The sequence below is a fragment of the Podarcis vaucheri genome, assembly GCF_965113315.1.
Source record: "Podarcis vaucheri genome assembly, chromosome: 1".
In the NCBI taxonomy this organism is placed as follows: domain Eukaryota; kingdom Metazoa; phylum Chordata; class Lepidosauria; order Squamata; family Lacertidae; genus Podarcis; species Podarcis vaucheri.
Genome location: NC_138759.1, coordinates 37,438,317 through 37,582,495, shown reverse-complemented (window position 1 = coordinate 37,582,495; position 144,179 = coordinate 37,438,317). Strand labels below are relative to the sequence as shown.

At 41.6% G+C, this 144,179-nt stretch overlaps 2 protein-coding genes and 3 long non-coding RNA genes across 14 annotated transcripts; 2 read left to right on the top strand and 3 right to left on the bottom strand.

Moving 5' to 3' along the window:
* Window positions 1–30,066: 30,066 nt before the first annotated feature.
* Window positions 30,067–69,052, bottom strand: LOC309542654. 3 transcript variants are annotated; one of them, XR_014224339.1, is made up of 4 exons: window positions 68,592–69,052; window positions 67,646–67,861; window positions 37,563–37,673; window positions 30,067–30,374 (listed from the first exon to the last, which is right to left on the bottom strand). It is a non-coding gene; the product is annotated as an uncharacterized lncRNA (long non-coding RNA). The 3 variants fall into 3 exon arrangements; XR_014224340.1 differs by having other exon boundaries at window positions 67,646–67,857; XR_014224341.1 differs by having other exon boundaries at window positions 67,646–67,781.
* On the top strand, window positions 62,682–83,700 carry G2E3 (G2/M-phase specific E3 ubiquitin protein ligase). The gene is given in 18 exon segments (XM_082239941.1): window positions 62,682–62,760; window positions 67,852–67,954; window positions 69,331–69,386; window positions 70,619–70,716; window positions 70,904–71,005; window positions 72,609–72,733; window positions 73,318–73,480; window positions 74,962–75,068; window positions 75,708–75,824; window positions 76,774–76,901; window positions 76,989–77,121; window positions 78,534–78,662; window positions 79,653–79,954; window positions 81,226–81,407; window positions 81,655–81,827; window positions 82,826–83,025; window positions 83,281–83,498; window positions 83,501–83,700. Coding segments are annotated over 17 exon segments (2,322 nt in total). The 5' UTR covers window positions 62,682–62,760; window positions 67,852–67,910; the 3' UTR covers window positions 83,546–83,700.
* LOC309542610 lies at window positions 75,270–90,746 on the bottom strand. 7 transcript variants are annotated; one of them, XR_014224312.1, is made up of 7 exons: window positions 90,456–90,746; window positions 83,217–83,397; window positions 82,340–82,456; window positions 80,154–80,288; window positions 79,607–79,689; window positions 78,878–78,941; window positions 77,009–77,146 (listed from the first exon to the last, which is right to left on the bottom strand). It is a non-coding gene; the product is annotated as an uncharacterized lncRNA (long non-coding RNA). The 7 variants fall into 7 exon arrangements; XR_014224313.1 differs by lacking the exon at window positions 90,456–90,746 and adding an exon at window positions 90,102–90,241; XR_014224314.1 differs by lacking the exon at window positions 90,456–90,746 and adding an exon at window positions 89,960–90,095.
* Window positions 90,185–134,061, top strand: SCFD1 (sec1 family domain containing 1). Of its 2 annotated transcripts, XM_082240148.1 has the most exons (25): window positions 90,185–90,321; window positions 92,170–92,240; window positions 94,017–94,105; window positions 94,926–95,016; window positions 97,128–97,250; window positions 97,531–97,618; window positions 98,263–98,352; window positions 100,863–100,918; window positions 104,076–104,161; window positions 104,537–104,636; window positions 111,025–111,164; window positions 113,269–113,359; window positions 114,250–114,323; window positions 115,427–115,508; window positions 119,572–119,668; window positions 121,337–121,407; window positions 123,355–123,434; window positions 124,625–124,687; window positions 125,544–125,619; window positions 126,461–126,514; window positions 127,822–127,874; window positions 128,762–128,795; window positions 131,615–131,680; window positions 132,311–132,379; window positions 133,839–134,061. In XM_082240148.1, exons 1-25 carry the CDS (start codon window positions 90,291–90,293, stop codon window positions 133,860–133,862), a joined length of 1,899 nt encoding a protein of 632 aa, XP_082096274.1. In that variant the 5' UTR covers window positions 90,185–90,290; the 3' UTR covers window positions 133,863–134,061. The 2 variants fall into 2 exon arrangements, with proteins under 2 accessions (XP_082096274.1, XP_082096275.1); XM_082240149.1 differs by lacking the exon at window positions 94,017–94,105.
* LOC309542860 lies at window positions 126,629–127,474 on the bottom strand. The gene is made up of 2 exons (XR_014224472.1): window positions 127,207–127,474; window positions 126,629–127,166 (listed from the first exon to the last, which is right to left on the bottom strand). It is a non-coding gene; the product is annotated as an uncharacterized lncRNA (long non-coding RNA).
* Window positions 134,062–144,179: the final 10,118 nt, after the last annotated feature.

Below are 144,179 nucleotides of genomic sequence, written 5' to 3'. Positions count from 1 at the left end.
AGAACTAACTTAGTTGGTCTTTAAGGTGCTACTGGAAGGAATTTTTTTATGTTAAAACCATGTTTATGGAAGACAATCTTACTCGGCTACGAGTGATCACCAAAGAAGAAGAAGACGACTTTTCATTTTACGTTTTCTCTACAGAAGTACCAGATCACGTGCATAAGTTTGTTTGGTTTTTTCATGAATTGGAGCACTTCAAACTACAGATGGGAAAATTGCATACTTGAATGCTACTTCCTTTATGGATAGTGTCATGATATAATTTGGTCACAGGGTGTGGATTTAGTTGGATTTAGTTATAGCTGATGTAGTTTGCTGGATTTAGTTATAGCTGATGTAAAATCAGGAGCTTCCTAGTCCTCTTCTGTTCTTGTCTAAGAAGGACAATGAAGTTCTCATCTAGCTCGCTGACTCTAAGGTGTGCCGTCTAAGTCCAATATAAAAAAACTCTCTGTGCAGAAATAAACTGATGTTGTGGAGAAGGTGTCTCTCTGGCTTTTTGTACTAGGCTTCTGTATATAGGATTCCGTCCCCCTTCAAAACATGCTATTCCATTATTTACCTGCAGTCTGAAGAGTTGCTATCTAAGCAGCCTACCATGGGGTCTGCTGTTTGTGTAGACTGCACAAACCATGTTCTGCAAGATTTGAGAGAGAGAGAGAGAGAGAGAGAGAGAGAGAGAGAGAGAGAGAGAGAGAGAGAGAGAGAGAGAGAGAGAGAGAGAGTCTTCCTGAGGAATAATCTAATTAAAGGGTGAAATATATTATTATTATTATTACTACTCCTACTCCTCTGGCCCAGTTTTCATTGAACAGCCTCGGCTGTACACTTAGAAATAAAATACCAACCATCATTCCTTTAGTGAAGGGGCTGAATCAAACTCCTTCTTCCTTCAATGGGTTCCATGTGCACACCCCGTGCTGCTGGACTGGAAAGTGGATTGTGTGCACAGCACCCCTTTGTGTATCTGGCTACAGATATCCATTCATAAAATCATAGAACTGTAGGGTTGGAAAAGACCCCGAGGATCATCTAGTCCAACCCCCTGCAAGGTACAGTGATTCCTCGGGTTACAAACACTGCAGGTTACAGACTTCGCTAACCCGGAAGTAGTACCTCGGGTTAAGAACTTTACCTCACGATGAGAACGGAAATTGTGCCGCGGCAGCGCAGCAGATGTGGGAGGCCCCATTAGCTAAAGTGGTACCTCAGGTTAAGAATGGTTTCATGTTAAGAAGGGACCTCAGGAATGAATTAAGGTCGTAACCAGAGGTACCACTGTATGCAGCTGCCCCATACAGGGATCAAACCTGCAACCTTGGCATTATCAGCACCAAGTTCTAACCAACTGAGCTATCCATGTTCTTTAGTAGCCTGTTTGTATACATTCAGAACTCCTAACTTGACACTTAAATGTATGGGGAGGGGCATGTGAATAACTACATACACATCATCCCATCTAACTCAACCAAGATTTGCCAACAAGAAATTGTGGTTGCTAATTAAGTCAAAAATGGATTGCTCTACAATTGTTTTCCAAAGCTTTAACATTCAAGATGCTTCAACAGTTGTGCTTAGAAATCTCAGAGTTTAAAGTAGAAATCTAATTAAAGATTTGGGCTCTGATCCTAAGAACACTTCTTTTTATATAGCCCTTAGTTTGAGAATTGCTTCAAAGAGCACCTCTCTTTTAAGAATTGCAAAATACTTTCAGTTTTAAAAGAAAACAACTGAAGTTCTGCACTATTAAAACTGCTGCATGGGATTGTGTTGTGCTTTTAAAACATTCCACTGCAGTAAAAGATAAAAAATTACCACTAATAAATCTACAAAGGTTATTAAGGTTGTTGCATTCCACTGCGAAATACAGTGGTGCCCCGCAAGACGAATGCCTCGCAAAACGAAAAACTCGCTAGACAAAAGGGTTTTTCGGTTTTTGCATTGCTTCGCTAGACGAATTTCCCTATGGGCTTGCTTCACAAGACGAAACCGTCTTGCGAGTTTGTTCGCTTTTTTCTTAAAGCCGCTTGAAGAGGCGCAGTTGTGACAGACCGTGCTTCGCAAGACGAAAAACATCGCAAGACGAAAAGACTCATGGAACGAATTAATTTCGTCTTGCGAGGCACTACTATATTATGGTTTGGGATTATAAAACTCATTTCTATGCAATGAGAGTAGGATTTGTCTTGTGTATGACTCCAACAATATAGAAATAATGCAGTACTGGAAACATAAAAATAAGTAACAATAATTGTTAATCAGTCCTAATACTTTGGCTACAATGCTGACTCAGGGGGAGGAATCAAAATTCTTGGGGAGGGAAATACATTTTTGTTGTTTCAGTTTCTAGCAAGCACTAGCAGAGTAACAGCTTCCTATGAGGCCAACCTATTTGTATTTACTTCCAGATAGGTAGTAGTTGTTGGTGCACGGACAGCAGCCCAAGCCACCACTATCTCCTCACAAATACCTAATTCCAACAAGTATGACCTGAAAACTTAGACTAGTATATTGAAACCACTGTGATCTTTTCAAGAGAAAAATCTTTGCAGATAGAAAGCGTTAGGTCCTAATGACACCTTCGTCCTTCCAATCAAGTTTAAAATATGAAACCAAACAGGTGAAGATGTCCCAGGCTTGAGATTAAATTGGTCAAGTTTCCCAGAGCTGAGCGGTGACCGCCTCCAGGATTCTACCTGCACCCTCCAGGAACCCCTTGTGCTGATGACTGCTAAATGTAATTTTGTCACATGGGGGGAGGGAGGGAAGTCTTTGTGACTCAGATGAAAAGGTGACTGTGAACTCGACCAGTGACACAGAGTTACAGCAGGATGGCAGATATCTTAATAATGAGAGATTGCACTTCCCAGCTATCCTTCCAGGGCCAGAGGGAGGGAATTATTTGGTTTACGCTGGCAGCAATTTCCCTAAGCCATGTGAGTCGACATGCCTCAAGCTGTTGCAAATGCAGGCAGAGCTGCTGCAACCCCATTGCTCCAGGTGGGATCCTGATCCCCTGGGGGATCAAATATATTGAAAAAGGTTCCTAAATAGAGACTGATCACTTAATTTGACTGGATGAATGGAAGTTCCACATCGTCTTCCATCTGTAACACTTATTCACAGCTCCTTTGAGGTTAATAATCACTTCTGCGTTTTTTGCGGGTTTTTTTGCAATGAAATTAGATTAGTTCTTCAAGGTTATGGTTTTAGAGAGCAGTAACAGATCAAAAGTGTCAAACAGCAATTATGCCATATTTCATATCTTGGGGTTCCTAAGGCAGAATTGCAATAAAAAGGTTGGCCTTTGCGACTGACATGAAGATTTAATGATCTGATGTGGTTTTTTTCCTGATAGTGTACCATAAAAGTATTCAACGTGTTGGAGAGAAAGACATAGAGTAAAAGGGGCAAATTTTATCCAAGTCGCCAAAATAAATAGATGAACAAGTAAATTGTTTGTCTTTAAAAAAAAAATTAGCCCCATGAGTTATCTTCAGTGGCTGATTATTATACTTAAAGTCTGCTATGCTGTCTACTTTTTCAGCATTACCATACTAAATAGTCTTTTTGTCCTTCTTTATGAAAGAAATCCCTTTGAAGGATTTCAGTCTTTGTCAGTGAGGCACACCTATTTTTTTCTATATAAGAATACAAAATAGCATCTATTATTATGTATATTAAAGAGCAGACTTTTAAATTATCCATATTGTGCTACTTCACATAATCAAAAGAGTTCTTTGTGGCCATTCAGTGGAATATGTACACAGTACAAAGCTAAGAAACTCTTCGTTTATGATTTTCAAAGCTGTATATCTTTACGATAAACCTTTTTACAATTAGATATTTTAAAAACAGTCAACAATTCTATAATTGCAATAAACATAAATGGAAAAAAAACATTCTTTTCCGCAGGTACTTGAAAGTTCCATGTTTTATTACAGTTAATTATATTTATACCCTTTTATAAATACCCACATGGCATTTAGTCACCTAATTAACTGTTATTGTATATTAATTGCTTTTTTTTAACAGTGAGCTGAAGTTCAGAATATATTGCTGGGCTGTGTTTAATACATCTAATTGTAAAAAGCAATGCAGCCTAAAATATAATGTAAGCTTCCATAGCATCAGCAGCACACATGTAAAGTGATGTCTGCAGAAAATGAAACACAACAGCATAAAGCTTCCACAGTTTCCTTGCGTTCTTGCAGCGTGAGTTCACTATAAATAAAGTATTTTGTCATTCTATTTTCAGAGGTTGTAACTTGAAAAGATTATTTATATATAGTGCTCTGCACAAGGTAATGGGTTTTTAAATAGCTCCTAATTACCTATGGAAGCAAAAGATTGGAGTTCCAGAAAGCTTTATGATGGTGCAGTGCGATATGTTTAGAATCTGGAAATTAAACATGAGCAAGTAATCGTTCCCCCCCCCCCTCTTCACAGAGACAGAGTGAAAGCCGGCTGGCAAAGCAATGCATGTCTGATGCACTGTTGCTGCACCAAGCCAGAAAGTGCAAGCCCCCTTTGACTCCTCTTCCTTTGTAGTGATGTCGCATGAGAACTATGCCCTGCCATTGTGGGTAAGTAGGCAGGGATAGCCAGGAGGGTGCCCTCTAGATGGTGTTGAACTACAACTCCCATTAACCTTTGCAAGGGTGGCCAATGGTCCAGATTGCTGGAAATTGTAGTCCAGCAATATATGGAGGTAGGTAGCCGTGTTGGTCCGATGCAGACGAAATAAATTTAAAAAATAAAATAAAATTGTCCAGTAGCACCTTAGAGACCAACTAAGTTAGTTCTGGGTATAAGCTTTCGTGTGCATGTATCTGAAGAAGTGTGCATGCAGACGAAAGCTTATACCCAGAACTAACTTAGTTGGTCTTTAATGTGCTACTGGACAATTTTTTTATTTATTCAATATATGGACAGTACAGCATTGGCTACCCCAGAGTTAGGGAGTCGCTCTTAAGCCCTGTGTTCTAGTCTGACAGCTATTGGAGTGGGGGTTTTCCCCCCAAGGGCAGGGGTAGGATTCATAAATCAATGGCAAAACATCTTTCAATTCCTAGCGTATATAGCCAAAGATCCCTAGTAGCAGGGCTGGGGGGGGGGGCTTTCTGCTTGAGACCTTGGAGTAGGGATATACAATGTGGTGCCCTCCAAGTGTTGTTGGATTACAACTTCCATCAGTCCCAGGCTGGCCAGCATGACTAATGAGCAGGAGATGATGAGATTTGTAGTCCAACCACATCTGAAGGACATCATATTGGCTACCTGTGACAGAGAGTAACTGCAATCGGTGCTGTGCTAGAATTCTGAAAGGTCTGTCTGCATAATTCTAGCCCATCATCGATTAGTCTGACTAACAGTTACTCTCTGGTAGAGGTAGTCAATATAGTGCCCTTCAGCTCTTCATAGACTACAAATCGTATCACCTCACCTCCTGCTTATAGCCATATGTTCTTTTTCTGCGTTGTGATCTATCTTTGCATCGAGAGCCTCATGCATCCCTTAGGTAGGTGAGGTGTGGTGGTCATATTCTAGCACAGTCCTGCTTTGTATAAACAGGAACAATGAGGAACTTGTGCTTTTGTACAGTCACAGAATGTCTGGGAAACAGAATATCTAAATTACAGTCCAGGGAGTGTTCTTTCCTGTTTGTGATTGAGTCAAGGAATTGGAGCCCAAAGTTATGACAAAGGATTGGAATGGGCTCTACCTTGTGATTTCTCCCAAGTCCACTTAAAATGTAAGACTCTCTTCTTTGCAAGGGGTTGGGAGATGTCTTCATCCCCAAACCACCAAGAACAACACATTCATAACAAACAAACAAAATTTGTTTTTGTTTGTCGAACAAGGTTATTTATGTATGCCTCTACGGTGGCCCATGTTTTGTTAGCCCAGAAATGGAAAATGAGTGAGGTCCCAGCCAAAGAAGAATGGCAACTTAAACTGCTGGCATATGTGCAGCTTGGGGCTCTAACTTATAAAATAAGAGAACAAGAAGAACATTCGTTTAAAGAAGACGGGAAAATGTTTGTTGAATATATGGGGGATAATCGAGTACACTTGAAAACGTTGGCAGCATTAAGATAAATTCAACAGTGTAAAGAAGTTTCGATGGAAGTAACAATGGAATACTGAATGGTTTAGCTTATATAAAATATGCAGAGATTTATGCTATGCAAAATGAACCATGGAAAGGGAAGAAAGGATGTCATTGATAGGTTGCCTAAATGAATATTCTAAATTGTAAAACAGAATTGGATATATATATATATATATATATATATATATATATATATATATATGCAGGTTTTGGTGTCTTCGGGTGTCTTCCCGTGTAAGAGTCGGGGTGTCTGTGCGACGTTTCGACGAGGTCTCACTCGTCATCTTCAGGCTGGTGCTTTCGGCTTCTTGTTACTGGAACAGAGCAGAATCTGGTGTTTGAGTTCCTATAAATACTGTTGAGGGGTGTGGTGTATAGCCTCCAACGTTCTGGGCAGAGAGGAAGTTCCTAGATTAGTGTGCCTCTTCTTCTTTTGTTCCTTAATTACTTGAGGGATATCTTGAGTGATTTCATGAGTGATATTCTGAATACCACTGGGTGGGTCATTAAGTGTAGATTAGTTGCTAAAGCTTTTGTGTCTTGACCTCTTGAGCTTGTGAAGAGTTTTTCTGAGAAGATGGCTGTGCTGCATTTAGTTGTGCTCTGGCTTGGCTTCGTGTATAGGGGCGAGCTGTGGTTTTGTGCCTTGTGCCAGCCAGATCTGTGTAGGGATTGCAGGGGGGTGCAATATTTAAAAAGAACAACACATTCATGTAAAAAGGCCGCTATAAACTGAACATCTTGATGGATTCAATCGCTGGATGCAAAAGTCTCCTAGGCTGGGGAAGGGGACTCTTTCTAGTACCTGGATGCAGTGCTGGTCCCATGACTCATTCCAGGTACGACTCTGCTCCTCACATCACTCTGCCTTTGCCCTCTGCTCCACCAGGTGATGACTGTGGAAGCTGACAGCTGGCCATCTATTCACTGGAAGAACATTCTCACATGAAGGAGCATGCAAACAGCGTAGTGCTAGGCATGTTGGATCTCTGGATGAAAGCCAGTGTGTGCTGTCGATGGAATAGATATAACAAAGCAGAATCATTATGCATTTTAATCTCCAGGCTGTGCCCAAACTATTTTTCACTGCCTCAATTGTACTTTCAGCCAGCTGCATTAAAAAAATAAGCAGGCTTCTTTAGAGCAGAACTACTACATTCTTTTATTCCGCAGCATCAAAAAAGGGTTTTTTTTAGAAACTTGAGGTACATAGGGTTTTTTAAAAAGATATAATGGACCTTGTGTGTCTTTCATTTGACTGACTTTATGCTGTTGTAGGTGCACATTATGGGCTCTCCTGAATTTACTGGTGCTCAAACAATTGCAGCCCTCAACTAAAGAACAGTTAGCGGCCACATTTGGGATTAGGAGTGCGGTAGAAACATATCAATTCATCTAAATTTAGGTTATAAATTGTGTTTTAATTGAGTGTGCAGGTTTTAACCTCATTTGTTGTCACTGTTTACTTATTTATTTGTGATATTTACTTCCCATCTTTCCTACAAATAATACAGGTAGGGTTGCCATGTGTCCTCTTTTTCCAGGACATGTCCTCTTTTTCAGCAGTAAAATTTCTGCCTGGGAGGATTTTTTATATTTGCCAAAATGTCTCTGGCTATACTTTCTGGATGAGACATAGACATAACTGATGGCTGAAGACATGCTTTCCTCTTCTCCTCTCCTGCCCCCCTCAGCAATATATCACAGCTTCTATAGCTTACATATAGGAGGGGTATTTAAAATGAGAATCATCATAGCGTCCTCTTTTTTGCTCTTCAAAATATGGCAGCCCTAAATTTTTATAGGCGTCTCTCCTCCCCCATTTTATCTCACAATGATGGGGGGGGGCTGGGATTCGAACCTGGATTTCCTTAATCCTATTAAAACATTTTAATGTTTTTGTCAGGGGTTTTTTCTGTTTTGCTTTGCTTTCCAAGCTTCTTAGAGAACACTTGTTATGGGGTAGCTAGGTGAAATTAACTAATTAATCCTTCAGCCTTAATCCTCTTCCCATGGAGGTGTTAATGATACATTCCCTCCTTGAATAGGGAATGGAAGATATAATACATTGGGACCTGTCAGCCATTTTGGTCATTATGCAAGAGAGTGGCAGCATCTCAGTGGAAGAGCACATGCCTTGCCTTCAGCAAATTCTACTGCTATGTTTCCAGTTCAATGGCCAGGGAGGTGAAACTAGGAAAGGCTATTACTCCAGACCCAGTCCCGGGCAGAGTAGACAATATTGAACTAGATGGGCCAGTTATACGCGGGTGGCGCTGTGGGTAAAACCTCAGTGCCTAGGGCTTGCCGATCGTATGGTCAGCGGTTCAAATACCCGCGGCAGGGTGAGCTCCTGTCTTTCGGTCCCAGCTCCTGCCCACCTAGCAATTCGAAAGCACCCCCAAGTGCAAGTAGATAAATAGGTACCGCTTTATAGCGGGAAGGTAAACGGCGTTTCCGTGTGCTGCGCTGGTGGAGGCTCGCCAGAGCAGCTTTGTCACGCTGGCCACGTGACCCGGAAGTGTCTGTGGACAGCGCTGGCCCCCGGCCTCTTAAGTGAGATGAGCGCACAACCCTAGAGTCGGACACGGTTGGCCCGTATGGGCAGGGGTACCTTTACCTTTACCTTTATGTGAGGCAGCTTCATATGGGTAAGTTGACACTTAATCCAATTTATTCTCCACCCCTTATGACAGTCTGAAGAGCCGATATTGACTGATCCTCCTCTTCCATTGGCCTAGACCCTCATCCATGTGCAAGATGGGATCAGTTGCTGTGAATCGTGAACAGGAGAGTGATGTTGAACTCATGTCTTTTGGGCGGACCTCCTATGAGCATCTGTTGAAAACAGGATCCTGAGGTAGATAAGCCTTTGGGTTTAACCAAGTAGGACTATTCCTCTTGTACTCTTGCATGGCAACCAAACAAATGATTTGGTACAACAATCCACAGGTAGGAGGATCCCTGGGCAGCATGTGAGTCCTGTCTCTTCACTGCAAAGATTGAGTCACGCTGCTCCAGCTTTCGAACATACATAACATACAGCATCCTGTTCTCATGGTGGCCAACCAGATGTCTATGAGAAGCCCACAAGCAGGCTCTGAGCCCAGTGGCACTGTCCTCTCCAGCAGTTTCCATAAATGGGGAAGCATACTGTCTCCATCTCCAGCATAGAACATAGCCACTGATGGCCTTATCCTCCATTAATTTGTCTTATCCTTCTTTAAAGCCATCCAGGACAGAGGCCATCAGTGTCTCTCAACAGAATGAATTCCACAGTTTAACTGTATGCGGTGTGAAGAAGTACCTCCTTTTGTTTGTCCTGAATCTTCTAACGTTCAGCTTCATTCGAGTCCATGAGATCTGGTGTTGAAAGAGAAGGAGAAAACATTGTCCACCTTTTCCACACCATACATAATAACACAACCCCACCGACAGCCAGCTACCCATGAAGGAAGGCATGCAGCTCACAAGCTTAGAACAGCAGGTTTGGAAGGTCAAAGTGGGAGGTATCTTCTAGACTTCAGTGCGGCCCACCTTTCTCTTCACTAAACAGGATCCAGCAGGATAAGTTTCCCCCACAAGCAGCAGCATTTAAAGAAGGTTCAATATGGCTCACTCCATCACAGTTGGCTTGTCAGCCCTTCTGTCTAGTTTCCTAGAGCTCCAGCACGTTTTGCTTTCATGTGTGCGATGAATGTGTGACTCATGTGCCCACACACTCAATATGCCTTTTGTACAGGATGTTGAAAGGTTGGCCTTGGCATTTTGAATGAAACTGATCAGAAGCTGAGATTTGGAAAGATAGCAAGTTGACTTCGGGTCCAGCAAGAAGCCACATCTCTTCTGTTCCAAGGATTATGGTGAAAACAATACATGAAAGATAAAGTAGAATCTCTGAGCAACCTTCACCCCACAAAAGAAAGAATTTCCCTCTTTTCTTCCTTAGTGTTTCACCAGTGCTACTGGCACACGCAGATACCAGATGGTAGCATGGAGACTGGAACACCATTTATTGTTCAGCCTTTGCTATCTAGCAAAAGCGTTGATAGCACAGCATGCAAGGGAAAAACAAAGTGGGTTTTCTCCAGTGTAGCCCCTGAATCTGCCTCTAGTAACACACACATCTTCTGGTCAGACCCTGCTGATGATACACATACTGAAGAATGTAAGACATGTGTTGAAATAAACGTCTTTTCTTTGCCTGAGATCTGATGGCTCAAACTAAAGGTCCATCTACTCCTGCATCTTGTTGCCTGCCTTTGCCAACCAGATGCCGCTGAGAAGCCCACAAGCCAGAAAGGAGCACAATACCCAATTTCATTCCTGTATTTAGTTTCTAAACTGGGGTCGTCTGGCCCTAGCCTTGCATTTAGGTCGCCTACCATTAGGACCTTTGCTCCCGGATAATCTGATAGCAGTAACCTGACAAAAGATTCCAGTCTATTCCAGTTGCTCTCGATGTCGTTTTTTTTGCTAGTTGGGGGAATATAAGCATTGATAATTAACAAACTGCAGTTACCCAGTACTCTCCTCCACTTGTGATTTCCTACATGGATCCCTTGATCCTGAAGGTGTTTTAGCCATCACAACTAGTAGCCATTGATAGCCTTGTCGTCCATGAAATTGTCTAAATCCCAACAGGCCTTTTAAGAAGAGATCTTTCACAGTTTTGGAATTGTTTTCAGACTGTTTCAGTTTTTTGCCACATGCTTTTGCTGCCCTGGGCTCCTTTAGCAGGAATGGCAGGATATAAATTATATAGATAAATAAATACACCCCTTCTAACAACATCTGAGTTGTTGGTGCACTCAGTTTTATGTTCTGTATGAAGAAGTACTCAGGTTTTCTTTTTCCTGAATCTCCCCCCCCCCCTTGGCTTAATTGGATGCCACCAGGTTCTAATATTATGAGGGAGAAAGAGAGCTCCCTCTCCCCACACTGTGTACAAATTTTATCAGATCAAAATACATAATGAGCTGTTTCAGCTGTTGAAGTACACCAAATACTTTTTAGCACTAGCAATACCCTCAAAAAGAATATTGGTCGTGTGGAAATGGTTCAGAAGACAATGACCAAAATGATCAAGCGGTTGGCTCAACTCTCCTATGTGGAAAGGTTAAAACATTTTTTGTTTTAGCTTAAGGGAAAAGGTGAGTAAGAGAAGACACAACAGAGGTGTATAAAATTATCTTTGGTGTGGAGAAAGTCGATAGGAAGAAGCTTTTTCTCCCTCTCTCATATTACTAGAACTCGGGGCTATCCAAGGAAGTTGAATATTAGAAGATTCAGGACAGACAAAATACTTTTTCACACAACACATAGATAAACTGTGAAATTCTTTTATAAAAATTTTTATTAGTTTTTCAGAAATTTTTTATAACAAACAAACATATAAAAAGACAAACAAACACGCATAATTTCATAATATCTTTTCTTAAACTTCTTTTCTCGGACTCCCCCGTACCTCCCCTTTCTGCATCCTCATGTCCAAATTTTTAAGCAACTTGTAAATGTTTTTTCCACTCTAATTCATCTTAGTCCTTTCTTAATCAAATCTTACATTACTGCAACCCTTTCTTTCTAGAAAACCTCGACATTTTAGCATTCATCAAGTTTATAATAGTCCTTAAGATAGATCTTGAATTTCTTCCACTCTTCTTCCACAGTCTCCTTTCCCTGATCACGAATTCTGCTGGTCATCTCCACCAATGTCATATAGTCAATCACTTTCATCTGCCACTCTTCCAAGGTGGGTAGATCTTGTGTCTTCCAATACTTTGCAATCAATATTCTTGCTGCAGTTGTTGCGTACATAAAGAAAGTTCTATCCTTCTTTGGCACTAATTGGCCGACAATGCCCAAGAGAAAGGCCTCTGGTTTCTTAAGGAAAGTATACTTAAATACCTTTTTCATTTCATTATATATCATTTCCCAGAAAGCCTTAATCTTCGGGCATGTCCACCAAAGGTGATAAAGGGTACCTTCAGTTTCTTTACATTTCCAACATTTGTTATCGGGCAGATGGTAAATTTTTGCTAGCTTGACTGGGGTCATGTACCACCTATAGATCATTTTCATAATATTTTCCTTTAAGGCATTACATGCCGTGAATTTAATACCGGTGTTCCACAACCTTTCCCAGTCAGCGAACAAAATGTTATGACCAATGTCCTGTGCCCACTTAATCATAGCTGATTTAACTGTTTCATCTTGTGTATTCCATTTCAACAGCAGATTATACATTTTTGACAGATTCTTAGTATTGGATTCTAACAGTTCTGTCTCAAGTTTTGATTTTTCCACCTGGAAGCCAATTTTCCTATCTTGTTTATAAACCTCCATTATTTGATAATAGTGGAGCCAGTCTTGCACTTTAGGTTTTAGTTTTTCATGACTCTTTAATTTCAATTTCTCTCCATCCTGTTCTAAAATCTCACAATACTTTGGCCATCCGACCTCCATATTGACTTTCTTGTGTGCCTTAGCCTCTAAGGGTGACAACCATCTAGGAGTTTTGTTTTCCAACAAATCTTTATATCTCATCCAGACATTAAACAACGCTTTCCTAACAATGTGATGTTTAAAGACACTATGCATTTTGATTTTGTCATACCATAGATATGCATGCCATCCAAATGCGTTATTAAAACCTTCTAAGTCCAAGATATCTGTGTTCTCGAGGAGCATCCACTCTTTCAGCCAGCAAAACGCTGCTGCTTCATAGTACAATTTTAAGTCCAGCAGGGCAAACCCCCCTCTTTCTTTTGCATCTGTTAGTATTTTGAATTTTATTCTGGGCTTTTTGCCCTGCCAGACAAATTTCGCAATGTCTTTCTGCCACCTCTTGAAACAGTCCATCTTGTCAATAATCTGCAAAGTTTGAAACAAAAATAACATTCTAGGCAATACATTCATCTTAATCACTGCAATTCGGCCTAACATTGACAATCTCAAATTTGACCATGTTTCTAAATCTTTTTAATTTCTGACCAGCATTTTTCATAGTTGTCCTTATACAAGTTCAAATTTTTAGATGTTAGATTTACCCCTAGGTATTTCACCTTCTTAACCAGCGTCAAACCTGTCTCTTCTTGGAATTTCTCCTTCTCCATATCTGTTAAGTTTTTTCCTAAGACTTTAGTTTTTTGTTTATTCAGTTTAAATCCAGCTACCTGGCCAAATTGTTGAATTATCTCCAACACCCTTTTCGTACTAGTGACTGGCTCTTGTAGGGTCAATACTAAGTCATCTGCAAAGGCCTTTAACTTATAATGTTTGGCTCCGACCTGTACGCCTTTAACCTGCTGGTCATTTCTAATCATATTCAGCAACACCTCCAGAACCGAAATAAAAAGCAATGGGGAAATTGGGCACCCCTGTCGTGTTCCTTTTTCTATCTTAAGTTCCTCAGTTATTACATTATTTACAATCAACTTAGCTTTTTGTTCAGAGTATATTGCACCCATACCATTCTCAAATCCTTGCCCTACCCCCATCCCATGAAGATTCTTTTTCATAAAACTCCAAGAAATATTGTCAAAGGCTTTCTCCGCATCCACAAATATCAAAACTGCTTTGGTATTTATATTCACCTCTAGCTTTTCCAGAATATCTATTATATTCCTGACATTGTCTGAAAGGTGTCTCTTTGGGAGAAAGCCTGCTTGGTCCTTATGAATCTTCTCCATCAACACTTTTTAAAATCTTTTTGCTAAAATGTCTGCAAAAATTTTGTAATCCACATTAAGTAATGATATTGGGCGGTAGTTCTTCAGTTGAGTCTTTTCAGTCTCTGTCTTTGGTATGAGTGAAATATATGCTTCTTTCCACGATTCAGGTGCCTTTTTTCCCTCTAAGATCTCGTTGCATACTTCCTTTAACGGTTGAACCAGCCACTCCTTCAAAGATTTATAGTATCTGGAAGTCAGTCCATCTGGTCCTGGAGATTTGCCCAGTTGCATGTCCTGAATGGCACCCTCTATCTCTTGTTCTGTAATTCTCTGGTTTAGATCCACCTTGCTTTGGTGAGAGATTTTTTGTAATCCATATTTATTTAGGAATTTGTCTATGTCTTCTTCATTTTGTAATCCTTGAGAATAAAGTTTTTTAAAATAGCTCAAAAAGCAATTTCTTATCTCGTTGGGTTTAGATATATTCTTTCCGTCCACTTCTAGGCTTGTAACTGTATTCAATTTCTGCCTTTTCTTTAGTTGCCATGCCAAAAGTTTGCCACATTTATCTGCCGATTCAAATGTCTTTTGTTTCATTTGCTTTATCTTCCACTCTATCTCTTGGTTCATCAATTCCATATATTGTGTTTGGTATAACTTAATCTCTCTCAAAATCTCCTGGGACTTTGGTTTTGATCTTAGTTTTTTCTCTCCTTCTTTTCTCTTTTCCAAAATCTTTTCCTTTTTCTCATTCTGCTTTCTCTTCTTTATTGAATTTTGTTGGATCAAAAATCCTCGCATCACAGCTTTACTTGCGTCCCAGATCACTCTTTTTTCCACATCGCCCTTTAGATTTATTTCAAAATAGTCCTTTAGAGTTTTTTGGGCCTTCATGTGGATCTCCTTATCTCGAAACAGGGTGTCATTCATCCTCCATCTAAACTGACCAGTTATTGTAAGTTTCATTTCCATCTTCACGGCGTTATGGTTGGAGCAGGTTTTTGGGCAGATTTCTACCTTCTTAATCCTCGGAGCCATTCCACTAGTAATCCATATTTGGTCAATTCTAGTCCAGGTCATCTTTGCATGGGAGAAAAAAGTTCCCTCTCTTTCAAGAGGGTTCCTTGTTCTCCAAATGTCTATTAAGTCCATATTTTCCGTCATTTCAAAGAAAGTCTTCGGAAGTCTCCCTTCTTTAGTAAGTGTCAGTCTTTGTGTCTTGTCCATATTTGTAGAAACTACACCATTCATATCTCCCATAATTATCATATTGTAATCCAGATAGTCCATCAGAGTTTCATGAAGTTTTTTAAAGAATTCTGCTTTGCCTTCATTTGGTGCATAGATCCCAATTATCAAAAAATTTTCTCCTTGTACCTGTATCTCCACTGCTAAATATCTTCCTTGTTCATCTTTAAACATCATTTTTGGGGCCCACTTCTCTTTTACGTAAATCACAACTCCTTAAGTACAAAATATGAAACTCTAGCCTAATTTTATACATCTCCAGCACCAGCGGTCCTCAGATGGTGGAGGAGTGGGCAAGTGACTTTCCCTTCCTCTATGTGCATCAAAGAAAGTGTGATCCAACCATCCATGCAGACATCTGGTTGCAAACAGGCTCTAAAATGAGGGAAGAAATCCGGCCAGTGGAGGTTCTGTGAAATACTGCAGTCATGGAAAACCTTTCCATCTGCATGTGCTGCAAGGAACTACAGAGCCTGAGGATTATGCAGGTATTTTGTGGGCCTTTATTATGTATCCTAATAATCACTCCTATCTCAATATAGCCCCTGCAAAGTATGAATCCATCTGGAAGTAACTTTAACTAGTATTTTGCCTGTTTGTTTTCCTCATCCATGACTTAACTCATTTGTATATTTTTCCCTTATTGTTTTCCTTCCAATTGAATGCTCTTTTCTTGATTTTTTTAAAATAAATGCAGTGTGTGTGTGTGTGCATGCGTGCTTGCAATACACACAGTATTTCAAAATCTCTATGCTATTTTTTCCCTCTTGTATACATACCATGTCCATGATGTGTATTTTTGTGTGCAGGGTGTGTGCTGTCCTTTCTTTTCTTTTTCCTTCCTTAAAAAAAAATGTATACCCACTGAATGAAAAATGCATAAAAATAAAATTCCCGTGTTGATGTTGTTCAATATTATTTTAATATATCGTGGCTCCTGCTCCTTCCAGTCCTCCTCTCTGAGCCCACTGGGCTTTCTTAGTCCATCCTTTCGCTCCTCTCTCAGCCCATTATTATTAACAAACAATTTATGTAGTATTAACTGAGCTAAAATTATCAGAAGAAAAAGGTGTTTTTTTTATAGCCATCCCAACACTGTTGAGGAATCCACCCAACACAAGCCCCATTTTTAAGAGGGGGCAAATTCCACCACCCACCATTTTGCCACTTACAAATAGGGTTGAGACTTAGGGGAGGCCATTTTCACTTAGCTTTGGGATAATGTATTTGAGGCAGCAGTGGCTAATCTACCACCCTCCCAATGTTGTTGGATTCCCACTAGCCCCAGCCAGCTTGGCCAATGGTCAAGGATGTTGGGAGTTCGAGTCCAAGAACAATTGGAGGGCCACAGGTTCTCCACCCCTGCTTTAACAACTGCTTTCCCTCACATGAAACCACCCAAATATTAAGTGACCCTCAGAGGCCCTTCTTTGGCTCCCACCGCTTTACACTTGAGGTGGATTGCAACCCAGGATAGGGTCTCCTCAGTTGTGGCAACTCAACCCAGAAACACACTCCACAGGAAAGCTCACCTGGCACTGAGCCTGATGTTGTTTGGCACTGAGGTAATGCCTTTTTCTTTTCCCCAGGCCTCTTAGCCTTCTTTTCAGCTTTGGGTTTTTTATTTTCGGCTGCTCTGCTTGATTGTATTTTTCGTCTTGTTGTCTTCTTGTGCTTTTAATTATTGTTAGGTGTTTTGACAGCCTTCAGGCTGATGCAGGGTAGGAAATGTTTTAAACAAACAAACAAAGATACTACTTTTAAAAAAAAAATTATATCAAATAACCATTTCTGATGCTGGTCCCATTGTATTTTATTATTTACTTATTTGCATTTCTACCCAAACCCTTAATCAGGTCCCTGATTAACCCAGGGAGGACTGTAAAGAAGAACCACTAAACTCACCAAAAAAATAAAACCATGAGAATAATTTTAAATGGAACAACAGTATAATAGTTCAGCGGACAGGTAACAGCTTATTTGCAATTCAGCAAGACATCAGTCCCCTGCAAAAGCCGGGGTGAGTGGGTACATTTCTAATTAGCGCCAAAAGGTCTATGATGGCACTGCTAATCAGACCTTGGGCAAAATGAGCAGGACGTATAGTGAACCAAAACATTTAATCTAAAACATTTAATCCAGAATGCTTCAGCTTCAAGCCACTCTGGCTTCAAACTGATCCAGCAGTTTTATAGCATTTATTCATTAACATCCCACTTTTTTCCTATGATCTGATCACACAGGGCTCCAGACCATGGGGAGAGCAAGTTTTTCCTTAATGTGTGGATTAAGCAAGGGCCACAGCTCACTGGAAAGTATCTACTCTGCATGCAGAAGGTCCCTGGGCTCAATCCTTGGCATCTTCAGGTAGGGCTGGGAGAGAACCTTGCCTGAAACCCTGAAAAGCTACTGCCGGTCCGTGTAGACAACACCAAGCTAGTTGGACCAGTGGTCTGGCTTAGGGTAGTAGGGCAGGTTCCTATGTTCCTACGATGGCAGGGTCATGCCTCTGGGAACACAACAGCAGAAGCAGCACCAAAGATGAATGATGGGGCTATAAAAAGGTAAAGGGACCCCTGACCATTAGGTCCAGTCGTGACCAGCTCTGGGGCTGTGGTGCTCATCTCGCTTTATTGGCCAACAGCATGGTCCAATGGTCCCCGGGTGATGGGTACTGTAGTTCACGAACATCTGAAGGGCTTCAGTAAAACATTCAGCATTGTATCTCTGAAAAGAGGTACAAAGGTAAAGGTAAAGGACCCCTGGACGGTTAAGTCCAGTCAAAGGCGACTATGGGACTGCAGCACTCATCTCACTTTCAGGCCGAGGGAGCCAGCGTTTGTACACAGACAGCTTTCCGGATCATGTGGCCAGCATGACTAAACCGCTTCTGGCACAACAGGACACCGTGATGGAAGCCAGAGCGCACGGAAACGCCGTTTACCTTCCTGCCACAGCGGTACCTATTTATCTACTAGCACTGGTGTGCTTTCGAACTGCTAGGTTGGCAGGAGCTGGGACAGAGCAACGGGAACTCACTCCGTCACAGGGATTCGAACCACCAACCTTCTGATCTGCAAGCCCAAGAGCCTCAGTGGTTTAGACCACAGCGCCACCTGCATACCTCTCTGAAAATAGATGGTGATAGAATAGAGGAAATTACAGAGAAGAGGAAAATATGTCAGAGAAACCCCTTTTTTGCTGCACTTGCATAAATCTCTATGCTGTTAAAATGTCTTACATTCTTTGATTCATGTTCTACAACTTACATTCCACATAAATGTTGGATTGTTGGCTTTTTCTTTCTATCTTTTCAAATTACCTTCTCCAGGTTCCACATTCCATTCTCTTATAAATTTGTTGACCACCACCCCACCACCCAACCTTGGATGAATCGCTCATGTGGACATGGAGACCCAGAGCAATTAAAAGCATAGCTGTCAAGTGTCCCTTATTTGAAGGGACAGTCGCTTATTCCAGTGCCATGTCCCGCTGCTGTTCCTTATTGATGGATGTCCCTTAAATGTCCCTTAAATGATGTCCCTTAAATTTCAAAGGAAGCAGCTCCTCTCCCTCCCTCCCTGCCAGCCAGGGAGGAGGGAGGCTCCAACTGTGTTGCTTGACTGTGCTGCTCACCCAATAAGAAGTCTAAGAACGATTAGGGGGTGGAGCTTGCATGCCTTGTGTGTGGCTAGTTAATACAAGCTGAGGGGTTTTTTGAATGCTGGACGCCATTTTGTTGCACGTGCTGCTACAAACTTTGCAGTGCAAAGCCAGGCTGGGGAGCCATCTTAAGTTGAGGCTGCATAGGCCTTGTGGTGCATGTGATTCAGATTCTATTCAGTTGAACCGCTGGTTACAAAGTTGGTTGGACAGTGTTCTTGAAGCTACCAGCATGCGTTTGACCAGACTGCAGGAGGACAGGAAGACTGGAGTGCCTGGAACAGGTGAGGCTGCTGGTCCCTTATCTTGAAGGCTGCTGGTCCCTTATTTTCAAATCTGTAAGTTGACAGCTATGATTAAAAGGGAGCACAAAAGGATATTTGTTTCTGCTTGCGTGCTGCCCAGTATTTTGACAGAAGGCCAAGCCTCGTCCCGAGACGGAGCATCAGAACACGATTGTGCAGTTGCATCAGCAGCAGATGAGCTAAATAGTTCAAGAGAGACGGGAGATTTGCTTTGGGAGGGTGGAGTTGGTCCATGGCTCGTGTGATTGGCCGACCATTTCATTCTGGAAGCTAATGACTGGAAATGGTCCAATCAGCTACCCACCCCCCTCAACTCTATCCCCACTTCACAGAGGTTGTTATTTAAGTCAACCAGATACACATTTCAGTCCCTTGCAGATACAAGTTATTGTTCCCTGCCTTTAAAACCTTGCCTTTGTAGGATTAGACAGACAAACGTGTTCACAGGAAAGAAAAGATTTAAATTGAACACAACTCCAGGCAGTAATTTTATTTGATTAAACAAATAATAGACATTCATTTTAAGCTGCTGCTAAAATAAATCTGCATTAATTATTTTTTTATTAATGAAACAAATAGTAAATGTAATCTAAAATAAATGCTACAAAGATCCATTTTTTTTGCCAGGAATTTGCTACCTGGTAGCATTGTTTGCTTTGTTGCCACAAAATTGCATATCACCTTATTCATGGAGAGATAATCTTCTTCCCCTTCATCTTTTCCCTTTTGTTGCCCAGGGGTGAAAAAAATCTTTTGAGCAGAGGAACGATCTCTGTTTTGGATCTGAAGCAAAAATAATGTCATATTTAGCTTTGAAATGCACTGCTAGATAATCAATAGAAAGAACTGGAAGGATGCAAATGGTTTATACCAATGCATCGTGTTTCTGCATTTTTCTCCAGTTTCCTTTTGTTTTAAAGGGTATAATTTTGCCTTCAGATTCAAATGTGCTGAATGATAGGGTTAAAGAAACCTAGAGTCTATTTTTAAATTCAAAGACCTGGGTGGTTTTATTGGTGGTTTGGCGACATCTAGTGGTACTAGCACATATAGCAGGCTTTATCTGGTTTTTAGGTGCACAATAAAGAAAGCTGAACACCATATTTCCTCTTAATTATGGCAGCAGACCAGATCTCAGTATTTAGGCAAGATGAAGAGGATCTGTTGCACCCCCCTTATTCTTGTTTCCTTCCTAGTCATTCAAATTTCTTTCCCCTATATCTCTTCACCAGCGGCTCATCCAAATTTACTTTTGTGTTGCGTTTCTAGACACAGGGCCACACTTTAAAGCTCCGTGTCTGAGTGTTTATTTCATTTTATTTTAATTTGGTTTAGTTTAGTTTAGTTGCCCTGATGCTTTCCCCATAGAAACCCACTCTGAATCAGAGCAAATGGCAAGCCACAGAAAACCCAAATTGCCATTTGTTCCCATTCAGCGTTAAAAAAGTGGGTTTTCCTGGGGAAAACAAGGGAAGAGTGGGCTCAGACCTTGAGCTTCAAAGTGTGGGCCTCTACCTAGAAAGTATGGGGCAAAGGGTAAGCGTGGGTGAGCCCCTGAACACATACATAACTGCCCTAGTGCCTTCCCTTCTCTTTCATTTTTCGAAGGTGAGCCTCAGCCCTGATGTACTTGAGGAGACATTGGTTGATAGATGCGGACAAAAACAACAACAGCTTTTGTCATGCTTCCTCCCTCCCACCATTTCCTAGTTCTTTTTTAAAAGATGGTCTGCCCTGCGCTCACACTTGCATGCTTACCTTCCAGCATTTCCCAGGTGAAAACACATATTTGCATTTTTTTGTAACAGCCTTATTCTCACACCGACAACACAATCCTAAATATATCTGCTAAAAAGTAAGGCCAAATGAGTTCAATGGAACTTATCCTCAGGTAACCGGGGATGGGATTGTGGCCTAACGACAACTGCCTGACCCAGACACATACTGCTCCTTACAACAGCAAATTCAGGGGGTGAGTGCCAAGGTTGGGGGGGGAGTCAAAATTGGGCCACTAAGAAGCAAACGAAGGCCCCATACTCCAGGAAACCCCAAAGATTTCGTAAGCAAACTAAAAGTAATTTTAAAAGGGGCTATATCATGGAAGGCAATTGTTATCTCAAGGAGGAGGAGGAGGAGGAGGAAGAAGAAGAGGAGGAGGAGGAGGAGGAGGAGGAGGAGGAGGAGGAGGAGGAGTTCGGATTTGATATCCCGCTTTATCACTACCCGAAGGAGTCTCAAAGGGGCTAACATTTTCCTTTCCCTTCCTCCCCTACAACAAACACTCTGTGAGGTAAGTGAGGCTGAGAGACTTCAGAGAAGTGTGCCTAGCCCAAGGTCACCCAGCAGCTGCATGTGGAGAAGTGGGGATGCGAACCTGGTTCACCAGATTACGAGTCTACCACTCTTAACCACTGAACAAGCTGCTACTGCCCCGTTATAATTTTTGCTGAAAGCTTTACCACTTTGCAGTCTAAAGTGGAGATAATTATGCACACTGGTCATCCACGGCAAAGAAGGAATCTCACAGTTCTTACTAGCATAAATTTATGCCTTAAGTTAAGCACTGGTTTTACCACAAGTACCATAGTGTACTATTGCTTTAATGAAAGTTATTTATTTACATTGCTTAATGTAATGGACCCAACAACGGTAAAGGGGGGGGAGGTAACAGAACTGTTTTATTCATAGACCTCATATATTTTCATTTGCAGTTGGAAAAACAGCGGGGGGTGGGGGACAAAGAGCAGGAAGGGAAAGGGTTAAACAGACCCTCTGTTTAAAAAAATGTTCTAATATCCCTAATTACATCAACTCCTTTTCAGATTGATTGGGGGTTTTTAAAGTCCAGTATCCCCTGTAAAATATCTACTGTTGGTTTGATTGTCTTTTCTTCAATAGCCTTTATTTTCATGGCTCAGCACAGGATTTTTATTTTAAAATTAAGTGCAGATATTTAGTCAGGTGGCAGAGGTAATACCTTGCAATTGAGTAAAATAAGGTTTATGTACTTTTCATTCAGTGCAGTGTGTGTGCGAGAGAGAGAGAGAGAGAGAGAGAGAGAGAGAGAGAGGTGGCAATGAGGTTGCTATGGCAATTACTTGTCACTAATGATAGGAGGGTAATTAATGCAGTAGATTCCCACATAGCTGTTCAGCACGCAACTTAGACATCTCCCTGCTGTATATTTCTAAGTTTACCAGATTTGGCTCATTTTTACACTGTTACATATGTAGAATAATCCTTTGATCTTAACATATTAAAAAAATCAATTATCCGTGCTTCTAGTAAACATATTTAGTCAGCTGCCGAGGCCTGCTCTTTACAGGATATTGACCAAGCAAAGTATTGCTGGGTGAGCCACCAATTAAGGGCTCAATCTGTCATGGTCTGCTGATCTCAAAGAAGCTGAACCCAGAAGATTAAACCTAGGAACCCAGGAAGCTGGCTTCTACTGAGTCAAACCATTGGTCCATCTAACTCAATACTGTTGACACTGACTGGTAGCTGCTCTCCAGAATTTCAGGCAGGGGGGGGGGTGTTTCAGGCAGCCCTACCAGGAGATGCTAAACATTGACCTTGTGACCAAATGTTTTCCCACTGATTCCCTCAGAGGGCATTGTGCTGGCTTGTGAGAAAGGGGTTGGCGAAGAAGGTTTAGTGGCTCCGCAGGCACCCGCCTTCAGCAGGGGTCAGGCACCAGGCCATTGGGTTACGGGACCCTGAGGAAACTGGCTGTGGGCTTAAAGCAGGTGAGCGGTCCAAAACAGACAAGGGTTGAGCTGTAGAGCAACAAGCAAGTCTCAGGAGGAGCTAGCAGTGGTTCCCAACCTTTTTTGGCCATGCTCCACTTAAGCATCTCTAAAATCCTGAGACATATCATTCTTATTATTCAAAAAGTGAACTCCAATTCATGTGGAGGAAGCCTAAAAGGCCATTAACTGTTAATAACTCATTCTCGAAAATGCCCTCCTTAAAAATCAAATTGCCCCCCTTGGAGCGCATGCCCCACGATGGGAACCACGGGGCTAGAGGGAGGTGTGCAGTCAAAACCAGGCAGGGCTCAAATTCCGAAGCATCAACAGGCAGTGGCAGCGCTTCATGCTCCGGCACCAGGGGGCAGAGAGCAGGCGGGGGCAGGGCTGGCGCGCATCCTGGGGGCATGACACACATCCTGGGGGCATGCGCACCGCCCATAGGGGCTTGGCGCCCAGCGCAGGCAAGGGAGCAGCCGCAATGGCACCCCACCAGGATCATGCTGCCGGGGGCGGTGCGCTCCCCCCGCACTCCTCTTCCTCTTCTTCCTCCGTCAACAGGGGTTCAGGAGCGCTGGGAAATTAGCATCCTCACACCAGAGACCTGTTGATTAGACTTGAGGACCAAGCACTGTGGCTTTGTAGAACATGGTGTCAGCTGATTAAATGCTCTGGTGGGCTGGTACCTCAAGCCTAGATGACGCTCTCAAGCAAAGAGTTCAGTCTCCCAGACCTGGCGCAGAAACAGAGTGTTGGTGATGCAGGGCTGGGCACTTGGTGTGGAAAAATCACACTTGGATCTTTCATATTTCTGAGAGCATCAGCATAGCATGCTTAAGGACCGCTGAACCAACCTGGATCCTGCAATCATCCGCTGAGGCCCCTTTTCACGTGCCTCCTCCACAAGAGGTCCAGAGGGTGGAAACATGAGAATGAGCCATTTCTGCAGTGGATTCCCGTTTGTGGAAAGCTCTCCCTAGGAAGGCTCGCTTGGCACCTTCATTAGGCACCAGGTGAAAACATTTATTTATTTATTTATTTATTTATTTATTTATTTATCTATCTATCTATCCATCCATCCATCCATCCATCCATCCATCCATCCATCCCCACCCAATAGCCTAGTACTTGTACAAACATATTGTCAGGCCTTTGCAGACACTCTGTGTCCCTATTTTCCAGGGCAGATTGTGATTTGTTCCTGCAGTGTCCCGCTTTGCCTTAGGATGTCCCTATTTTCATCGGAGAAATGTTGGAGGGTATGGAGTTATGAGACCCCTGAGCCAAGGAGATAAGTAACTATACAACCTTTAGATGACGTCTGAAGGCAGCCCTGCATAGGGACATTTTTTATGTTCAATGTTTTATTATGTTTTGACATATGTTTTAAGCTGTCCAGAGTGGCTGGGGCAACACAGTCAGATGAGTGGTGTATAAATAATACAGATATTATGCCACCATGTGTAGGGGATGGGGGCCTATATCCAGGTGTTGATTGAACCCAAAGGGATCTCTTTGCCTGCAATGAACATGTCCCAAGGCAAGAAAAACAACCCCAAACTACTGTATTGGCCTGTCTACTAGGCACTCACGCAAAAAGCACAAATCCATTTCCTCCCCTTCCCCCTGTAACAAAAGGGAGAGCTAAAAACCATCTTGCGGTGATAGCATTTCAAGAGTGAAAAACTGAGCCAAAACAAATGCTCAGAAAACGCAATTATTATTTATTTAGTTGCTGCAATTCAGTTCCTCCAAGAGTGGCCCTTGACATTTTACTGAATTTAGTTCTGTCATTTAGATTTCGTAGCAGCTGAATACTGCGAATAAGAAGAAAGCTCTATCCATTTGTTTACTGATGACCTTCCATGTGACTTTAAAAATAAAACAAATGTGCTATAGCAACATGAATAATTGGCTCTTTTCATGAATTAAGCAGTTTCACAGTCTTATTTTTGCTTGCCTTGTTTATGCCTCGAGTGAGACGTTCATAAATGTGGAGGATATCAGCTTTCCATGTGCAAAACTGCTGCGTTATTTGCTGCTCTCCACACACCCCTGGGAGGTCTGTGGCCACTGCCTGTTCCCTTCCATGGGCCTGTTGAGTTTGGGTCCCACGTGGAGGCCGGAGCCGCAGGATGGATGACGGCAGAGCAAAGAGAGAAGGGGCATGTGCAAACTTCGCAAAGCACACCACAAGCGCCAGCTTGTAAAGCTCACAAGCGGAGACTGCAGTCCATCCCGCTTCCACGCTGTCACATAATACGAGATGCTGGAAGTTGTGAAGCAATGTGTTTAAGTATAAATAGTCACCACTGGCTTGAAGAAGTAAAACTGTTCTCTCAGTTCAGTCAACACATTGCTTGCTGGGGAAGCTGAGAAGCCAATGGCCTCGACTCACCAGTGATTTCTCCCTGCAAAATGAAAGCAGGCAATAATTTGGTGTGTAATATTGTCTATTAGGTGGCGCATAAAGGCCTGCATTGTATGTTCATACTGTAGCTGTATAGAAAACATTACAGAATGAGCCTGCTTTTAGCCTGATGCCTCATACAGCGGTAATTAAGGAGAACAGCCTTTTGATTTGCTACTATTTGCAGTTCTGCAGGAAAAACAGAGTTTAGGCCATCTTGTGCTGTGCATTGTTGCTATGCTTAATCTCCTGATTTGCCTGCAACAATTACGAGCAGCACCTATGGAGCATTTAATTGCTTGCCTTCCTATTCTGCGACAATTGTAATTACTGTGCAGCGGTTTGGTGTTTTGCTGTGGGGTGTTCTTTGTTGTTTTTTCGCAAGGACGCACACATCCACCACCACCACTACCCCCCAACTAGGGTGGCTTATTTTCTTTTAGGACATGGAACTGAAGAGCACCCAAAGTATGGTTTATAAACGCTTGCCCCTCCCCCCAAAAAAATATGAGGGATAGGGGTTGGCTCTTCCTCACTGGAGGTCTTTAAGCAGTAAGTAGATAGTGATCTCTTGGAGATACTCTACTTCTGGATCTCCTGCACTGAGCAGGGTGTTAGTTAGACTGCAATGTCTACATGACCCTCTCTGTAGTGTCTCCTTCTCTGTTGACATGGTTGTGGAGAAACACACTCAACTTCCTTCCAGCTTGCCTGCCTAGATGGCTGTAAAAGAGGATTAAATTCCTAGAGGGGCCTATTAACAGCCACAATGGCTATGCTTAGCTTCCATAGTATGAGGCAGCGATGCTTCTGAAAACCTGTTGCTGGAAAGCACAGGAGGGGAGACTACTGTTGTGCTTGAATTCTGCTTGCTGGTTTCCCACAAGCATCCACTTGGCCACTGTGAGAGCAGGATGAGGAGTAGATGTTCTTATTTAAAGCAACAGCAGGAGTCAAGAGCCTTCTTTAGTCAGGAACAATAAACACAGAGGCAGAAATCTAGCAGCTTAGACGTTATCAACTTCCCCAGACCTGGTACCCTCAGATGTTTGGGACATCTGTGCTGGCTGCAGCTGGTTAGAGTTGGAGTCCAACACCAGTCTGGGCAAAGCTAGTTTACAGAATACTATCTCTGAACGTGGAGATTCCATTTTGCCATCATGGCCAACAGTCAATGGCAGAGCTCTCCTCCATGCATTTGTCTGTTTCCTCTCTCTTGTGTGTGGGTTGTGCAGTTCTGACTCCAGGTTTGCGAGGGGGAGAGCAGGGCTACCCCATCCCTGCCATTGCCCCACACTGCGCATTGTCCCACACACATATTGGGGAAGCCAACAGGGAAGCACACTAAATGTGCATAAGCTCTCCTTACACTGATTTTATGGGGCTTATTCAACTTTGGTTGTAGTTCAGCAGTAGAACATCAGCTTTGCACACAGACGGTCCAAGTCTCAATTCTCAGAATGTCCAGGTCGAGATGGGAAATCTTGGACAGCTGCTGCCAGTCAAGGTAGACAAGTGTGAGCTAGACGAACCAGTGGTCTGACCAATATAAGGCCATTTCCAGTGTTCCTATGGCATTAAAAAAAATCTGTTTCATTTTGGATTGTCATTCTGAATGGAGAATCCAGCTGTGCTACATCCACAGTTCCAAACAAACAGTGGGTTTCTGCATCCCAGCATTGGATTGGAGTTCTGATAGCACCAATTGCCTCTTTTAGTAGGGTAGGGGACTGAGCTCACTCCCTCTGTCCCTCCTAAACAAGTTTTTGGCAGTGTCCCAGCTTACACCATGGAACCATCACTTGGATTAAAGGCCATTCTCAGGAGCCCATGGGCACTGTGCAGCACACTGAAGCATGCACATATTTCTGAATTTGGATTCAAAGATGGGATGAAACAAAATAAAGTGGGGGGTGAATCTTGTTCAAAGTTTTTAATGGGTCTTGTTTTTATCTGTAAGGTGTCTTGAAGGGGAAAGGTGGAGTATAAATAAATGAAAAAGAAGAAGTAGTGGTGGCTGTCTAATCCTGAAGGCATTTCCTCACCCTGAAGTATTTTCATTCACTTTTAATGACATCATCACATACTTAAATAATCTCATTGGTACATTGTGCCACAATGTCATCCTGTCTACCTCATGATGCCCAATTGGCTGAGATCACCCATGTGACTTATCCAAGAAGAAGCCAGGGGGAAATGGCTTCAAAGCAGCAGCAGCTATGGGAAACAATGAGAAGGATCAAAGAGGTGAAGATTTGTACTACACGTTTTTTATTTTTACCCCACCAGACTCACTGCTTTCAACCTGAAAATTGCAACTGGATAATATTTAGCCAAGATTGGAGAATATGGTTTCTGGGTTCCCGAGAATCCCCTGTGAGAGTTTCTGGACATTGTTTTGCAAATTGCATTGTAAAGCGGACTCCTTATCTGAACGAACCTGGGCACGGAGCCCTGTAGAAGTAAGCCTTACGTTCATCCACACTTCTGACCAGCCAAACACTTTAGATATTAGGTATTTGAGGTTTCACTGTGTATGGATGTGAGAACAAGTTGGGCTTCCCCCTCCCTTGCAACACACCTTGTGATGCCAACAGCTCATATGATTTACAGTCTACCAAAACAGTAATTCACAATAACAGCAGCATGATGAGATTAAACAATGTTCCTCGGCTGATGGTGAGAACTCACTGTTTGGCAGCACTGCCTGGAACATGAGATGAGGCAATGAGCTGGAAATTGCCAAGCAAGCAAGAAGAAGCTCATCTATAATCATGTCTTTTGGAGAGTCAAGCATGCCTTTCTTCACATGGTGGGTTCTGTCCTTTCTCAAACAGGGACTAAGTGAAAAGCAATATGACAAACGGTATGATCCAGTGGAAAGAATATTCGACTTCAACCAATCAATCATGTTTATTGTTACAAACCAAAGATATACAGTGACAGCCAAGACAGAAACAATCGCCCTGGTACAGTTTTTATTTCATTTTTTAAACCACAAATTGCTGTTCTCTGGGTTGCAGTTCCTGTCCAGATGTGTTCAAGGTATTACATTCTAGTAAATAATGTGGAAAATCCTAGGCAGCCTTGTTAGTGCGAATGCATAATTTGGATTCATAAGAGTTTCTTATAACAACTTGGCAATACTGCAGTGACCACAGATTGATGCTGGAATACAGTAAATGTTCTTACTTGAGGAAAAGTTGAGACAAAGGCGTCCTATCTTTAAACTGCAGCCATAGATTTCCTGAGTGACCTCATTCAGGTCACTATTTTCACTTTGACTGCCAAACCAGTAACAAAATAAAAAAGAGAGAAAGATTTGGAGAGAACGTTGCCATGATTCTGGAGATATTATTTTTATTTACCATATTTTTCTGTCAATAAAATGCCCCCATGTATAAGATGCCCCCTATTTGGGGGAACTCAGATTTAATGGGGGGAGGTGGCCCCATGTATAAGACACCCTCTAATTTTTGACATTATTTTTTAGGGGAAAAACCTAGTCTTACACACTGAAAAATATGGTAATTTCTATCCAAACTTAATTATTTGCATTTTTAAGCAGTGTACATAAAAAAATCTGCAGAAAATGGACAATAAAACAAAACCCTACCTTAAAATGCCTGCTAGAACAAAACAAAAAAGACTTAGTTATGCACCTGAGGCAAGGAGGGTGCCTTTCTAATCTCATGGGGGGGGGAGTTCCACAGGATTAGGCCCACTACACACTACACACCACACAGAACACATGTTTTCTAGTAGTTATGACCCATGCATCAGAGCCTTGAAGGTTCTCCAACATGGAGATTCAACTAAACCATTCTGCTAGCAGAATCCTATAAAAGGATTTCTGCTAGTACATTGGGGCTAACCTCTCCTCCTCCTCCAGTAAATCCCTGTGACACCCAAATTGGCTTGGACTGAAAGTTAGCCACCTCTGATATGTGGACTTGAATGAACATAGGGGGGAAGCATGCACAAGTGCGCTAATTCTGCCACACTGTGTTCATACCCACTGCCCTCCACAAGTTTAAAGATGATTGCAGCAGAAGAGCCTGCTGTACTCATGGAAGCTCCCATGCATTTTGGAACCCTGATTTTTCCAGGGTTCCAGAACACACCGAAGGCTCCGCAAGTCCAGGGGTCTTCCTTGCTGCAGGGAAGCCTGATTTCCCAAGGCTAGCTGGTGCTGATGAGAGTTGTAGTCTGGAGAGCTCCGAAGGCTAGCCTAGAGAATCATCAGAGGATGCACCTGAATATGTTCTAGAATTAAGGAGGCAATGTGAGTAGTGATGTTGTAGTTTACTAGCCACAATATTTTAGAAAAATTTGATTACAGCATTATGGGAAACCCTACACTCTGGACATAGAATGGGCTACTCCTTCTAAAGAAAACAAAGAAAACTATCAAAGCTTAAATATGGTGCTTCAGGCTGATTTAGCCCCATTGACTAATAGCAGTAAATCCAGATTAACATTGTCTTGTCTGGGCTGTGGATTATGATTGTAAATGGAAATGGAGTTAATGAGTGTGTATCATGAGCTAGCTGCATCCTTTCTTAGTCAGCTGACACAAGGATAAACCATTGACCATTGCGTTTGGAAAATAAGCACATAATTAATGCACAGTGTAAAATTGAACAGCTAACAGATGGATTAATTACAGACTGATTGTATGTCTGTATATATGTGTGTGTGTGTCACTGCTAACAAGAGACTATGACAAAGTTATTTTGAGATACGGATTTGATTTTGCAAAGAACTCAGGATATTTGCGAGGTTACTGAAAACTGTGCTTCCCCAATGAAAGTGTTAGCAAGCAGTGAATGATTTAGAGTGTGCCTAATTAAAAACAGATACCCATACATAAAGACACAATGAGGGTAAACAAGTGGCAGAGACCAGATTTGTTTCTAATAAATGTGGAGGCAATCACAACACAATGCAAAGACTCCCAGCACAAGGGGCAAAGTATCAGACATGCAATAAAAGCAAACTCTTTGAGAGAAATGTGTTTTCCTCAGCACAAATTGAGAATAGAGACAAAAGCAAAATACATTAATGAACATGCAGCTGTAAGATAAAGGCCTGGTGGTGGTGGTGGCGATGGTGGTGATGATGATCATGCAGAAACAAACTTCTTGCTTGATTCTTCCCCGTGAATGTACAAAACAGGACTTGACAACAGATTGCTTTGTGACACTGGGAATAAATGAACAAAAATTGAATTTCAAAACAGATCTCAACGCTGAATGCAGCATAATCACACAGCCAGCAGAGACAAAAAGATTAGTGATTGCCCACTGTTAGCACTGCAAATTAGGCTTGTTTCACAAAACAAGTCCGTGCTACAAAGCTATGCTGGCATGACAGGGTAAGGACAGATGCCACTCAGTCTGAAAAGCAGCAAGGCAGGGAATTTCATGTGCAGTTGGGTTAAAGAGGAGTTTGCAAACACAGATAATCCAATCGGTCTGAAACCTTTCTAGCAGTAAGAACAGAAGAGACGCTCTTCTTGATAGCACACTATACGGAACAATAACTCATTGGCTTCTTCATGATCCCCCACATTGCATGGATGTATCTGCATTCAGAGTGTCGCATTATGGTTTATAGTTCTGCACTTATGCCATAGTCATTAGGTCCCATGCAACGCATTAGTTTTCAGTAGCAGTAAGTAGTAGATAGAAGAGAGCTTCAAGGATTTAATGGTTCACAATGACCTAAAAACGCATAATGTCATTGTACATAAATATATTCGCATACGCCCCCTGCCTTATTTTCTAACCCATTAACTGAATTTGGTATCCTTCTCAAAGTTATGACAAAAACAACAGCCTAAACTCAGGTAATGCAAGTTCTCTTTTTAAAATTATGTTTGTATTTTGATCACAATCAGCATTTGCCAAACACTTACCGATGATGAAAAACTCAAGCAGCAGGAATCTCAAACTCCAAATCTTGGACCTACTTTTGTTGTTGATTATACCATAAAACAGTGAAGCATTATAGGATACAAGTTGACTGGAAAGTTTGCTTGCTAACAAGAGCCACATATGTTCTATAGGACGGACATCTTTAAAGTTTTTAGACCTGAACTCTCCTTTAACCCCAAACTGTGACAAGGCACCCACTTTTAATATTATCAGTTTCTCTGTCTGTTTGCCTCTTTTTCCTTCCTTCTTTCTGTCTCTCTCCATCATTCTCCTTGTATTAAACAGCACAATCATAGACATCGACTTGGAAGTCTTACTGAAGTAGTACATACAGGAATGCTGTTACAGATAGGTAGCCGTGTTGGTCTGCCATAGTCAAAATATGTGTATCTGAAGAAGTGTGCATGCACACGAAAGCTCATACCAAGAACTAACTTAGTTGGTCTTTAAGGTGCTACTGGAAGGAATTTTTTTATACAGGAATGCTATTGGTGTAGCCCACCTTTATATTATTTATTGGTCATTATTACATCCCACCCTTTCTCCCAAAAAGGAACATAGAGAAGCTAGCAACATAAAACAATGCATTAATCATAAAAACATATAAAACATCAAACAGATCCACATCCATAAAAATAGCAGCAGATACTACCTACCTAACACCAATCACACCCAAAAGGACTGGGCAAACAGGCGAGTTTTCAAAATGTGCCTGAACACCTGATTTAACTTGGGACAGATTTCCACAGACATGGTGCTACCACTAAGAATGCCCTGCCTTGTGTGACAATCCTCATGTGACCTTAGATCAGGATGCCAGCAGCTTCTGCAACTTCAGCCACCACTTGAAAACTAACATCGTAAATCAGAATCTTTCTTTTGTGTTCATATGTTTCATTCAGCTGCATCATGGCTAGTAAATGTCTCCAGCATCCAGGGCAGGAGCACTAGGCTGTTATCAAATGAAAAATCACACTGGCTGTCCTGGCTGGAAATCAGACTAGATAGATAGATAGATAGATAGATAGATAGATAGATAGATAGATATAGATAGATAGATAGATGAGAGAGAGAGAGAGAGAGAGAGAGAGAGAGAGAGAGAGAGATGTGTAATAAAAATTAATAACCCACATTTCTCACTCCAAGGGAGGTCATTCAAAGCGGCTAGTAAAGCAAAGAAAACAATTATAAAATCATGAAAAATGCAGTAAATAAATAAATAAAAATAGCATCACATCAAAAAAAAAAGTTGTTATAAAACCAAAGAGCTAGAACAGAACTAAAAACTTAGTTGTCACAGCAAAATTAAAAACTGGTCGGGAAGAAATGTCTTCAGGTGTTGGCAGAACGCAGGCTGAAATGCTACGCAAACAGGAACGCAAACTCTGAATCCTTTTGGCATCATTCGGACATTATATGTAAGGCTGGTGTATTTGATGGCTTGCATATTTGTAAATAAGTTCAGTATCATCAAGGGTGGTCCATAGCGCAGTGAAGAGCATCTGTTGGACATGCAGAAGGTTCCATGATTAATTCTGGGTAGGACTCTGGGAGATCCTTGACTAAAATCCTGGAGACACATTGCCAGCCATGGACCAATTCTCTGATTCAGTATAAGGCAGCAGCTTCTTGTGTTACTACAAAATTCCAGAAGCTTACAGTGATCTCTCCTCCCAAAGGAAATCAAACACAGAAGAGTGCTGTCCCAGAAACATCCCACCACTTGGGGTGCCGAGAACAAGGAACAAGTTTTTAAAGATTCTGGAAAATATCATGTGAACAGAAATTTGCTTATGCAATTGAATTTCTTCTGCCTGCAGCCCACTGTGACATCAGATCTGTTGAGGGGGGGCCTCCAACCCCCCAGAGCAAATTTTGGGTGCATGGGAAAGAGCAGGATCAGGAAAGGAAGAGGACTTCTGTGTGTGGAAGTCCAGTTTGCTCACTGAGAGACAAAACCAGATGCCACCCTCTGTTATTTTACAGTTCCAGTAAAAATCACCAATAGTGGCTTCAATTGACTGTACAGTGGTACCTCTGCTTACGAACTTAATTAGTTCCAGAGGTCCCTTCTTAACCTGAAACCATTCTTAACCTGAGGTAGCCCTTTAGCTAATGGGGCCTCCCACTGCCGCCAGTGCACAATTTCTGTTCTCATCCTGAGGTAAAGTTCTTAATCCGAGGTACTACTTCTGAGTTACCAGAGTCTGTAACCCGAAGTGTTTGTAACCCGAGGTACCACTGTATTTATTCATAAGCCTCCCTACAATCTCTGGTGTGTGTGTGTGTGTACTCATAAGTAAATTGATAAGTAGAATGGTGAATAGATAGCACTCAAGTCAGTGAAAACTGACCCAGGATTTATGTCAGTGGAATTAATTTTTTCCAACCTTTGACCTGAATGAAGTTTTTAAAAGAGGGGATTTAGGAGAAAATCCATTATCCTTGTTGCCCATTCTCTAGTCCTGTGTATCAGTAACTCTACAATGTGCATATATTTCAAGAAAGAAAATGGTAAAAAAGAAACCTTCCCCTTTCCATTTTATTTTTGTTCCACTAACCCTGCAAGCTAAACATGTTCCATTTATTTTTAAATTAAGTGAAAATTAGCCAGGTGTGTTAGATAAGCTTTCTATACACAGGTCTAAATATTGACAAAGGAAGATGTGTCACTGGAAAAATCATCAGTCTAGCAATTATCACGTTAGCATGTTAAGTAGGATAAGATGTGAAACTTCCAAATGTGTCAATACAGATTATTTCATTTCCACCAGTTATCAGCTATACTGTGAACATCAGTGCCTTGATGTATACTCAGCGGCAGGTCACCTCCTGCAAGCAAATGCTCTCCACGCAGGAGGTGGAATTGCTGGGGTCAGACTGAAATCATGAATGTTCTGCAGCCCCAAACACAATGTCAAGCAGAGAATTATTGCAGAACATACCATCAAGCAGGAATGAAGTAATCTTCATCCAACCAGCCTGCCTACCACTGTTTTCTTTAATGAATTCTCACCGTTTCCGTATTGTGTTTTGAAATGTATATCCTCATTGCCCAGTTGTCAGTCATGTCATGTTTGTTAGTTATATCATCCTTTGTGTTTTTTTCTTTCCCTAGAGTAATTCATAAGTCTGTGTAGAGCAGATAAACAGTGAAGAAATGAAATGGTGTGAACAGTTTGCTGCAGTTTTCTCCCTACTGCTTGGGAGAAGAGATTCCACAACACTGCTTCTTTCTGGGAGAACGGGCTGCCCTGCCCTGCTATAAGTGAGGGACTCGTTTTGCACTGGCACGATTCATTGGCTGCGTACACCACATGCATTTAAAGCGCATTACTTCCTCCAAAGAATCCTGGGAACAATAGGCACCAACTCTATGGTACCAAAGTATGCAGGGATGGGGCTGAGCCACCACTAACTTGAGGGGCCGGGCTTCCCCACAGCAGTGGAGGGCCTCACCGAGCCTCACAGTCTCAAACCGATGCACATGAAGCAGGCCCAAAAGGGATCCCTTAGACCTGGAGGCAGTCCTACCAGAGGCAGCTTATAGCTACCATTTGGCCTATACAGTGGTACCTCAGTTTTCGAACGCCTCAGAAGTCAAACATTTTGGTTTTCGAACGCCAAAAACCCGGAAGTAACTGCTTCAGCTTTCAAACACTTTTCAGAAGTTGAACATGCCACACTGCTTCTGTATTGAGTTTTCCGTAAGTAAATGCTTCCATAAGTAAATGCTTCGGTTTTTGAACATTTCAGAAGTCCAACGGTCTTCCGGAATGGATTACATTCAAAAACCAAGGTACCACTGTAGCATGTAGCCAGCTTCAAAGACAAGATGGATACTGGTGATTAAATGCCCCAAAATGCCACATCTAAAATGTGTTTATTGGGATGAGGACATGTGCAGAATTCCTAATGATTCTCTCATTTAAACACACACACACACACACACACACACACACACACACCAGGGCATGGAGAATAATGAAAACACACAGCCAAGTTTGGGAATAAATGATTGTTAAATTAAATCCTGCAATGATAACATTTGAGCTCTCCATGCACAAGTTCCAAAAAAACACAGGCAACTCTGTTCTTTTATAATTACTAATTGTGTGGCCCATTACTTTTTCACACATCCTTTGAAAGAATATAATTGAGCCAAAAACGAAAGAGTATGGTTTAGTTGTTCAGATTCCCTAATTTTGTGAAATCAAACTGATGTGCTTTCAGAACTCCCCAGAGTTTTTGCCCCTCTATTTTCCATCCCAAAAAGCAAATTTGGGAGCAGGTAATGCACCTGTCCAGAATCAGGGGTGGGCAGAGATGACGACATTCTGAGACTTGGTGTGTATTTGGCCCATCCTCTGCCAAAGACCCTCACAAATGCACCAACATTTAGGAGATTAAAATTCCATTTGGATGGATAGAAATCTCTAATATATAGAAAAAGCACCTGCAGTGTACAGTGGTACCTCGGGTTATATACGCTTCAGGTTACAGACTCCGCTAACCCAGAAATAGTACCTCGGGTTAAGAACTTTGCTTCAGGATGAGAACAGAAATCGTGCTCTGGCAGCGCGGTGGCAGCAGGAGGCTCCATTAGCTAAAGTCGTGCTTCAGGATAAGAACAGTTTCAGGTTAAGAACCGACCTCCGGAACGAATTAAGTACTTAACCTGAGGTACCACTGTAGTATTGTCCACTGTGGAGGCTGCTAGTTATTACCAGGTTTTTAACATCCCTGTGGAAAGGAAGAAGAGAACAAGAGAGGCAGGCAAAGACAACATCAGGGCCTGCTCCTGCCAGACTGTCCCCTCACAGGGAGAACGGATACCAACTGCCATGTGCAAAGGAAGAAGAGTGTGCATGCAAAGACAGCAGCCACATTTACACCAAACATTTAAAAAATGGTCGTACCTCGGAAGTCAAATGGAATCCATTCTGGAAGTCCGTTCGACTTCCAAAATATTCAAGACGCGGCTTCCGATTGGCTGCAGGAAGCTCAATCAGAAGCCACGGAACCCGCATCGGATGTTCAGGTTCCAAAGAACATTCGCAAACCAGAACACTCACTTCCAGGGTTGTGGCATTCAGGAGCCAAAACGTTTGACTCGCAAGGTGTTCGACTTCCGAGGTATGACTGTACTATGAAATCACTCAGGAACTGTGGCTCTGGGAAGGGAATAAAGGTCTCCTAACAACTCTCAGCAGCCCCTACAAACCACAGCTCCCAGGATTTTGGGGGGGAAGCCATGATCATTTAATGTGGTATCATAGTTTTTTAAATTTATGGTGTGAATGTGGCCAACATCAGGGCCCACTCAAGTCAAACTGTTCCTCCCCAACCCCCAGGGCCAACTTTATATTTGTTTTGGCTTTTGAAAATTGCAAACCACCTTAGGTGACTTCACAGAAAGATGGCATATAAAATGCAATCAATCAGTCAGTCATTCAGTCTATGATCTGGTAACTGCTTACTCAAATATTGATAATTTATTGTGGTGATTCTTGTGGCACATGTGACCATCTGGGTTAATTGTTATTTTTACCACAACTAACTCAAATTCAGAGGCACACTTGAGGGGAATAAGAGTCTCCTAAAAACTCTCATCGCCCTTAATAAATTGCAGTTCCCAGGGTTCTTTGTAGGAAGCCATGACTGTTTAAAGTGGTATGATGATGCTTCAGATGTGTATTGCAGATGGGGCCACTGCTTGATATTTTAAAGTGATGATGCAGTGAAGCTTATACATGGGCAATTGACTACATCAACATAGCATTTAGGATGGAGGAGATCATATTCGCATTTTAATATGAACGTATTTTCATACTTCGCAAAACAGTATGTGAAGCAAAACACAGGTCCCCTTTGCCATTTGCGCTTCTCCAGATTTTGTGGTGCAGTTCTCCAACCAAAGGATGTGTACAAAACTGCCTAGATGAGTGGAAAGTGTATGCAAAACTTTGTGCATGAATGAAAATAAAAAATGCATTCTGTTATTTCTATACTAGACAAAATTGTGTATTATACTGTGCATATTAGCAGCAATGCAGATGAAAATATATGCAAATTTTCGTGTGGCTGTTTAATGAAAAATTCAGGAAAGTATGGGGAAATGAGGTGAACCAAACATAAGACCTGAAAAAGGAGAAATAGAGAGAAACCAAAACTGACAGATTCATCCATCCCTACACAGTATAACCCTTGCGTGTTTCTGTGACCCTATGTATGCCATTATATGTATCTTGTATCACTGTCTAAAAATATAGATGTTTTTGCAGCTAACTCCATCAACACTCGCCTGCTGTTAGTCCCCCAGGGTATTCAGAGGCATGCAGACTCTGATCCTAGAGCTAGCAGCACTACTAGAAGCAGCAATTAATAGTCTTATCCTCCTTGAATTTGTCTAATGCCCCCTTTTAAAGCCATCTAAGTTGGCTTTACACTTCACCTTGTGGTAGTAAGTAGCCATACTTCATCCTGTGGTGGTGATTTCCATTGTCTGCTTTTTGGGAGGAAGCCCTTCTTTTTCTCTATCCTGAGAATAGCTTTGACAGATGACCTTAGGTGAGAGAGAGAGAGAGAGAGAGAGAGAGAGAGGGAAATTATCTATGTACTTTATCTTCACCATGCTGTCTAGAATTCCCCCGTTCCATTACTTGTCGTCCCCCCCCAAAAAAAAAACCCCCTAACATTCCATAAACATTTTAAGCTTTCCTCACAGAGGAAATTTCACAGGAGGTATTTTGACCCCTTTGGTTTTGGCCTTGTTCTGCACACCCTTTTTCCTTCTGTGAAAACTACCGGTATTTTTTATTCTCCTAAAACTGGGTACTCCTGTTTTGTGAGGAAAGAAAGCAACCATCAAATTCTGAGTTAGGTAACATTTTTAGGGAGCCCGTTTTAGAGAATATATTATAAAGATAAGCCTACTCTTTCCCTTTGGAAAGCCCCAATATCCCTAAACAGCCACTTCACACACACCCCACCCAATTTAGCTATAGACCTGTTCTTGCTTCTCATAATGCTTTTTTTCAAGCCGTGATTGAGGAAATGTAGATAGGACTGGCATTAATGTTGTATACTGAACTCGTCTACTTGTATATAAAAAACACTTTGATTTTTTAAAAAAACATTTTAAAATATATGTAGAAATTGCCATCAGCTCACTGGCGCCATCTAGTGTCTCATTCGCATAATGCACTTAAAACACACTTAAAACCTTATATTTGCAGCTGTATAGCTGAGTCTATTGTGGTTTGTTTCGCTCCCATGGGAAAATGTGTGCTGTGCAATAGCCAGGTGAAGACCACTTGAAACAGCCTCTGCATAATAATAAAATGGTGGTCATAAGAGTGACTTGTAATAGTGGCCAAGCCCATCTCACTGCTATAGCTTCCTGGATGCAGTGTGCCACTTTTAGAATAGCTGGGTGATAACACAGAGACTGTCCATGACTGGGGTAATCAATACATGCATACAAGATACACCCCACTGCACACTTCAGGTTCCATATTAAGGAGCCACAACGCAAATAAGGTTTCAGGCAGGTTCAGTATCACAACTGTAATATGTGAACCTACCTAAAACCAGAAGTATCAAATACTACCATATCCCACAATTATGATGCAATTTAAATACAATTTTTTAAAATGGAACTCTAAATCTGCATTAAGATTATTAATGAAGCTCAGGGCATTAACTATTGAGCAGAATATGGCCTCCCAAGCCATGGAGATTTTAGGCAACCGTTTCTCCTGTGTTAAAATTTTAAGAGTAGTTACCATAGCAACTGCTAGACACGGCATATGGTATGTCTGCTACCTCTGAGATAACAGAGCAATTTCTAAAGAATTTACTTTACAATATGGTGTGAACACTTGTACTTTTTACCATTTTTCCAGAGTGTTGTATAAGGTACTGTTGTTCCTTGACATACTCCTCATGCTGAATGCTCATTTTGTGGCTTTCTTTCATACTAAGCAAAACAGTTTCTTCCTTTTCTTTGTCTTTCTTAAACTTACTATAAATACAAAGTGATATATGAAAAGATTATGGGCCCAATCCACTGGAATCTTCTCTTGTGCCAAATCAGTAATATTCTTGCATAGCTTCCATGCATTTCAGTGGATAGATTGTGGTCTATGTTGTTGGGGGGGAGTTACTGAGCAAAATAGATATTTGTTTCAATGTAGGAGAAGAACTGAGCAGGACAAGCAAACAGTCTCTCTTGTATTGTGGATTTTGAGGGGGTATTGACTGAGACCTTTCATGAGCTACATGGGAGATAGTGGCTGGGATGTTTACTGCTATAAGGATTAAGTGCTCTTTTTGCAGGCTTTCCACCTATGTTCCTTTGAAACATAGCTAGAAAGGGGCAGGGAACAGTTGCTTTCAATATTCAAAGTTCAATTATAACATATTATATGTGTCGACTCAGCAACATGACAGCACAGCATACAGTGGTACCTCAAGTTACAGACACTTCAGGACGCTTCAGGTTACAGACTCCGCTAACCCAGAAATAGTACCTCCAGTTAAGAACTTTGCTTCAGTATGAGAACAGAAATCACGTGGCGGCAGCAGGAGGCCCCATTAGCTAAAGTGGTACCTCAGGTTAAGAACAGTTTCAGGTTAAGAACGGACCTCCAGAACAAATTAAGTCCTTAACCCGAGGTACCACTATATTTTCATTGCAAAGGTAGGGAAGACAAAAGGCATTTTATCTTGTGCATTTCTTTTTCAAGCCCCACCCACCCCACCCCCTTTTTTTAAAAAAAGACTATCACAACTTTCTATGATATGTTGCATCCAGTATGTTGATGCATCCTTTTCATTGTCCCAGATTTGCTGCTTCCCAGCTTCACTGAATGATCCTGTTGATGTCTGGGGAGATTTAGTCCTTATCTCGATCCACTTTCCCTGTATCCATCCCACCATCATATGCTTCTGTCATGCCCCTTGTTCTCCCCCTTCCCCAGGTAAAAAAGAAAAAGGAAATAGCCCCGATTTTTCCATAATAGGATGATTCATGACACTGATCATTTCAACTGATCATCTTCCTACACTCTCCAGTTCTATCTGTCAGAAACCCATGCAAAATTCTCAATGTGGAAACCCCACTGAGGAGCTAATTTATTTTTCATTTCTTTCATAGTAAAACCCAGCATTGCTGCACACCTAGACTTAATTTTGAAATAGCTAACTCTTCGGTTCCTATCTTTAATACATATATGGTATCTGAATCTAACAATGCACACCTGAATTGTGATGTTTTATATAAGTAAACCCAGCCTACTACAAAGGGAAGAGATATTTATTTATGTATGCCAATACCATGTCCTGTGTTTTGTTAGCCCAAAAATGGAAAACGAGCTAAGTCCCAACTAAACAAGATGGGCAACTTAAATTGATTGAATATGCGCAGCTTGCAATCTTAAAATATAGAAAAAGAACAAGAAGAACATATGTTTAAAAAAGATTTGAAAATATTTATTGAATATATGGAGGAAATTTGTGTTTATTTGAAAATGTGGGCCACATTAAGATAAATTCAACAGTGTAAATAAGTTTTGATGGATGTAATAATGGGGTACTGAATGGTTTAGTTTATATAAAATATGCAGGGATTTATGTTGTGCAAAATGAACTATGGAAAGAGAGGAGGGGAAGTCATTGATAATTTAAGGTTGTTTAAGTGGATATTCTAAAATGTAAAACAGAAATTGAATTTAAAAAATTACACTCAAAGCGAAGAGATACAGGTTTTCAAAAACACTGAGGCTACTGCCAAAAATGGCAATCCCATGTTGAATACCCTCTACTGGTCCATAATATGTAATACAACTTAAACGTTCCTTTGCGGTTTCCTTCACCGGTTCCACTGTCAGTTCTTGAGAGGCGGAAACATCGGGAACTCAGTGTGGTACAGACATAACAGGAGTGTTGGATTGGCTCCACCTCAGCAGCCACACCGCACTGAGTTTTTCATGCCTCACCCCGATATCTCACAGGAGCTAGCAGTCAGGTCATACTTTGGTAATATGGCCCTGAGCAAGGACAAAATTTTGCACCCCCTCAATATTTCTTACTTGCATGCCCTCCTCCCTCTCACCTTCTGTTTATCATCATCATCATTCATCATCATTATTATTTTGATCAGTGGCCTGTGGCTCAGCCCCCTGTGGGGGGATTGTAAAGGTAAAGGACCCCTGACCATTAGGTCCAGTCATGACCGACCCTGGGGTTGTGGCGCTCATCTCACTTTATTGGCCGAGGGAGCCGGCATTTGTCCTCAGACAGCTTCCAGGTCATGTGGCCAGCATGACTAAGCTGCTTCTGGCGAACCAGAGCAGCGCATGGAAACGCCGTTTACCTTCCCGCCAGAGCAGTACCTATTTATCTACTTGCACTTTGATGTGCTTTCGAACTGCTAGGTTGGCAAGAGCAGGGACCAAGCAACGGGAGCTCACCCCGTGGCGGGGATTTGAACTGCCGACCTTCTGATCAGCAAGTCCTAGGCTTTGTGGTTTAACCTACAGCACCACCCGTGTCCCTTTGGGGGGATTGTACTCGCCACCATAAATCCAGTTCTGCCGTAGTTATACTGAAGACTGTGAAGGCAGGTGAGCGATGACCTCCTGCCTGTGCTACACTGCCAACCGTTGATATAGGCTTTCAGAATAATGATGTCAAGACTCAAGACACAGGTTAAGCGGCATTGGACGTTCCAGAGATGAAGGAGAAACTCAATACAGGCCTTATTTTATGGCAGCCGACATATGTTTCCTATGTGGTACCGCTCTAAGTCAGTTTAAACTAAATCATTTGCCTAGGACCTGTGCCTCACAGCCTTCATGCAATGCATTAATTTAAAACCCTCTTCCAGTTTTGAATTGTGTTCATACTCTGCAGCTGACAGCACATGAGTAAAGGATGCACACGCAAAAAGTAGCAAAATGCAAGCCCAATTGCTGTAACTTGTCTTAAAATATGAGCTGAGCACGTCATGTTTGCTCTCAGTGTCAATGTTCCTTCCCAAGGGAATCCGAGGAAGCTTGAAGCCGATGATCTGCAGCCGGTATTTTTTATTTTTTTTTTAAGAAAAGAAAATAGGTAATCTGAAAGAATCGAGACTCTAATGACTTTGAACTATGACACATCTAAAAAACCAAAAGTCTTATCCAAACACTTCCATTTCCCCCGAATGCTTTTAACGCCTACATACATCATTTGGACAACTCTGAAGCGAGGCACTGAGCATTAGAATAAATGCAAATACAGCTACATTTACCGTAGAAACGCAAAGGCTGTGACAAGCTAAAAATGCAATAAAATGTGACGTTATGTCTATTCGCTTTTTTCAGCTCTGATTCCTCTAATACTGTGAGTCACCATACCTACCACAATCTTCATTCTTGGTGCACTGCAGAGCTATAAATTGTTTCCCATTTTTTATTATGAAAGCAGCCTAGACACTAAATTCTGCACCCAAATAATCACTTGATTGAAAGATGTAATTCTTAATAACAACAATAAATGTGGTGCTGGTCAGGGATCAAAAACCTACAGCCCTCCAGAAGTTGTTTTATTATTATTTAATAAATTTCTATTCTACCCTTCCTCCCAATAGAGCTCAGGTGTCAGGAAGCTGTCAGTGGCTCCCAGTTTGTTGCCCAGGATAATATAAAGACAAGGAAAAGTTTCTTACCGCCCTTTTTTATTTCAAACTTTACAGAGAGAAGCTCTAGAACCCAGCCTCTTGGATAATGGCATCCTGGGTGAATCTCCACCCCCTTCTCTCCCACTTTCTCATTCGTCATTCACCTTGTCTCTTCTACGGGTGCTGCTATGTGCCCTCTGTCTTTGAGCTTTTTGCTCTCCTACTTTTAAGACTTGCCAGGTTCTGGGAGAAGGTGGGTCTGGAATGCTTTCTAATGACAACCAGCCAGCTGCTGCTCTGGCTCTGCCTGCTCCTCCTCTTCCATTATTTCCCAACTTTTCCCCTCATCTGCCTCTGAGCTGTGACCTCCCGCAAACCACTGTCATCCTCTTCCTCCTCCCTGGAAGGGTCAGGATGGGGAGGCGGTCTCCACCATTCCTCCTCCTCTGCCCAGTTCTTGACACCAGGGCAGCAAACAACAATGTAGTAAAACAATCTGCTTAAAAACAACATAAAATAATATTTAAAAACATTTTAGGGAAGTTTTTAATGTTTGATGCTTTATCACTTTATTATTATGTTGTTGTTGTTGTTGTTGGGAGCTGCCCATATGGGCCGGGTATAAATAAATTAACAACAACAACAGAATAATAATAATAATAATAATAATAATAATAATAATAATAATGTGATTTGATGTTGTTGTTGTCATGGGCAGGTTAGTAGAACATAAAATGCAGCCAATGAACTTCCATTCAAGCTGATAGGATGACAGCAAAGCGAATATGTTTAAAGCTGCAGTCCTAAAAAACAAATTGGGAGTCAGTTCCTTTGAATAAAGCAGGGGTTTGCTTCTGAAGAAACATGCATAAGATTGCACTTTAAGGGAAGTTTGATAACAAGCTCTTTTTTTCTCCCCGCATAATGAAATCTGCAGTTCAAAGGGACATTGGAAGCTGCTTCACTCCAAGTCAGACCATTGAGCCAAGTAACACACTATTGTCTGGCAATGGGTTTCTGGGGTTCCAGACTAAGGTTTTCTGCATGGCAAGTAAGTGCTCTACCACTGATATGCAGCCCCTTAGTACACTTATAATCACCAGAGATTTTTGCTACACAGTTTGTCTTAACTGTTTGTAAGCTGCCTTGATTATATTCTAGAATATCCAGCTAGAAATTCCAGAATTGATTACCAAACAAATACATTTGAAGGATTCTTTTAATGATCACAACTGAATGCTGTGATGAGAGGACATGAGAGCTACAGAGTCCATTTGCAATTTGCCCTTTGCACATTAACACACAACACAATTCCACTTCTTCCCTGTGGTTGTATGTATCACCAAAAATTGGCAATAAAAAAATACCCTGGTCAAGTGGGTAATATTCATCATTCTGGTTTCCTGCAACCAGAAGAGCTACTTCACACATTGCCCAGAAGTGGCAACAGGGAATACAAAAATGACAAGCATGCATTTTATTTTGCCGTGCTTCTGGGGCTAGATCTATACTGATTGTAAAAGTGCTTTTTAAAAAAAGTTATGTAGCTCTCAATGCAATTCTACACTGACGATTTTACATTGCTCTACAGCGCCCTCTGGTGTCACACGTTTATAACGCATTTATAACATTTTAACTGATCGGTATAGATTAGTCCTGGGTCTCATATAATTCCTGTGTGCAGCTGTAGCCACCTAAAGGGCACACAAATCCAGCTGTGGAAAAGTGACTTCATCCCAGATCAGCAATGCATGTAAATGTTATTTCCACTGTGTAGTGTGATGGCACTATGGGTGCTTCAAGAAAAGCGTCTTCTGTGTGACTTGTGCATGCGAGTTTTTTTTGCAACGACCACACTAAGTTGTTGACATCCAAATACAAGTCCATAATTCTACCCCACCCCTTTTATTTGGATCAAGGATCAACTTTCCAGGAAAGATAGACAGATAGATGATAGATGGATAGATAGATAGATAGATAGATAGATAGATAGATAGATGATAGAAAGATCGATCGATCGATCGATAGATAGATAATACAGTGGTGCCTTGGGTTACATACGCTTCAGGTTACATACGCTTCAGGTTACAGACTCTGCTAACCCAGAAATAGTGCTTCAGGTTAAGAACTTTGCTTCAGGATAAGAACAGAAATCATGCTCCGGCAGTGTGGTGGCAGCAGGAGGCCCCATTAGCTAAAGTGCTGCTTCAGGTTAAGAACAGTTTCGGGTTAAGAACAGACCTCCAGAACAAATTAAGTACTTAACCCAAGGTACCACTGTAATTACTATTATTATTATTATTATTATTATTATTATTATTATTATTAATTTGTACCCCGCCCATCTGGCTGGGTTTCCCCGGCCACTCTGGGCGGCTTCCAACAAAGACCCAAAAATACACTAAAATGTCACACATTAAAAACTTCAGATGTCTTCTAAATGTCAGGTAGTTGTTTATCTCTTTGACATCTGATGGGAGGGCGTTCCACAGGGCGGGCACCACTACCGAGAAGGCCCTTAGCCTGGTTCCCTATAGCTTTGCTTCTCGCAATGAGGGAACCGCCAGAAGGCCCTCGGCGCCGGACCTCATGATAGATAGATGACAGATAGATAGGTTGCCGATGAGCATTTACAAATTAAATCCCAAATCTTAAATCTTAAAAGAACAGAAGCCCTTTTGCCTTTGAAATACAGTCACATTGGTTATACACTGTATAAGTATTCTGACTATAGAACAAAACCATAGTTTATAGGATATGTGGTGGTAGTTTTGTTAACTGTCAGCTAGTCTACAGATTATGCTACTTTATCAGAATGCTATCCACAACCACCTAGGAAAAAGCTCCACTGTACACACCCTGGGCCTTTCATCCGAGTAAACTCTCACACGACTGCACTACAAGAGAACGAAGAGAAACTTCTAAAACATTGTGTGTTTTCAAAGGTAGACTAGAACAGAATACTAATAACACCACATACTTGTATATGCATGAATTAATCTCATTTCTATCCCTTTCCGTATTCCTTTCTTCCCAAACCTGTAATATGTCACTACCCTTCGAACAGGTTAATCCCAGGAGGTCCCGTAACTGCAATTACTGCATTTAAATATTCCACATATCTGTCAAGATTCAAAAGTATTCTGTGGTGTCAGTTTAAATATAAATATCTATAATTCTAGTTAATCACCATCACTTTTAGTCAGTTTTGAAAACTCGTTTGATGTCTATTTTGTGCTTGTGGCCGCCTGCCGCTTAAGGTTGCAGCTCCTGCCGTTGATTTATTGGTTAAGAAGTTACCCAAAGCAATTCGGCAAAACAACAGTGTTCCTGTACAGACAGTCCAGAGCTTTTCACAGAAGTAAAACTTGTCAATGTAATTTGTCCGCCTAATCGTTGGAGAAATTGCTCTGCTTTTTAGATATATATAAAAAGCTGTAAGTGAGGCTGGAGTTGTTATACAAATACCGTATACCAGACTCTCCTTACAGAAACACAAGCTTTTCATTCAGCTTGCCTTTTTGCTTCTAAAGGGCCCCTTTATATTTACCAGCAACGCAGAGGCTGTCGATACCTCTCCGTCGCCTTTGCCTTTTGAAGCAAGTGCCGATTCTATACAGCTTGTAATGACATCTTGTAAATGGCCTGAACGGCCGTGCAACAGAAAACAAGCATTTGAGTGGTTTGTAGAAGCTGCAGCCACATCATTTTGACCAGAGACGTGTCACAAGGGCACCGTGTTTACCTTTAAACTTAGATGTGTTCATGTGTCTACATTTATTTATCCTACTTCAATAGCCCTTGCAGCGCAGATGAAAGTGCAATTATTTTTGCAACAATGAAAGATTCAGGGTGCCAGAACTAATATCCTTGTGCCCAGCAACCATAACTAGCACCAATGAAAAGCACTTCAAAGCTTTTAATCTCCATGACAACCTACATCACATTCTTCAATAAAATACCACTTTACACAAACATACTCTTTATGCACACCTACTATGTGTTCATAAATATCACTTGCATTGCACGCCGAACAACCTGTTCTTTAGTGCCCTTGACTTCTTTTTCCTCGCAAAATTAATCAATCAGTTGCACAGTTCAAATGGAGCTTAATTTTATGCTCTTATGTCTGTGGTTCACCTCAGAATAAATCAAAGAAACAGATAGCGAAATTCGACAGGCCTATAGGTTTCCAATGCAAGACAGGGGCAAATCAGGCCTAGGATGTGGGCTCAGCTAAGAAACCGGACAGCGATGTGACCTTCCCCTCTCATTCGAGTGACAAGGCAGCATAACTAGTAGCAAATTGTTATTTAACAGAACATCCAGCATATGGCGGCACAAATCCATTGAGATTAACTTTTGATTTAAGAATAATGAGACTCAATCTAATTTCTATCATTAAGTAGTAAAAGAACCTCCCTGTCTGTAAGTCTGCCTGCCATATCTAAATCAAGTTTTTTCCCTGGTTCTAGTTCTAGTCTCAATTCCCCCATCTCTCCTTCCACTGCTTTATTCCTGCCCTAAATTCAATTCCTACCCAGGTATTCTGGAAACCTACACAACCTATTCTGGAATTGCTGCAACAATTCCTTTTTCTACATACTGTACCCGTTAAAAGATACGGGGGCTCTCTCTTCTTTTGCATATGTTCAATTTATCACTTACCTTGGCTACTTTTTTAGTTTCTCATAGTTTATTAGGGGAACTGGGAATTTTAGTGAAACTACAATTACCATGAATCTTTAGTGGACGTTATGTGCTTTAAATGTGTGCTGAATGTGCCTTAAATGTATGGTGTGGTCAAAATCTCTTCAGCAAGGAAGATCCAGGAAATGCATCACATTCCTTCCAATTGCTCAGCAGTGATTAAGTGACTAAGTGAGCAGCTTTAGCAACAGCAGTGTCTCTGTATCTGCCTAATAAACCTTAGGATGGTGCCTCCACATTTTGCTTTCTAACTTTTGTTTGTGTGACTCTTTTTAAATGAAAGCTATGAGGCTGGGATGAACGAAGAGGGTGAATTATAAAAGTTGTACCCGAAAATGAACTTAATTCACTTTTAGTTTACCTAAACATTAGGAAGAACTTCCTGACAGTAAGAGCTGTTTGACAGTGGAATTTGCTGCCAAGGAGTGTGGTGGAGTCTCCTTCTTTGGAGGTCTTTAAGCAGAGGCTTGACAACCATATGTCAGGAGTGCTCTGATGGTGTTTCCTGCTTGGCAGGGGGTTGGACTCGATGGCCCTTGTGGTCTCTTCCAACTCTTTGATTCTAGGAATTACAGAAACCACTTTCAGAGATTTTTGAACTAGTTCAGTGAACTTTGTCTAGGAGAAGCAGTCTAAAAGTATAGACCATCACAAAAATCCTAGATCAGTGATGGTGACCTTTTAAAGACTGAGTGCCAAAACTGCAACCCAAAACCCACTTATTTATCGCAAAGTGCCAACATGGCAATTTAACTTGAATATCTCATTTTTTTCTGTGTGTTTCACGCAGTGGCGTAGCGTGGGATCTCAGCACCCGGGGCAAGGCAAGTAATTTGCGCCCCCTAACCCGGGGCAAGGCAAGTAATTTGCGCCCCCTAACCCGTGGATTTTAGCACTCGAGTCTCTTCCGCCCCCCCAGATGTTGCGCCAGGTGCAGCAGGCCCCCCTGCACCCCCCCACACTACGCCACTGCTCCCACCACAAGTCTTCAGGACAGCCATCCGAAGGCTGGCACGGGGAGAAGGTCTCTCCGCCCCACCGCCAGGCTTCGGAGCATCCTTCCGAAGGCTGGCGCGGGGAGAAGGTCTTTCCGCCCCACCGCCAGGCTTCGGAGCAGCCTTCCGAAGGCTGGCGGGAGGAGGTCTCTCCGCCCCACCGCCAGCCTTCGGAGGAGGTCCGAGGACAGTGGGGTTCCTGCTTCCTCGAGGAGGGCCAGCCAAACGCGCCCCCCCAAATGTTGCGCCCGGTGCGGCCGGCACCCCTGGCACCCTCCACGCTACGCCACTGGTTTCACGTTTCTTCTTTATGACTGCTGTTGTATTAATAATCCTTCATAAAATTTATTGCATTACATTCTTCATTAAATTATCTTTCCAATGATACATAATTTTATGGTATAACTCAGTGCTTTTTTTCTAAAAAAAAAATGTTTAGGGGGTACTCTCATTTTGACTCAAGAAAATCACCACCAGGGAAAAATAAATACAGTTCAAATCAGGAAAAGTAAATACAGTGAATTTCTTCTCCCATTAAATTCACAAAATTTTAAGGGGTATGCGTCCCCCTGCGTCCCCACAGAGAAAACACACTGGTATTACTCCAAAACAAAGTGATGTTATGAGCCATCAAAAGTTGGAAATACATTTTTCCCAGAAGGTTCCACAATTTTGGCCACTAGTTTACATTGGAGGGCTGTACTAAGAGCCACCCTCCCAATTTTTAATATGAGATAATAATGATTATCCGCGTGCGCACATACAAATAAATATAAATAAATAAACCCAGTCCAGATGGGCAAGGTATAAATAATTTGTTGTTGTTGTTGTTATTTGCCGTTTCTTAGGCTGCCATTTGATCACAGCCTCTGCGGAATTAATTTCTCTGTAGGCTTCCGCGGGAAAGTGCAACGAACATGTAAACCCAGCAGCCCCTTCTTAGGCTGCAGGCTTTATATGCTTAGTGACCTAGGAGTTAAGCCCTGCTAAACTCAAGGCGGCTTACTCTTGAGTAGGAAAAACAGACTGGCGGGAGGCCCTGGTGCATCAAAAGTCAATGTCTGCTCAGTCCCTCGCTCGCTCAGAAGGCCCTGGTGCCGCAGGCTTTGGATGGCGCGCGCAAGCTCTCCTCTCCTCCTCCTCCCCTGACCCCGGCACGGAAGCTACGGCCCTGCTGGGGCAATGGCGTGCATGCCCACAGAGAGGGCTCTGAGTGCCCTCTCTGGCACACGTGCCATAGGTTCACCACCACTGTCCTAGATCATAAAAGAGGGACCCTGTAAAAGAAGTCTAGAAATCTACCATCTGCAGTTCAAGCAGAGACTTGACTTTGCTCTGGATATAACTGGGACAGCCAGAAGGAGCAGAGCAGCAGTTCCAGCATGGGAGATTTGCTGAAGCATGAGTCTCTCCTAGCCATATATCAGGCCAAATCAAGCATCCCTCTATTATCTGCCAGGAGTTAGGAACATCAGGTGTAAACCTGAGTGAAACTGCATTCCTGCAATTTGCTCCCAGCCTATAATAAGAAAGAAACTCAAGGCCTACAGAGAGTCACTCAGAACCCCTCCAGACTGGCGTTTTGTTGTGGATGTAGTCTGCAACATTTTCTTAGGACCTGACACAATAACAGTGCATTAGTGGTGGATTTGTTCTGCTTTATTACAGTATATGTTCTGCAGTGTTTCCCTAGTGTTACCACATTCTTGCGGCAACAAAATAGTGCAGTCTGGAGTGTTCCCTTTTCAGGATTTGTGTGCTGGTCCCAGGGGGAGGTTACCGTGGGGCGAGGTCCAGGACCCGAGTCGAGGGTCGGCAGACAGTCCTCCACGAGTGAAGCAGGGTCCAAAGCGAGGAGCCGGGCAAGGACAGGAACTCTGGAGGAACAGGACAGGGTGCTGGCCGAAACAGCTCTTCAATGACGTTGCTCCCACAACCTGGGACCGGGCTGACTGGCCTTTATCTTCTCTGAGGCCAGGGGTGGCCCCGGCCCCCAGGTGACCCACCTCTCCTGGCCTTAAGGCGAGCACTCCTCCTGGGAGAAACCAGTTCCCTCCGCCTCTCTGCCCTGAGCCTCTGCAGCTCAGGAGAGGCTGGAGGGTTAATGGACCCAGAGGCGCACCTGTAGGCACTGTGTCTTCAATCACCTCCGGAGCCAGAGAGGATTCACCTGGTGCCTGCTCCTGAGGATCCGGCACAGATGCAGGCGCTTCAGATCCAAGGCCCTCCCCCAGTTCAGCCAGCCCTGGAGGCGGGGACTCCTGTGCAGGCTGGGATTCCTCCGGTTCAGCCTCTGAATCGGATTCCCAGGCCATCACAATTTGAACTATTCCATTTCGTTATCCTACTCCCCGCCCTACCCCACCCACAATCCATTTCACATACACACAAAACAGCCAATCAGCATTCTGCATCTACTGAGCATACTCTCTTCTTCTCACTGGTCTCCACCCCTTTTGTTTTGTCCCCCCCCCCCATAGGTTTCTACCCTTGTCAAATGCAGGGTCCCCCCAAGCCTTCTGATAACGGCCTCTTGTGAGTTGATAAGAGATTTCTCTACACAAGTCATGGCACAGTCACAGCCTGAATGTTAGAAACAGAGGAAATGGTGACAGCATCCATTTATGCTCAAGGTATGCAAAAGAAGGATCTTGACACATGTGACTGGTTCTAGCAGAATGGGAATGACCATTAAAGAACTCCTCTGCTGAAAACTATAAAACCTTTTGATAGGCAACATGCATACTTGCTTGCATGTCCGAATGCGCACACACAGTTCCTGATCCGTCAAGTAATCAAAGTCTGCTTCCATATTTGCATCTCTTCTGGATTGAAGCATCTAAATCATTTGCCTAAGTCTGATTTTTAGAACATTTTAAAAAATATATTTACAGGGAAGGATTGTACATAGCTCAGTGGTCAAGCATTTGCTTTATATGCAGAAGATGCTAGGTTCAGTCCTTAGCAGCTCTCGGTAACACTGGGAGAGACCCCATCTGAAACTTTCAGAAACTGCTCCTCTACAGTGTAGGCAATAATGAGCTGAATGGACCATTGATCTGATTCAGTATAAGGCAGCTTCCTATGTTCCTGTCTTAAAACTTTTTAAAAGCCAGCATAATGTACAGATACATTCAACACATTGCATTGACCTTCTAGCCTAATTTTAATTACCATTCTGCACTGTAATTTAGAAAACAGTAATAATGACATGAAAACCACGGTTGGGGGGGGGGACTCCTAACAAATGAGGGGGTGTGAAAGACAGAACTTCAAACTCCCACATTCTGCAACAGAGGCACCCTATTCACTGAGTACAAAACCTCCAGCAACCTCTTCAGCAACTGCCTCTCAAACACTAGCAAGAACTCATGGGATAGAATTCTTCAAAGTCCCTAATGGGAAAAGAAGCCCTGTGACAGCACCACCACAGAACTGGGTTGTTGTTGTTTTTTCAAAGTACCACACAACATAGCCAAACATCTACAATGGACTGTAAAAGGCAAACAATCAACAATATCCAAAATCACTTTCCAAAATAACACTTGGTAAAGTGTAACATCTAGATCAGACCCCAACGATAAGCATCTTTTGTGGAATATCTTTACAGGAACCTGACCCTTTGCTTAGGGAAAAGTCATAAATAGGAGAGAGGTTTTATACACACACAAACACACTTAATGTTTAACTATGGCTTGCATTGCGGAAGTGGCCCCTAAATCAAAAGATCCAGGTTTCAGGAACTCACTGCTGACATTTACAGGACCTTCAATTAACTAATCAAGCCCTTTCTTACCTCCTTTTTTCCTGCCTTATTATAGTGCCATGGGGGAAAAAATTATATACTTTGCCTCTTCAGAAATGGGCTCATTCTTTTTTCAGCACTACCTATGGAGAACAAAAAGTTTTAGGTATGGGGTGAAGATAATGCTTGAAACTATAGTTTCTAGCTATATATAATTACTTTCAATGGAGCAAAATCATAATGAGAATAGCTTTATTGTCATATTTTTCACTAGTGGGTGTGAAGAGTGATTTAACTTACAGGTACTGATTATGTAATTGTATTGATATAGGGCACACAGCCTACTCTGCCTCATGAATCATCTAGACTGACAAGAGGTGTAGGAAACCCCACATGCTTTTGGCTCACAAAGGGAGAGAACAGCTTTCACAGCGAGCGATTAAAGTTCTTGGTCACAGATAGGCATGCAAGAAAGAGAACATGTCGGTTCCGATTGGTGCAATTTTAGAATTTAACCAGAAGAAGCAAACCAGCACATGTACAGTGTGGCTATCAGAGGTTGCCAATGATCTAAACAAAAAGATATACATTCAGCTAAACTGAACCGACAAGTGTACCTCAGTCAAGTACATGGATTGAAGGCTCATAATGCAGCCACCTTGCTCCAGAAAAGGAGGAGTTTGTGGTCAGTGCCTGGATGGGAGACAATAGCAGTGTGTATATTACTGCTTAGTCTGATTCCAGTGCACTCCCACCACTGGTGTTTGAAGTCAAGGACTACAAAATGTTAACCACTCTCCATAGGTATCTTCTTGAGAAATAATCCTGTTTGATATGCTTTCCTTCAAACTAGTTTCCATCCGATTTGAAAATGGATGCTGCGCTTAAATGCTGTGCGCATGTCATGCAGCCATTGCAGATGCACAGATTATAGCACGTGCGCAGGTGACAGTTTCAGTGAACTGGTGTTTGGCACAGGAAAACAAATAAGGTTATGAGCATAAGGTCAAAACTTTCCCACCTACCCCCTTTGGTCTGTACAGCAGCACAAGACTGCAACTTAAAACACAGCTGAACAAAAAAGCCTCACCATATTTCAAGCTGTCAGTGTGTACCCAGCCTACTTGGGATCTGTATGTAAACCACTTCATGGAAAAAAGAGGGCTATAAATGCACTTTATAATTTTTTCATACTTTACATATGCCATGCCATAAACCGAAAAGGAAAGTCCAGCACAAGAGTGAAAAATGGTACAGTGGTACCTCAGTACTTAATTCGTTCTGGAGGTCCATTCTTAACCTGAAACTGTTCTTAACCTTTAGCTAATGGGGCCTCCTGCTGCCGCCACGCCACCGGAGCCCGATTTCTGTTCTTATCCTGAAGCAAAGTTCTTAACCTGAAGCACTATTTCTGGGTTAGCAGAGTGTGTAACCTGAAGTGTATGTAACCTAAAGTGTATGTAACCCGAGGTACCACTGTACAAGAATTTCAGCCGGCTGAATGTGAAAAGGGAAATGGAATCAAATGCACTCAGGTTGTCCATTGGTGCATATCACCAAAAACAGAATAATATGCAAGACTCAAAAAGAGGTCAGACAGCTTCCACACAATCTGGATATTTTCCAATCAAATTTTCAGCTTCATTACAAAATACTATATGAAAAGGGAAGCCCTGAGGCCATTAACCTAAACTGAGAACCTAATGGCCAAAATGAGAAGAGGTGAAAAAGTTCTGATCTAAAAAAAAGCTATTTTATTAACTGTAACTTTTGGCTCCATGGGAACACTTATGAAAGTATGGGAATCAGACATTGGTAAAAACAATGCAGGTTAATGACTTGAACAAATTTTGGGAAACTTGCCCATTGAAATCAGTATCCAGCTTTTTTCAAGAAAACACACTCAAATTACTCCACAGGTGGTATTGCATGCCAAGGCAACTATCTCAAATGTTCTCATCAATACCACCATTATGTTGGAGAGGCTTCAGGCAACGTGGCACAATGGCACATGCCACTACCGGTGGTGATTGTACCATTGTTAAAAAGTTCTGGAAGTTGGTTCACACAGAAATGATTAATATTTCTAAGGAACAGATTATACGTTGGCCTAAACAGATGCTGTTAAATATTTTTGATGGGGGGAAAGCTAACATATTATCAAAGGAAATAATGGTTTATATGATTGTAGCAGCCCGTCTTGTTCTTACAACTCAACTGATAACAGCTCAAGATCTCATGCTGGACAGGTGGTATCATTCTTTATGGAACATGGCAATTACAGAAAAAAAGCATACATCATTTAAAATTTAGACAAGGACAAGAATCACTTTTAAATTATATAACATTCCTTTATTTATTTCACAGCAAACAATATATTGTTACACACTATCCCAATCTCCCAATAATGTGAGATTCCAGGGGTCCAGGATTTGTGTTTCCTTTGGAAATGAGGCACAGTGGAGACTGTGGTATCTTTATGACATATGGTTTATTTACACATATATACAACCTGAACTTATGACGGAGGGGTTCAAAGCATTGCACTCCCATTGTTTCTCCCATTGCTCCAGTGTCCAATTAAAATTGTCAGCCCCCATTGTTCTCTCCACCTTGCCACAGCTTGCAAGCTGCAGCTGCTCCCCTCCAGTTTGCATCATCCTCAACTGCAATCCTGAATCTCCCTCCTCAGTACTCTAGTATTGTGTTCTGCTAAATACCCAGAGCTCAGGGAAGGGCTGCAACCATTTGCTGGCGCAGAGCCTTTGCTCTGCTGGTAACCCATCTGCCTGCCCTTGTTCCCTGCTAATGGCCCATCTTTAGCAGCACAATACAAAGCTGGCTCCTGGCTTGCATTTTAACGTGCTAAATCCAGAGTTTGGCACCCAGGAATGAGAAGGGGAGCCCGGGCACTCTATAAGCTGATAACTCTATTTTCTAGACAACTGTCATCACAAGCTTGGCATATGTGGAAATATACTTGACTGGATCATGCAATGTTTTGGTGCTGTCTTTTTCTTGAGTTTAATCCTGATGATCTTCTTTTGTAACCGAACTTTTACATTTGTCCATTATGACTTTTGTATGCCATACATGCCTAAAACTATGTTTGCTTTCTCATCCCTTGTTATGGTCCCTTTCTTGTTTGTAATTGGGATGTTGCTTTTCCTGCTCTATACCTATTAAAATAATGATGATGATGATGATGATGATGATGATGATGATAGTAATGTCAATTCCAGAAAGGCAACCCAGGCAATTGAGGCAAATGCAGGCAGTGGCGGAGCAAGGGTGTGTGTGGAGGGGAGGGTGCAGTCCACCTCAGGTGTCATTACTGAGTGGTGGGTGACAAAATGAGTTTAAAATAAATAATAAATAATAAATTGGGCTCACGAAACTTTATAGGAGTGACATGGTGGCGTAGGCGCCTGCAGGTTCCACGCTGCCTGAAACAGCAGTGTGGGACTTGCGTCTGCGTACTGCCTCTTCCTCAGCTGCCCTACAGCTGAGGGGGAGGCGGCTCCAAGCGTCAGAGAGGCTTGCCCCGCCCCCATGGGCGGATCATCTCGCCCCCATGGGCAGTTCGCTTCCCCCACGGATGGATCACCCCACCCCCCACGGATGGATCACCCCGCCCCTGGCTGCAGGGCATGGCCCCACACCGGGCACTCAAACAGCTAGCTACGCCACTGGATGCAGGGAGAGAAGCAAGTAGTGGGAATGATAGGAACAATGTTTGCAGGGCCAGGGATCAAAGTAGGAGCAGGCTTGAGCAAGCAAAGCAAGGAATGTTTTTTTTAAAACACAAAGGTTTATAATCCTATGCACACCGACCTGCGAGGAAGTCTAATCAAGCATAATAAGGATTGCTTCCGAGACAGTTGCATTCTATATTTGTTAGCAGAAAGGGAGGTTTATCTAGGGACTAAAGAAAAAGCAGAAATTAAGCCCACCTCTCAAAAAGCCTGAAGTCTGGGTCTGACTGTGGGCCAAAAAAGCCTCTCTCTCTTTTTTCCTCCTCCTCCTCCTCCTCCTCCTCCTTCTTGCATGGAAGGTATTTACTGTCTTTTAAGGCTCAGTGCCAGAGGAAGGTCACAACAGCAGGCTATCTGCTCTCCATACACTCATCCTTAAGTCATGGCTTGGAGAATAAGAGCCTAAGACGCGTCCTGCTGGATCAGGCCAATGGCTCATCTAGTCCCGCATTTAATTCTCACTCTGGCCAACCAGGCAACTATGAGAAGCCCACAAGCAGAGTGTGTGCACAACAGCATTCTACCCTCTTCTGATTCCCAGCAACTGGTATTCAGGGGCAAACTGCCTCTGACAGTGGATGTAAAGCAAAACCATTATGGCAAGTAGACACTGATGGCCTTCCCCGCCATTGATATGTCTAATTCTCTTTTATACTTGTTCAAGTTGGTGGCATCTGTATTCCAGAGTTTAATGGAATTCGGCAGATGAATCCTTATACCTTCACTTAAATTATCACATTTCACCTATCAGCAGTGCTTTAAAAAAAAATGTTTAGGGGTATTTTCATTTTCCTACTCATATTGAAATACTGCCCCTCAATGAAGCCAAACTTAGATTCACAAAATGTTTAGGGGTATGCGTACCCCTGCGTACCCCCCCCCATAAAAAGCACTGCTTATCAGTATAGATCACTTATTTTACTGAAACAAATCATTTTGTAATTCATGATTTTCTTGGTGTCTCTTCCGCTGTGGATAACTAAGAAATTCTTTGATGCCATCTAGTGGCAAAGCTGCTTTATGGAGGGGTAAAGCAACCATCAGTATCACTTCTTCCGAGTAGAAAATCATATGTGTCCATATGTACACTGCCAACTGTAATGAACACACACGTCTATTTTCACTCATGCTGCAACATATTCACGAATCTGTCACAAATGGCATTAAGATGGAGGTAGGGATATTATCATGTGTGAATAGGTGCTCTGAGAAAACAGTTTCCTGTTATAGTATACCCTGGTCCATATGCGGATATAAGGATTTATGTGTTATATAAAATAACTGGACAGTAGAATAGATGTTCCTACAAAAGTGAAGTTTCAATACCTCACTTCAAAACAAGGATGGACTACTTGTATGAAATGGCTTTGGTGTAATCAAGCAGTCACAAGCTAAGGATCCATGCACACAGAAAATGGTGGAAGAACCTCAGGACAGAGAAGAAGAAGGAGGAGGAGGAAGAAGAAGGTGAACACCCTGCATCAAACCATATGCGCCATCAGAGTGGTCCCATTACCAAAGTCTCTGTGAAACTCTGTGCTGGCAAAAATACTGAAATAAGGGGAGTGTTCTATAATGTACCATATTTTACAATGTATAGCATGACCCCATGTATAATGTCCCCTATTTTTGGGAAATTGCAAAAAAAAAAACACCCAAAAAACCTGTTGTTGAAGTTTGCTGAGCTGTTTTCCAACGATCCCCTGCTCTGACACCATATTAACCTGTGTATATGACGACCCGCAATTTACCACTAAAAAAATTCATTAGAAAAGGCCTTCCTATACATGGAAAAATACGGTAACTTGGCCAGGCCTGAGTGGGGAATAAGAACATGACAATTGTGAGAACGGACAGAGAGTAAAACAACAGAGTTGCAGGAAACTACTACTCAAGTAGACTCACTGAAATTAATGGCAATGAACTTGGGTCAATTTATGTCAAAGTGTGCACTGTAAGTAAAAATTAGCTGAATACAACTCATAATGTAAAGCCTCAAGACGAATGTGTATCCTCTGACTTTGTGAAATCACAAGCCCTTCTTATCTAAACTGCAAGTCCCAAGGCAATGACAAGAGGAAGCAAAGCTATCACATATACTTTGCTCTTTCTTGTGCACAGATAAGATCTCATCTTTACCGAAACACATGCAATGGACAAATTTTATGACTCTTTCTCCTGTAAGTTTTGATTGGAGGAGAAAAGCAGGTGCATGAGGTTGAAACTGGAAGTTGACAGGGTTGGAGCAATTTAACCTGTTAGTAGCAGGGACTATTTGTCAATGGCCGTCATCAAAGACTTGTGATAGCTCTTACCAATGAACTGGAACCGAGTATCGACACCTCTGACTGCCATGTATTATTTGATATTTAAAATGAGAATCCTAAGTGGGGGAAAGGAAAAACGGGATAAAGAATACACACAAACGGTTCCTAGCTACTAGGCTACTATTTCCAGATCAGTGACTGCTAGGGCTACCAAATCATGACCCATCAAGTGGAATTGCAATTGACTACTGGGATCTGTATGTATATCCAGTTACATCCAATATACTAAAACCAGTGGGAATAACGTAGTTGCCATAGTGGGGGAGGTTCAATTTACCTGAATGGCTGTTTAAAACTAAGCACACATTCACTATAACTTTGCAATGGGAGCAGTTTTGTCATCCCATGCTTTTCTAACGTTTTAATCTTTGAATTAGTACAGGAATGCTTTTTCAGCTACATTTTCAAAATATTAAAATAGTGAAATATAACTTAAAAACAAAAGACTTATAGTGCTATAACACTGTAAAGCTGGTTTTAGAAAAGTGGTTAATGGGACTGGAAAGGATATCCAAAGGGATCTGTAGTAAGACAAACTGTGCTTGCTGTCTCTCAAAATGAAATCTGGCAATTAATGGTCACATCTTAGCTGTTAAGTTGTGGGTGAACATATCAGACAACACAGCGATTCTTCAAACAGCTCTTGTTTATTCACAGGCCAGAACAGAACTGAACTGAAGGGCTCAGCCAGCCTGCTTATATAGAGCTCCAGTAGAACGTAACTGTAACAATTTTCTATAACTATCCAATCACTGAACGTCACTTTCGATCCCTTATTTGCATAACTATGTACAGTATCCCCCTGCTGGCCCAGGGTGAGAACTTCAGTACATAACATTAGCAGTCACGGCCAACATTGCCTAGGTGAGATGCAGTGCTGCAGATGCCAAGGAAGTCTGGCAGCCATATTTTTAAGCTGAGTCTCATAGTTGGTTGGCTGGAAGTTGAGGAGATATGGGAAATTTGCTAGCATTCATCTCTACACTGTAGTTAACAATGGGAATCTTGTGACTCATCTGATGAAGAAGAAGAAGAAGAGTTTGGATTTGATATCCCGCCTTTCACTCCCCTTCAGGAGTCTCAAAGCGGCTAACATTCTCCTTTCCCTTCCTCCCCCACAACAAACACTCTGTGAGGTGAGTGGGGCTGAGAGACTTCACAGAAGTGTGACTGGCCCAAGGTCACCCAGCAGCTGCATGTGGTTTCCCAGATTACGTGACTACCGCTCTTAACCACTACACCACACTGGCTCTCAATGATGAATGAATTAATGAAACAACTGGAAATTATATTAATCATTATCACAATTTTGCATACCTAAAATTAGACTGTCCCCTCAGCCCAAATATCTTTTAGTTTGCAGCTAAACCTGAATGACTAGTTTCAAAGCACAGGTGCAAGAAACAAAAATTGTATCGGTTGGATGCCGCACCAAGCCAAATCCTACCTGTGTTCAGTTGACTCACATTTAATTGGGCTTCTGTTCAATCTGAAACTCACATTCAAATGCATCTGAAAAGACGAACCATTAAAAGTGTGAAACAAGGAAGAGGGGAATGAAGAGCAATTGAGCCTGTGCCGTGCTTCAAAGACCAAGGAATGTGGCAGAATGATCTTGCATTCGTATAAACACATTATACTTGTGACCCACATTAGAGCAAAGTAACGCAAACGTACAGGCAACATCTGAGCTCTCCCCAGTGAAGCCGCATGGTCACACAGCAGGGGAAATATCATTCCCAGGCACTGCTGCTCACGTAGCTACTTATTATCCAAGCAACCCTGTAACAAGAGACCTGAAATTGCTGTTTTGTGAAAAAATTCCTGCTGCTAAGAAGGTGGCATGTTTGAATTTAAAAGGCACCCAGCACAGCCAGAGGTTATTTCTGGATCAAAACACTCACACAAGGATGTAAGAATATAATAGAAGAGGGCTGTATTTTAAAAAAGTTATATTTTATGGCAAACATCAAAGTGATACACCTAAGAAGTGCTAAGTTGGAAGTTTGAATATGTGAAACTTAATTACCACAGAACTATTAGATGAGCCAGTTTAATATTGATCTCCTGTCTAAAGTATTACATACCAGGAATTATCTTTTAATTTTGTAATTAAGGCTACAAGGCTTTCCTTGCCCACTTATTTGAAAGTAAGCCCCATTAGATTCACTGGAAAACAATCTACAGTGGTACCTCGGGTTGAGAACTTAATTCATTCTGGAGGTCTGTTCTTAACCTGAAACTGTTCTTAACCTGAGGTACCACTTTAGCTAATGGCGCCTGCCGCTGCTGCCGTGCCGCCGCTGCACGATTTCTGTTCTCATCCTGAAGCAAAGTTCTTAACCCGAGGTACTATTTCTGGGTTAGAAGAGTATGTAACCTGAAGCGTCTTTAACCTGAAGCGTCTGTAACCCGAGGTAGCACTGTATGGTTCTCTGTACAAACATATATTTAAATGTTTTGGGCAAAGCTGCACAGGTAGCATTTTATCTGAACGTTGTGCTTGCTATTTTGGAGACTAATTAGATTATCTTGTAGTATCTGTTGTGTCAAGAAGGAACTCTTGACAACACAGTGTGCAGCTGTTATGAATATATCAAACAACTATGGGGTAGCACATTTCCTGAATGTCTAGTTATGCATCATGTTTCCAGTCAACCTAACAAGGCTCGGTGCAGTGATCAGCTAACCATGGCCAGATTGGAAGCGCACCAATAGCTGCATGGGCCTAATGCTCTTAGATGCAGAAGAAAAAATGGTAGAGATGCGGGAGGTGAGGGGTCACAACTGCTATAGTGACCAGAAAAAAAAACCACAAAGTAAACTATGAGGAGTTTATATGTGGTAGAGAAATAGAGGCAGAGTATTTACAGTTCATTAGAAAGACAAAAAGAAAACCCTTTTATTGCCTCAGTAGGGGTGCTAACGAATTGCTTTGCAAATGAAGATATCTCATCATTAAAGGAGCAAATCTCTGGAAAACAGTATCCCTGGAGCAAACAGATGTAGGATGCTTTAGCTGCCCAGAGTGACTGGGGCAACTCAGTCAAAATGGGTTGGGGAGAAATAAAAAATTACAAAGTTGAGATTCCTGCATTGCACAGTCCCTTCCAGTTCTACAATTCTATAATACTATCGAGTTAAATTACTGTGCCCTGAATTTTCACCCTACCTCTCACAATCAGTTTCCGAGATTTTAAAATGAAACAGTAGTGTTCTCACAAATCACACCCCATTTTTAGAAAACAGCACATGGGAACAGCACACCTCAGGGAATCAATATTTAATTTACGACATATACAGCTTTAATATAACGGGAAAAGAGCCTGCTGCTGGATCGGGTCAATGACCCATCTAGCCCAGCATCCTGTTCACACAGTAGCCAACATGAAGGGCTGGAAGCATTACCCTTTTAATTGAGTTAAGACTTCGTAATTCAGCTTGCCTTATAGGAAGCCAACACACTGGAGTTTATTTGTCAGTAATGGGGTGTGTGTGTGTGTGTGTCAGCTCTTGTTTATGCTGCAAAGCTTGGGGCGCAAACTGACAAGCTGTAAAATGTGTGCACCCTGCCCCTCTGTTGCGATCCTCCCCGCAATTGCTCCCCCAGAGAGTACATCCCCTGGGCTCGATCCTGCACCCATCTACTTAGGAAAAAGCAATGGGGTTTTACTAGCAGGAACCGAAGTACAGCGGAGCGAGGCGCCTCCCGTTTCGGCGGCTGATACAGTGGTACCTCCGGTTAAGTACTTAATTTGTTCCGGAGGTCCGTTCTTAACCTGAAACTGTTCTTAACCTGAAGCACCACTTTAGCTAATGGGACCTCCCGCTTCCGCCGCGCGATTTCTGTTCCCATCCTGAAGCAAAGTTCTTAAGCTGAAGCACTATTTCTGGGTTAACGGAGTCTGTAACCTGAAGCGTACGTAACCCGAGGCACCACTGTATTCCGCTCCCCGCCAGCCCCGCGCAACCTTCCCCGGCTGTGCTTCGGTAACTTGGGGCGAAAATGCACGTCCCCGGCGAGCAAGCCAGGCTCAAACTGAAGCCAGTCCCCCGCCGCGGCCGCTTTTCCCGCGAGCGAGAGGCTTCGCCGCTACGACCCCGCGTCGCCCCGAAGGCTTCGGACCGCGGGAGGTGAAGAGGAGCGAAGGCACTGCAAGCACCTCCCTCCTACGACAGCTACGAGACAGAATGAGCACCAAGACAGCAGCAGCCGAGCGTCCGAATAACAGATGTCCCTCGGAGATCCGGGAATTCTGCTTAATTAAGGCAAGAGCAGCCGAGCGTCCGACCAAGCGATCGGAAGGACCAGGGGCGGGGCGGGGCTTCCTCCTCGCGTCCTTAGCCGCCTTTGTGACGCAAGCGGATGCTGGAGTTTTGAATGCTCCGGCGGTTATTTTGGAGTGGACGTGCGAGCGGGAGGGTTCGGGTCCGCCCGCTTTACGGATCGCGCAGGTGAGCCTGAGGTGCGCGGGGCAGGAATGGTGGCCGCGGGGGTTGGGAGAAGGGCGCGCGCAGGGAGGGCGTTTTTCCTGCCTTTCACGCGGCGCTCCGGGAGACGCCGAAGCATCAGCCCGTCCAGTTCAGTATTGCCTGCTCTGACTGGTAGCTGCTCTCCGGGATTTCAGGCAGGGAGCGCCTGCCAACCCTGAGACCGGGGGTGGAGCGTGGGACATTCTGCATGCAAAGCAGCTGCTTTGGCATTTAACTGCGGTTCTGCAGCATCCTTACACGAGAGTAAACTGCCGTGGGGTTTACTTCGGAATGCCAGTTGCTCTTGTGCTCGGGTCCCGCTTGCGGGTTTCCCACAGGCATCTAGTTGGCCACTGTGAGAACAGGACGCTGGACTAGGTGAGCCATTGGCCTCATCCCGAGGGCCCTTGTATTCTTTCTCCCCGTGGGTTGCCTTCGGAGTAAATATGCACTAGGATCCGGGTGCAAATCATGGTTGGTATAGGAGGGTGATGTTGATGTTGTTGGGCGCATCCTACGGTCTGAGTGGTGAGAAGCACTTACCTGACTTCAGTTTCCTTTGGTATTATTACTACAGTGGTACCTCGGGTTACATACGCTTCAGGTTACAGGCTCCACTAACCCAGAAATATTACCTTGGGTTAAGAACTTTGCTTTAGGATGAGAACAGAAATCGTGCTCTGGCGGCGCAGCAGCAGCGGGAGGCCCCATTAGCTAAAGTGGTGCTTCAGGTTAAGAACAGTTTCAGGTTAAGTACAGACCTCCGGAACGAATTAAGTACTTAACCTGAGGTACCACTGTATTGCTGTCAATTAAATTTGTATACCGCCCTGAGATCTACAGATGAAGGGTGGTACAACATAAAAATACAATATAAAAAAGGCAAAATGCACAATAAAAATAGGAACAGAGGCAAACCAAAAAATCTCCCCTCCTACTACACATTTAACTGAATGTGAATCAGCAAAGGCTGGTTGAAGAGGAATGTTCTATGCCTGCTGCCTAAAGGTATATACTGTAATTAAAGTGCCAGACACTGGATGTTTTACTGGTGTTCTGTAATATTGGAGTATATTTATAAGTATTCCACATCCTATATGTAGAGAGAGAAACCACACACTAATGCCCCCAGAGCCCAAAATTCAGTACTCAGTTCTCTGTGTATTTCAAAACTGGAATCTTTTCTTTCCAGAGCAATACCTTATTTCATCCTCCTGGCTGGGTGGGGGAAGAGAAGAAAGATATACTGTACAGCCCCCTCCCAGCTTTTCTTTCAGATGGCAACGTGCTGTTGTCTAGTAACAGTTTTTCAAGTGGTTGACAAAGTTACTTCTGCTCAAAGAAATACAGTAGGAGAATCTGTAACATGCTTAAAATGAATTTTTTTTGAGGAACAGCCATACTACAGAAAATACCATTAAGGCTGATGAATTACAGTGTAATCCTGTGCATATCAGACTTGCTGTGTTTTGTGCAAGACTTACTCCCTAGTCATGCACTCTTACTTGAAAGTAAGCCCCATTGAATTCAGTTCTGCGTGCTTTTAAGTAAACATGCATAGTATTGTGAAATTGGTTCAACGTAGATTATGCTAAAGTAAGTTTATTAGCTTTAAGGTAGGATAAAACTCTTATTTGTTTGCTTTAAAGGGATGTTTACCGATGATTTTATTTTATACAGCCCCTCTTTCTTCCCACTGATGCCTGTTTTCTATATGTTTGAAATCCCCAGGAATATGATTTTCCACATATATTTTTTTATTGTGACAGAGCTCCTCTTTCTACATTTAACAGCTAGCATTTTATATTCAAAAACATTCTTAAATTCAACTCTTGACATTACAATTAAAACAAAATAAATTTGAGGGGAAAACAAGGAAACAATAGGGTTTTCATTCACAGCTCTAAATAATAAAATTTTCACCTGTCAAAAAGTTAAAATCATTAATTTAATCATTTTATACTGTGACTTATGAAGGTAAAATTGTAAATTAAAACAATTTAAAGCAGAAAAATGAAATCACAGATAATGGGAAAGAAGAATGCCTACCATCAACTACAATTGCGCTACACTATGTCCTTTCCTGGATAGGGATAACTTGATCACTAATTCACACACTGGGAACTTCCCCTATGCATTAGTGTAATGCACTAAAGTGGGGCTATTTCACAACTGGGACATCATCACTGAAGAGTCCCTAAATCCCAGTTACCCACCTCAGCTTTGAAAATGACATCTAGGAGTAGAGCCTGAAATGCAGAACTTAAAGAGCAGGCAGGTTCATAGTCTGGAAACATGTCATAAAGGAATTCAGCTGGTGCAAACAAACCATTTCCCATCACTTCCTTTATGTCAGGAAAAGCTTTACCTGTTGAATTTCTGCGTGCCACGCAGTTGTCAATGCCAGAAATAAAAAAGCAACTCAACCCAGGGAAGCACTTACAAAAAGAGAATAGCATTTGTTTCCCTTTGTGCCATTATTTTGCAAGACTGGAAGGTGACAAGGAGCCATTTTTCAGTTCATGTCTCATTTGTCTCTTCCTTCCCAACCACTGTGGTGATGCTGTCAGTCATTCACTGCCCTAAGCAGATAACACCCCTTTACTGACTCTTCCCCACTGGGCCTTTAAAGCCCTAAACAGCCTCAGCCCAGTATACCTGAAGGAATGTCTCCACCCCCATTGTTTAGTCCAGGCACTGAGGTCCTCCTCTGAGGGTCTTTTGCTGGTTCCCTCACTGCAAGAAATGAAGTTAACAGCGAACCAGGCAAAGGGCCTTCTTAGTAGTGGCACCCTCCCTGAGGAACACCTCTCCCCCACCCCCTTCAGATGTCAAGGAGATAAAGAGCTACATAACTTTTAGAAGACATCTGAAGGTAGCCCTGTATTGGGAAGTTTTTAATGTTTGATGTTTTATTATGCTTTGATATATGCTGTGAGCTGCCTAGAGTGGCTAGGGAAACCCAGCCAAATGGGCGGTGTATAAATAATAAAATTATTATTACTGTCAAGTTGATCACTGTGACTTAGCAACTGTTTATGGTTGGAGCACTCTTTTCTATAAGTAGTGAAAGGGCTGAGGCAGTTGACATATTTCAGCATCCATATATTACACACGTGCTTCTGATTCATAGGGTTATCTTCCCTGTTTCCACTGAACACCCCAGAACCTTAGGCTGAAATATCTTCCTTTTTCTAGTGAGATTTCTTAAATTACTGTTTGGGTTCCAGTCTAAGTAGGTTTGTAAGTTTTAAGTCCAAAGTACTAGGAAGCAAGTCCTATTGAATTCAGTGGACAGTTCTGAGTAAACTGAGCTAAAAGACTCTAAGATACTACTTCCTAAGTTCAGGAATGTTAAGTCATTTCAGATTTGCAGTGTATAATACATGCAGGCTGGTTATTATTGCTTGGAGCTGTCCTTCAATTTAGAGAGCATTTCCGCTAAAAACGGAATATGATTTGCTAAACAAATAGCCCAGTGGTTTCCTTTCAAGTGGTAGCATTAGGCTGTCACAAACCACAATGTGAACTTAAGACCATTTCATATTTAAATTCAGGACACATACAGTGAACTGAAATGGCATCTGTGAAAGCTCCTGAAGTGCAAAGCTTGTCTTTGTTGCCTGTTAACAGAAGGGAAAACATGCATTTGAAATTCTGTCTCCTTTCCTTGTTTTGTTTGTTTAGAACATTTTATTTAAAACTGACTGACTGTGGCAGTGTAGATTTGACTTTGAAATCAGAGGTTGCTCCAAAATAAGTTGTTGGTTTTTTTAATACACACAACATTTTTTCCATAGTTCTCAAAAGTGACTGTTAGCTGCAGGTGTTCTATTGTTTTATCTCAGCAGTGGGGAACCTTTGGCCCAGGAGGGGTCCTAATTTTATCCACAAAGCCATTTTCTCCAAGCCGTGCCCCAAGTCATTTTCCTATTTATTTTTTATTTCATAAAATTTTTGTACCACTTGATTTGGGAAAATCTTCAGAGTGGTTTATATGACATCAGGTGTGGGGCAGTTAAAAACATGGTTGCAAACGAACAACTGGGAGCTGTAAAGCAGGCTTCTTCAAACTCAGCCCTCCAGATGTTTCGAGACTACAATTCCCATCATCCCTGAACACTAGTCCTGCTAGCTAGGGATCATGGGAGTTGTAGGCCAAAAAAAAACCCTGAGGGCCAAGTTTGAGGAAGCCTGCTGTAAAGTGTACTGTTGCTTGTTTCTGGGTAAGCAGGGCTTCCAAGACCTGCTAGGGTTGGTTCCATTCAGGAGTACTCAATCAGAGCTCCCAGGTGGAGTGGATCCCTGACAAAATTGGGATTTGAAGTCAGTGGCAATCAGCTGTTTGGTGTGACTTCAAGCCCCAGTGAGAACAGGGAACTCCGGAATGTAGCTTGTCCCTGCATGAAAGCAGGGTGTGAAGAAAATGGTGTTCGGCAATGACTTCAAGCGCTACTTGCAAAAGAGACAGATAGCTTCTCTGAAATCGTGGTGACATCAGGTGATTGACAGGTGGACAGTCCCACCCACCTGTCAAAGTGGCTTGCCAGAGGTGAAGAAGCCCAGGATACAGCCCCCCAGCTGGATCCTTTTCTTTGCCTTTGTTTTATCTGAAGTCATGACACCATCTCAAGTTTGAAATAAAACCTGCCTTGTTACGTTTATTAATTTTTGATAAAAAGTATCAGCCTTGACTTATGAAATGTATTTTTGTAGCCCATGTTGTACCTGTCTGGAAATAGAAAAATAAAGCTTTTAAAACAGTGTTTTGATTACTTAGCATGATCCAGATAACCCAAGCTCCACCACACAAAAAAGCCTGCAGAGGAAATGTAAGTTTGCTAAATATCATTAAGACTCTGTGCACATGCATACCTTTCTTTATCCATCTGCTGAATTTAGGAACCTTCTGCTGTGGTCCTCAAGATGCTTACTCAGGAGTATTTTGCTTATTTCTGGATAGACAAGTGTTTAGGATAATAAAATATTCCCAGTTTCTTTTTCTGTAAGAGGAATGATTGAAGATAGTGAAGGTTGTAACTTTTCCCATCTGCTTCTGTCCATGTTACACAGGGAACCCTACCTGTACAGATGATATCACTGCTGAAATACTTAGAGCTTGTGGATCTTGAATGCCTTTGGACATTATTGAGAAAAGAATATTTTTTCAGGAGAGGTAATCTAAAAACAATTATCAACAAAAACAAAAAAGATTTGTGATTTTGTTGTTTTGTATAGTCCGCTAAATACTGTTGCCAAAGCAGAGGCCTTTTGCCAATTTCAAACCAATGTCCCTCTTGGAAGCCATCCTCTGAAGTGGGGGTGGGCAGAGAGTTATCTCTTGTTGGAGCTCTGTTTGTGGAATAAAATGCCTGCAAGCTGTCTTTTGAGCAGCAGGCAAAAGCCTTATTTTTGCAGACCTGTTTTCTCCCAAATGGATGATCCTGCATGGAGCTTATAACTAGGATTTCTATGTAGTATCTGTTTCAGAACTTTTTATTGGTGTATACTGTATTCCTAAAACAAATAAAATTAGATTTTAATTCAAATCTTTACACATGGTCAGTGTAATGCAGCAATAGTGTGGTGCAAATTCATTAGTCTCCTTTCCAGCTAGCAAAGCTAAACTGTTGTGATATCTTTGCTTGTTGGAGAAGTGGGATGTTGGAGGCTAACCTAAACTGACATATTGTGTTTGGGAAGAAGATTTTAAGCAAAGTATTAACTTTGCACTAGGCATGGAAGATACTTGCATCTTGGGGTTTGCTGTGTTGCAAAGTGTCTTATTTTACAGGCGTAGAAATTCAACTTACCACTGAGATTTTTATTGGATATCAATCTACTAGATTGGTACCCAAGGGAACATTCCAAGTCATTCCAAGGGAGCAAGAGGCATTTATAATGGCAAAATACCCTTTTGTATAAGCTTACTGGCTCATGAGCTACCTTTCTGGAGTGTTGGATAACAACTATACTGTCCCAGAGCAAGAGCCTTTATGACCTAATTGCTCCAAAGTAATAACCTTTGTGACCTGTTACCTCATCTCACTGCTTGCCTCTTCAGTTGACACAAAAACTCGACTCCCCTCTCATCCCCTCCCCTACCCCTCCTTCCCTCTTTTTTTCTTTTTCTTCACTTGTTCCTTATCATCTTATTTTTCTGGATGAAGACTGAAGGCAGGACTCTCAGCTGACTCACAGAGACAAAATAGCTAACTGCAAGGACGCTAGGAGCTTATTTTCTTCCAGATAATTTTGTACCACCGAAAAGATAATGTATTTGCTTTTCTGAATTTCAAGTTTATTCTAAAAATGTTGTTGTGGCTACTTTTAAAAATAACGGCAAATTTCAATGAACTACTGATTAATACAAAACCTGAAGCCAGATTTGTCATGACAGCACAAAAGTATACTGAGTAGTTAAACCAATAATTCTGTTTCCTGTACTTTGTTTTTAATTTGAAACAGAGAATACTGGGTATGGTACTAGACTAAAAAGACTAATATCAGGTATGCTGCAACTGATTTTTTTTCTTCTTCCATATTTAACAGTTGGAAGGAGAACGCTAGGATGAGTGATAACATTGTTGGCTGCCTTCAGAAATTGAGTAAGTACCGTGCATGTTTACGTAATTAATGCAGGCTTCCTCAATCTTGGCCCTCCAGGTGTTTTGAGACTATAATTCCCATCATCCCTGACCACTGGTCCTGCTAGCTAGGGATCATTGGAGTTTTAGACCAAAAACTTCTGGATGGCCGAGGTTGAGGAAGCCTGAATTAATGTAACCAAATGCCAATCATGGATTTGTACAAAAAAAACCCTGTGTTTTTAATGCTAGTGCAATTTGCCATTTCAAATTCATGTAACAATTGTTTCAGGGGCTGGATAATTAACTATTCTTGGACATTGTCACTCTGCCCCATTCTTAATAAGCCTAGCTGTACCAAGGAGCTAAAGGTTCCATACATTGTTCTCCTCCCCATTTTATCCTCCCAAAGGTACTGTGAAGTAGGTTAGGCTGAGAGAGGGTCAAGGTCAACCAGTAAGCTTTCTAGCTGATGGAATTTGAACCTTGGTCTCCCAGGTCCTAATCTAACCTCTATACCACACTAACCTGCTACAAACAAGCACTGCAGTAATTACTGGCAGATGGAATTTGAAAGATTTATTTAAACTGATACCTAACCTTGCAATTAGATTTGCAGTCCCTGCCCCAAATCTTCAGACATAGAATGCTTCATCGTCTATGTATCATGTTCTTGGCTTTGTTATCCGTGCTTGATCAGTCACTAAATCCCCCATGTTGGACAATCTTCAGTGTTCTAGCAATTTTGTTTTAGTTCTGATTTTTCCTATTGAACTCAACAACTGGATGCAATGTTCCCGTATTTTTGAAGAGGGAGTGTATGTGTATGTGTCTGTGATTGTGAATTGCCACTGTTCCAGAAATATGGGTGACCTCTGTGCCAAAACATAGTTCAGCATAGAGAAATACTCCACGGGGAGCTTCAGGGTCATGCTCCCCTCATTCAGTGCTTCCAAACGCCCTCCCCAGCCGTGCAAGGGAGGGGCACTCACTGCAGCTCATTCCTGTCTCTGAACATCATGCCACACAATGCCTCCTCCCCCTCCCCACTTTCCTCTAGCAGGAGCATCTGCTAGATCTCAGTCCCTTCTTGGAATGGAAGGGATACTGGATGCAACCCATTGTGTCCAGGTATTGTTGCTTTGTGTCGAAAGGGTATATCTTACAACTTGAAACATCTGTTAAACATCTAAAGAAAAAGTGGCATTTCAGAGAACTAACGCACTATATAAAATTGCTTCTTAATATTTTAGCCTGTGAATTTTGTCAACGGGCTGATGACCGTCCTGAAAAGTATGGGGAAAGGAGGACTTACGAGGACTACAATCTCACTGTTCATTATTACTGTGTGGTAAGTATTTTCTTTTGAACCTGCAAAGTTCTAAGTACTTTGCTACAGTGAAAACCAACACCTCCTTGGGTGGTATTATGATCAGCTGCAGCAAAGCATGTGTACGTGGGTTTCTTCAGTAATGTTTTTTCTCAAGTGGAAAGTTATCATTTTTATAACTTAGCAGTAATCCATTCCTTTATTGTAGTTAATGTCAAGTGGGATTTGGCAGAGAGGTGAAGACGAAGAAGGTTTTTATGGGTTTTTACCTGAGGACATCCAAAAAGAAATTAATCGAGCTGCAAGACTGGTAAGAATATATCTTGAATGTTGAGACTGTTCCAAAGAGTTATCTGACCAGAAGGACATAGCATCATGTATACCAGTACAATATGCTAGAATATGGTATAGTTGAGTTTCACTAAGGCTACAGTCTTGCTCTGGCATTATAGGCAGATATTGATGCAACTGTGTTGGTTAAAGAAATCTGTATAGCATTAAGCAGTCATTTCTAGTTACTGGTTAGGATAGCAGTGAATAAAACCCAGGGAATTAAAAAAATTAGTTGTAGTAAACAATCCTGCTTCTTTCTTCTTCTTTTTTTTTGAAGTTGAGAAAGCCAAATCACATCTCAGGTAACCTGTAGAATTAACTGTATAAAAACAGTTAACCTCTGTGATTGGTGTTAAGCAAAATTAATCAAATCTCTAAACTAACAGTTCTGGAAATGCCAAAAGCATGCTAGAAATTTCTGCCACAAATAGAAGTACTGAAGATGTAGAGTGGGAATTGGGAGTAAGATACTTACATATATTTTTAAGACAGAGTCATTAATGCTGTTCTGTTGTTATATAAAGTTATTTGCAAATCTGAAAGATCGAAAACCAGCATTTTAAATGTTCACATTAGCTGGAGTTCTGTATACAAAATACTAGTGATAATGGACAATTCTGAATGAGTGGCTATGCAGATGACAGGATTATTGCTTGGTTTTGCAGTGAACCAAAAGAGAAAAGAAAGCTAGTTACATTTTCATTTACATAATAGAAAAATGAACTACAGTGGAACCTCTACTTACAACCATAATCTGTTCCGGAGGTCCAGTCATAACTAGAAATGTACATAAGTAGAGGTACACTTTTCCATAGAAAGTAATGGAAAAGTGAATTCATCCGTCCTAGACGATGAGAAACATCCCCTAAAACAGTAACTTAACACGGATTTTACTGTCTAACGAGACCATAGATCCATAAAATGAAGGCAATAATCAATGTACTGTACTATAAAATAAATAAGACAGTACTGTAGATGAAAAAAAATAACCTTTTTTTTTCTTACGTGCACTGAGGGTGGGTGGGCTTACCTGGCTACAAGCTGGGGGTGAGGCAAGGGTCAGTAAAGAGCTGGTTCACTTTGGCCAAGGTCACTTTTTTTTCTTGCCAGGCCAGGTTTTTTTCTGGACTTCCTCAGGTTAGTTCCTCGGCGGGGTTTGGGGCTACAGTGCGCCCTGCTGTGCCTTTTGCAGGCGGCACCTCTTCCACAGCTTCGGGGGTGGGATGGGGGCCCTCTCCCCAGCAGCAGAGACCTCAGCGCTGCTCCGCAGCCAGCCGGGCTAGCTCCGGGCTGCTGGCAAGGCCTCTGTTCGTATCTAGAGAAAAGTTCATAAGTCAAAGCACCTACTGAAGGTCATAACTGGAACGGTATGTAAGTAGAGCTGTACGTAAGTCGAGGTTCCACCTCGTGGGACATTTGAGAAAAGGCTTGTTATTGTTTTGACTAGTAGTGATGAATTATTCAACAGTGCATTTCTCTTAATATACATTTTATATACTTATATATTGCTTCTTATTTTAAGGAGAGGTTAGAATAACTACTAAAAAAAAATTAAAACAACTGATGGTATTTGTTTTTAGAAATGTGCTATCTGTAAGAAAAGAGGTGCTTCAATTGGTTGTGTAGCGTCCAGATGCAAACGAAGTTACCACTTTCCTTGTGGGGTAGAGAGAGGATGCATTTTCCAATTCAGAGAAAATTTTCCGTAAGTTCTTTTCATTAACTTTTAGTAAAATTAACTAGAGCCAAAAAGCTGCAAGTTGCAAAGTTCTTGTTAATGTGGAGTTATTTAAATACAATATATAAATTGGATGATATCTAGTTGTGGCGTCCCACTTGCACGACAGATTTCCACTCACATAAAAACAGGAATCCCTCTTGCTCTTCTCTCATCTTGCAACCACATAAACACCTGCCAAATCCCTAGAGATCAGATATCACCATTGGTTAGAACTTTTCTGCTGTACATGCAACACCTCTACTGCTATTTCATTCATTGCTTGCTTATTTGGCTTACTTTGGGTCTTAAAAACACCCTTCTCTCTGTACGAATTGTTTATATATACATATCCACTTTGGGTCTTAAAAACACCCTTCTCTCTGTACGCATTGTTTATATATACATATCCACTTAGGTGACCACTTCCTATATCTGGTGTTGATTCCAGCCCACAAAAGCTTATACCAAGAGAAATTTGTTGCTCTTAAGTTGCCCCATGTTTCTTTGTTGCTTGGAATGTCAGTAAGCTTTTACAGATAATAACCTTGCAGTGGCTCTGTATTTTTCAGGTCATACTGTTGGAAACACCGACCCACACAAAAACGTTCCCCAACCTCTAAAGGATCGTCACAGTGTACCATATGTTTAGAGTTGGTTGAACATGCACCATCGTATAACATTTTGGCAAGTCCGTGCTGCAAAAACGCTTGGTTCCATAGAGACTGTTTGCAAGTATGTCCAGAACACCACAATAATATTACTTCCTTTTACTACTAAAAAGAAGTATGCTGTACAATGATGGAAAGCACTTGTATAGTTTAATTCAAGTAGGACCTGCAATAAAAATGTTGCAGAATTGAATGTTCCTGTTCAGGGAGCCAGCCAGCTTTGCCCTCTTCCAGGAGACTTCATTTCAGGTTGGGGACCAATTCAGCTTCAAGCAAAGAACTTTAAAGTGAGTTCCTTACTATTCCTTTGCTGAAGCAAGATGAACACCGACCCACCCATCAGCTGATCCTGATCAGCTGATGAGCAGTGGGAGTGTACCTTGCTTCAGAATCAAGAAGGGGTTTGCATTGAAACCCCTGCTAAAACTGAAGAAAGACCTTCATATTTAGCAACATTCTCTATGCAAACTGCTTCATGAACCTGAGAAGCCTCTATAGAGCAGGCATGGCCAAACTTGGCCCTCCAGCTGTTTTGGAACTACAACTCCCATCATCCCTAGCTAACAGGACCAGTGGTCAGGGATGATGGGAGTTGTAGTCCCAAAACAGTTGGAGGGCCAAGTTTGGCCATGACTGCTATAGAGGCACACTTAGAACATTCCTAGAGAGGCTTTTTACCTGCTATCGCTGCAACATCAGATGATTGTTAGGTGATGGCTCCACCCACCTGGCAAATCTTACCCATGGTGGTAGGGCAAAGACAGATCTGGCCCACCAGGGAGAAACGGTTTCCCACCCCTGCACTAAAAGCTAACTGAAATAAGAGTCACAAATTCTATAATAACTGGCATGGGAGCAAACTATAAAGTTTTATACTGCATCAGTGGTGTTTCCTAGAGTAGCATAAGCATGCATGTACACAAACAAATTTCCATATCCCTACTTCAAAGTTTACAATCTAAATGTCATTAGTAAGATTTGGGAGGACGATAAAAGGAATGAATATGAGCAAATGTAGTAACATGTACTTGAGAAAATCAGTTTTCTGTTGGAAACCAGGACAGAACTGCCAAACTCATCCTGTACTCTTTAGCCATAACTACTGTGGAGTAAATGTGCTTTTTGCATTGAAAGCTTTACAAGCTCAGAACTAGTAAGCACTTGCAAAAGTAACAGGATATAGCAGGCAATGTTACAACTGCTCCACTGGCTACCAGTCTGTTTCCGAGCACAAGTCAACGTGCTGGTTATGACCTATAAAGTCCTACACAGCTTAGGTCCAGGCTATCTGAAAGTTTTTCTTTCTCATATGAACCTGCATGGAACCTGGGATCTTCACTTGCACAGGCATCCTTGAGCGGGGGGGGGGGGGAGCCAGGATATAAATAAATATAGTAATGGTAATAAGCATTAAAGAAATTGTCATTAGTATAGCCTACTACAGATACTGTGTTGTACCCTCATCTTGTCTGTTGTACCCTCATCTTGTCCAGCATCCAGAATCTTGTCTGATTTACTGATCATTTTTCTCTCTTTTGGATCCAGTGTCAAGCGCTAAGTGCAGGGGTATTTTTCTTTAGATGCCCAGTATGTAATAATAAAGAGAAATTTCAGAATGAAATGTTGAGAATGGGCTTACATATTCCAGAAAAGTAAGTACCTCCCAAAATATTGTTTTATTTTTAAGAATATATTGTACAGGTTTATAGTTAAGGCAGTATACCACTAGGTATATTTAACAGGAGAGTGAGATATACATGGTTAATTCTCTTTTGAAATTTATGGTGTATTATTTTGCATCATTTTTCTATTAAGCTGCTTTTTTCATGGGTTTATATTAAGGGCAGGAGGCATGTTTTTCATTAGTTTTAATAGTAAAGGTTGAAATTAAGATGCAAGATGGAAAGAACTGAACATTTTAGCTACTGCAAAGTATTTTAACAACTCATTTCTTAAGAGACGAAGGCACAGAGACTTAGATTAGGAGACAAATGATTTTTGTCAAGACAAACACAATACGAAGCCACATTTAACCCTAGAAAGGGATGTGGGAAATCTTTTTTTGAAGTTTTCCAAAAAAATTTAATGCTGGTTGTTCAGGAACCCAGGGGTTAATCAGCTTGCTCCGATAGATGGGAGATCTGAATTACAAAAGCATAGACTATCCAACAGCTACTGATTTTCTGTAGATTTCATCTTCTCTTGATAATAGTAAAATCATATATTACTATTGAAACAAGGAAAGCTGCAGTGTAGGCTTGAAACGTTCAAATAAGTTTTAATGTTTCCAGAGATGCCTCCTGGGAACTGGAAGAGAATGCATACCAGGACCTTCTTCAGTGCTACCAACACTGTGACATCAATGTCTGCCTCTGCGAAAATGGAAGAAACTACAATGAGCCTGATAGGTATTAATAAATGTGGTCCTTGGACATAAGCATGTTAAATATGCTCGTAGTTTATAGGAATGTCATCTTGTCCTGCTTCCATCCATAATTAAATTAAATTAAATTAAATTAAATTAATTCAAAGTCAGTTGGACATGATGATGACCACATAAGTGCCTGGTGGATCAGGCCCATCTAGTCCACCATCCTGTTCTTGCAATGACCTTCCCTAGATGTCTGTAGGAAGCCCCATTATAGGGCCAGCTGTGGAGGTAGAACATAATTGTCATAGTTAGTAGCTGTTGATCACCTTATTCTATATATGGCATTATACTAAGACAAAAAAACTAGTGATCCTTAACTTAAATTGCCTGGTGAGTTTTTGTTTCCTTGTAATAAGATATTGGCATATTGATTTTATGTTGCCAGTCATTAGGTCTTCATGTTTAGAAATCTGAAACTCTGAAGAAACAGGTGTGTCAACATTAGAGGACCTGGTCCATGTCCCATGCCATCACTAGGAAGGTTTCATCATTATTTTTATTCCTTCAATGAAGTGGTGGCTTTTCTATATGGCATACTTTGACTATCTGTAGAGCTGAGTTACCATTAGGTTGAACTGAATGGCTAGTTCTGTGAGCGGAATAGAACATTTGGGTCCTGCCCAGTGTGCTTTTGCAGCTGTGGATTTATGTTTGATTCTTTTTAAAAGTGTATTATTTATTATTGCTAGGTATCTTGTATCCTTTGCTAAAGAGAGCCAGGGTAAATATATTAAATATAAAATAATATTGGTAATCTTTGGCCTGCACCTCCCATTTTACCACATATATGTTGCAACTGAAATTTATGTCCCATCTTGGGAAATATACTGATGCAAAGTGAAGCCATAACTAGTTACATTGAGTTAACTCTTCTCTTTTAAGTTTAATGGTCTTAATTTTTGAAATGCATTTTTCTTTTCTTTTAGCAAATGGGAAATAAAGCGCTGTCAATATTGTGGTTCGAGTGGAACTCACTTGGCATGTTCCTCACTAACAAGTTGGGAGAAAAATTGGGAATGCATAGAATGTAGAACTATCCTTGCCAAATCAACTGGTATGAAACTGTTCACCATTATACTTGAATTAATTTAAACTTTTTAAAAGATTTTGGATGAGAAATTGTGTTAATTTCATTACACAGGGAACTGTCAGAAATGGCGAAAGCGTTCTCGGAGTATGGCAGAAAAAACAGATATTGGCGATAGCTTGCTGGAAGAGCCATCACCCAAATGTCCCAGACAGTCTCCTGGATCCCATCTTGGCTTCCTTGTCAGGCATGTGATGTTCTTTCATTTGCAGCTGCGTGGAAACAAACAGGCAGTGTTCACACATCATGCTAAACCACGGTTGAACACAATGTGAATGAACAGGAATCAGCTGCAGTGAACCTCATGTTTATGCTCGCTCCTCCCACATGGCTGGGGGATGTTGAGAGTTCTTACTTTTGGTTCTGCAGTCTGTAACATTGGTCAGTTGCCTGTCCTGGCTGAGGTCCACCCCCATGCCCAAAGGAGCAGATGCGCAGTCTGGGGGTTCTTGTGGACCCAGCTTTGCCACTGGAGGCCCAGGTAGCCCCAGTAGCTAAAAGTGTCTTTTACCAGCTGCATTTGGTATGACGGTTTCAGCTGTTCCTGGGCTGGGAAAGCACTGGTGACTTCAAGATTAGATTAACTCAGTATACTCTATGTGGGGTTTCCCTTTCACTTTGCCTGGAAACTGCAGTTAATGCAGAATGCTGCAGCATAGTTGCTGACAGGAGTAAGGCCCTGTTGGCACATAATGCCTCTGCCCAGAGATCTGTACTAGTTGCTGATTTGTTCAAGCCAAGTTTAAGGTTTAACTGTTGTTATATAAAGCCCATAACGGCTTGGGAATGTTTTCCTTGCGGCATCACCTTACTCCATATATGTCACTTGACCGAAATTGGCACTGTTAAAGGTGCCACGTAATATTCATTCCACAGTTGTGAGAAATTGATATTTTAGTGTGGCAGCACCTGTACTATGGAATTCCTTGCCTTTTAGCACCAAGCAGCCACCTTCCCTGTACTCTTTCAGTGCCAGCTTCAAACCATAGCTACTGAAGCTGACATGTTTAACTGTGGTTAAGACTAACCCCAATTCCAGAGGATGTGGCAAATGGTGGGTAATCAAAAGCAAAACTTTCTGCCCCTGAACTCCAGCCTGCACTGGGATTGGACAGTGGGGATGTGCTATCAAATTTAAGGCTTGCTGCAGCTCATTCTTGTTCATTCATGTGGCAAAGCTTGTGTGAACATCGGCACTATCAAATTATAGTTAGAGCCTAAAAATAATAACTGATCAAAGGGCTAAATCATGAATTCAACCTAATGTTCCAGAGTTTTTTGTAGCAGCTCTTCATTCCATCCAACAAGCTGTTCTGAAATTTGGGGACTTCAGAAACAGCAATGTATTCTTTGAATGGGGGGTAGCATAAAGCATGTAATTTGTTTAAGGACATGGTGCAAATCTTATTTTGTTTGCATCTAGAAGCAATCCTTCATGCCTGAAGTACTCATTTACAAAAAAACAAATGTAATTTACTGACTGTACACTTGTCATGGGCAATATTGTATGCTGGAGATACCTGTATCCTGACTCAGCTGTTTCTGAGTCAGGGTGTGGCTAACTCAACTAACAAGGTGGTTGGGCTTCTTCCCTTCTAGGTCCCCAAAGATATGCCCCAATGCCTTTACTCAGTGTTCACAACTAGATCTCCCCTCTTCGAATAATAGACTGATATCCCCTTCCTCCGTGATTAGTCCTTCCGTGAGGAATCTGACACTAAGAAAAACGTAAGTAAATGTTGAACTGTCAGCCAATCTTTTTTATTTTATACCAAATGATTGAATTTGGGGGCAGGGATTGACCCTGAGCTTGCAGCCCAGTGGAATTTTTACCTCCCACTGGGGACTGCTATGGGCAGGAGAACAAGTATGAAACAACTTTGAAATCCAGTGTCATGTCAGCATACACAATGGGGCTTTCCCTTCTACTCTTGCCCACACACCTTCTGACTTGGCCTCCAAATCAGCTCCAAATGTTTCTTTGACCTTCTAGAGCAGATTCTTTGGCTGGAGGGAGGAAGAAAGGACAGGAAAATAACATTTGCACAAATAGTAGTTCATTGCAGTATCAAGATATCACAATTAGATATTGCCCATTAGGCTCGTGGAAATAGTTTAATGATTCTTTTGATCCAGACCATTGTTTTAAGGTTAGATAGAGACTGGGGATTATATGCAACTGCTCCTTCCTCTCCTGCATCTGAAGCCCCCATAAACCTTCAAAAATATGCTGCAGGTTGGGACACCTTTTGGAGCATATTTTTGAGATGCACAGGGGGCTGCAGAGGAGGAGGAGAAGTCCAATCACACTAGTAGAAGTCTGCTTGTATAGTATTAGATACAATCCACTACACTGATTTTATTGAGATACATAACTGAGTGGGGAACATAGTATTTAAAGAGATGGTGCACAGCTGTTTATCAGCATTTTGTCTGACGCTGTTCTCAACAAGAAACTTTGTGCTTCCTTATTTAAATGTTATTGAATTGTTTTGAGTAGTAAGTATGCTGATTCTAAAGAGAGAGTGAGAGAGATATCATGCTGTTAGCAGTTTCAGTGAGCTACTTATTAGGATGCCATTAGTAATTTATTCTGGGGAAAAATAGAGCAACTTGAGGTTACATGGTTATATATGTTATACATGCTGTATGGTTATATATGCTGTACATACCTAAGTAGATGCTGTGCTAATAAAACAGTCCTTTTATTTTGTGCAGGCAACTTGTAGTGCAGCAAAGAAAAGTTTCCAATATTCTGAGGGAATTAAGATCACAAATTAATACCAAACGAACAAGACTGAATATCAATAGACGAAACATCTGGGATAGCGCCTTAAAGGGATTTCAAAAGCGGAGCTTCAATCCTGCCAATACTATTGAAGTAAAGTACATAAACTGCAGGACAAAAACACATATGGATTCATCAAAGGGAGATTTTTTTCTATTACTGATTCTTCACCTTCAGAACTCCTCGCTCTTTGAAGGCGATTCCTCAAAAATATTGTCTTTTGATTCTCAAGGTAAGCCTAAATTATAAACATTTGAAATGTTTTTAGAGGAAAGTGGATACAGTCGTACCTTGGAAGTTGAACGGAATCTGTTCCGGAAGTTTGTTCAACTTCCAAAACGTCCAGGAAGCTCCTGCAGCCAATTGGAAGCCGCAGAAGCTCTGTTGGACATTCGGCTTCCAAAAGAACATTCGAAAACCAGAACACTCACTTCCAGGTTTCGACCATTTAGGAGCTGATTTGTTCGGGAGCCAAGGCTTTTGAAATCCAAGGTACAACTGTATGCTTCTTTCTCCCTTCTCCATTGGGTTCTGAGCACTCTTGATGTGGTTGGTGTGCAGCAAGCCTGTGAGGTGAATTAGGTGATCTTAAGCAAGTGTCTTCCTACCAAACAAACTGCATGGGTTGAGCAGAAATTTGAACCTAGATCTTACCACAATCTAAATTCAAAAACTCTATCAACTACACCACACTGGCTGTGTACTGCAAGTTCTGTAATACGAATTCTCCAATTAATATTAATAGGAATATTCACTTAGTTATATAGGAGTCTCCTTACTCTCTTTGCTGTTTAGGCTGCTCAGAAATAGCAAAACTGGTAGTAGTGGATGGAGCAACTACAATTAGAGGGGTGCTGGTAATTGTATTTTTGAGTTTTTATTGACTCTGTCCAGGTAACAAAAACCAATACAAGTAGAGGAGACGCCTTCTGCTCTAGTGTTTTACTATGTATCAAGGGACAGGAGAACTATTAAATAGTTTTAAGTCATGGTTTTTGGGGTAATGAAAATTGTCTTTGTTAAGCTCTGGTGAGCATATTTGCTGGCATACCAAAAAAACCCTGAGCATTTGCCCCCGTTGTTTCTTGAAGTAGAGTTGATGGCTCAGTTTCCTTTCTGACTAAAACTCCAGGGCAGCTTTTTGTGACCACAGGGGTTGGGTATGCAGTGGGGAAGGGAAACAGACAAGTCCTGGTAGTTTAGCATAAATGTCCAGCCCATTTCTTTTGTATCCCATAAGTACAGTTGGCTTACATAGATTTAGATAAATTCATGGAAGATGGGCACTTGTTCAGATGAATGGTGCCTCTGAATACTAAGTGCTGGCCACAAATGGGGGAAGAGAGCTGTGGCCTCTGTGCACTTTTTCTGGGCTTCCAGGGGCATTTTATTGGATGGGAAACAGAATATTGAAGTATGTGTGCAGTTGGTTAGATTGATTGGGGCTCATCCCAGCTGCATTTAGTAAGCACAAGAGTAATTTTACATACTTTGTATTTTCAGCTCTTAAAGATAATTTATACTATGAAGCTGGAAAAATGATAGCAGTTTCTCTGGTTCATGGAGGGCCATCTCCTAGCTTCTTTTCCAAGACCTTGTTTGACTGCCTTGTTTATGGCACAGAGAATGTGAAACCAACTATTGAAGATGTTGCTGATGTGACTGTTCTGCAGACAATAGAGAAGGTAGGTTGTTCTACAACTGCATAGCACTATAGGGATGGGTCTTGGTATTTTTTTCTCTTTTAACATCTTAAATCAATTTGGTATTGAGGGCATTTCTTTTCTCAGCAATAGTTTGCATAATATATGTGCCACTTATTTGTCAGCCAAAAGTGATCAGACATAAGATCTGAAACAAAGAGGAAGTTGCATCCATCCATTTGAATTTATTCATCAAATTAACTAGTTGATGTTTGATTTCTTACTGTAGATAAAATCTGCAAGAACTCTGAACAGCTTAGAATCAGCAATAAGTGATTGCTCTGAATATCTCGCCATTGCTGGATGTTTGAAACCTGTAACAGCTCTACATGATAAGAATGTGTTGGTGAATGAGATATTGAATTACCATGTCATAAAGAGAACACTTTTACCTTTTGAAAGGTTTGTTTTGCACATAGAACCCATTACTATACTTTTGCAGTTTATACTCCAGGGTTCTGTAGCCACACTCTTTCCATGTGAATTAACTCATGTTTTGCATTTATAAATTAAAATTTTACAAGTCAAGTTTCACGTGTTATGAAGAATTTATTGTTCTAGTGGTGGCTTCCCCTCTCATTTACTAGTACTGAAAATATAAAATTTTATTATGACACCAAGTGAAAGATGTATTGCTGGTAATTGCAAGTAGGCAGAGTGCTGTTGCGCTCATGTCCAGTTTGCAGGCTTCTCTCACACATTTGGTCAGCCACTGAGAATATGATCCTAGGTGAGCCACGGGCCTGTTCTTAATGTTGTTCATCTTACGTTGTTACTCAAAAATGCTTAAAGATATTTGGTATTTCAAATTTGAAAAACTGAGTTGTTGGATGAATACTTAAATATACTTAATAGTGTCCCAAGGGAGGAAGCTCTGCAGCTTTCTTTCACTGGGGCGAGATCCATCATTTTACCTGTGGATGTGACAGGATTTCCCCTTTTGGCTGCCTCTATAGCCTCCCTGCTCCCTAATATGTCCTTCAGGATCCCCCAACTTTCCAGAACGGTTTCAGGGAGTGTACTGGGGCTGCCTGGGAGAAGGGAAAAGAGGGAAACTCCTGTAAGCTGGATGCCACACTTGGACACCATCCATTGTTGTGAGTAGCTTTCAGGAAAATTTAGAAGCTCTAAAATAAATTACTGATTAGAATCTGTAGCTGGTACCAGCTCCAGCAAGGGTATTCTGACTAGTACATGTACAGAAATATATCAGTAAATTGGTTTGGTTTGGTTTTGTTTTTAATAATTCCAGCAAAGCCCTAAGGAATTACTGCTTCTAGAAATTTAAAGTGGTGTTTGTAATATGCAAATGAATTTGGCAGTTTTTTTCCTATCTTTTTAAAAACAAAAAAACCTCCTAGCACTTTCTTGGTTCAATGCATTGTCTCTTTCCCCCTTAGCTTTAGACAAGGTTTGAAAACACTTGGTGTTTTGGAAAAAATGCAGATGAATCCTGATGCATTCTGTAGCATATTATGTCACAAGCCTGAGAAACTTACAGCAAAACTTCTTGGTGATCTCTTTGCTATCCACTGTGTACCAGGAGCAGACAAAGCCAGAAGTCTAGATTTCTGGATGGGTTACTTACAGGAAACAGAAGGTAAGAAAAAATGGACCCACCTAAATGAATCTGAACTAGGAATCTGGAATGTGTTGGGGGCTTTAAAAAAGACTTCAGTTCCTATTTATCAAACTCTTAAGACAAGCCTTGCCTATGAATTTTAGTTTCACTTTACATTTGCAGTAATGATTAACTATGGTCAATTTATCATTAGCTTGAGTCACTCTTACCTTCTAATGTGAAAATCTTGTAAAAGCTGTTTTCAGCTAATCAAATTCCTCGTTCTTGGTCTAGGTGGTGAGTCAGCAGTAACTCTAGAGGACATCTTAGTGTTTGCAACTGGCATTCGTGATATCCCACCCATTGGCTTTGATCCTGAGCCTGCAGTTAAGTTTCTGCATATAAAATACCCTGTTGGAAAGAGACACCTTAATTGTTTAGAGCTTCCAATAACAAAGTCTTACGAGAAGTTTAAAAGAATTATGGATTGCACCATCAGAAGTACTCTAAGGTTAGAATCAGAAGTGCATTAGTCACTACCATGGATGCTGAAAATTGAATGATGAAGCATTTAAGAAGCTTGCTAGCTGCTACTGGATAACACACACGTTCATCCTCACAGACTTGCAACTTGATCGTGGAAATGGCTTAATCTCAGTCTTTACATTTTGAACATTGATTCAAAATGATGAACAAACAAAGCTTTCCAAACCATTTTGCATTATTTGGTTTCTTTTTAACACTGTGCCCCAATCTCATCCTTAGCACAGCCCCACTTCATAACATAAGGCAACTGGTGACATAATTGTCTGCTGATGTACTGTACCATCCATCCATTTATATTATAATCAAATATACACTAGCAGACAACTAGATTCACAAATCCCTTTTACATTGGTTTGTAATATAGCCAGAAAATCATGTTTTTGTGTAAGTTTTGACTTCTTGGTTTGTTGAGATGAGAAAATATTTTACATTCTAAGTGAATTTCAAGTATCCTAGCTATTACTTATGAACTATAATAAGGAAGCTAAACATAATACCTCATTTTAACTTTTGTCAGATATATATATATATTAAAAGAATAACAGAGCTTTATGACACTGAATACAGCTGTGGTGCAGTATCCCAGCTGCTTTAAAATTAAATTTCCGTTCTACAGTCATTCCAAATATTTTCCTTGGTATTAGAAAAATGTGCTGATGTGTAAAGGTGTTGCAGTTCATAGAAGTGTAAGCATATTCTTATGTGCTAGTTATAAGTGACTTAAGACAGAACATGGACACTTAGATGTCAATCATTTGAGAGAAAAGGTGAGGTTGACTTCAAGAGAAGGGCCATGTCAAAAGGATGTGCAGAAGAAGAAGAAGAAGAAGAGTTTGGATTTGATATCCCGCTTTATCACTACCCTAAGGCATCTCAAAGCGGCTAACGTTCTCCTTTCCCTTCCTCCCCCACAACAAACACTCTGTGAGGTGAGTGAAGCTGAGAGACTTCAGAAAAGTGTGACTGGCCCAAGGTCACCCAGCAGCTGCATGTGGAGGAGCGGGGAAGCGAACCCGGTTCACCAGATTACAAGTCCACCGCTCTTGTCCAAACTCATATCAAAGTTCAAATGAAAGCAAGCAGAAATTCACACACATTGAAGGCCCTATATGTGCCTGTTATGAGAATGGCAACAAACTATATGTAGAAATACATCTTGAATTGCAGTGTTGCAGGAATTATTATTCTCTGTGTAGCATAGATCCTTACATTTAAACATTCCATACTACACTGTGAGTCCTGTATAGAACCTTAGAATAGACTCATAGAGTTGGAAGGGATCCAGAGTATCATCTAGTCTAACCCCCTGCAATGCAGGAATATGCAACTGTATCTTATGGGGATTGAACCTGTAACCTTAGTGTTATCAGCACCACGCTCTAACCAACTGAGCTATCCGCCTTATTGTAAAGTATTTCACTTACTCAAAAAGATAATTTTCCAGTGTTTTGTGTTGGATTGTATATGGCTTTTCTTTATGTCCTGCTCCCTGCCCTGGGTTTTGCAGGCCTATATATTTGCAGTTGCACTGTGCTTTGAAAATCCTCCAGGTTACATCATAAGCATCATATAAACATGCTTCAATCTTTTCCATGAGCTTAAGAACAGGGAGGAGAATTGCTTAAAAGACCTCTCAGACATGCTGAGCATTAAAAGACATTCCATGTCATGCTAAGCATTGGAAATGAGCGCCCTCCCGTACTGGGGAATGCAGAGATTTTGCTGGCTACCCAAACTAGCAAAAATTTGTAGGCTACAGGAAGAAAGGATTTTGGGCTGCTATGGGTTGTATTCAATTAAGCTTTTCCATTTGCACAATGGAATTTCCTCTCTCTTCTTCCCTGCATTCCCCTCCCCCCTCAAAATCTGTTCCAGAAGGTTGGGGGACCCTCTGGAGATGTTTGGGGGCAGAGCAGCTCTATTCATACAGCATGGAATAGAACCCTCTAAGTTTAAACATGTTGGTCTACTGCAGGCATGTCCAAAGTCCGTTTCGGGGCCCTTAAAAAGACCTCCACAACTTCAATCCTAAAAAAAGCTCCACAACTTCAATCTTAAAAAACAAGATCAACAACTTTGGTCAGCCCTCATGGCCCTTCACTTCATCAAATCTGGCCCTCTTTGAAAAAAGTATGGATACCACTGGTCTACTGTATAATCTGTGTTCCCTACAGAAGTCTTGATCATTGTATTTTATATTGCAGTATCTGTGGATTTAATTTACTTCCCATGATTGGTGCATCCTGGCAATCTATTCTTTGCACTTTGTGATTTTATGACCTTGTTAGCTTAGCCATTTGTTGGGTTAAAGTACTAGGAGTAAAGAAAATGCTGTTGTGCTATTTCTACCTTAAAACCTCTGTGCACAGGATGTGAACCTCTTAAGTTCTCCTAATTGTGATTATTTGAATATGTACTACTTTATTAGAGTTGTAATGCTACATAGATACTAGCATAAGTAGTATAAACTGCACATGAATGGAATCCGCAAATAGATGTCAATTCAGGGCAACAGTATTCCTTATGGCAGCTCAGGTAACTTTAACACTTCACTGAATGCTTTTATCATAGCATTCTTAAATTCATTGATTTTTTTTGTTCTGTAATTTGGATTAAAGGAAGGCACCATTTCTGTATGATTGAACTCTTTCATGGGTGGGGGGGGGATTAAACAATTAGCATTATGTAGAAATAGTGTAGAATACAAATTTGCATGTACAATTATAAGTTTGTAAATATTAGTTTTTGTTTAAAACTGTAATATCTATTTCCTGGGGCTTTCTATGGCTTCCAGTGTCTGTTTGCTCTTCTATTACTTGCAGCAATGTATTATGGGAGAACCGTCATTTACATGTACTGTATATAAAGTGCAATAAATCAACGATGTGTCAGTTAACAGTATTAAATATATATGCATTCAAATGTAGTTGGACTTGATTCTTTTGAGGATGTTCATGTGCAACAATGGTGTTTCTTCATCTGGGATTCATGATAATCCTCATGTTACCATACAATGTTAATAGTGCAAACAGGAATATCTTATATCATAGTCCAGTGTTACTTACCTAGCTTCATTTTACAAATAAAATTGGTATATTAGAGCTCTGAAGATTCACAAATGACACTGATTTATTTCTTCCTAAAGTGTGATAGGGGATTCCCATTCTTATATATTTTATTTGATTCCTGTTCAGGTACTTATGGAAAAGATTATAAACTAAACTTTGTGTTTCCACTGAGGGGTTGAAAGATGAGACAGAAAAATCCCCAAATTTAGACTACTACCCCCTTCCACCAAAAACACGCCTCTGAAAATGCTTCTATACACTTCACAAAGGCTACACTATTGATGTAGTGGATAAACCTGGGAGACCAGGGTTGAAATCCCTACTCTGCAAATGGGGAGGAGCAAAACTCTTTGTCCCTTTGAGCTCCTTGGAAGGTAGGACATACCGTATTTTTCGCCCTATAGGATGCACCTTTTCCCCTCCAAAAATGAAGGTGAAATCGGGCGAATGGAGGCTTTCGCTGAAGCTTGGAGAGCGAGAGGGGTCGGTGCATACCGACCCCTCTCGCTCTCCAGGCTTCAGGAAGACATCCACAGCCTAGGCAGCTCTGCGGGAGTTCCCGCAGGGCTGTCTAGGCTGCGGATAGCAGCCTGCTTCCCGGAGCGCCGGGTGCGCTGAAAACAGAGCGCCCAGCGCTTCAGGAACACATCCGCAGCCTAGGCAGCCCTGCGGGAGTTCCCGCAGGGATGTCTAGGCTGCGGATAGCAGCCTGCTTCCCGGAGCGTCGGGCGCCCTTAAAGCAGAGTGCCCGGCGCTTCGGGAACACCTCCACAGCCTAGGCAGCCCTGCGGGAGGTCCCGCAGGGATGTCTAGGCTGCGGATAGCAGCCTGCCGCCCGGCCGGCAGGGCACCCTGAAGCAGAGCGCCCTGCGCGCCGGACAGACATCCACAGCGTGGGGAGCCCTGCAGGAGTTCCCCACAGGGCTCCCCACGCTGCGGATAGCAGCCAGCCGCCCGGTGGGCGGGGCGCCCTGAAGCAGAGCGCCCCTCGCGCCGGGCAGATATAGGCCAGCCCCACAAGCTCGGGGGACAGCAGGGAGGCACAGCGCCACCATCCCGCTGTTCCTTGACCTGGTTCGGTTTCCCTGACCTGCTTTTGGGGGGGAAATAAAGGGGGGGAATTTCCTTTATTTCCCCCCAAAAAAACTAAGTGCGTCCTATGGGACGAAAAATACGGTAATTGCAATGTTTGGCCTGCTGGTCCTTGAGAATGGGCAGCAGCATGAAGAAGTAAATGTGCCGAATCCTAACACCCTGAAATCCCGGTGACATAAACATGCTGGAAATTATGCCACATAATGTGCCGGAACATGCCATCCCCATGCCATTTGCTCCAATGGGAAGAAGACTATTCCTTCTAGCACACTTTTCCTCCTCCCCTGCCATGAAGATGGTTTGGAAGCAGTAGGGCTCTGGACCTACACATTTCTGGTGGTAATATTGCTCAGTAAGAATAATTATCCCATAAAGCAACCTTTAAATTATATTTTTTTAAAATACTGTTATTTGACTTGTCAGTCAATTGTTACCCAAAGGTCTTCAAGTGACTTAAAGGTAAAGGGACCCCTGACCATTAGGTCCAGTCGTGACCGACTCTGGGGTTGCGGTGCTCATCTCGCTTTATTGGCCAGGGGAGCCGGCGTACAGCTTCCAGGTCATGTGGCCAGCATGACTAAGCCGCTTCTGGCGAACCAGAGCAGCGCACGGAACCACCATGTACCTTCCCGCCAGAGCAGTACCTATTTATCTACTTAAACTCTGATGTGCTTTTGAACTGCTAGGTTGGCAGGAGCAGGGACAGAGCAACGGGAGCTCACCCCGTCACGGGGATTCGAACAAACGACCTTCTGATCAGCAAGTCCGAGGCTCTGTGGTTTAACCCACAGTGCCACCCACATCCAGTCAAGTGCCTTATCACACATTAAAAACAAATAGTAATACTTTATGCCACAAAAATGTAACAATCCCTATAACAGCTACAGGAAATTGCCGGCACAGCAGTAGCAAAACATCCATTTGTAATCCATCAAAAGCTGGGTGGAGGAGATAAGTCTGGTGCTGAAACAAAGATGCCAGGTCGACTTCACTGCAAAAGGCATTAAACCAATGAAACCACAACTGAAAAGGTCCTCTTCCTTGTTACCACCCTCCAAGCATCCCCAAAGAGGGGGATGGGCTCTGGAGAAGGATGCAGGTATGTTTGGGATAGACATGCCAGAATATACTGGAGTTCTGAGCCATAGAGTTTTATAGGTCAAAAGCAGCACATTGAATTGGATCTAGAACAACACTGGCTGCCTGTATGCTTCCAACACAATTGGTATTCTAGGATACCATGGTGGATGGTACTGAAAGCTGCTGAGAGATGAAGAAGAATCAACAGAGTCACATTCCTCCATCTGTCTCCCTACAGTGGCCAATTAAAGGGGCGGGGGACACACCAAAGCAGTTCTTTTTGTGGGTTTGTGTATGAATTGCTGTGGTAGACTAAATTATTTTTATTATTACTTTATTCTGTACCCTGACCATCTGACTGGGCTGCCCCAGTAACTCTGGGTGGCTTCCATCATATATAAAAAACAGTAAAACATTCAACATTAAAAAGCTTCCCTAAATAACAACAGTGCTTGTGTACAGGACCAAATGTCAACTTCTAGCACTTTGTAAACCTCTCTGACTAGCTAACCTGGAGAACTGTGACTTTAGGCCAAACTTGGACTATCCAGTTAGGAATACAAGCCCTGAATAAGATAAAGAGTATATGGCAAAATAAGATAAATACAATGCCATATCCAATTAAGCCATACTCAAACCCACTGAAATCATGTTTCCATTCATTTCAGTGGGTCTACTCTGCATATGGCTTAATGTCAGCCAGATTCTTACTCCCACAATGGCTTTCTTCTCTTTCCACTAATATTTGGTACTTCTGAAGACAGAGGTTCTGTGTGACTATTGGGTTTAGCAACAACAAAAGCCATCACAAAAGAATAATAAAACCAGTGGTAGCCCTGGAGTTAAATCATAATTTAGGAAGCAAGGCTACCCACGTCTACTGAGAAGTAAATCCAGCAGAATCTAAGGAGGTTTTACTAGCAGGTAAACGGGGCTAGGATTGCAGCCTTGAGAATATTATGATGATCTTATGCGATTATACTAGAGAGACAGAAAATGGGGGGGGGGGTTGGGGGGTACATGGTGGTCAGATCTAGGATGTTGCCCAGCCCTTCCCCATGAAACCCTGTATATTTTCTAACAGCTGTTTCAAGCGTAAGAAGCTACCGGCCCCTAGGAGGCAACTTTTGTGCGTGGCGTTTTCTCCCTCTTCCCTATATTTTGGCTCCTCACTGCCAATTCACCTCAGAACCGCCCCATCCGGCACCGCCCACCCCGTCCCGCGCGAGGGCCGCGAGCGCCTCAGTGGGAGAAGAGCCGGCGGTGGGAAGAAGCAGAAGGGGGAGACCGCCGCCCTCTCCTCTTCCAACCATCCCCGAAGATAACCGAGAAGCCCCAGTTGCGGCGCCGGCGGCTGGGATATACGAGGAGCCAGAGGGGACGCCGGGCAAGGAGGCTCCGCCCGCCGCGCCTCGGGTCGCTCGCAGCAGCAGCAGGGGCCGCCTCGCCGGGGCGCCACGTCTGCCGGCTGCTGTAGCGGCGACGGGGGCGGAGCCGGCCTGAGTGGCAGAAAAGATGGCGGCCAGCATCCGGGAGAAGCAGACGGGTGAGTTCCCCGCTTTTCTCTCGGGGACAGGCTCGAAGGGGCGCCGGCCCTCTGTTGCCGGGGAGCCCGCGGGGTGCGGCGGGGCCGCCACCGCTGCCCTGCTCGGCGGGAGGGTTTCGCGGCGTCTTTGTTACCTCACGGAGGATACGCGCGGCCTGCTCCTTTCTGCATCCCCTGCGGGGGCTCTTCCTTTAAAACCCGCGCGAAGAAGGCTCTCTTTGGCTGGCCGACCCGCTTCTGGAGGAGCGGAGCCCTGCCCTACTTTGGGGGGGAGGGTTGCCCCGTGGCGGCCAAGGCGCCGAGAGGGTTCCCTGTATTGACCCCGCATCCTGCTCTTAGTTTCCTGGCGCGGCTGTGTTTCTTCTTTCGCTGCCTCCAACCCTCGGGTTTTATAAGAACAGCAACAACACTTTGGGATTATAGGGCAGTAGGTACTTCATAGACCACTACGGAGTTTTAAGTTGGTACAAAAAGGGGGGGGGGGAATCCACCCCACCCCCATCATGTCCACAAAGAGACTGTCGTCACAGTTCCATAGACATTACAATTATTCCAAAGGAGCCCTTAAACTTAAAGTGGAGTCATGCTATTAGTTGTTAAAAGCAGCCTTTGCATCATCCGCCTACCCGCGTTAAGCAATTTGCAAGGCATTGTTAGAAGATACAAGAACAAATGATCCCCAAGAAATGCCCCTTTAGTACCTTACACGCATCATCCTCAAAGGAAAATATAAGGTTTATCAGAGTCAGCATTGTTTTCATCTTTTCAAGCTGTGCTCTGAGGAGTTCTGAACATGTCATCTATGCAATCGTGATGGTTTTAGGCTGGGTGTCTTTCTGTGATTTTAATGGCTGGTGTTACTACTCCAAACTGAAGCACAGCCCTTCAAGTCAGAGTTTCTCCACCTGGTGTCCTCCAGTTGTTTTTGGACTAGTTCCCATTAGCCGCAATCAGCACTGGTTGGACTTGTGGTCCAGAACATCTGGGGCTTACCAGGTTGGGGAAGGTTGTTTCAAACAAACAGATTTGCCTATGTTATCCAGTCAGAAGCAGGTCAGTGTAGTATGTCCCAATGGCTTGTAATTGCCAAAGCATTCCATACTGAACATGTATTTAGTAGTAAAAAATGTTTCAAGAAACCATTCTGGAACACATACTGCAAAGGTGTATGAAATCTTCACGGATTCACCCATGTCGGGGTTTGGGTTTAGGACTAGACTTCTTCATCAGACTTCAACACACACACACACATTTTTTATTACCGTTTCATTCTTCATATGTCGAAGATATTGAGAAGTCACTACCAGTTTGGACTTGACAGAATATATGTAAATTCAGTGCCCTTGTGTGCAACACTTTACACTTTCTGCTGAATCTCCTTTGCCATTTTGTTCCCATTCATGCATTTGTTCATGGATTATTTTAAAAGTTTTAGTCGCAGGGCAGAGCCTTGGGAATATCTAATATGACTTTCACATCAATTTTCATCATACTTATGTCTCTGAGTATAAGAAGGCTTTGGTACATAAGAAGTACAATGGAAACACACTGTTATTTTACAATACCAGTTTCTGCTCTTAGGTTCTTGTCTCTTCAGTTGCTACAATATCCACACATCTTGACAAATGTTGTTATTAATTTAAATAAGCCATGGCCTCTTTATTTATTTTATTTTAACAATTTATATACTGCTTGACTACAATAATCTCAAATAAATAAACTCTAACATTGTTTATTTCTAAATAACATATAGTCAGATTGCAATATTTTGAAAAGGTTCTCAATAGATTATGTGGTTAGTCATACGTTTTCAAAAGTATTCAAAATCCTATTTTCTCTCATTTTCAGTGGCTCTAAAACGTATGTTGAATTTCAATGTGCCACCTGTTAAAAACAGTACAGGTGAACCAGTATGGAAAGTAAGTCAAACTATATGCCAATTTTACATCCATGGTAATCATTTCTAGTTTCAAATTAACTTATTTTCCTTGTTCTTGAAAATGACATTTTATAGCTTTATGAAATAGGTTGTTGACTTGGACCAATTGCTGATAATGAAAATGAAAGTGTTTTAATTGTTGTTTAGTCGTGTCCGACTCTTCGTGACCCCATAGAACTGCATAAAGAAGAGCTCTGTGAAAGTAAACATAACTGAGTAGATAGAAGTAATTCCTTTGGTAGTATATTTGACACTGGTGATGGATTTTATTGAGGAAACTGTACTAATGGTTTAAGAAACATTGTTTGTGACTGTGTTTTTAATGTTGCATGATAGAACCATTTCAGCCTTTATTGTGCATGTTACTTTTTCCAGTTGTTTTTTAAGTCCAGATGTCATCATAAAACACTTTTTTAATTCTGACAGGAACTAGCTAGGTGAGCATCAGATGCACACTGCCCCATTACCCCCTTCTCTGGCATGGCTGCAATGAGGAGCTCTGAAGCTTTTCCTTTCTTTCATTTGTTTGAGGCTTGCAGTGTTGTGTGACCCTGAGAAACTCCAGTTAATCTTAACTCTGATTAGCTTGAAACAAGCCATATATTATGAAGTTGCCTGGTTTTGACAAACAACATTAAATACAGTGGTACCTCCGGTTACAAACGCTTCAGGTTACAAACTCCACTAACATGGAAGAGTTACCTCGAGTTGAGAACTTTGCCCCAGGATGAGAATGGAAATCGGGTGCCGGCAGCGCAGCAGCACCAAGAGGCCCCGTTAGGGAAAGCACTCCTCTAGTTAAGAACAGTTTCAGGTTAAGAACGGACCTCCAGAACGAATTAAGTTCGTAACTAGAGGTACCACTGTACAGTTGAAGCTTGAGATATAACATTGAGATTGATTGATTGATTGATTGATTGATTTAGAAACTAAACTGTGTTTAATAAAAAAAATGGGGGAAAACCTTAATTCAACTGCACTGGAGGGAGCAGGAAAAGCATTTTAGCCAATGGTTCATCTAGAATTATTCCCTTCACAATAAATCATGGTTAGTTATTATGTCCAAATATTCTCTCGTGGTTTTGTATGACAGGCTGCCCTTATTTTTTTTTAAAAAAATTGCAAATGTCAAACAAAAAATTTTAATGCTTTCCTGTTGTTTTCATATTTTTTAAATAATAATTTGTTTTAAAGAAAATTACAGTGGTACCTCTGGTTACATACCTAATTCGTTCCGGAGGTCCATTCTTAACCTGAAACTGTTCTTAACCTGAAGACCACTTTAGCTAATGGGGCCTCCCACTGCCACTGCGCCGCCGGAGCACGATTTCTGTTCTCATCCTGAACCAAAGATCTTAACCCGAGGTACTATTTCTGGGTTAGCGGAACCTGAAGCGTATGTAACCTGAAGCGTATTTAACCCGAGGTACCACTGTATTTATTTCAAAGCCTATGAGAATGTGACTGACTCCTTCAAATCAGAAATGTTGCTTAAGACCCCTTTATCTGTTAAATAATTACAAGCTCATGGACATAAAGCTGCTGCACAACCTCTGCTCAGGCCCCACTGAAGTGAATGGTGATCCATGCACTGACATTGCTTTCTAGTTTGCTTAGTGTGTATGCAACTAATAAAACCTGACCATAGCATTCTTCTTCCTCTCTGATTGGTTGACCTCAAAAGAGTCCTATCCTCTCCCCTAAATATGTCAAGTTCCTTACTGGAATTATGCTAATAGGTATTTTTGTGTTGCAGGTTCTCATTTATGACAGATTTGGCCAAGATATAATATCTCCATTATTGTCAGTGAAAGAATTAAGAGACATGGGCATTACTTTACATCTGTATGTATCTATATGTATACGTTTTGCGGTTGTGTTACTTTATACGTTGTTTGAAAAAACATGTGGTTTTTTTATGGTGAGGAGGATAAGGTTGCATGTTAAACCACCAGCTGGGTAACTGGTCAATAATGGGAAGCTGAAGGATGCTAGTTATGCTTACAGTGATGTATTCTCTCTTGTAAAGAGCAGACTGAAGCTCTGGCATGTCTAAGTATGCCAGTCTTTACCTAAAACAGCACATAAATCAATTACATTGATTACAAAATTAAGAGAAGGGTGAAAGCAGTTTTAATTTTGCAAGTTACTGGGCATACAGTAAGAGCATATCTGAAAAACATATTTTCATTATACTTAAGTCTATGCAATCTACCTTTTCAAGTCATAGTTCCGAAACACCTGAGACAGCTCCTTTTCCTTTTCTCAGACTAATCATACAAGCTATTAATGGGTACACTGAGATGCCGTGGTTAACCTTGATTGCAGTTCATGATGTGTGGTCCACAAACTGCTTAACTATAGTTAAGGGAACAGGAGAGAAAGGAATACACCTTCCTTGGGCAGACTTTCAGTTAAACTGCAATTAAAGAAAAACTAGCATTACTTCTGCATCAGCAAATTGTGTAGAAAGTGCCGTGTGCCCAATCCAATAGATGATTACTTGGAAGAAGGCTGATTGCACGGTCAAGCTCTGCCCAAGCAAGTGTGCATAGGATTGAAGCTGTTGAAGCCTTTTTTGTTTCTAGGGCTTTTTGTTGTTGTTCCATTTGTTTCAAGAAAGAGTAAAACAGTTCACAAATGAAGCTTGTTCTTTTATTTCCAGTCTTCTGCACTCCGATCGAGATTCTATTCCAGACGTTCCAGCAATATATTTTGTAATGCCAACAGAGGAAAATATTGACAGGCTGTGCCAGGTAGTGTGACGTGCTTAATGTCCATTGTAAGAGTTTAAAAATTCATGTTGTAACACAAGAAACTGGACTTTGTTTTACTGCCAGATAAAAGGTAGTGTTTATGCTTCAGCTGCATAGATGTTAGGGCTGTGACTTCATTGTCTGCAGCATGTACTCCACATCAGCAAATCCAGTGATGAGCCAACTGCTTAGAAAATACTCTTACTACTTACAGTGGTTATGCTATGGATCAAAGAGGTTCTTAAGTGTCGTTGGCAGTTAGGAGAGACAGCTTGCTACTGCTGTAGCCCCTGCAAACGTGTTGTCTTGTATGATTATTCCCTACTTTCCTTGCAGTTTTAAAGTCCATCTACTACCTGTGCTAGTGTGTACGAATATATCAGGTGTCAAGTGTTCGAAGCTCCCATTGTTCTAGGCTCATTTTGCGACAGGGAATTTCATTAGCATGAGCAGCTTCTGAGCTCTGGGTGCAGTACTGTGCCCAAGATTTCAAACTGCAGAGTGGAAGGAAAGGAAGACCATTTTCTGCCTCCCCACTTCCAGCTACTCTCTGAAGACTGTAGAAGAGACCCTCTTAAGAATATTAGGGGGGTGGGCAGGGGAAGGACCAGATCATGTGAAAAATGAGCATAATATTTTAGCTGCAGTTCATTCATTTTCAGCTTTGTATTCTTGTTATGAAAAAATCTGCCTAGACATTCCGTTATTGCACCCATAACCTAGGTTTAAGGTGCATTTAGCTCCTAGCGTTCATATCTCAGTTTGTAACACTGGCTGGCTTGCTTAGCTTTTTCTTAAAATCCGGAAATTGATATAGCAGTGAATATCAGGTATAACTCAAATCTCCTTTTCACATGGGGGGAAAAAACTTAATTCTCTTTTACCCCAACCTCTGAGCGTTATGACAATATGATTTTCACCTTTTGTAAAGGGAGTGAGCCAGAATTGTTGCAACATTCTTAATTTGATTAAGCTTTTCAGGTGATTTGAATGTAACATTTCATAATCTGAGATATCTCTTGGAGTGTTTTCTGGAACCATGACCATGACCATGAAAATGATTCATTATGCCCCATTCCTGTAGATTTAATGTATATTATACAAGCTGAGGCAACAGATGGTATTAGTGGAATTATATATAATCAGGTTGCATAGATTAATTTTTTCTCCCACCAAAGCCCATACAGGGCAGGCCACAACCTTTGTATTGGTGCAATTTAGGATTGCAGTTTTTAGTGAATGAATGTCCAGCATATCAATTTAACACTGCTGACACCTGCAGGACACATGCAGACGCTGCAGAGGCTTTTAAACTCAAATCTCAGACTGAGTTCTTCTCTAGACAGATCTAATCCAGGACAGATGCAATAACACAATGTGCAGAAAAATGAACTAATCAATATATTCAAAATTTACCCAAATGAGCTCAGCAGAAAAGCGTCTTACTAGGGTCAAAACAGGCTATATAAAGAAATGGCATATTCTGTTAATTTTTGGTTTGAAGTGTGGATACTTGGATAATATTAAATGGGAAGCTGCTTTACCCATGCTTATCAAAATAACAGAATAACTGCTTTTCTGAATAAGCTTTATTCTATCCCATGTTAGACATCTTAATAACCAGGAGTGATGTCCACTCAGAGATGCACACATTCTCCAGTCAAAAGCATTGTATTTGTGGAATATGAACTTGACAAATGATTACCCTAGGCCACTGGCAAGTAAGGAGCAAGAATTTTAACTAAACTTGAGGCGATTATAAATGAAACCACATACCACTGTGTTCTGCCCAGTTTTTTATTTATTTTATTTGCATGAGACATTCGAGCATGCTTCCCACATGTCAGCATACATACAAATGAATATAGGACTGGGGATGTGCACTTCAAACTAAGCTTTGGGGCACTGCAGATTAAACACTGACACTTCAGAAGAACATTTTCTGCAAAACTACCTAGTATTGTATATATTGTCTGTTATTGGCATGGGTTATGCTGCCTTATAGGAGATTAATTTTTAGAAGCACTACTGTATAGTAAAGGCTTTCATTTTTAAAGTATACTTGTTATCTAAAAAATTCTGGTGTTTTTAACATCATTTTTTTCTTTCAGGATCTTAGAAACCAACTTTACGAATATTATTATTTAAATTTTATTTCTGCCATTTCAAGAAGTAAACTGGAAGATATTGCAAATGCTGCTCTGGGTGCCAGTGCAGTAGCACAAGTAGCTAAGGTAAAGTACATTATTCCAAACATTCATATTGGAGTACCTGTTACTTTCAAAACTGATTCAACAAGTTTTTTGGAGTGTGGGGTTCTTAAGTTGGGAGTTGGCAAAATTGGGTATTTCAGTTTGTGCAGGTTGGAACTATTTTGCAAAGATAATACTGCTATTGCATATAAGCCCTTGTTGTTCCTTAAATAAAAATAATGTTTTGATATAGTAGTGATTCAATATAAACTAATCATTTACATGTTATTTTTACTAATGATCCCTTTGTTTTGATGTGTAGGTTTTTGACCAATATCTCAACTTCATTACTTTGGAAGATGATATGTTTTTATTATGCAATCAAAACAAGGAGCTTGTTTCGTATCGTGGTAGGTGGATTATTCTAAAAACAGTTATTTTGTTAAACGTCTAGCATTTTAAGAGAACATAATGGTGTAATTCTGTATGTGCACCCAGACATTCTAATGCTGGTGACGGTGTGGAGTTTTGCTACTGACTTCATTTTCCATTATTCGCCTTGATTACTTGCCTACATTTATTATTGAGCTGTAATGGATTATTGAAGTTTATGAAAGTAAGCACATAAAGTGCTTTCTGCTGTTTAGACCGAGTAACTTATTTTTGTGTCATAGACCTAGGATATATATCTTTACTATCAGGCAAGAAACATAAATGGAGGGTAGAATCCAACATGCAATCAGACTGCTGCTCATGCGACAAGGTTGCTGCTTCCTCTCAGCACCCCTGCAGCCCCCTACATGCCCCCCCAAATTTGCTTCCTCTCCTTCATCCCTTTGGGACAAATTTTGAGGGTGCACGCAAGGCTGCAGGGGGAGGAGATTACGGTGATAACCCCTCACACAACAGACAGCATTGGATACACCCTGGAATTTTAAAATTGTTTTGGTCTGCTAGAATTTTCAGCTTTTAATCTAGAGTGAATGACACATAGGCATAATTTATACAGTACAGTAATCTGATTTTTTTCTCCTCTCCCTTTTTGGTATTTCAGCCATCAACAGACCAGATATAACAGACACGGAAATGGAGACTGTAATGGATACAATTGTAGACAGCCTTTTCTGTTTTTTTGTTACACTTGGTAAGTATGTTGGTTCCTTAAATATCATACCTCTGTAAGGAATGCTGTGAAATTCCCTCTACATTAAGTCATATGTCATTCGAAGGAGGTGGTTAGGATAAAGCGAGCCACCTCTTCCTCAGAAATGCCCAGTGCCCTGAATTGTTTTTACTGAATTGAGCTCTATTCATGGTTACCTATTCCTAGAGTTTGCAAACCAGCTTCAAATGCTGTTATAAAGCAGAGTTTCAAAAAAGAATTTGAAGCTGGTTCATCATGCTTGAAATTAACATTGGCACACAAATACCGTATTTTTCGCTCTATAACACGCAGATTTTTTCTCCTAAAAAGGAAGGGGAAATGTCTGTGCGTGTTATGCAGCGAATGTGTGGTCTCTGGAGCCGAAAAATAAGGCAAAAATCAAACCGCGCTTCAGGGAGAAGGGAGCTCCGTGAGACAGGAAGTTGCTGCTTTCCTGCATTCTGCCTCAGGGTCTTACTGCCCGCCCTCTCTGTTTCGTTGCTGTGTTTGCTCAAACGGAACAAAGAGCAGGGAAAGCCCCTCCCCTCCAGGCAAGAAGAGAGGAAAGCAGAGCGTCGCTCTATCCTCTCCCTGCTCCGGAGGGAACAATGTTTGTGAAAGGAAGAGAGATTACAGGTTCGGCTTAAAATTCTGATTTGACTTCCTGCTTTTTGTTTTTGGAGACACACAGCATTCAAATATGCTTTCTTCCATTTAAAAGGATGAAATCCTTAAACAGTGGCTGGCTTGTGTGGGTGGGTGGGGGGAAACTTTTGCCTTCCTTTCCTCACGTTATAGCCCTCTCCTGTATTCTTAGCCTTCTGTGTTTTTCCTTCCCTCCCCACTTAAAATGTGGTTACAAAGCATGGATCCACATGGATCCTCAGGAACTTTGCATTGGGTCACCCCAAATTCACCATCAGAGCACACAGCATGTCCATGGCTACAGCCTGCCCCCCCCCCAAAATCACACACCCATTGTTGCCTGGGGCTGCAATGGTGCAAAAACGTGGTTACAAAGCATGGATCCACATGGATCCTCAGGATCTTTGCATTGGGTCAGCCAAAATTCACCATCAGATCACATAGCATGTCCATGGCTACAGCCTGCCCCCCCCCCAAAAAAAATCACGCACCCACTGTTGCCTGGGGCTGCAATGGTGCAAAAACGTGGTTACAAAGCATGGATCCACAGGGATTCTCAGGATTTTTGCATTGGGTCACCCCAAATTCACCATCAGATCACATGTCTGTGGCCACAGCATGAAGCACAAAAATGATACGTCCACTGTTTCATTCAGAATATTTTTTCCCTTGTTTTCCTCCTCTAAAAACGATCTGCGTGTTATGGTCAGGTGCGTGTTATAGAGCGAAAAATACGGTAATTTTGCACCATGAATAGTAGTGAAACATGAAGTAGGGTGAATTCAGCTGGAAGAGAGGAGAAGAAAGCATAGGAATTGTACAGATCAATGGTTAAGTGAATTTGCTCATGCAGAAATTTTCACATTTTCAGGGACCTCCCCTTTGCCCTCAGCTTCCTGCCACATTCAGCTCTCCCGACCTCTGGAGAGGCTTTTGGGAGCTGCTATGGAGAAATCATATTCCGCCCACCCACTTCCACTTGGATTTTGTGGATCCAACCCTATGGGTGTTGTATAGCAAAGTAATTGAGAAAAGGTTCTTCCTGTTCCACTGCTCCTCTCCCTGCACACCTCCCTGAATCTGCTACAGAGACTTGGGAGAACAGATTTGAGAGGGTTTGTGAGAAGTGGAAGTCCATGCGTTGGTGGAACAGTTCATTGGATACAACCTCATTTCTGCAGTGGCTTGGACTTTGTAAAATAAGGATTTCTTCTGTAAATGTTGTCAAAAAAGAAATAGAGTCCTAGACCGAGGACAGCAACAGTATGATATTATTTCATGTTATTCTCTTTGAACATTTAATAATTTGTAGGAATTAAAGATACTGATAGATATTAGATGCTCTTGATATATGAATTTTTTGAACTCAGAGCTTACAATTTACCCATCTGTATCTGGCTAAAGATTAAAAATTAAGAATTATTCAGGAAAAGCTTCCCTATTTAAGTTTGCATGTCCTGTTATGACAGTGATAATCTGTCACTCAAGATGTGATGTTTCAGAATGTGGTTTCAAACAATTCAATTACTGAAATCTCCTGGAAAATATAAAGTAGATATGTCCTGTATTAGGTCTGCAAAATGATCCCTTTGGAGAACTAAGGAATACATTTAACAGCTTGAGAGGTGTCTAGCTATCTTCTATTGGCTAGCCTTTTAAAAAATGCTCAAAAATTCCCTCTGAATAAGGGAATTTCTCGGCACTTTAGAAAGTTTTCATAAGCTTTGTTTAAATATTATTAACCCATATTTATTTAATAAAATTAACTTGGTAGCAGGCAATATAAAAACCATTTATCCTAAAAGAAACGTAGTAGACTCTATAACAGCATTTCCCCCAAAAAATCAATTTTTATTTTTTAATAGGAGCTATTCCAATAATCCGATGTTCAAGGGGAACAGCAGCAGAAATGGTGGCAGTGGTGAGTTGTGAAATATCCCAACTGAATTAATTTTTGAAATATGTATGACAGGCATCATGAAGGGATAATCAATGTTTAACTGAAAGCCAAACAGCAGACAGACAATTGTTTTTACTGAGCTATATCACAGAGGAGACAGAACGGTCAATGTAGCTTTACATTGTCATGGTAACTCCACTTGTGTGTCCCAAGCTAAACAGACAATCTAAGAATGTTTTTATCCACTGCAATTCTTAGGAAGACATGTGCAGTAGAATTTCTGGGTTTGGACATAGCATTAAGCTATGGTTTAGTGCTACATAAACCAGCCTTAGGCTTGTGCACTCTGTGCACGATTTACGAAGTATGCAAACTCTGGGCATAATTATTTTCCCTCCCATTGGTTCCAGTGGGAGGGAATAGTTTTAAAAGGCCTTATCAGGAAAATCTGCTCAACCAGCTCCTGCTAATGGTAAGCCAGCAGAGGTTAGGTTGATGTGGTGGTTTCTCCATCATGGAGTATTCCACCACCTTTGAGTACTTCCCATGTCTTGGATTGTATGTTGTTCTTGGCTGGTTGCCTCTTAACTGACCTGGGTATGCAGTGTCCCCTTGCTTCTAGGTGCATGTGTCTTATGTGTCTTTGATTACATCCTGGCATGCGCTCCTGTAGTCTAGGAAGGAAAGCTAGTGGCATATGAAAGTGTTGTCTCTTCAGACAAGGTTGAGGATGTGGGAAGAACTCTAAATTATATTGAGTTCTTTGTAAGATAGAGCTTTTTTATTGGTCCAGCATAACCCTATGCATGTGTACTTAGACACAAGTCCTATTCAGTTCAGCGGGACTTACTTCCAGTTAAGTGTGCATAAGATTGTGGGGTTAGTACTGAGCTTATGCTAGCTTGCAACAATAGTGGAATATTTTTAAAACAGTAATACTTGGGAAGGGAGGAGATAGCTGTGATGTAAAGTGGAAAGGCCTGTTTGTCCCCTTTTTAAAAATGGCCCATATGTAATCTGGTGCCTCTCAAGGGCATGAACTGAGAACACAGTGTATTTGTACATGAACTAGGGGTAGTGTACTTAAAAGATCACCTTATTCCTTATACCTGGTCTGATCTTTGCAATATGCCACTCAGGCATGTCTAGTGGTGACTGGCAGTGTCAGACTGTCCTCAACAGGAAATAGTGTGGTGCTTTTTGTATAGAAAAAACAATCTGGCACAGTCTGTACTGAGTTTCGGTGCCAACTTAAGACTTTGTTGTTTCATGAAGCTTTCTTATGAAAAGATTTGGATCGCCTTAGTGTTTGGATGGGAGATAATATCAGAACCCTGTGTACACTTCCAAGAGTTCCATGAAAGAATAAAGGCAGAATGTAGATGAACTTAAATCGTTTTGGAGGGAGTGTATGAACACTCAGCCTTCAAAGACGGTAACATGAAAAAGAAAAGATTGCAGAATGGTGTAGCATTGCTATGCAATAAAAGTGACGCCAAAGGTGTCTATGCTGTTCACGTAGTCATCACAATAACAATGGAAGTGTTAGCTAAGTGGGACATCTAATGTAACCATTATCACAAAATTTTGATAGCTCATAGGAAAATGACATTTCTCTATGAGCATGCAGGAGCCCTTCAGTAAACAATGGGTTCAGTCCCATCCAAAGACAGGCAGGAATAATAAAATGAAAGAGTTTAGCAGCCACCCCTCATATTGGCTCCAGTTCCTTTCCCTGCCTTGCTTGGAATAGGTTAGTTTATCTCAGGCTGGGCAAGATTCCTTCTGGGGGGAAAACAAGAACAAATAAGATTAGCTGTGCAAAAGAAACAGTACAGGAAATCTGATGTCTGATTTTACTACAGTGACACATGCCTTTGTTACATCCTGCTTGTCTTGCTCCACCTTAGCAAAGCTTTCAACATCTATTGTAGTGGCTTATGAGATCCAACATATCCCTCACCTTTAAACACCACAGCTCAGCTCATTCCACCAGGACTTCAGCAGCATTTGCTGCTCACTCTGCTAATGGTTCTGTTTTGGAGATTTGTAGCACAGTTACCTGGTTTATGATGAGTAGCTTGAGCACATCCCATTGTTTACTGAAGGGCTCTCACAGAGCACAAACCATTGAATAATGTGAATGCTGCTTCTGGGGACACACACAAGACCTTCTGACCAATCCTTGTGGTTGAGTGGCATCCAGTTTTCTATTTGACCTTGCCTTTTCAGTTGGCTCCTTTTTATATCAGCAATTTCACCAACATTTGAACTTGTCAGACATCCTCTTTGTGTCATGCCTTTTCATAGTTTTTTCTTCTTCTCCTGATTACGATTCTTCTTGAATTTCCTCTTGGTTTTGTCTCCCGGTTTTCACTTCCTTAAGGTCTGCAAGAACTTGGCAACAGGGCAGGAACTGGAGGCAGGATGTGAGGGTTGGCTGCTAAGCTTTTACTTTCATTACCCCTTGCCCCTGTCTATGTCTGGGTAGTGGATCTTTAGCCAGTGTTTACTGAGCCCATTGTCTCCCTCACATTCCCAAAAGGAGCATTCACAGTAAGTTTAAAATGCTCCATTCTCAAGTTTGGATCTTTCAGCTTTCCTTGATTATTGAGATATTTATACCCCAGCTTTTCAATTCCAGAAGGTAATCTCAAGCTGGTTATCTCTCTACCGTTATTTCATCATGGACCATTTTCTCATTATTTTCATCTTCGTCCTCATATAGGCTGTGGGGAAATTGACAGGTTCATTCTGTTATATTTAGCTATATTTATGGATATATGGGGATGCAGGTGGCGCTGTGGGTTAAACCACAGAGCCTAGGACTTGCCGATCAGAAGGTTGGTGGTTCAAATCCCCACGATGGGGTGAGCTCCCGTTGCTCGGTCCCTGCTCCTGCCAACCTAGCAGTTTGAAAGCACGTCAAAGTACAAGTAGATAAATGGGTACCGCTCCGGCGGGATGGTAAACGGTGTTTCTGTGCACTGCTCTGGTTCGCCAGAAGTGGCTTAGTCATGCTGGCCACATGACCCGGAAGCTGTACGCTGGCTCCCTCGGCCAGTAAAGCGAGATGAGTGCCGCAACCCCAGAGTCAGTCACGACTGGGCCTAATGGTCAGGGGTCCCTTTACCTTTACTTTTATGGATATATGAAAGCTCTGATAAATCTTTTTCAGAAACTAGATAAGAAACTCCGGGAGAACCTCAGAGATGCCAGAAACAGCCTTTTCACAGGTGACACACTTGGAGCTGGACAATTCAGGTATAAACATCTACTTGTATTTTTCAGCAGCCCCTTTTAAAGTCCTATATGTATTCATGCTTTGCAGATTTGCAGCATGTTGTTGCTTTTCATCTGCTTAGCTGGAAGATATAGCAATATTGGGATTTAAAATCCTAAGGAGAGAAAAACATTCTACATGATTTTAAAATGATGGAATGATTTTAAAATGGGGAAACCAAGCCAGATGGGCAGGGTATAAATAAATTATTATTATTATTATTATTATTATTATTATTATTATTATTATTATTTATTATATAGCAGGTGGCACTATTCTGCAGGGTTTGGCAATAAATTTGGCTACAGAAATATTCCAAATATGTTTCAGGTTATTAACTTAATATTTTTATTTAGTTTCCAGAGACCTCTCTTAGTACTTGTTGACAGAAACATCGATTTGGCAACTCCTCTACACCATACTTGGACCTACCAAGCCTTAGTGCACGATGTACTGGTAAGAAACTTGTTTTTTGTGACTATATATTCTTTGTTTATTATTATTACCAGCTCAATAATGTAAAACTTTGGTTCAGTGCTTGCCTTAAGACAGGAATGGGGAAATTGTTTCTCTCCAGATAGCATTGGATGACAACTCCCATCATCCCTGACCATCAGTTATGCTAGCTAGAACTGATGGGAGTTTGAGTAACAACATCTGTAGAGCCACAGATTCCCCATCCATGGCTGGTAAAACTGCCTAAAAACCCATTTCTTTCCACATAAAGGAAAACAGAAATCCTTACATGTGCAAAACAGCTGTTAGTTTGAACCATAATTTCCCTCCCATTATAACTGTTTATGAATGTAATTTGAGGCTGTGGTCTGCTGTAGTACAAATTTGGTTACTACCTAACTTTCACATAATGACAGTTGTGCTGTCAAATTCCTCAAATTTTGGCTGGACTTCATAACCATTCATTATTTCTAGTAGTCAGTGAGATTGGTTTTTCACTTGCTGCTCTACAAGTACATTGCTTTTGTACTTGCTTTCTGGTGAGGTGGATTTTATATGCGTTGGTTACCATATTTGTAGACCACTGAACTTGTGTGATGTGCATAGTGGATGCAGTAATAACAGTAAGATGAGATGAGAGCTAATAAACTGGATGAGAGCTAATAAACTGAAGCTCAATCTGGATAAGACTGAGGCACTGTTAATGGGTGGTTCCTTTAAGCCAGACAGGAAGGTGGCCTGTACTCGATGCGGTTACAGTACCTCTGAAGAAGAGGGAATGTGCCTTGTGGATACGTCTCAATCCATTGCTGTTGCTTGAGGCTCAGGTGGCCTAGGTCAGTGTTTCCAAACCACTGTTCCGCGGCACACTAGTGTGCCGCGAGATGTTGCCTGGTGTGCCACGGGAAAAATTTAAAAATTCGAAAGATTTTTTTTTTTAAAGTCAAATTTTCGATTGGGGCGCCGTCACTAGATGACCCCTGGGGTTCCCTCCCTCCCTCCCGCTCTGCGCCTCCCTCCTCCTCCTCCTCCTCCTCCGGGGAGGCCCTTCCTGGCTCTCGGCCAAGGCTTGGCGGCTGCCACTCACTCACTCGCTCGCCCACCCGTCCCTCCATCCCTGCACCCGGCCTCTCCCCCTCCGTCCCCGGCGCGGGGGCTGCCGGGATCCGTAGTCCCCTCGCCCTTGGGCTCCGCGCCCGCGCGGGGTGCGCGAACTACGTTTACCAGCGTGGCCTGGCGGGCCGGGCGTTTTGTTTGAAGCGCTCTTCTCCCGGCCTGCCTGCGCCCCCGCGAAGATCGGGCGGCAGGATGGAGCCCGGGGATCCCCGCGGAGGCGGAGCGGCGGAGGCGGAGGCTGCCCCCCAGGTAGGGCTGCGTCGGGGGGGGGTTATTGCAATGCTGCATCCGCGCCGGAGGGGACGCATCGGACCGCGGGGAGACCCCTTGGCGGGCGTGCAAGGCAATGCATGCGTGCAGGCGTTGCATGGAGTGCAGTGCAATGCAATGGCAACGTGGCGCCCTGCATGCATGCATGCAACTTCCACCGGCGCTCCGGACTTGGCAGGTGAGGGGGGTCCCCAGTGGGCGGCAGAGAGAGCCGGGAGGGCGAAGGGGAGCCGGGGGGGAGCAGCGCTGCTCCCCGAGCCGAGCCCGGGGGGAAACTTCGGTGTCGTTGCGCCGGGTGTTGGAAGCGGAGGCTGACGGGGGCCCCTCACCTGCAAAACCTGGTCGCCTCTCATATATTTCGTGCATTGCATTCATCGCCCGCTTTCCCCTCCAAGGAGCTCCCGGGGGCGCACGTGGTTCTCCCCGTGTTATCCTCGCAACAACAGCCCTGCGAGGTGGGTCAGGCGAGTGGCCCAAGGGAGCACCCAGGGATTGTCCTGGCCAGGTGGGGTGATTTGAACCCTGCTCTCTGCCCGGTCTTCGTCCTCATTTAGCCCCCACATGTGCATGACTGTGCATGACTGAGGTTTTCCCCCCTCGTCTTGGCTATGGTGTGAGTCTGTCCTGTTAATTAATGGGGTTCTGCCTTCAGAGAAGATGAGCCAGCCCTCAAGGAGGTGATTATGCAATTTGCTAGCAATTCATGTCCCTCCCGGCGTGACGCTGCGTGCTGACGTCACGGGGCTGTAATGGTGGTGTGCCTCGAGATTTTTTTCATGAAACAAGTGTGCCTTTGCCCAAAAAAGGTTGGGAAACACTGGCCTAGGTGGTCCAGAGTGCATTCCAACAGCTTTGGCTGGTAGCCTAGCTGTGCCCCTGTTTGGACAGAGATAGCTTAACTTCTGTTGGCTATGCTCTGGTAACCTCTAGGTTAGATTTTTGCAACGCATATGTCGGGCTACTTCTGAAGATGGTTCGGAAACTTCAGCTGCTGCAGAATTCAGCGGCCAGGGCGAGACAGTTTGAGCATAAAACACCAATCCTGGCCTGACTTCACTGGCTGCCAATTTTCCGAGCCCAACTCAAAGTGCTGGTTTTGACCTATAAAGCCTTAAACGGCTTGGGACCACAATAACTTAATAATTCCTCTCCCCATATGGACCTACCCGGACCTGCAATCATCATCTTAGGCCTTTCTTAGTGTGCCTCCTCTGCAAGAGGTCTGGAGGGGAGGTAACACAAGAATTGGCCTTTTCAGTGGTGGCTTCCCATTTGTGGAATGCTCTCCTAGAAGGCTCGCCTGGTGCCTTTGTTGCATATCTATAGGAACCATTCCTCATTTTCCAGGCCTTTGGCTAATTAAAAAATCTATGGCCTTTTAAACTGTTTTTTTCTATGTTATGTGTTTTTGAGTTTTTATATTGTAAACAGCCCTGTGATCCTTCGAGGAAGGGAGGTATAGAAATTTAAATAAAATATAGCCAATAAATAAAATATAGCCAATACTTAGGATCATTTTTACCTGTTGTAACAAAAGCTTTTAGTTTACTGTTTGAATGTTTCATGAAGTTTGCACATATCAGCAGAACAATATTTAGTACTGTTTTATAATTCCTATTCAGTTCATAACACAACTATCAACATTAAACATTAAAATATTATTCATCACCACAAGATGGTGTAGATGTTCCATATTAAGAAACTCAAAGAATAACAAGACAGTCTTGTGGTTATAAGTTGCTGTTTTTTAACTAGGAAAAGTAAACCTAAAGAATTATGGATAGCTGTTAACCAGAGCTGATATAGCCCTGTTAGACTATTTTAGGCCTCTACATCTACATGTAACTTTATGCATCTGAAGGAGACTAGAGTCCACTTACATAAATTATGCCATAATAAATTTATCAGTCTTTTAAGACTTGACAACTCCCCATGCTACCCATCTGGGCATATTAACTTTCTTTTTGAAAAATCCTTCATTTTTGTTTATGAACCCAAACCAGAGATTCCCAAACTGTGGTCCATGGACCACTAGTGGTCTGCGAGCTTTATTCAGGTGGTCCATGGTATGTTTGTGCATTTGTGATTGAAGACAGCATATGCATCACATTAAACATTCATATTGATTTTTAATTGTATATTTGCTGCTACTTTTAATTTATAATATTTTGATTTGTATGGTATTCAAATTGTAATACAATAAAATATGGGTGGAATTCAACAGCATGTTATTACAACGCTCCATCTGCACAGACACTCATTATAGTCTTGCCTATGGAGAATACTGATCACATATCTTAATAAAAATAAACTATTTCAAGAAAATGTATATTATGTCTTAAAGCAGGTGGGGGTTCTGAAATATGAAATTGTTTTTAGGATACATTTACCTTTGAAATTCAAATAATAACCACTTCTTAAAAGCATATTTCCGGGAAACATTTTAAATAGAGTTTATAGATGTTTTTCTAACATTTCTGACATACAAGTTGAATTTCAGAATTAATACTTCATAAAGCTAAAGGTAAAGGTAAAGGTACCCCTGCCCGAACGGGCCAGTCTTGACAGACTGTGGGGTTTGTGCGCCCATCTCACATTTATTGGCCGGGGGCCAGCGCTGTCCGGGGACACTTCCGGGTCACGTGGCCAGCGTGACATCGCTGCTCTGGCGAGCCAGAGCCGCACACGGAACGCCGTTTACCTTCCCGCTGGTAAGCGGTACCTATTTATCTACTTGCACCCGGAGGTGCTTTCGAACTGCTAGGTGGGCAGGCGCTGGGACCGAACAGCGGGAGCGCACCCCGCCGCGGGGATTCGAACCGCCGACCTTTCGATCGGCAAGCCCTAGGCGTTGAGGCTTTAGCCCACAGCGCCACCCGCGTCCCTTTTCATAAAGCTAGTATAATTTATTTAGGGGCATTTTATCACTTTTATAGAATTTTTATTTTTGTAATGGGAAAAAGTTACATAAGTTTTTTCTTCTTTATGTAAATCAATGTTCATTTTTCTCTTGGCTGATGCACTCAAGGGAGATTGTGGCATGCTGAACCAAATGCCATTCCAGCTACATATTTATAGCAATACATCTGTTTAGGTAATAACCATATAATAACCAATATAACCATTGCTGCTTATAAACAGGTTGATCTGTGGAGAATTGCATTACTCTTTTCATTGGGAGTCAGAAAGTTGTGTTCTGTGAAAGTACAGAAAATATATTTCTTCTCCTGAGAGGGGTAGACATTTCCCCATAATTCACATTAATATCTTTCAGTTCTTTACTAGAGGAGTCAAGCAAAGCAAAGAGTAGGCTTGGCGCTCTCCTACCCAACTCTTTTCTCTCTTTTTCTCCCTACCCCTCCCATGGCAGTATCGGTCTGTTAGATCCTCTTTATGTTCTTATGAACTGAGTAGTCCATGGGACATCTTCATCTCCCCCATTTCATCCCTACCACCTGAAGCGTTGGAGTCTGTTCTTCCTACACCGTTGCAAAAGTTTTACTATATTTTTGGTTGGGAAAATAGATATAAATGGAGCTGAAGTATAATAATGCCAGTCAGTATAAGGAGAAAATGCTTGGAAAATTGCAGTATCCTCCCATTTGCTGTTGAATTAAAGCCACTGAAGAGCCAAATTTGGTGGCTAGGTTGCTCACCGGGGCAAGACTATTTGAGCATATCATGCCAGTCCTGGTTTGGCTGCCACTTAGTTTCCAGACCCAATTCAAAGTGCTGGTTTTGACCTATAACGAGTTAAATGACTCAGGACCACAATACCTGAAGCTATGGCAACATGAGAATGGACCTTCTCTGTAGTGGCATGTTTTCTCCTGCTCTGGAGAGTAAGATTCAAACCAATGGCTTCAAGTTAGGAGCCATTCCGACTAAACAACAGATAAAACTTTCTGACAGTAAGAGCTGTTTGAAAGTGGAACGGTCTCCCTCAGGAGGTTGTGGACTCTCCTTTCTTGGAGGTTTTTAAGCAAAGGTTGGATGGCCATAGATGCTTTAGTTGTGATTTCTGCATTGCATGGAGTTAAATTAGATGACCCTTGGTGTTCCTTCCAGCTCTACAATTCTATGCTATTATTTGAACACAATCATATGCCAGTGTGAAATACTTATTATAGTTGTGTGTAGTGCTTAATATAATGTGTGACTCTTCCATTTTGACTTTTTGCTAGGCAGAAAAAAAGAACAGTAAGGACAGTTACTAACTTTTAGCCATCTTTTTTAAAGTAAGAAACAATTACAGAGAGTTGCACTGGTAGCTGCAGCTTCTAGGCGGGAGATGCCATTTTTAATTCTCCAAACACTAACTGTGTGAGGAAATGTGGGGTGTAAATGCGTTGAATAATAATAATAATCCAGAGGTGCCTTTCATTTGTGTTGACTGAAATGGTTCCAGGAATGAGAGGAGATAGATATGGGCAAAATTAAAGAACTCCCTTTGTCTCTCTTTTCTATATTCCATCTCCAAGCTGTTCTTCATACAATGCAGACTCCAGTTCAGAGGATGAGAGGGTAATCCACAGCAAGGAAAAAAGAGAACCTTATTTTCTCTCACTTTCAATGTATATTTTCTTCCATCCCCACCCCTCCCATTTCCCAGGTTGTCTTGGATTGCCTGGGCATTCTCAGAACAAAAGAGGAAGGAGGCAAATTAAAAAGCGTCTGAATGTTTTGCAGAAACATAGCCAAATAATGTTTTGTAATATTCAGAAGTTGCAACAGTTGCCCAATGGAAAAAGCCAATAATAATAATAATATCTATTCTTAAGCTTTTGTACAAAGAGTAGACTACAAGTAAACTAGCACAATTTGAGGCAGCGTTTAAAATGTCATATTTAATAGAAAGAATATGAGATTTCATTTGCTCTGCATATTCAGAATCACATTCAACAGTTGCCCTTTTTATAATCCCATTTTGAATTAGGAATATTCTGCTTTCCATTGTGGGGCAGCAGGCAAAAATGTTTAATCCATATAATTTTCTTTAAAGGATTTTCATTTGAACAGAGTTGTTTTGGAAGAGTCTTCAGGAATGGAAAATTCCCCAGCAGGTGCTAGACCAAAGAAAAAAAATAAAAAGTCATATGATTTAACTGCAGCTGATAAATTTTGGCAGAAGCATAAAGGAAGGTAAGCTGGATATTTTAAATGAACTACTTCTGCTTCAAGGTCTATTACTAACTAGGGGCTTTGCCCCTGCTCACTCCACTTACCAATCTCTCTGCCATTCCCCACCACATCAAACCCCTTCCCACCTCATGCCACTACAGAGGTCATTGTTCACCTTCCTAACCCCATTTCCAAAGCCACGTCTCTCTTCTTCAGGCTTGCTTTGCACTCATTTTCACCTTCACCCCAACTTCCTTTTGTTCAACTCTCCTTGAATACAAATAACCCCCATAGTAACCTCTTGCATCTTTCTCATCCCACACATTGCAACTACTAAGCAGCCTTTTCACCTTCTGCCTGTCTATGAAGCCACCCCCTTCTATTCTACAGACCCTTTCATGCCCCTGCTTCAATCCCATTCCTCTTATTCCCTCCTTTTTAACCCCCTTTGCACCTCCTCCACCCTCCTCTCCCTTGCACACAGACCACTCCCATTTTCATGCCTCCTCCTCTCTCCAGTGTTGCAGCCTTCTTTACACAACATGATGATATATGTTACTCTATATTTAAGATGAATAAAATCTTAACAGCAAATCTGTCAGTTAGCTTGTTCAGTTATAGAAGACTAAGGTCACTTGATGGGTGTTACACATAGATTGGTGTTTGCTTGTTAATAAAATATCTTCTAAATTAGCGTATTTTTCGCTCCATAGGACGCACTTTTTCCCCTTCATAAATTAAGGGGAAATGTGTGTGCGTCCTATGGAGCGAAGACGCCATAGCCCCGCGACCCTCTCCTGGCTGGAGAGGTGACGCGCTGCTATGGCAGGAACCTCTACAGCCCCGTGTCACCTCTCCAGCCGGGAGAGCACGCACGTGGGGCTAAAGCAGCCCCCCGCGACCCTCTCCCGGCTGGAGAGGTGACGCGCGGCTATTGAGGCTCCTGCCATACCCGCGCGTCACCTCTCTAGCCGGGAGAGCGTGCGTGGGGCTAAAGCAGCCCCCCGCGACCCTCTCCCGGCTGGAGAGGTGACGCGCGGCTATGGCAGGAGCCTCTACAGCCCTGTGTCACCTCTGCAGCCGGGAGAGCACGCGCGGGGCTAAAGAAGCCATAGCCCTGCAACCCTCTCCCTGCTGGAGAGGTGACGCACGGCTATGGCAGGAGCCTCTATAGTCGTGCGTCACCTCCCCAGCCGGGAGAGTGCGTGCGGGGCTAAAGAAGCCATAGCCCCGCAACCCTCTCCCGGCTGGAGAGGTGACGTGCGGCTATGGCAGGAGCCTCTCTGCTGCATGCCTTTCCCCGCTCCCCGACCTGCTCTTTGGGGCTGGTGGTGGGCTTCCCCCCCCCAGCCCCAAAGAGCAGGTCAAAAGGAACCTGAAGCCTGGAGAGCGAGAGGGGTCAGTGCACACCGACCCCTCTCGCTCTCCAGGCTTCCAAGGTAGCCGCCTGAACGCACCTTAAACGGCACCTTGTTTTAGAGCGGGAAAACAAGCGGGGGAAAGTTCTCCCCCTCTCTGTGCAGCGCTTCCTGTCGCTTCACTGAAGGGGCACTGGGCAGAGAGGGGGAGAATTTTTTTTTTCTTGTTCTCCCCCCTCTAAAACAAAGTGCGTCCTATTGTCCGGTGCGTCCTATGGTGCGAAAAATACGGTACTACATTGAATCTAGAACGTCATGTCGAAGACAACACAGGGTACGAGAAGTGAAATACATAATTGTGGGAAGTTACTATGAAATGTTTGAAGGCTTCACATTGTTTATCTCTCTCACATGAAGCAGCTGAGGAATAGAAGAAGAAGAGGTTTAAAACAGCCAATTTTTAGTGTCCTTCTTGCTGGACTCCTCAAACAATGGCAGAAGTTAGGCAGAGGGACACTGAGAAGAAAATTGAGGTTTGAGTAAAGCAGGGATGGAGAGACAGTGAGAGTTCGTTTTTAAAAAAAACCATAGTTTTAACAAGGAGAAAAGAGAAGGGTACTGAGTTACTGTGTACAGCCCCAGGTGTGTTTGCGATGAAGGGTTGGTGGGCTGAATGAAAGTGAATAAAGGACTATGGAAGCCGGGGTTTTTACAGACTGTGTTAATTTAAAGTGTAGATTTAAACAGTGCCTACATAATCTCTTTAGCCCTTTCCCAGAGGTAGCCGAGTCGGTTCAGCAAGAGCTAGAAACTTACAGAGCTCAGGAAGATGAAGTCAAGAGGCTTAAAAGTATAATGGTAAGATTTGCTTATATCTAACTTAAAATATTATTCTTGGAATTTATACAGTGCTTTAAAATGTTGACATTCAAGAAATGTACTGGGTGTTTCCAGGAAGTAAATGCACAGGAAGGGGGAGTTGGGAGGACTTGAGAGGCAATGCAGCACAGCCCTATTAGGACTGGAGTTTAAACCTCTAACAAGGTTGCACTTTTAAGAGATGCATGGAAAACAACTCCCGCAACCAAGCTTGTGCCAGATGTATTGCTCTGCTTTCATTTGGACCACATCAGCGGGGCTGAGAGGAGGGGTCGTCTCATCTGGGCACCCCAGGCCCTCCATACACACTGTCCAGGCTTGTACCCCAAAGAAATCCCTTTGGTGCTGGAGGAGACAGGAGGCAGCAGTTACATGTTACTGGTCTCTGCAGCCCCCCAGCAGGTGCTAGTATTCTCCAGTGGTTTGACTTCATCCCTGGAGGCACACTGTATCTTTTGATGCAGACAGCTGCCAACAACACTAGGAAAGCAGTAAACAATATATATTTTGAGGTAATTTTAAGGTCTGGCAGAGGGCTTGTTGGAAGTCTGCATTCACCCATTGCGTTGGTAATCATATTTTAGGGAGTCATTCACAGAAGAGACTTGAAAATGTTTCAGTATTTTCAATCCTTTTTGGTGATTTTTGTGAACTGCTTTGAAATTATTTTTCCAGTTAAGTGATATATAAATTCTATGAAGCAAATGTATAAACCAGTAGACCTAGATTTATCTTTCTTCAAAACCTATGTAAAATTTAATTGTGGTTCTTCTGTTATAAAGTTCAATATTTCAACTGGATTTTCACCATATTTGTGTTCTTCAAGTATATATGGTGGTTGTTTTTTTTGAAATTATTTTTCTTCCCAGGGACTAGAAGGTGAAGATGAAGGAGCAATAAGTATGCTTTCTGATAACACAGCTAAGCTAACTTCAGCTGTTAGGTAAGCAATATTACTGAAGCATTCTTAAGTGCTTGCAAAATACTTGTCATTTAATCGGTTTTCTTTCTTATTCAGTTTTAAGGATACTTGACTGACTCTCCAGAGTATGTTCCATAGTAGAAGCATAACACTGCGACACACTAGTGTACCCCAATGATATAAGATAACATGGGTGCCAAATTATAGGCTGGGAAGATTAGGAAGTCTGATTATTGAAATCATACCACTACAGATTACATCTTGTAACATTTGCTGAGGGGCAGAGAAATAGGATTTACATATCCAGTATCCTGATCCTGTGCTAGAGCTGGGTGATATTTCGATTCTTTGTCTGAAACTGGTACGAAGTTCAGATTGTGATATCGGTTTCAGACTTTTTGAGGCTCCCTGGCCACTGCCAGCACAGCGCATTTCACTCCCATCTGTCTGCCTGCCTGCGCTGTGCTGGCAGTGGCCAGGGAGCCTCAATGTATGGCCCGCTGAAATTGCCTGTTCTGCCTGCCTGCCTGCCTGTGTGTTTGCCTTCACCCGAGCAAGCTTCCATATCTCTTCTCTGGTGGTACTGTTATTGTTGGCTTGCTTCCCAAGTGACCAAAGGCCTCAGATATCACAGGTGCGTGTTTATAGGTGGAGACTCCTAGAGGCATTTAAAACTTTTCAGTGGCTGGGATTCCAGTCAAGTTCCTCCCCACCCACTGTCCCCAGGTCACATACTTGGGAACTCTTATCACAGAGCCAGTGAGTAGAGCAAGGTAGGGCCTAAGGCAGCCTTTCCCAGCCTGGTTCCCCCTGACCCTTTGGACTACAATTCTGTCCTTCGTGATGTCATGTCGGCTGAGGTTGATGGGAGTTGTCATCCAAAACATCTGTAGAATACCAGCCTGGAAAAGGCTGGTGGTCTAAAGTGTGTCTTGGCACAGAGAACCTAAACTTGTTTTGGATATCCATTTCCTGTATCTCAGAAGCTGCTGATTTGAGCGTACTACTGTCTCTCAAAAGTATGATCTTGTTCCCTCATATGTATATCATATTTTGGGTTGCTAAATATGGAGTTGAATTGGACTACATAGTGCGGACAGTTAGTTTGTATGTAATTTCTTCAGCTCTCTTCCAGAGCTTCTAGAAAAGAAGAGGCTCATAGATCTTCATACAAATGTGGCAACAGCTGTTCTGGAACACATAAAGGTATGGAAAATGGAGTTATTTGAGGCTCATTAATCATGAAGCTTTCTAACATACTAAATATTCTGAAATCAGTGTTCTTCTGTAAAACATTTGCAATAACTTCATTTTTGGAAAAAGGAACAAGTAAGTTAACAGCAAAAAGAACAAGAAAGATACTATCTATCACAATCAAATTAAAATGCCAGACAAAAATTAACATTTTTGCAGAGCACTTAAGCGAACCACTGAAATGATCTGCTATGCTTCCTTTGGGGAAGGGGCTATTCCTATAGCTGTGGTGCTGCCACTGATGAAGCCTTATTATGAGCAAGGGAAGGAAGCATGCACAGACACGGCGCTGTGGGTTGCGGATGCTGTGGGTTGCGAAAGTGCCTCCCACCCGGATCACGTTCGCAACCCGAGCGTCCACTGTACTGTAAAATGAAGTTTGTTTTCTCAGGACTCTGAAGGGATACATTAGTTCCATTTTGGAATCCTGGTTCTATTATTTAAAGCGGGGGTCATTCTTTGGGTGGAAAAACATAGCCAGTTTTAAAGTTCTAGCCTTCATTTTTTCATAGAGAATATAAGAATAAGAATAAGAATATCTTTATTGTCATTGCCCCCTTCGGGGACAACGAAATTACTTGACTGCTCCATAAAAACACTAATTAAACAATACAATATAATACAGCAAGGGAGATTAGATGACTTTCAAAGTCCGGGCTTCCCATTCAGGGCCGAGATCGCTCTGGAGAAGAAGCTGTTCTTAAGACGACTCGTTCTTGTCTTCATCGACCTGTATCTCCGTCCCGACGGCAAGAGCTCGAAGAGACAGTGACCAGGATGCGATGGATCTTTTACTATGTCCAGTGCCTTCCTATGGCACCTTGTGGCATAAATCTGCTCTAAGGTGGAGAGTGGGCAGCCAACAATGCTCTCTGCTGCCTTAACAACCCTGCACAACCCCATCCTGTCCTGGGCAGTACAGCTTCCGTACCACACACATAAGTCATAAGTGAGCACGCTCTCAATGGCACAGTGATAGAAGGCAAGCAGCAGTTTCTGCGGAAGATGGTTTTTCCTTAGTATTCTCAAAAAGTACAGTCTCTGCTGCGCCTTCTTCACAAGCCCCCTTGTGTTGTGTTGTCAATTTATAGGCTACATTTTTGGAATGTACAGTGTTAACAAAAATTGAAACAGCTACAGCATCTCATGTTTGATAAAAATGAATAAGAAACTTATTTTTATCTTATTCAGAAATGATCTTAGACACAAGCTAGTATTCTGCCAGATCATATTCTCATCTTACGAACAAAAAAAGAGAGGAAAAGGTTTAAGCAGAAGGCCATGCCTGTATATCATGCTGCTATTAGGAGAACAACTACACTATCAGAAATAGCTAACCCAAGCAATTTTTATCCACTGCTTTCCTTTTAAAAAGCTTATTGGTTCCTGATAATAACTTCACAAAGAATAATTTACGTCGGTTGAATTTTGAAAATTTGTGATCACCAGCTGCCTAATCTATGTAACCTAAAACAATACCATGGATGAATACCCACCTTCAGCAATGCACCTAATTAGTGTAATTTTAATTGAAAGAATTTTTATTATTTACGCACTATTTCCCCTCCTCTGGATTTGACAGCAATATCACTTTTTTCTGCAGTGTTTGACATGGAACATTTTATGAAAGCTTTGAGTTCTGAATAATAGTGCAGTATTTCCATAGAATTTGATTGAAGTCAAATGTGCAGTGGGTGACGTTGAGTCCTTATTTGATGCCTTATTTGTCACCTTTTTTTCTGGTAAAGTGGTGGCAGGTCATTGACAGCAGCATTTTACACTGGACTTCGATCAAATTCCAAGGCAGGATGTGGTTTGGAAATAATTGCATGGTTGACTATCTCCCACTTCCAAGGCACAGAAATCTGATGTCCTTTCTGAAGTGGATGCTTTTGACACTGCAGAGGTAGAATAAATTATTAGTGTGTCCCCTTTCTGTCTCAAGATGGGAGATTATTAAAGAAAAATAAAAGACAGATCTATCATCGAACTCAGGGCAGTCCAACTTTTCATACCAAGTGGGCCTCAAGAGCACTTAAGCATGGAACCTGCGGGCCTTGTCGTGCCAAGGGGGAGGAGAAGGCCAAAATTTGACCTCCCCTCCCCTAGCCCTCATGCTGCCTTCCCAAAGCTGGAGGCACTGGGCGTTGGGAAGGAGGCACAAGGCTCTGATGGTAAAAACCCTTTACTATAAAGTATTTGGATTAGACTATGTCTTAAGACTGCACATATATGTGCACGCATGCACACACACACATACCTTTTGACGTCAGTGTAGTTTAGAGAAGAGTAATTGGGCACAGAGTTGCAGTTAAAGATTTACAAAGACTTATTTAAAGGGTGTTACTTCGTACAGTGTAGTATTACCTGATCTGATCATTTGTACTTTATCTGAGAAGTAATTTTAAAATCATACTATGTGTAATAGTGGTATTTTTAGATTCAGTTTGCAGCTGCTTTCCACATTGCGTTAGATCATTTTCGAAGGCACAGCAAGAGGAACTGTGAGATTAATCACCAACTCATGGAACCTGGCAGTTTTTTGGCATATTTCAGTGTTGAGCAAAATTCTGGAAAGAACACACCAGTATTTCTCAGGATGGATTAGCAAATATTTATTGGTAAAGCTTAGAAGAAAAGAAACCTTGTTTTAGGTTAATTGTTTAAGCTGTTAGGAGTTTGGCAACTAATAATCATAGCCAAAATAGGGTTTGTTTTGTTTTGTTTTTAAAAAGGCTGTCATTTTATTGGAAACATTCTTATACTGCTGTTCTGGGCACCTTTGCACATATTTCTTTCCCACTAGTTTCAGTGAGAGTTAAGCATAAGTAGTGGGTACATGGTTGAAGTCTCGGTGTATAGTATTTCCTTATTTTAATCTAATTGTGGTTCTGATTTCTGTTGAATTTTTTCATAGATTTATAGTATTTCCAAAAACAATAATGTAGATATGTGACTTTTTCTACAAGTTTATTTTAAGATCTAATAGAACAAATAGTTTGACAGAAGGATTGTAGCTATTGGACAAATACTACTCTAGCATCATAGAATATGTGACTGTACTTAAAGACCTGAAATGTTTGCAGAACAATTAGCACCTTCCCCTGTACGGTGGCCCTCAAGTACTTTTTTGCTTTACAGAGGGCTAAGGCCCTTATAGAAAGTCATTTTGTTTGTCTGCCTCTTGCATAGCACTAAACTCTGGGCTACCTTTTTTACAGCTGCCACACACTCAACCAACATCTTCATCAAGCTATCCACTCTGACCCCAAGATCTCGTTTTGGTCAGTCACCGCCAATTCAGGCCTCATAAAAGTACATACAAAGCCTCAAAATGCATCATTTTGCACTTGTTTACACCATGGGTAGGCAAACTAATGCCCGGGGGCCGGATCCAACCTAATCCCCTTTTAAATCCGGCCTTCGGACGGTTCGGGAATCAGCATGTTTTTACATGAGTAGAATGTGTCCTTTTATTTAAAATGTATCTCTGGGTTATTTGTGGGGCCTGCCTGGTGTTTTTACATGAGTAGAATGTGTGTACTACTATAGCAAAGACCCCAGAGCACAGTCTAAAGGCACAAAGTATAGCAACCTTGCTGAAGATGAGCACATTTGAATCTGATAAGTGCTTGGTTTTGAGACTACCTGGGTACTTCATGTATGCTGCTTTGAGTTTAATGGAAGAAAGGTGACATATAAATTTTATATAAATACAGGTCTTAAGACAGGTTTGAATGCTACTTTCTCGCTTCTGATCATGGGAAGAAGAGAATGACCAAACTAACATATTGTGTGGTTATTTGAATGTTGGCTCCCCTTATTCAAACTTTTTTTCTCCCACGGTGGGAAGGAGTATACAAATATGATTCTGAGACCTGCTTCCAATCTCTAATCATAGGTTATCCCAGGTTGAGGGAAATCACCATATGAACAGTTTCATATATTAAAAGTAGCTAATCAAATCTACTGCAGTAATATTCTAACAACAAATTTGTTTTTATTTAATTTAAAGACACGGAAACTAGATTTGTATTTTGAATATGAAGAAAAAATCATGAGCAAGTCCACCTTGGATAAATCACTTTTGGACATGATTTCTGATCCTGATGGTAAGTAAAAAAAATAAAAATTTACAATAAAGTTTCTTTCGGTTCATTAACATTCTGAGAATTGTCGCCATTTAAGCAAGCTCATGCTGTTAAAGACTTTCTGCCTGGGAACTTGAAATTCCACTGCCGGTCGGATATCCTATCATACACAATATATCACTGTATGAAATTGTTTGGTATGTTTATTCTTTAAAAGTCTTAGCTTTTAAAATTTGGCAAGTATAATGGTTCTAGGGCTTGCTCGTGCGTAAATCGGCGCCACACCTGGCTGGGTAGCCTGAGTGAACCTTTCCTGTCCGGACAGCCACTCGCCTGTGGCTGTCTCATTCGCTGGCAGAATCCGTCAGTGGGCGTTTCTTGAACTTCTTCCAGCACAGAAGTTCTTTGACGCCTAGTCTCCGCCTAGTCTCCCTGCGCAGGGAGGGTGTGGGCAGCGGAGGGCCAGTGCTCTCCCCGCTGGTCCCCGGCAAAGAGCCATGGAGCCACCTCGCGGATTCCCCCATCTGCCCCCCTTCTCCATTGGTGCTACGCTGATTTCCTTCCCCAGAAGATGTGCTGCTTCTCTCCCTTCCGGGACGCTCTCCGAAATCCCTCTGGAGCCCTCCCTCTCCCCCTGGCTCCGATGGCAGTTCGCTGACAGCAAGTCTTCTAAAGTTTGCACATTCAGCTTACAAACTAAAGTCAAAGGGTAGGCCTCAGGAACTCCTGGTCCAATTGCTTCAGCAAGTAGAGGATGCTAGCCAGGGCTATAAAGAACCCCAGCTAGCTCAGCATCTTACCCCCAGTAACAAAGCATCAAGCCAAGGTAACAGGCGAGTTCGGCTGCAGGGTGAGAAGGCTAGGGCAGACTACTTTGCCCTTCTCCTTTGTGAACTAACAAATTCTAAGCTCCCTAGAAAACTAATTCAATAGGCTACAAAAACAGGTTGAAAGACAACAGGGATGAGCGATATCCAGTGTATTGTACAGAATGTCACACGTATTACTATCTGCCTGCTGGACAGAAGTGGTGGGTGTATCCTCAATTGATGGATACACTGAGCTCCTGGCCCTCAGGCAACAAGTACCTTTCCTTGAGGCCAAGTAGGCTGACTTGGAACAACTGATGGAAAAGTCCTTCAGAGATGTGATAGCTGTGTCACACTCCCAGAGTGATAGCTTTGTCTTGACAAATCCTCCTCCTCTGATGGCAACTTCCCATACTTCAGGGTTAATATCATGCTTCATGAGTACTCTTTTTATTTTTTATTATAATTTTTTATTGGTTTTAAAAATAATTTTATACACATTTAATATAACCATTTCAAGCATTCTTTTGAGCCTTCGGACCTTCTTTTCTCTCTCCATGTATTCCATGTTTAAGATTAAATTTGCAGCATCTTTTACCATTATCCATCTGTTATACTACCATAATTATCCTAAATCATTCCACATTACAAGTGTCATTGCATCCCTGCTAAAGATTTTAACTGTTTACAGTACTCTTTTTTTAAAAAAAGGCTGCTTATTTAGTTGTATATAAAACTTTTGTTGTATGTTACTAAACTTAGTTCACTTCATTGAAAGTTTTACTTCCTGCCTATGATATTGTATACCAAATTGCTTTTAATTACACAGATTATTATTATTAAGAGAGAGAAAATTAATTCAGAACTTTTCTTTCCTCAGCGGGAACTGCAGAGGACAAGATGCGACTGTTTCTTATATATTACATAAGTTGTGTACAGTGTCCTTCTGAGGTATGGATTTTTTATGAAACGGTCACACAATTTCATTAGGAATCCTTCCCAGTGTTTTGCTCTTACTTGGTAGTATGCTGTGGCACTGGCTGTAGACAGAGCATAGAAAATGCATGCCTGAGTCAGGTTGACAGACACATGTTCTTCTAGAGTTTAAAAGTAGGAGATTTACAAGTAATCTGCTATTTTCACTCCAATACTATGTGCAGGCATTGTTTCACCACTTGCCTCTGTGGGCACAAAGAAACAGAGCAACTTCAGTGTGTTAAGTGTAAAATTCTTGTCCATAGATGCCCTGTCCTGAAAAGTAAAGGTAGGCAACGTTGAGGATCTCAAGAAAGCGTTTTATACCACTAAGAAAGAACTCTATAAAAGTTTACTGCTTGGCAATGCAGCCCTAAACATGTTTACTCATATGGTCTTTCTAGCTTCCCCAGCCGCCACACTTGAAGCTAAATTCTGAAATGTTGCCAAATATTTGGTCACAACTAACCAAATTTGTGAGGAGCTTTGGTGTGTTTTCTTGAAATAAAGAAATATGTATTTGGCAGTGACAGGAAATTGGAAGCATTTATTGTATTTTTTAATAATTCTAGATCACTTCCTATAAATATATTATTAGGACAGCTTAAATAGCTTAAAATGCAATAAGTCAATTAGGATAATTATTATTTGAGGTGACTAAAGATAATCTGTATTAAAAATACATATTATTTTTCTATTTCCACATGGCCAAGGAGTCTCTGGATTTGCATTCGTCATGAAACATACCCTGTAATACAGCAAGGGAAGGGTGTAGCTTTTTTAACGCTAGCCTTTCTAAAGTGTATTTCATAGGAGCTGACTGACACACACAGTGAGATCAGGTGCTTCAGCCTGCAGGTGGAGAATCCTTCCTTGAATGCTTGCTCGTGTTAAAAAAAATATTCTGCACAAAGAAGAGTAACATGTAGGACTCCTCTTTTATGCTAACTTGGATCTTATTTAATATGCATTTTTTATTTTAAATTTGAAAATGCAGTCAGTTTGCATACAAGTCATTGAAGCATGAGACTCCTTAAACAGCTGATTGCTTGATTAGCCTGGGACAAGGTCTGAGGGGGCAAGTAAAATAGATGAAATTTTGCTGCTTCCTGCCAGGTATGGGGAACTTTTTACTGGAAATGCAAACTAGTCTCGCTTCTTACCTGTTATATGAACATTGGACTACATTGCAGGTCTGCTGTATGCTGTGCTATCTCAGCACAGTCCTCCAGCCTGCAGTAGGGGTCTAATGCCACTAGACAACGCTGCAGAAATGTTGTAAACCACTCAGAACCTGACCTGTGGTATTCAGTCTGAGCTACATTGCAGAACGTTAATAAACCATTCTCTCTGAACTCCTTAGGATTTTTCCCCTGCAGTCTGTAGATATTTCCCATCTATATGGGTGCTGCTGCTTTGGCTACATAATGGCAGGGAGTCACCCCTGAAATTTGAAAGCAGAATATAATCTATAGTACAGAGAGTACCATGCATTGATTTTTCATGTAATGAATTGTGGAATATATTTCTAAAAACTTACATTGGCTTATGTTTCTCAAAGATTGTAAGGTGACAATATGATAGTGGCCCAGTTCATATGTCACTTTTAAACCATAGTTAAGAAGCTTAACCATAGGTTCAAGTGATGCGTAAAAGAAGGCAATGATTGCTTTTGTTCATTTATTTCAACACCCTTCTTAATTTGCACCTTCATAGCAATCATGCATGATTTGTTCTGAATGAAATGTTAATATGTCTGCATATATCCAGTGCTTTTTGTATTCATGATTGTTTAGAAGATAATGAGGATTTTCTGTGCCCTGAAGTAAAAGTGTTAGATTTATTATTAGCAAATAATGGTGGCAGTTTACTGCTAAATTTAGAAGACATGTAACACATCTCAAATCTCCTGTTTGATTCTAGGCAGATCTGGAACAATACAAAAAAGCGTTGACAGATGCAGGGTGTAATCTTAGTCCCTTAAACTACATTAAACAATGGAAGTAAGTTATTTTTGTTTTCATAAAGCAATGAAATTATATATTGCAAAAACTTAGAGAGACCTGGAGTTGCAAGAAAATGTCTACTGTCTGGCTACTGGGCACTTCATCCTGTCCCTCTTTCCCCTCAAACAATTCAACAAAAAGTGCATTAGATACTACCATGCACACTAAAAACTTATTCTGCTTCAAAATATAGTGCCTCAGATTCTCACAATTGTGGAGCAGCAGTCAGAGTCAGCATCTGCAGTCATACATTGTTCAGTACCATAGTCACATCTCTAGGGGAAAAGGGTCTTCATAGTGATTACAGAAATTTTAAAGTATTAGAATATAACATTTCCAAACCAAACTGGCCTAAGACTTTTATAGGTTCAGGATGATAGCCAGTGTAATAAATAAGATTATTACAATTCTTTCTGAAAAATACCTTTTTTCTTTTCTTTTTAAGCTATTCCCTCCTGTCCCCTTTGACCCCTTTGACTTTGAACATGTATTGCAATTATTTGTTCTGCTTTGAACACAGAATTTTCTCTATAATACTTTCCAAACGGTTTATTTTTGTGAATTGTGAAGCTGAAGTATTTGGGAGGTAGTAAAGTAGGAGACAGGGACGCGGGTGGCGCTGTGGGTAAAAGCCTCAGCGCCTAGGGCTTGCCGATCGAAAGGTCGGCGGTTCGAATCCCCGCGGCGGGGTGCGCTCCCGCTGCTCGGTCCCAGCGCCTGCCAACCTAGCAGTTCGAAAGCACCCTCGGGTGCAAGTAGATAAATAGGTACCGCTTACCAGCGGGCAGGTAAACGGCGTTCCGTGTGCTGCGCTGGCTCGCCAGATGCAGCTTTGTCACGCTGGCCACGTGACCTGGAAGTGTCTCCGGACAGCGCTGGCCCCCGGCCTCTTGAGTGAGATGGGCGCACAAACCCCAGAGTCTGTCAAGACTGGCCCGTTCGGGCAGGGGTACCTTTACCTTTACCTTTACCTTAAAGTAGGAGACAGGTGTTATTTGTAGTATGTGCTTATTAATTATTAGTCATGTTGCCTTTCTAATGTGAAGTAAAGAGCAGTTTCATCCTCAAATGCCTAGAAATGCTAGATTTTCAAACTTAATGCTTCTTTCATGGTATAATTGGTAGATTTAGTAGTGTTCTGATGAAAATAAATTAAGTGTGCAGATATTAACCTACTTATTTCACAGAGCTTTTGCCAAGATGGCTTCAGCTCCAACTACGTATGGAAACAGTGCAGCCAAGTCTCTGGGGTAAGTTTCAAAGTACATTTTGTTACTGCTACTTGAAAAGCCTTGCCTTTTTACTGGGAACAAGTTGAGTGCTGCCTCTGATCGCTTCTGCCTGTGAGGTTTAACTTCTCTTAGGTTATTTATTTATTTATTTATTTATTTAATTTACTGCCCTGTGCTTTTGGTTCCAAAGGACTCCCAAAGTGGTTTACTATTAGAACAACAAAGAGTGAAACAAAATTCAATTAATATTATGTAGCAATGAAATTGTATAATATATGTAAAAGCAACAGAAAAAAATAAATTCAAAAGCAGATTCGTAGTAGCAGTAATAGTAATATTGGTATGCAGTATTGCAGTATTGGTATGAATTGATATGCAGAAGCTTTGCTGAAGATTCAGGATTTCACTGCTTGGCAGTTTCCCACCAGCAACCCTCGCTCTACTCTCTAGAGGCTGTTTCAATACAGAGCTTCCCAAGCATTACATTGGTTAAAGTAGATGCAAAATTTATTTTCCATACAAAAAACAAAACAAAAAAACAACTAATAGTCTGATTGTGTATATCCTAAGGGAATAGAAGAAAAGTGTGGTAAAATATTTCACACGCAGGTTTTTTCCTATTAATTTTATTTTTTGTTTTAAAAATTCAGTTAAATAAAATTAAAAAATGAACAAAGAAACAAAAGGTGCATTAAAAAATAAATGATATTCAGATAAATCGGAAACAGAACAAAAGGGAGTGGTGGCAGTTCTTCATATCTTTGATGCTTAATTTCTGTTTCTTAACTTCATATGGTATAGTTCACCATAATAATAAATTTTTTAACACCTGAAAGTGCACAAAATCATGCTCGATGTGCTCTTTATGTTTTAGCCTTTTCTCACGTGTCATGAATACAGGATCCCAGTTTGTGATGGAAGGAGTCAAGAATTTCGTGCTAAAGCAACAGGTGTGTTTAACAATGTAGATTCTATGTTGACGAACATTAAGCATGTTCATATTCTAGTATTTGAAACCAATGATATTTCACAGTATAACTAGAAAGCATGGGTTAGATTTCTTGGACTGCCAACAAGAAACTTTAAAGAAAAGGGCAAGCTGTTTCTTAAGTTGCATGCAGCTCTTTGGCATTCAGTAGTTCATATGGGACACCTAGAATTTTAAAGAAATTGATAAGCGATACAAGAATAATCTACTACAGTTCCAGAATATCTCTGAAGACTTGTCTGTTCCCATCAGTCTCCATGCTACTACCTATTATTATATCTCCTCTTTCTTGACTGTTTCTCAAGGAAGGAGGGTGGCAGATGAGTTAGGACCCAGTGAGAGCTTTGAAAGGGAAAAAAAACCAGATGCTTTAAGACAAGCTGCAGGCTAACTGATTGAAGCTGCTTTTCCCAATATTGAGGCTCAAAGTTCAGTGGCTACTAACTTGGGCGCAGTTCCGTCAGTCTTAATATCCAGACCGCCTGTGTGCTGTTCCACCTGGTATGTCCATCGCTATTCCATCAGGGTGAAGGATGGGTAATGACCAAATAAATAAATAAATGCAATATCTGAATCACCTCTTTTTTTCTTTTTTACCCTGGGAACAAATACTCAGATAGTGTGTGCTTATTTTACTATGGCAGAGGCATATATAGCAGGCCAACTGTATTCGTTTTAAAATGAGGAAGGGCTCCAATAGCAATGTGAAAAGTGATCCAATTGTGTCTGTGCCTGTTTCTTTCCTAAGCTATATTGAACAACAATTTCTGCAATTTACTTGAATTAAGTACTCTCTTCTATAGAATCTTCCTGTCACCCGCATTTTAGACAACCTTATGGAGATGAAGTCCAATCCTGTAAGTACAGCAAACAAGCTTGCACATTAGATTTTATTTATAAAGTCCCTTTACCCTGGCCTTTGAAACCTGAGGTCTGTTTTCCAGATCCACCCTATACCTGTGTCTAATTTGTTAACTGTTTTTAATACTGAATTGTAAATTGTTGTAACCCACTCTGGGTTCTGCTAGTGAAGGGTGTGCATTAAATTTAATAATTTTTTAAAAATACTGATATACACAATTTTGGTGCCATGAACTACTACTAATTTTAACATTATAGGAAGAAATTGTGTTTCATATCGTATCTGTAAATCTGCATGTACCACTTTACAGTTTAACAGAATGATGAAGCTAACCAAAACATAAAACTTCAACAAGTATTTCAGTATCATCTCATTACCTTTCCTTATTTGTGTGGGTGTAGATATACACACAAATATGCCACCAAGGTGGTAAATACTATAGAAAAACCAACATCTGTGAGGTTGTATCATGAAAAACAGCTCCTAAACACAACTGAGGGCACATATTTTGGTGGCCTATGAGATGAATCTCTATGAGATAATTCCATTCAGAAGTTTTTGTACGTTGGTATGCACAAGAATAAACTAAATTTCTGAAAATTGTTGTGGATTCATTTGGGAGGTTTTTTTAATTCTACAGATATAATCTAGAAAATATAGCCTAGTGAGAGTTATTTCTTCTTCAACCTCCTTGATAAAAGTAACTGCAAAAGTAGAGACAGAAAAACTGGTGCTATTTGCCAATAAAAATATTGAGTGTCTTTGAGGGAGGGAAAAAACCTTCATATCATAATGATGTCAACAGTAAAAAAAAAAAAATCATGCCTCATGTTTTCTAAAAACAAACTTATTTTGCTTTAATAGTACTAGTAAATCATGGGCTGGAATAAATTTGACTGGTGCATCATTTCAACATTCATTGCCATTTTTGAAAAGAAAGCAGGCAATCTTGGTTACTTTAGATTAATATATTAATCTTTATTAATATATTAATCTTTAGATTAATATATTGCTTCAGAGCTAGAACATATTACGCAAGTAGTATCTTTTGAAAAGTTTGGGAGTTGTGAATTTCCCATGAGCCACCTCTTCTCCTCACCCACCAGCTGGTAGCAGCTAACATAGGTATTTTACCAATGTGACTGAATGAATATTGGTGGCTGCTAGCATATGTGTTTGTTTTTATGTATGAATACTTCTAGATTTGTAAGTTGGGAAATGGATTAATAGAAGCCACAGTAGTCAAACTTGTGGGACTGAACATAGCAATAAATTGTTACCAAGATTTCTCTCGTTAAATAGGAAACAGATGACTACAGGTATTTTGACCCTAAGATGTTGCGTGGCAGTGACAGGTGAGTTTACCATGCAATTTTAGTAAGTGTGATGCCTGCCGTTTGAAATATAGTTAATGTGCAGTCTGTGTAACATTAAATAAAAGAGTAAAGAAACCATTCTCTTATCTGGATCCTCCTGTACACATGCCAAAATCTGCACTGGGCCCAAGATTTTGAGGGTTCACAAAGAGGAGAAAAAGATGAAGTTCTCTTGTCTGAACAGAACTCTACTACAACTCATGTGTTTTGGGATGTGCTTTTCTAATGTTTAAGTTAAATGTTTAGGTGACCAAGTGCCATTCTCATTATCAACCATCTTGGGCCCTATGATCAGCAGAGGAGGCCCTGTTAGTGGACCCACTACTAAGGGTTCCCTGGTTGGCAGTGACCAATGACAGGGCCTTTGACATTCCCTCATTTGTGGAATGCCCTCCCTAATAAGATGTGTCTGTCTTCCTCACTATGAACTTTTAGGGGAAATTTTGAAACATTCCTGTTAATCCAAGCATTTGATGGCTGAAAGTTCTGTTCCTGACAACCCTGAAATGGTTAGTTTGAGAATATGCGATTGATTTTAGGAGCTTTAAACTTTTTTTAGAAGCTTGAACAGTGGCAATTTCTGCCTTGTGAACCACTAAAGGTCAACTGAAGTCCTCTAGAGCAGCAGGTTCTCTAATTGCATTGTCACCAAAGAGTTAGCCCTTACACAAATGCCCCGAGCCTGAACCTGGCAAGCAGGAGAAGGAACACAGTCCCACTTAGAGGAATATTAATACCCAGTCACAAACACATTTTAGGTAAGGCCAATGCTCCTGTTTTATAGTTCAAGGTGTTTATGAATATTGAATGCTTGATGTTTAAAAGATAACTGAGCTTTCAATAAAGTTTTTATTTATTTATTTCAGCTCAGTTCCAAGAAACAAAAATCCATTTCAGGAGGTAAGAACAGATCGTACTTCTCCAAATCAGTGGTATGAACATTTGCTTTAAATATAATAGATGTTGGTCACTCCTTACAGAAAATTGGATCCCGTTATATGAAATCATTAGTGTGATTACAGTTTTGTTAAATGATATTCAGCCACGATTGTAAGCTCCTTTCATCTTCAAAGAATCAAGTAAGCATAAGCTAATCTTTTCCAACATTCTTAACACCCTGGCTTTAACAAATTTACTTAAGATATTAGGAGAAATTAATTGTAAAGAAATGTGTTTAGGTTCTTGGTTGATGAGCAATTTAAAATGTAAAATGTCACTTCTAAGGAGCAATGTAAAACGTAACTTCAAAAAAAATTCATCATTTTGCTGAAAGTGGGTACACACTAAAAACACACATTCTGCACCTTTTTTCTCTCTCCTAACTTTGACCCAGTCCCAGCATAATAGCCCTGTGCAGACAATATTGTACAAGGGAGATATCGGTATTTGGTTTTAATGTTGGGAGTATCAGTTAAAGGTCCTGGTCTGGTCATTCACTTCTCTGTGTTGGGGAAAAGAGCTGTGAGCAAGCTCAGAGTCTCTTCCCAGTCTTTCCCAGGTACAATATTGGAGTTGATGGTCTTGTTTGAACAGTAACTGGTTTTCCTCTATAGAGAATTACACATGAAGGAAAGCACATGAAAAACACTATTGGGATGCACAATTCAGAAGCAGTTCTCAAACAGAAGGCTGGGTTTCTGACTCCTACTGCTTATATATCTTTCCTACAAAATCCCTATTTTTACAGGGAAATGTTGCTAAGAACAAAAACCAGTTTTGACTTCTCTGATCATATTTTGTAATAGAATGTAGAAATGGTTAAGCTTAAATATGTTGATATACAGCTCCAATATTATGGTCAAACAGAATGAAGTTAATTGAATATTACATCAGCTGTGCGCCTTCACTTCCAGAAGTGTGGGCCATGAGGACAAGGCCTTCTGTGTTGTGGTGCCAAGGTTATGAATGAGCCCTGCCGGGCTTCTTCTCTGCTCTTCTTCCAGCAGGCAGTAAAATTGCAGTGTTTTAAAATGTTATCTAATTTAAATTTTGATTTATTGGGGAGTTTTTTTAATTGGTTATGGTGGTTAATTTTTTAGATGAAGTTTACTATTTTGATATTGATTGATGTCGAGTATTTCCCTGAAATAGAAAAGCAGACTGCAAATATTTAAGAAATAAATATGATTCAATACTTTCCCGTTAAATGACTATTTTGTCATGAAACTGCTGTTTTAAATTAGAATTGGATAAATATAAATAGTTCAATGCTCTTAACTGCAAAAATAAAATATCTAAATCCTATGGCAAAATAAATTGTGTGGATAATTAGCTGCCTTTGGCAAAATACATGAGGCACAATCTGTCGTTGTGTGAGGACCCTTAGAAACTTACCCTGCCAAATAAAATCCACTCTAGAGGGTCCTCCAGCCCTTCAGAGCAGAATTGATGGCATGAAAGAGACTACAAGAAAGGAAGAGAGTTAGGTGAAGTCCCGTTGTGCAAGTGGAAGTCTGTTGTCTTCCGGGTAGACAGCATCAGATGAAGCCCATGATTTATATGTTTGTATATTTATCTATTTTTAATGTGATGCTGCATTTCCACTATAAAAAGTCCCATAAGGCGTAAATCAAAACGCATTCTGTCCTGAGATAAATATTATGAAGGGAAATATATTAATACTTTAAATAAATAAATAAGTAATTAAAATCACAATAATAAATATCATCTGTGGTAGTAACTTAACTCAATAAAAATAAGTGAGTGTTTAAACTGACGTTTTGTTACTAGATGGACATTTTTTGCTTTGGAGAATTAAAAGAAAATTTGACTGTTTATCCACAGTAATCATACATTTTCTAGAACAGGAGTGGCTAATCTTACATTGTAATAAGGGTGACATTGACCTCAAAATTTTGAAGAAGCCAGGGATTCTTCTGTCTTTATAAACACACAAACACACACACACGAGAGAGAGAGTTCCCGCCGGGCTCTGCAGGCTTGCAGATAGGTGCTTGCAGCCCGGGGAGCATGCCGCTGCGCACCCCGGGCTTAGGGCAGCTATCCGCAAGCCTGCGGAGCCCGGCGGGAGTTCCTCTCCTTCGCTCCCCGACCTGTTCTGGGGGCTGGGGTCAGGGGAAGCTTGGGCTTCCCCCGCCCCCAGCCTGTCAAGCTCCGGGAGCGATGGCGAGGTTGAGCAGGATCCATGGCTTCTTTGCTCTTTGGGGCTCGGAGGGAAATAATTTTCCCCCTTATTTCCCCCCCCCAAAAAAAAAAACTAGGTGCGCCCTATAGAGCGAAAAGTACGGTAACTGCACTGCTTCAGGCTGGCATAGTTAATGGTCCAAATCCAGGTCCACAGGAGCAAAGCAACTTTGGATTTACCAGATTCAAGACCAATCCCAGGATTGAACTCTACATCCACAGAGCTTTTCCATGGGCATACCAAGGTCTCCATGGCAGGTAGATCATTGAGTTAGTGGATCCACATTTGTGCCCCATCTTACCCTCCCCAAAAGGATTTGGCAGGATTATAGGATTGCTGTGCCCAGATTTTGAGATGCAGTCTAAAGGTTTAAACAGCTGAAAAGTTCTGTTTCTACCATCACAAACCGAGTACTTTCTTGGTACTCGGCTTTTTGATGCCCTGAAATTCATCCAAATAACACAAATTCAACTGTTTTAAAAATATGACGAATTTGTATCTTCTTTCTGTAGCGAGCTTAGAATGCAGCAGTAGCTACAGAATATTATTTGTTTCATTTGTTTTTGCATTGTAGGCAATTGTGTTTGTAGTTGGAGGAGGCAATTACATTGAATACCAAAACCTTATTGATTACGTAAAGGTATGTTACCACTTTATGAGTTTCTTTTATGATTATATCTCTTCTTGGATTTTTTTGCATGCCTCTCTGGGGTACACAAGTGGACTCCCTTTTTCATTTTAATCACAAGTATAGACGTGTACACAGATATATGTGCACCATGCTTCCTCTTCCATTGAAGTAAATGGGAAGGCAGCAGCACACACATGAAATTAATACATCGGGTCATTTATATAATGGTAAAGTCAGTGATTTATTTCTTCAGTTTCTTTAACTTTCCACCGCAAACAATTACGTTTCTTTGTGGTATGTTTGAAACACAAGTGAGGGTTGAAATGCAGATTCACAAATTTATTTATATTGTTTGTTTTTAAAATGCTTTGAAAATGTTTTTAACAGAAAGATAGGCTAAATAGGGAAGCCCCGTATAGGGAAGTTTTAAATGTTTGATGTCTTACTGTGTTTTCATTTGTTGGAAGCCACCCAAAGTGGCTGCTTATATACAACAATGGGGGGAAACTGAGCTCTCTTCCTGCTACACTGCAGTTCTTAAAAAAAAAAACAACCATCTCCATTCTCTAAAGTTGTAGAATGGCCTTCCTAATATAAAATTGAGCGATGTTTTGATTAAATCTGTGTTGTCTCACATAGGGCAAGCAAGGTAAACATGTCTTATATGGCTGCAGTGAACTCTTTAATGCTGCACAGTTTTTAAAACAGGTAAGAATTTAAATGATAATGCAGTTATCATTTTAAAATATAATGCACAAGTCAACTAAAAGTTTTTTTCAACAAGTCTTTTTATTTGTGGTATTCATCGTAAACCCAAGAAAGGCCCATCAAGTTTGTTGGTTCATTGCACTTGGCAAGATGTTCACTGCTCATAGAAATGCTATAGAGGAAACGAGCTGGCAGGGAGGGAGAGAATACACACTTTGCATGCATACTTCACAGCTATCTGAGGCATTTTTTTAAAAAAATGTGGGGTGATTCGTCAGCTAGATTGAAAAGAGCATGCAAGTTTCTCAGATGTTGCTTTGGGCGGGCCAGCACCAACTCCATTGAATTTGCAAAGTCTTTTCCAACCTATTGGAAAAGTGAACCAGAAACCTGGTGTAAAACAAGCCTCTCAAATTTGCTTCTACTTACCCTGCTACTACTTGTTTCCTCAACAGCAGCCTGTTCATCCTGTGTGAAGGGAGGGCTGTGTGAAGCAGAAAAAACCAGGAACGAGTAAAAGTGGTGTCCTTATTAAAGTGATCTTCCCTCCACTATGTAGCAGTGCTAAAATAACTTCCTCTCCTGATGGTCAGAAGGTTTAACAGCTTGGCTTAGTTAGCGTTGCTGGTCATACTTCCCCTTCCAGGTGTTTTGTGCATATTATATCTTTTTCTAGTAGTATTAGAGCAAAGTAATATCTGAGTATTAAGTTTTTATGTTTTAAACCACGCTGTGATCTTTGGGAAAAGGGTGGTATATACATTTAATTGATTATTATTATTATTATTACATAACAAGTACCCATAATGGAGTTCTTCTGCAAAGACATGAAAGCATGATTCACACCTATACTGTACTAGGTGTTTATTTTGGGGTTTCCCCCCTATGAGCCTTTTGTGGGCACACAGTACCTTACATGCAGATGAATCCCTGTAGGACTTAAAATAAATTGGTTTGCCTTCATCCCATGGAAATCTTGGAAATGGAAGATCTGACCCAGGCAACTTGTCTAAGTGGAGAGATGGAGTATGATGTGGAGATGACACACATCCAGGTCTCCCATTCAGACAGTTGTGCTGTCTCTTGTCATGCTCAAGAGAGAAGGGCTGTGTACCCACAGGGAAGAATCATTCCTTAACTAAAAATATTGCTTTGTTTCAGGAGTGGGGAATCTGTGGTCCTCCAAATATTGCTATATAACTCCTATCATCCCTAACTATTGAACATCCTGTCTAAGGATGAGAGTCCAGCAACATCTGCAGAGCCACAGATTCCTCAACCCTGCTCTATTTTATGAAACATTATTGAGAAAATAAATTATTTTGAGTCTGAAAATATTGCCTACTTTGTTTCTCTTTAGTAATACATTAGTACACAATATTTGGATGAAGTCAGTTTTCTCCTTATAAACTGGGGTATAATGGGTAATCTAACGTTTTTATTATCTTTTTATATTTAGCTTTCCCAACTTGGACAGAAATAGGAAAAGATTATCTGGCCTTTTGACAAAATGTGAAGAAAAGATCATGGCAACATGTAACATCTTAACCTGTGCATAGTATTTAAACCTCAAATGATCCCTTAAACTGATAATTTTTATTAAAGGATATTCTGTACTTCTATATATATAAGACATACTACATGCAGAATGATATCAAATAAACCACAACACTTGGATTCTGCCTGCTGTGATATTTCTTCAGTTTGTTTATATGTTGTTAGATTCAAGTGATAATTTATCGGTAGGCTATTGCATCTGGAATGTAATTTGTACTAATATTTTTCATGTAATTTGTTGGAATAAATTAAGCTCAGATCCCTCCTAAGGAATACGTTCCATTTTAGCTCAGCTGTGTAATTTTATCTAGCTGTGAAGGCATTCAATTGTGTGTGCATAGATTATTAATCATTCATTCATCTTTCTTGTACAAGGTGGCTTTTCAGTTCTTCTTACCTTCGAATGCCTTTGATATGGAAACACTTCATTTTGCCTGGGGGCAGAGCGGGGCGAGACTTTTGTACCAGCCTAATGAGTCTTGAGAGATCTGTGATCATCGCTGTACTATGTGAACATTTACCAGTTGTATATTCTATAACCTGTGAATTATTGCCGATGCCCCACACACATAGTTCCACAGGTGCAATGGGAGTGCCATTTCTTCTACAGCCCCCAAAATCTGCTCCAAACAGGCCTCCAGCACTCTGAAGCTCATTTTGAAGGTGTGCAGGGGCTGGAGGGAACAGTAGAGGAAGTTCATTTGCAAGCACAGAAGTCCATTATGCTATTGGAGTGTTAGTTGCAGACCCTTCTTCTTCTTCTTCCTCTTTGGCGATCACTTGTAGCCGAGTAAGATTGTCTTCCATAAACACGGTTTTAACAATGAGTCCGTAAGTGACTGTGGAGGCCAATTCTGGATCCACACGTCCTTCCACAGTGGGGACATTGGTTTCCGGGGGGGGGGGAGAGAGTTGATCACAGTGTGGATTTGCCAAGCGTGCCTTCCTCTTAGCACGTTTCTCCCTTGTGTCCTGAGTTTGAGTATCTTCAAAGCCCATGACACCTTTAGTCTCAGTGTTGCCCCCACCATCAGTGTCTACATGTAATATATGGTTAATAACAACTCAGACAGACAACAATCTGGATTAAAAATGGCCACAACTTTATTGGTTACAGGTGTAGGTGGAATTTATCCAAGTACTTGGGTTTCAACACAGATTTAAGGACTCTGCAGCCTGGAAAATGGCAAGCTGGGAAGGGGGGGCGCAAATAGCAACCTACCACTAAAAACTCTTGGGACAAGAAATAATTACTCTTTGCGTCCCCACCTGCCATTTTGCTGATGGGTGGGAAATAAACTGGGATTTTAATCCAAGCACCAGATTCAGTAGAATTCTAATTCCAAATTACCAAACTGATTTCCAGACCAGAACACCACAACCTGCATCAACCTGTAGATGAAGGGAACGCAGTGGATGTAGCCTACCTTGATTTCAGCAAGGCATTTGACAAGGTGCCCCATGATATTCTTGTAAAGAAGCTGGTAAAATGTGGTCTTGACTATGCTACCACTCAGTGGATTTGTAACTGGCTGACTGACCAAACCCAAAGGGTGCTCATCAATGGTTCCTCTTCATCCTGGAGAAGAGTGACTAGTGGGGTGCCACAGGGTTCTGTCTTGGGCCTGGTCTTATTCAACATCTTTATCAACGACTTGGATGATGGAGTCAAGGGCATCCTGATCAAATTTGCAGATGGCACCAAACTGGGAGGGGTGGCTAACACCCCAGAGGACAGGATCACACTTCAAAACGACCTTGACAGATTAGAGAACTGGGCAAAAACAAACAAGATGAATTTTAACAGGGAGAAATGTAAAGTATTGCACTTGGGCAAAAAAAATGAGAGGCACAAATACAAGATGGGTGATACATGGCTTGAGAGCAGTACATGTGAAAAGGATCTAGGAGTCTTGGTTGACCACAAACTTGACATGAGCCAACAGTGTGACGCGGCAGCTAAAAAAGCCAATGCAATCTTGGGCTGCATCAATAGGAGTATAGCATCTAGATCAAGGGAAGTAATAGTGCCACTGTATTCTGCTCTGGTCAGACCTCACCTGGAGTACTGTGTCCAGTTCTGGGCACCACAATTCAAGAAGGACACTGACAAACTGGAACGTGTCCAGAGGAGGGCAACCAAAATGGTCGAAGGCCTGGAAACGATGCCTTATGAGGAACGGCTAAGGGAGCTGGGCATGTTTAGCCTGGAGAAGAGGAGGTTAAGGGGTGATATGATAGCCATGTTCAAATATATAAAAGGATGTCACATAGAGGAGGGAGAAAGGTTGTTTTCTGCTGCTCCAGAGAAGCGGACACGGAGCAATGGATCCAAACTACAAGAAAGAAGATTCCACCTAAACATTAGGAAGAACTTCCTGACAGTAAGAGCTGTTCGACAGTGGAATTTGCTGCCAGGGAGTGTGGTGGAGTCTCCTGCTTTGGAGGTCTTTAAGCACAGGCTTGACAACCATATGTCAGGAGTGCTCTGATGGTGTTTCCTGCTTGGCAGGGGGTTGGACTCAATGGCCCTTGTGGTCTCTTCCAACTCTATGATTCTATGATCTCTTACTCTAATATAAACGTGAATGAAAATCCATTCAGACACTCTTTCTAAAATTGGGAAGGAAGGAAGGAAGGGAGTGAGCTGTGTGTCTCACTGATAATGATGAGTTACTTTGCTCTATGGATTGACATTATCTAAAGTAAACTCAAATACATATCAAGCATTTTACCAAGGCTATAAAATAACCCTTATAGTGTGTATATCCCTGTGCCATTTTCTTCAAATCCTTTACTGCCCCCTCCCCCTCCCTCCAAATGTTCCTACCATCACAGGCAGTGATAATCCAGATTTCAAACAAAGGTACATCCAGATTTCATAGGCCATTCATCACCCTGGGGAAATTAGGTATCACAATTAGCATTTTGAAAATGAAGCTGCACATGGGAGTTATTTATTTGCAAGATTTTCTGTACCAGCATCAAGAAAGCTATCAGAGCCAGCATAAAATCACTAACAAGGTTACATTCATAGAAGAAATGAAAAATACATCACAAATCAGTCAATTAAATTAATACAACATAGCTGAAACTGCCTAGTGAGACAGCAATAATATTTTTTTAAAAAAAACAGCACATTTGCAAAGTTAAGCAGTGTCCAGTATGGTTTCACATTGGATAGGGGACTCTCTGTTGAGATTTCTGCATTGCGGGGTGTTGGACTAGGTGACCCTAGGGATCGCTTCTATCTCCACAGTTCTATGATTCTGTGAATCCTTCAGGGAAAGCCTGGGTGAACAGGTGAGTTTTATGCCAGTAAATAAATGCCAATACAGTAATTACCTGCCTCATGTTAATTGGAAGTGCACACCAAAAGGCAGATACTGCCACACTACAGGTTCTGGTCTTCTTCTTGTTTAGTTGTTTAGTCGTGTCCGACTCTTCGTGACCCCATGGACCAGAGCACGCCAGGCACTTCTGTCCTCCACTGCCTCCCGCAGTTTGGACAGACTCATGCTGGTAGCTTCGAGAATACCATCCAACCATCTCATCCTCTGTCGTCCCCTTCTCCTTGTGCCCTCCATCTTTCCCAACATCAGGGTCTTTTCCAGGGAGTCTTCTCTTCTCATGAGGTGACCAAAGTACTGGAGCCTCAACTTCATGATCTGTCCTTCCAGTGAGCACTCAGGGCTGATTTCCTTAAGAATGGATAGGTTTGATCTTCTTGCAGTCCATGGATTCTCAAGAGTCTCCTCCAGCACCAGAATTAAAAAGCATCAATTCTTCGATGATCAGCCTTCTTTATGGTCCAGCTCTCACTTCCATACATCACTACTGGGAAAACCATAGCTTTTACTATACGGACCTTTGTTGGCAAGGTGATGTCTCTACTTCTGGTCTTAGTAGGCATAAAATAAACCTCAGAAGTATAGAGCCCAATAGTGTCTCTCCCAAGGATCAAATTAACCAGGCAGGGCTATACAAAACAAGCTTGAACGTAACCTGGTTCCAAGTTATCAAAAGTAGGTTAGATGGACTAGTGCCAAAATTTTGAGACAATCTTGCTTCAAGATAAGCATGTAGTCCAGGGACGGTGAACCTCAGGCCCTAGGGTCAAATGTAGTCTTCCGGGGCTCTCTGCCCAGCCTTTGGAACTTTCCAATGCCATGCCTCTCACCAGCGGTGCTCTGCAAATAAATCCTGGATTTATTTTGCGTGGCTAGAATGAATCCTCGAACCATTGTATCACAATGCCTTTTGCTTCTCTAGAAAGAGGGTGAGGAGTGGAAGGGTAGAAACCTCTGACTATGGCTAGAATGTAGCTCATTGCAAAAAGGTAAGAATCGTCCATTTTGCCCCCCACTTTTGCCTCTGGAAACTTTTGCCCAACGCTGGCATGCAGGCCCCTGAAGGCTGCCCATAAGGGAATTGCAGCTCTTGGGCTGGAAAAGCAATCCTCACCCCAATCAAGTTGATTCCCCGGCTTGTCAGTCTATTTGCATTCTTTTGCCATGTATGAAATCGCACAATGCACTGAGCTATCTAAAGCTGTTTTAGCATTTGAGCAGGCCTACCTCAAGCGCTGGGAATATTCTTCACTAATGTTCTCTGGCTGCTGCATGGTAAAATTTGGAAGATTCGGTATATTGAGGAGGAAGAAGCAAAATGCTGGCTGGTGAGGAAGGTCGCTCAAGGCATTAGATTATCTTTTCCCCTTCCAGACTTTGATTATGTTAGTCTAAATACAAACTGAGGCTGGGGGCAAGTGCAAGTTCTTTTGGAATGGCTGCTTCACTTTCGCCTAATCACCTTTTTCTGCTTGCCCTGCGAGACAGATCTAGGTCGACAGTTGTGAACGTCAAGACCTCGAAACTTCGAATGCCTCCAGCATTTATGGTGCTACAAATTACTCTAAGTTATGTAGAGCAACTGACAGAGTGTGCCATTGCATCATCCATCCCCTCAGATAGGCACTTACAGCATGGTTGCAATAGGTATTGTCTTTATTCTGTTGTGGGTGCTTCATTCACTGACTTGTAGGTGTGCTGCTATGGACAGTAGGTAGTGCTGATGGACAGCTCCAGCCTGTTGCAGAGTAACAGGTCTCATTTTGAAGTCTTAGGTAAGTAGACAGTTTGTTCCTGTTATGTTTTCCTGAGTGGTCATACAAGGCATATTGGACTTTGCTTAAAAGAAAGGGGGTCCTAGAAAATCTGGGCCATGGTTTTCCAGGTTATTAATTCAATGGTGTGTTTAATAATAATAATAATAATAATAATAATAATAATAATAATATCTTTATTGTCATTGCCCCCTCTCGGGGACAACGAAATTATTTGGCTGCTCCATCCACCCAGGTAGGGCACTCCACACAAAATCAAAACAACTATAAAAACACTAATTAAAACAATACAGTATAATACAGCAAGGAAGATTAGATGACTTTCAAAGTCCAGGCTTCCCATTCAGGGCCGAGATCGCTCTGGAGAAGAAGCTGTTCTTAAGACGGCTCGTTCTTGTCTTCATCGTCCTGTATCGCCGTCCCGACGGCAGGAGCTCGAAGAGACAGTGACCAGAGACAGTGACCAGGATGCGATGGATCTTTTACTAATACAGAATCAAGATCTAAATGCTCTGATTTGTTACTCAGTTTCATTTTTCCCTATGTATGGGGCTAGGGGAGAATAAGGACGGAAATGGGAATTATGACTCAGAATAAGTTTGAGGGGAAGTTTAGGGCTACGAAGGAAACTTTCTGTGCTAAGGTCCCTGAGGTGTGCCTAATATGCCTTTCAAACAAATTGCCCTGAAGTGATTTATGGGATCAGAAACAATAATGGGAGGGAATTTGATTCTGTGTAGAGAAGGACTCTCTGGTGAGTTATAAGGACGTAACATACACACCTTGCTATTGAAATTCCCATGACCTTTGTCTAAATTAAGAACCTCTAGCACAGGGAAGTCTCCTTTGCAATGTTGTTTGCTAGAGGCGCATAGGAAGTGACCTTACCCAGGTGTGGATTATTGGCCTACTCCATGAGGAAACTGCCTAGTGAGACCATTTCCAAGTGGCTTCAAGACCTCGAAACTTCGGATGCCTCCAGCATTTATGGTGCTACAAATTACTCTAAGTTATGTAGAGCAACTGACAGAGTGTGCCATTGCATCATCCATCCCCTCAGATAGGCAGCTTCCAGACTGCAGCCATTTTATGAAAAGGACCCCCAAAACAGTCTGAATGGAATGTCCAAAACTAATACAGAGCTTCCCCCAAAGATAGGAGTACATAAAAGTTGATTTTTTTTATCAAAACAGGCACGGTTTAGCTGTGGCCTTCTAGATGCTATCGAACTGCAGCTCCCATCAGCCATGATCAAGTGCCAAAAACAAAATTACAGGGAGTTCAAGGAAGCCTTCATCTCAAAAAAGAGTTGGATTCAATTCATTTCATCCAGTTTATGAAAACTTCACACTCTGTTTTTGTTTTTTTAGGCTTAGAAATAGAATTATCATTACAGATATTTCAGAAGCATGGAATAATATATTCATCGCATTTCCAGCTGCTGTGCAGATTTCATCAAGTGTTTTGGGAAATATTTAGGCTGACTTTGAACAGAATTAGTAGGCTTTGTACAAACAGCTGAGATGCAGGGCGAACATTCAACTAAGCATATTTTACACTAAGGATTTTATCTGCGGAGTGTTTCATTCAAAAATAAAAGGATGACCTTTTGGGGGTACAGTTCTGAATAATCAACTTAAGATAGGTGTTTTTTTCATGTCCTAAAAGTGGCATATTGTTCACATCCATTTTGTCTGACGTGATTGAACTAGATGAAATTATTCTATTTTTTCATTTACCTGTATGCATCGCTTGCATTCTGCTCATCTACTTAGGTTGAATCCCATTCAGATTTGTAGAATACCGGGGGGGGGCCACCAGGTGGCGCATTGGAAGATGGCCGACAATAACATCTCTCTGACCCATACAAGGTAATTAAGAGGCTGCTATGGGAAGTATGCAGTCTTCCTACCCCCCCCCCCAGGAGATGGGGATGCTGCCTTGCCAGCGGTGTCCACAATGCACCCCCAGATCTGAGGTCTGGGGGTGCCAGTCACTTGGCACAAGCCCTCGATGCGGTCAGCTCTCCCTGACACCGATTCCAATCAACGCGTGCTGGTTAGCTTCAGCTCGGAATTATAATTGGAAACATACGATTGGAATGAAGCTGAAGCACATACATCAAGTAACGCTCGAGAGATAAGACTGCTGATTAATGGATCTCTGTGACCAGGAGTGATGGACGGATAAGTAAATCTTCTGATGAATCACCATTAAGAGACTGTATGTTTGGAATAAAGGGGGGGTGGAGGAAAAAACCTTTTTTCTTTGTACTATGTGATATTAATAACCCTTCACCCCAGAAAGAAACAAGATCGTTGCGCTTTACTAATCACAAGCAGGAAGTTAAAAACTGTGTGGGATGGATTATAGCTAAAGAAAGGATTGGTAAACAATGAGAACGGAGGAAAATTCTATGATGCAGTCAAAAAATGGCGTCTCGCCAAGACAGGCTTGCTGGAGAAAGAAGGACAGGGGGAGGAGAATCAGGACCATTGGAATGAGAAGGATTGCTGGAATGTAATTTTGACCTGACAGAGCCTCCTGATATACTGGGCAAGTCTGAGAAAAGTAAAGGACAGACCGAATATATATATATTTTTTTTATGGAAGCGAGGAACAGCTGTTGTCCCTGAACGATATGATCTTTGGAGAGTACAAAACCCGCACAGAGCATGTGTGTTTCCAATCTGCTTGTGAAACTTATCAGAGATCGCAAAGAAAGGAATATACGATAACAACAAGAAGATGAAGAAAGTAATAAAGGACTATCTGGATTGAACTGGATAGAACTGTTTAATTAATGCAGCAATATAAGTGATGTTTGGACTCGTCCGGAGCTTGATGTATGGGTACCCCCAACAAAAATTTAAAATTCGGCTGTATAATTTGGAACTAATGTGATTTGGCTAATGTGATGTGATTGGCCTTTTAATAAAAATTATTTAAAAAAACAACAACAGATTTGTAGAATACTAGTTTGTATGCTGCAAAGCCAACTACTGAATTCTCTCTCTCTCTCTCTCTCTCTCTCACACACACACACACACACACACACGCACACACAAACATTCTATACCTAGTAGGACTGGACTACATCTGAGCTGACTGAAATGGCATCAGAGACAGGAGGACATGATTTTGTCTTGTTGCCCACCACTTTAGAAGATCCATATGTTTCGCATCTGCCCAACATTTCCCCCTCAATCCTTGCACCACAGCCACCTCTGGTTGTACCTAGTGAAGAGCATCACATGATCCTAAGCAATCAGAGTGATGAATAATTTTGGCAGTGGTGCTTTGGATAGAAGGAAAAGAGTTCATAGGGGATGGCCAGGGAAGAAGATTGCAACAGGTATGGCCAGAGCATAAACCAGCGTTTTAGCCAAGAGTGCAGAAGAAAGGTTGGAGTTCTTTAAGTGTTGTACAAGGAGAGGGGAGGGGGCTGTAACTAGGGAAAGGATTTGATGTGTTGAACAGAAGGGTCAAAAATAAAGCCTAGATTGTGTGTCTGGAGTAGACCATCCTGGGACAAAAATTAGTCAAGCCTTGGACTGTTGAATTTGAGATAGCAATGAGACATCCCCAGTGAATATATCAGGCAGACTGGCAGAGATACCGGACAGGACTGAGAGGAAGTGGTCTGCAGAAGAGAAACAGCTGGATATCATCAGTATTGAAATCCATGGTTGTGAAATGGGATTCCATCCCCTGTCCACCTGAGAAAGTAAAGTGAGAATGTAGCAATAGACCAATATCATTATTAGCAGTTTGCTAAAATTGATGGTTCCACAGCTTAGCTGGTCCCAGCTTAACAAAAAGCATAGAAATAGAGCACAAAGGATTCTCATGGCACTGCTGTTGATCAGAACTGTGTCCTTTAATGCAAAAAATCAAGCACAGTTCTTGCTCCCAAACTGCTCCTCAGCAGACCTATGAGATCAGTCACTGTTTGGCTAAACAAAACGGAGACAAAAAGCCATTTGGCATTATGCTTTAAATTTTTGTCAGATAATTCTGTTGGGTTGGTTCTAAGCACATCATATTAAGAGAAGACCCAACTGGCATGACTGGTTTAAGCCCATTGATTTCAATGGGTCTGGACCTGTATGATTTAGTAGGATACAACTCAACAAATATTGAGATACGGTCACAAGATTTAGGACACACATTCTTTGCTCGAAGTTTGAGAACTATCTGAAACCCCATGCCTATTTTCAAAGAAGACAAACAGTGCAAAGTATAATAAACCACATTTTCCTTGAAGGCTGAGAGCCTAAAAATTAAAATAATTCAGGCGTTTTTTTTCCTCCCTAAATATTTATACTCAAGGTCCATTTCCATTTTCATGGCATCTAGGAATTGATGTGGTCTCTCAAACTCTTTATTTCTTTGTAGCCCTATTTTACGAGATATGCTTTATTTGTATCCCTATTTTATGGAGAGTGGTCTGAGGTGAAAAGATACTGCCTTGCCCAAGCACATAAGCAGAAAATGTATTCGTATTCAAGTACAATATTTTATCTAGGCTTGCCATACGTCAGGAAAACTCCTGACATGTCCTGGATTTCAGGTGTAAAAATGGCTTTGGGGGATATTTTGCTGAATTGGCAAAATGTTAGGGAAAATGCCATGGAAAACCACTTCAAAAAGCTTAAAATCACTATGGGGGGGTAGGTTTCCCCCCAAAAGTTCAACAATTTGGGTTTGATCCCAAAAAATGCTCAACAACTTTGTGGGTGTCAGGAATTTTACTATTTGAAATATGTCAACCCTAATTTTATCTGAAACCTCCTGATTTAATTCCATCCATGACATTAAGCTGGTCTTGCAAGTACCTAGAGGAAAGGCTTTCTGGAAATCCCAGCCATATCACTCTGAAGTCCTTGATGAAGGGTTTGATACATGTGTTGCAAATAAATAACTCTAATTGCCACACTTAGTTAACAAAGATCAAGTAAGGAGCACTTTCCCCATCTGGTGGTGTGTGGCTGGAAGAGAAGAAAAATCTCACCTAACCATCCTTCACTTTGTTGACCTCTATCCCTTAAATAGTGGATAGAGAATCAGTACAACATATGTATGTATGCAATGAAATAAATTTAAAAACACATTTTT

What these genes read in the sequence shown, in the direction of transcription:
- SCFD1 (XM_082240148.1), top strand. Translation starts at nt 90,291, where the DNA reads ATGGCGGCCAGCATCCGGGAGAAGCAGACGG. An exon ending in ATGGGCATTACTTTACATCT is followed by an intron (nt 94,106 to 94,925) that starts GTATGTATCTAT and finishes TTTTATTTCCAG; the next exon opens with TCTTCTGCACTCCGATCGAG. An exon ending in CTGTTTTTTTGTTACACTTG is followed by an intron (nt 98,353 to 100,862) that starts GTAAGTATGTTG and finishes ATTTTTTAATAG; the next exon opens with GAGCTATTCCAATAATCCGA.